This window comes from Onychomys torridus, chromosome 22 (genome assembly GCF_903995425.1).
Source record: "Onychomys torridus chromosome 22, mOncTor1.1, whole genome shotgun sequence".
In the NCBI taxonomy this organism is placed as follows: Eukaryota; Metazoa; Chordata; class Mammalia; order Rodentia; family Cricetidae; genus Onychomys; species Onychomys torridus.
This window is the reverse complement of record NC_050464.1, coordinates 30,959,541-31,101,361: the sequence shown is the minus strand read 5'-3', so window position 1 is coordinate 31,101,361 and position 141,821 is coordinate 30,959,541. Positions and strand designations below refer to the sequence as shown.

General features: G+C 47.7%; 2 protein-coding genes across 10 annotated transcripts; one reads left to right on the top strand and one right to left on the bottom strand.

Annotated features, from left to right (window-relative positions):
• Window positions 1–26,104: 26,104 nt before the first annotated feature.
• Window positions 26,105–115,015, top strand: Atxn2 (ataxin 2). Of its 8 annotated transcripts, none has more exons than XM_036171688.1 (25): window positions 26,105–26,760; window positions 57,443–57,479; window positions 59,766–59,825; window positions 60,232–60,303; window positions 61,046–61,196; window positions 78,550–78,674; window positions 81,421–81,512; window positions 82,104–82,301; window positions 83,321–83,499; window positions 85,293–85,502; window positions 88,072–88,254; window positions 89,809–90,006; window positions 90,287–90,394; window positions 90,629–90,699; window positions 91,967–92,280; window positions 94,042–94,105; window positions 95,374–95,526; window positions 95,867–95,933; window positions 101,487–101,671; window positions 102,555–102,687; window positions 105,633–105,686; window positions 110,496–110,641; window positions 111,492–111,719; window positions 113,425–113,593; window positions 114,401–115,015. In XM_036171688.1, the coding sequence occupies exons 1-25, from the start codon at window positions 26,126–26,128 to the stop codon at window positions 114,427–114,429; spliced, it is 3,861 nt and encodes a 1,286-aa protein (XP_036027581.1). In that variant the 5' UTR covers window positions 26,105–26,125; the 3' UTR covers window positions 114,430–115,015. The 8 variants fall into 8 exon arrangements, with proteins under 8 accessions (XP_036027581.1, XP_036027589.1, XP_036027583.1 ...); XM_036171696.1 differs by having other exon boundaries at window positions 26,263–26,760; window positions 95,867–95,927; window positions 114,401–114,495; XM_036171690.1 differs by having other exon boundaries at window positions 26,512–26,760; window positions 85,257–85,502; window positions 95,867–95,927; window positions 114,401–114,495.
• A 488-nt stretch (window positions 115,016–115,503) lies between these two features.
• On the bottom strand, window positions 115,504–138,141 carry Sh2b3 (SH2B adaptor protein 3). Of its 2 annotated transcripts, none has more exons than XM_036171945.1 (8): window positions 137,742–138,141; window positions 128,966–129,649; window positions 118,978–119,079; window positions 118,805–118,896; window positions 118,634–118,728; window positions 118,341–118,555; window positions 118,084–118,255; window positions 115,504–117,974 (listed from the first exon to the last, which is right to left on the bottom strand). In XM_036171945.1, exons 2-8 carry the CDS (start codon window positions 129,620–129,622, stop codon window positions 117,652–117,654), a joined length of 1,656 nt encoding a protein of 551 aa, XP_036027838.1. In that variant the 5' UTR covers window positions 129,623–129,649; window positions 137,742–138,141; the 3' UTR covers window positions 115,504–117,651. The 2 variants fall into 2 exon arrangements, with proteins under 2 accessions (XP_036027838.1, XP_036027839.1); XM_036171946.1 differs by having other exon boundaries at window positions 137,869–137,911.
• Window positions 138,142–141,821: the final 3,680 nt, after the last annotated feature.

Genomic DNA, 141,821 nt, shown 5'->3' with positions numbered 1-141,821 from the left:
CGGGTTTGATTTCATTAATAAGACCTTTTAAGATTCCTACTACAGTCCAGCCTTTTACATGGGTGCTGGGGATTCAAACTTGGGGCATCGTGCTTGCACAGCAGATACACACTGAGCCATCACCCCAACCACTGCCATCCCTTTTTGATACTGAGTTTCATTATAACAAAGGCTGGCCTTGAACTCATGGCAGTCCTCCTGCCTCCACCTCCCAGGAGCTACAATTACAGATGTGAATGTCTCCTTCCTTAATTTAGTTTTTTGAGACAGGGTGTCTCTACATAGCCCTGGCTTTCCTGGAACCGACTGTGAGATCCACCTGCCTCTGCCCCACTATGCCCCCCTGTGCTGGGAGTCAAGGTGTGTACCACCACACCTGGTCTTCATTTTGTAATGAGAGTCCCCCTTGAGTCTCTGGACATGGCTCTCCCTGGACTCTAACAGGCCTCAGGCTTTATTCCTGAGGGAGCGACATTGCTGGCCCAACACTGAGAATCGCTATCCTGAGCTAGGATGGATTAGTGTGTCGTGAACCCGGAAGCCAAGGGAACATGAGTTATGTAGCAGTTTCTCAGGACTGTACATTCCTCCTGTGTTAAAGAGCTGGACAATCTCATTTCACACAAGATGACTGGAGTCTTTGGAGCCTAATGCTGAACGGTTGAGGTCAAAAATTCCTCACTGGAATTACCTGGGGAAGCGTGGCTCTGGTACTTGGCACAGAGCTCCTCTGCGACAGATAGCATTTGTTACTCCAGGCCCGCTACGAAACTCCTTGCATGAGCTAAGTACGCAGCTTTGCTTCTGTCCCGGTATTGCTCCAGAGCCCCGGCCTGAGACTCTTTCAGATCCAACTTAATGCTGCTCGTACAAAACTGAGTCCACCGCCTATGTTCTCTGTTCGGAGGCCGTGGAAGCCCAGAATAATCCCATCCTGACATGATGTGACCACGGTGCAGTTCTTGTCAAAACCGGGCTGTCACTCAAAGCTGACATCGCATAGGAGAGCCATTCTGACTTACCCCCACAGAGATGTCTTCTGCCATTTCTTGCCCAGAAGCAGCAGATCCTGCACTAAACCTCTTGAACGTCTGTGTCCTGGTTTACAAAGAAGAACCCTGAGGCTAGTGGGGTGTGGGGAGGTGGCTCAGTGGATAAAGTGCTTGCCATGTTATGTGATGACTCTGATCCTTAGCACCCACATAAAAAGGCAGACATCATGGTGCATATCTGTCATCCCAGCACTAGGGGGCAGAGACAGGGACTCTAGGGATTGCTGCCCCAGTCAGCCTATCATAATTAATGAACCCCAGGTCCTCCTGAGAGACCATATCTCAAGGTGGGAGGAGGTGCCCTGTGCTGTACCATGCACGTGCAGGGGCTGGAAAGGCAGCCCATGGCTCTTGCAGAGGACCTGGGTTTGGTTTCCATCATCCACATGGTGGCTCAAGGCCATCCCTACCTCCAATCCAAGGGGCCTCAAAGCTCTCTTCTGGCCTCTGTGGGCAGTGGGCACACATACACACACATAAAATAAAATAAAATAAAAAATCTTTCAATTTTTGTCTTTCAAGACAGGGTTTCTCTGTGTGGTCCTGGCTGTCCTAGAACTCACGCTGTAGACCAGGCTGGCCTCGAACTCACAGAGATCCACCTGCCTCTGCCTCCACGGGCCCATCAGACAATTCTGCTTAGGTGTGTAGAACAAGGCATCCCATTACCTGAGAAACTGGCCTGTTAACTAAGAACGCTTAGAATCAAGAGAGCCCCGAATGGAGTGAGAAGGGCCTCAGACTCCCTTCTGGGGGAGAGCGGATCCCGAAGAAAAACCTAGAAATGAAGAGTCAGCTGAAACTCTTAGGAGTTCCTCTTGGAAATGCTCCAACAGAGAGCAACCAAACTGACTTATCTCCTTTAGGCAGAGGTTCAGCCGCTCGGCTGGAGCCACCAGAAGCGTCCCTTAGAGTCATCTGTGGTGAGACACACAAGCTTGGCCCACTCATCTTCTGATTCCTTTCCAGTCAGGCAGAAGCACTCGGCCCCGAGAAACAGTCTCCCAGCCTCCTGCAACACCACACGTCACACTCCCCCACCTCCCCACCCCACCTGTTCTCGGTGGGGAGAAAAAAAAAAAATCTAAAATCCTCTTCTAAGCGCAGGCCTCCGGAAAACAGCTTCTCACATTCGTTCCCAAGCCGCTAAGAATCAACACTAACTGGCTTGGATCCCAGGCAGGGCCGAGTGCAGGACACAGGACTCTACAGGAAGACCCAAAGGCCTCCATCCACCCCTCCCCCAACACATTTGTCTCCAATTAAGTAGAAGCCTGTCGGTGGGGATGGGGTGGAGGGGCTACCAGGATTCTCCTGGTCCAGAAGTGGGGAGGCTCCACACTGAGGCCTAGAACCCCTCCTGAATGTCCATGCTGGATCTTGCTGGCTCCCAACCCTGAGCTTTCTCTGGCAGGATTCCTGGTTCTGTTTGGCTGCAGAAATGCTAAAGTTTGCTCCTTTCTTTCTTCCTCTGGAAGCCAGCTGCTTCCCCCCCACACACACACACCCTCTTGCCGCCCCTCTGCCTGTCAGGGTTATAAATTAGAATATTCTAGGACTTGAAAAAAATGTTTCTAACATTGCTATGTGTATATGACAGAGAGGGAGAGAGAGAGAGAGAGAGAGAGAGAGAGAGAGGGAGAGAGAGGGAGAGTATGCACAGGCCATAGGGTCATGTGAAGGTCAGGGGACAACTTGCAAGAGCCAGTTCTGAGGCAGGGTCCCTTTCTTCGGCTGAGCTGTGCACTCAGGGCTTAATATGCAGAACATACCTAGGTGAGAGTTTCCTGTCTATACCTCCCTTCTTCTAATGGGAGGCTGGGGTTACAAATGCACAACCATGATATCTGGCTTTCTATGTAGGTCCCAGTTCTGTGGCTTTTCAAAACAATCTCAAAAGGTAAAAAAAATCAAAAAAAGAGGAACTGGAGAGATGGCTCAGTGGTAAAGTGCACTGGCTGCTCTTCCAGAGGACACGGGTTCAATTCCCAGCACCCACGTGGCAGATCACCACTGTCTGAAACTCTAGTTGCAGTGGATCCAAGACCGTCACACAGATGTGCATGCAGGCAAAATGCCAATGCACACAAAAGAAAAAAAGAAGCTGGGCGGTGGCGGCGCACGCCTTTGATCCCAGCACTCGGGAGGCAGAGCCAGGCGGATCTCTGTGAGTTCGTAGGCTAGCCTGATCTACAGAGTGAGTTCCAGGACAAACACAGAGAAACTCTGTCTTTTTGTTGTTGTTGTTGTTTTTTGTTTGTTTGTTTGTTTTTCAAGACAGGGATTCTCTGTGTAGCTTTGGAGCCTTTCCTGGAACTCACTCTGTAGACCAGGCTGGCCTGGAACTCACAGAGATCTGCCTGCCTCTACCTCCCGAGTGCTGGGATCAAAGGTGTGCGCCACCACTGCCTGGCTGAAACTCTGTCTTGAAAAACAAACAAACAAAAGATGGAAACCTAGAGCAAGAAAGATGACTCAGCAGAATATTGTGCTTGCTGCCAATCCTAGCAACCTGAGTACGATTCTTGGACCCACATGATGAAAAGAACCGATTCCTGCACATTGTTGTCTAACCTCCATATGTGTGCCACATGTGTGTGGTGGGGGTGGCACCTGTGTCCATGTTACCCCGTGGCTCCTATGGAGGTCAGAGAGCAACCTTCAGGAGTCGGTTGCCTCCTCTCATCATGTGGGACCCAGGTATCAACTCAGGTGGTCAGGCTTGGTAGCAAGGCCCTTTGCCCACTGAGCCATCTCACTGGCCCCTGTGGCTTTATTATTATTACTACTATTAAAGAACAGACCCCAAGGTTCCCCTTCCCATCAGCTTTGTGTGATTTCTAGAAAACCATGTCCTCACTGATAACGTTGAAGGAAGGAACATGGTTGATGCTAGTGGCCCTACAGGGGGTTACCATTAGTGCATGTGACACAGAAAAGTCTAGAGAGACCTATGGGAGCCCATCTTCCAGCACCAGTTACCCGGTTAGACAATCCAAACAAACAGACCTAATCCCGCCTTCCAGCCTTGTGTTTGCCCTGAGACTCAACTGGAAGCCATTCCTGAACTCCTGTTTGTCTGCTGAACTGCCCCAGCACAGGTTAGCACCATAACCCCATTACCAGCACTGGGAAAACAAAGGCTCAGTGGAAACAGGCAGAGACCTGGCCAGCCTGGGCTCCTGTTATCAGGCTGGGAAATGACCAAGCAATGATCAGCCTCACTGGAATCCGAAGTCTGGACTCAAGCCGTTGGGTGGCTGTGCAGACATTCGAAGGCTTCTAGGCTGTTGAGGCTGAGCTCCTCAACGGCCAGTAAAAACAAGGACTGAGTACTGGTCAGAAAAGCAGCTGAGGGACAGCTCTGGCCTGGGTGGAGGCAGGCTGTCCCCATCTGTCTGCAAGATTACTATCTGGTAAAAAAAAAAAAAAAAAAAAAAAAAAAAAAAAAAAGATATACGCCATACCTCCCTCAAGAGTTAATCCAAATGTGCCTGTCAATCACTTCAGTTTGAGAGCATCAGGAATGCCTTCTCTTCTGTGGACTTTTAATAGTTTAGGGGCCTGGTGTGATGACACGTGCCTTTAATCCCAGAACTCTAGAGGCAGAGGCGGGTGGATCTTTGTGAGTTTGTAGCCAGCATGGTCTACATAGTAAGTTCCAGAACAGTCAGAGCTACTTAGAGAGACCCTATCTCAACAACAATGCCAGGCTATGGTAGTGCACACCTTTAATCCCAGCACTCAAGAGACAGGCAGATCTCCGTGAGTTCAAAGTCAGCCTGGTCTGGTCTACAGAGCAAGTTCTAGGACAGCTAGGACTATTACACAGAGAAACCTGTCTCGAAAAAGGAAATATATGTGAGTGTGTGTGTGTGTGTGTGTGTGTGTGTGTGTGTGTGTGTATCTGTATTTATTGTGTGGGGTAATGTGCATGCTATGGTCCATATGTAGAGGTCAGAGGGCAACTCACAGGAGTGGGTTCTCTTCTACCATGTCTGATCCTGGATCAGACCCTGGTGCCCTTTGCTCTTCAGACTTAGAGTGTCCAGGTAGGAAATGGAGAAAGCTCTTGGGGTCTTAGGTGAGGTCCTTATAGACAGGCTACCTTCCTCTTCACCTCCTCACATGTTCACAGTGATGTAAGTCATGGAACCATTTCTTTATCATGCCTCTGTGTGGCTGGAGACAGGGCTCAGGGGTTAGGAACACTTACTGCTTGTGCAGAGAACTGGGTCTGGGTCCCAGCACCTATATCCAGTGGCTTACAACTGCCCTTCACTCCAGGTCCTAGGGAGTCAACACCCTCTTCTGGCATCATGGGCACCTGCATGCATGTGAACATACCCCCGCACAAACACCTATTTATTTGTTTGTTTGTTTGTTTTTAAGATGGGGTTTCTCTGTGTAGCTCTGACTGCCCTGGAACTAGTTTTGTAGACCAGGCTGGTCTTGAACTCAGAGAGAGATCCACCTACCTCTGCCTCCCGGGTGCTGAGATTAAAGGTGTGCGCTGCCACCACCTGGCAACAAACACCTATTTTTTTAATCTTAAAATTTTTATTATATGTGGATGTGAATGTTTGTGTGTGTGTTAGTATGGGTGTATGTGTGGGTGTGCAGGTACATGTATGCACATGCTTGTGGAAGGTAGGGTAAGCATCATTCCTTAAGTATTATTCATTGGGTTTATTTTTATTTTACGTATATGGGTGTCCACGTGCATACTATGCCAGTGGCAGAACAGGGGTTTGGATCCCCAGGAACTGGAGGTTCAGATTATTATGAGACACCAAGTGGGTGCTGGGCACTGACCCTGGATCTTCTGCAAGAGCAGGAAGTATTCTTAACTAATGAGCCAGCTCTCCAGACACCTTGTTGTGGAATATTAGTTTAAGATGTGTTACATTCGTTTATGCTGTGGAACATTTGTTTAATGATGCAAAGCTGTGTTGCATTCTTTTATGCTTCATTTGTTTAACTCTGTGAAGCTGTGTTACTCTGCCTGTCTGATAAAGAGCTGAATGGCCAATAGTGAGGCAGGAGAAAGGATAGGTGGGGCTGGCGGGCAGAGAGAATAAATAGGAGAAATCTGGGAAGATTGGGGAGCAGAAAAAAAGGAGAGGAGGATGCCAGCGGCCAGCCACACCGCCACACAAGAATAAGAAGCAAAGAAAGGCATACAAATATAGAGAAAGGTAAAAGCCTGGAGGCAAAAGATCGATTGGATAATTGAAGAAAAGCTGGCTAGAAACAAGCCAAGCTAAGGCTGGGCATTTGTAAGAAAGAATAAGCCTCAGTGTGATTATTTGGGAGCTGGGTGGTGGGCCCCCCAAAGAGGAAAAAATAAAAACTGCAGCACCCCACTGGGACTTGGGGCTTGCCAATTAGACCGGGCCGGCTGACCATGTGTTCCAGGGGTCCACCTGTCTCTGGCTCCCCAGTGCTGGGATTACAGGCATGTCCTGTTGCACCTGCCTTTTATGAAGTGCTGGGGATCTAAACTTGTGTTCTCACGCTTGCACGACAGGCACTTGGCTGGCTGATCGGTCTCCCAAGCCTTGTGTGCTGTCAAGCCTGAGCAAACAGCATCCCAAGGCTGAGGGAACACGAGTGCCCTTAGAAGTCACACGGTCGGGAGTGACACGGAAGGTCTTCTTGCCTTCGCTCTCATTTTATTTGCTGCATTTTATTTATTATATGTGTGCTTGCGTGCGCGCACAAGCACATACATGCTGTGGGTGACAGAGGACAACTTGAAGAATTGGTTCTCTTTTTCCAACCATGAATCCTGGGGCATCAACCTCAGATCATCAGGCTGGGCAGCAAACACCTTTAACCCACTGAGCCATCTTGCCAGCCCTTCACCCTTCACAGACAGAGAAGCCAACCTCCTCTGAGTCCTGCAGTCTGTTGTCTCCTGGACCATCACCAGCCTCTGGCAGATGCTTGAAGGACAGGCTGCTGCCTTCACTCTGGTGGTCCGGGGTTGTGCCCTCCACTCCCGACTTGTGACTTTTTTCTTCCTATCAGCTTCCAGACAGGGTCTTGCTTCATAGCTCAGGCTGCTTTTTTTGTTTGTTTGTCTCTGTAGCTTTGGAGGCTGTCCTGGAACTCGCTTTGTAGACCAGGCTGGCCTCCAACTCACAGAGATACACCTGCCTCTGCCTCCCAAGTGCTGGGATTACAGGCGTGCACCACCACTGCCGGGCCACTGGCTGCTTTTAATCTCCAGATTCTCCTGTTGGCTTCTCGAGTGCTAGGATTACAGGCGTCCACCACCATGCCTGCTCTAACTGCGATGGAACAGCAGGCTCCTGACTTCTGCTTCCTACCTCTAGCCTAGGCCCTCCATGGCCCAAGACTGTCTTTTTTTTTTTCTCGAAACAGGGTTTCTCTGTGTAGTTTTGGTGCCTGTCCTGGATCTCACTCTGTAGACCAGGCTGGCCTCGAACTCACAGAGATCTGCCTGCCTCTTCCCCTGAGTGCTGGGACTAAGGAGATCATGTCCAGTGCCAGAGTGCCAGATATCATCCTGGCCAATTCTACCAGGTAGGTACCACTGTCATCTCCATTTTGATTTCAAGGAAACTGAGGTATAGAAAGGTGAAGCCACTTGCCCAATGGTCACCTGGTTGTCAGGGAATAACTGTCCCAACAAGGGCAGTGTCCCCTTGGCATGTCTTCAGAAGTATGAAGGTGAAAATTTAGACCTGCTGGGAATGAACAGCAGGTGACTGGCATGGGGGACCCAGAGCTCAGAACAGGACTCAGGGTTTCCAGGATGTGCAGCCAATGCAGGATATGAAAAAGATCAGGTAGGAACACAGGGCTTTAAGAAAACAGGGCTTTGGGCTGGAGAGGTGACTCAGAGGTTAAGAGCACTGGCTGCTCTTCCAGAGGTCCTGAGTTCAATTCCCAGCAACCACATGGTGGCTCGCAACCATCTATAGTGGGATCTGATGCCCTCTTCTGACATAAAGTTGTACATACAGATAGAGCACACATATACATAAAAAATAAATCTTGCCTGGCAGTGGTGGCACACGCCTTTAATCACAGCACTCTGGAGGCAGAGCCAGGCAGATCTCTGTGAGTTCCAGGCCAGCCTGGACTACAGAGTGAGTTCCAGGAAAGGCGCAAAGCTACACAGAGAAACCCTGTCTCGAAAAAACAAAAAAATATATACAATATAATAATAATAATATACTGGGTGGTGGTGGCAGGCAGGAGGATCAGCTTGAGTCCAGTCTGGGCTACAGAGTGAGACCCTGTCTCAAGAAAACACACACACACACACACACACACACACACACACACACACACACACACCAGCTTGGTGGTTCAGGTGGGCAGAGAGACCAGGTTGAGCAGGAAGAGAGTCCCCTACATCAGGTGAGTATTGCCAACTTGATGGTGTGGAAGGTCAGGGTGTAGTGTCATTCGGCATGGACTAAAGAGGACAACGTGGGGAAGATAGGCAGCCCCTGGAGATTAGGAACTCGCCAAAAAGAGTGGTGGGAGCCAGCAGGTGGTGGCGCACGCCTTTAGTCCCAGCACTCTGCAGGAGGTGAATCTGAGTTCCGTGGAGGCCAGTCTGGTCTGCCAATCAAGTCCCGGGACAGCCAGGGCTACACAGAGAAACCCTGTCTTGACAGCCCTGCCCCCAAAGAAGAAGAGTGGTGGGCCAAGCCTCTGGGGAGACAGAAGGTCTGAACCTCTGGGGACACTTGGACAGGAAGCAGTGAGGCACACGAAGTCCAGTGAGATGTGATTTGGTGGGTGGTGTGCTTGCGCTTGCCCAGCATGCACAGAGCAGCAGAGCACTGGGTTCCATCCCCAGCACACTCCTATTCCAAGTATTCAACAGGTAGAGACAGGAGCATCCGAAGTTCAGGGCTATCCTTGGCAACATGGTGAGGCCAGCCTGGGCTACACGAGACACTGTCTCAAATGAGAAAGTCTGGTGAAGACCAGTGCCTGTGGTTCCCCTCCCAAGTGTGAACTTTCCTCTGGTGAACAGACCTTCTTCCTGGTCCTGAGTCCATAGCTTGTTCCCACTCTGCTGGTCGTCATGTGACTCTGGTGTGGCAATCATCACGTTCTAGTCTCAGGATCTGCAGCAGCTGCAGCCATTACTTAATTAATGTGCTTCCCATCTCCTGAGCCAATGTTAGGGCTCTTGTAGAAGTGGTTATTTACCTCCTATTAGGCTTCTTATGAATTGGAAGGCAGACCCTTACCCTCGTGTTCCCTTAGACATTAGAATTGGGCCGGTGGCGGTAGCGCACGCCTTTGATCCCAGCACTCGGGAGGCAGAGCCTGGTGGATCTCTGTGAGTTCAAGGCCAGCCTGGTCTACAGAGCGAGATCCAGGAAAGGTGCAAAGCTACACAGAGAAACCCTGTCTCGAAAAATAAAAAAAAGAAAAAAAAAAAAAAGAATTGATCTGCATGCTCCTTCTTGCATCAGCCTGGCTTTTAAAGAACTGGGCAAAGAGGGCTGGAGAGATGGCTCAGTGGTTAAGAGCACCGACTGCTCTTCCAGAGGACCTGGGTTCAATTCCCAGCACTCATGTGGCAGCTCACAACTGTCTATAACTCAGTTCCAGGTGATACCCTCACACATACATGAATGCAAGCAAAACACCAGTGCACATAAAATAAGCATAAAGGATCATTTTAAAACTGTAAAAATGAGGGGGCTGGAGAGATGGCTCATAGGTTAAGAGCACTGACTGCTCTTCCAGAGGTCCTGAGTTCAATTCCCAGCAACCACATGGTGGCTCACAACCATCTGTAATGAGATCTGGCGCCCTCTTCTGGCCTGCAGTTATACATGCTGTATACATGATAAATAAATCTTTAAAAAAAAAAAAAAGAAAAAAGAAAAAAATTGGGGAAAAAAAGGCATTCTCAAGTCACTCATGACACTGTAGGCCATTGTTAAATACACACGGGATATATGTAGCTGGCCAGTCATATCTGTCATGAACAATCAGCATGTTTTAGTCCCTGGACACAAAGGTTCATGAAAGACCATTCAACAAAGTCCCGCCCAATGACTGCCACGTTGGTCAGAATGGAAACCTAAAGTTATTTTTGTCATTGTTTAAGGGGGAGCATCCTAGAAGTACACACACACACACACACACACACACACACACACACACACACACCCCTTTTATTTTCGTTAGTATATCTGGTACGTAAAGAAAGCTCCACACTACTTACTACAGAATGCACTTTGATCGAGCTCTCCCCCACCCTCTCCCCACACCCTCCCCATCACTATTGCCCTTTGCCCCCCAAACACTGTCACATTGACTTCCAGGTCATACAGGCGCACATGATTTTATGGATCAACATAAGATTCTAAGATGGGCAGATGATAGAAAAATGCAGTATTGGTCTTTCTGAGACAGTTTTGTTCTTTATGGAGCATTTCCTCTTGTACCTGTGTCAAAGTTCTCTTTAACCCTTAATTCCTCTGTCAAGAGACAACCAAGGTGGCTCCACAATTTAGCTGTTGTGACTGGATTGGCCGTGAACTCTGCTGAGCAGGGGTGTGCGACCTGTTGACTTTGAATCTGTTGGTAAGTAAGAGCACTAAAGCTGGGTCTGTTTACTTGCTTTGGTGTGGCTCTTTTTTTTTTGTTTGTTTGTTTTTCGAGACAGGGTTTCCCTGTGTAGCTTTGCGCCTTTCCTGGCTCTCACTCTGTAGCCCAAGCTGGCCTCAAACTCACAGAGATCCACCTGCCTCTGCCTCCCGAGTGCTGGGATTCAAGGTGTGCACCACCACCGCCTGGCTTTGGTGTGGCTCTTTACATACAAGAGATAGTTTAGCTTTAATTATGTGTCTGTGTCGGGGTGTTGGTGCAGAAGGGGGCAGCAGATCCCTGGAGGTGGAATTACTGGCTGTGAGCCACCTACTGTGGATGCTGTGAACCAAACTCAGTCTACCGCTCTGCTAAGAGGCGGTACGTGTGCTCTTAACCCCTGAGCCATCTCCCCAGACCCTATGTTGGTGTTTTGAGGGAGGTCTCATAAATAGCTAAGGATGACCTTGAACTTCTGACCTGCTGCCTCCACCTCCAAATGCTGGGATTACAGACCATTGCCACCCTGGCTCTGTGGGTTGTTTTTTTTTTTTTTCCTTGACATTTATTCAGTGTGTGTGCATGCCCGACTGTGTGCTGCAGAAGTTAGAGGTCAACTCTTTGGTTCTCCCACTATGGTCCTGGGGATCAAAGCTAGGTGTGTCAGACTTGCTGACAAGCAATCTTTACCTTTACCAGCTGAACCCTCTGCCCGCCAGTGGTATTTGTGGTTGGTTTGTTTTTCTGAGACAGGGTCTCACTATGTAGCTCTGACTGTCCTGAAATCCACTCTACAGACCAGGCTGGTCTCGAACTCACAGAGATCCACCTGCCCTCGAGTGCTGGGATTAAAGATGTGCATCACCACCGCCAGGCTCTGTTTCTGTTGCCCTGACTGGTCTCCAAATCCTGGGTCCAAAAGTTTGTCCTGCCTAGATGCTGGGACCGCAGGCAGGTGCCAGGGCGCTCAGCTTGCCACAGAATGACGACGCGCGTGTTCATGGACTGTCAGTGTGAACACCTGGGGCTACCACCACCATTTTTTCGAGCCTCCCAGCCACTCTCTCTCAAGTTTGGGGCCCACATGGCGCTCTGGCAGAGAGAGTGGCTCATCCCAGGCTTAGTCACTGCTGGGGCTGGGGCTGAGCGCGACTTCCGACTTCCGTGTGGGAGCAGGGGAATGCCTGAATGGAGGAGGCAGGAAAAGCGGAGGCTGGCGACGCATGGAGGCTCCAGGAACCGGGGGCGAGGAGCTGCGACAGGCAGGGAACCGGCTTCGGAGGGAGGCCAGCTAAATTTAACTCTCGGTTAAACCCCGGCTTCATTCCAAAGTGTATGTTTACCAGAAGTGGAGGGAGAAGATGAATGGGAATTCATTTCTGACTCAGAGCCCTGTTGTGTCCTCTCTGCCCTGGAAATTTTGTAATATTGTGTCTCTTTTTGTTGACTATTTCATAATGAAAGTCAAGGTATTAAACAGAAGGATCTTGTTTTCAAAATTAAAGTCAAATGCACAGAGCATATAAGTAACCATTTTTATTTTATTTTAGACAGAGTCTTGCTGTGTAGCCAAATGTCTTTGAACTCGAAGCAATCCTCCTGCCTCAGCCTCTGAGTGTTGGGAGCGCAGGCATGCCCCACCTTGCTGGTTGCGTTTTAACCACTTGAGCCAGGGTCTCTTGTAGCTCAGGCTGGCCTCAAACTCGGTATGTAGCCCAGGGTGACTTTGAACATTCACTACCACGCCTGATGGATGTGGTACTTCAGATAGACCCCAGGGCTTTTCCAACTGAACCACACCTCCAGCCACATCTTAGCCTCATTAGAGTGAATATTTTGTTGGCATTTTGCATATTGGAATCGTGGACCACCTCCAGAACATTCTCCCCTGAAGGGAAGCTAGCACTTCCCATTTTCTCCCAAACCAGTCTCTCTGTCCCTGTGAGCTTTTCCTGCTGGACACTGAATTTAAATGAACTTCCTGGTCATGTGACTTGTGATGTCTGCCCCATTTTGAACCTCACTCATGGCAGTATATGTTGATGTTTGTGTGTGTGTGTTGTTGTTGTTATTGTTTTATTTTTTTTATTTTTATTTTTTGAGACAGGGTTTCTCTGTGTATCCCTGGCTGTCCTGGAACTTAGTCAGTAGACCAAGCTGGCCTTGAATTTACTGAGATCACCTGCCTCTGATGCTGAGTGCAGGGATTAAAGGTGTGTGCCACCACCACCCAGCCTGACTTTCTTTCTATGTTAGTCTCCTGCATTGCCACATCACATGTGGTTTCTGCCTCACCTGCTAATGGGCATTTGGGCTCTTTCTGTCTTTTGGCATTTGTAAGCCCTGTGAACAAGCACACAACATGGAGTATGCTGAATAGCTATTGTAAACTCAGGACAGGGATGATAGTATCTAGGAGGAGTTAAATGTAGAATTACCATATGCAAAAAAAAAAATAATTAAAAGGAAAACAACAACCAAAATAAAAAATAAGGACAAATAACAACTCTTTGTCACCTACCCCCTGGTGCCACCACCCCCTCCAACCTTACAGCTGCTTCTTGGCCCCTGCTGCACACTGGCCCCACACTGGGATGGGGTCCTGGCTCTGCCTCTTCTGACACTGCAGGTAAGTACTTGACGAGCATACCTCTGCATCCATGGGGTTGAGAAGGTTCCAGATCTGAAACTGAACACCTCCAGATCTAGCAGGCTGACCCGGGTGGGAAGACCATTCCACCGCTCCCTGCCCCCTGCCCCCGTAACCTAAAGTTCTCAGAAATCCAGGCGGAAAGTCAGTTACAGTTTAAATAGAGTAGAATATGACTCAAGGCAATGAGCCTCACATTCAAGAGCTTCTCTTATGTTTGTTTATTTATTATTCTGTATTGTATTTTTTTATTTTTCTTTATTTAATTTTGTTGTTGTTCTTCGAGACAGGATTTCTCTGTGTCTCTTTGGACACAGAGATCCGCCTGGCTCTGCCTCCTGAGTGCTGGGATTCAAGGCGTGCATACAAGTCTCACACTCAGCCTTCTGATGACTCTCTAAGCTGAGTTAAAGTCAGACAGAACTGGATAGTTCCTCGGGACAGGGATTCCTGCTGTGATGCCATAAGACTGCTGCCAACCCCAACTGTCCAGCGACCATTATGCTAGCCAGGACTACTTAGCAAGACCCTGTCTCAGAAGAGAGAAAACAAGGGCCTGCCAGGTGGCTTAGCAGGTAAAGGGGCTTGCTGCAAAACCTGCTAAGTTAGATCCCAGGACCCACATGGCGGTAGAGAGCAGAGGGAATGTCCTTTGACCTCCATTCACTCTTCATGTCGAGCACGCCTCCCCACACAGTTAAAAATAAAATTAAGATGTAGTAAGGAAAGAAAAACCAACCACTGGGTGGTGCTGGTGTGTACCTTTAATCCCAGCACTCGGGAGGCAGAGGCAGGCGGATCTCTGTGAGTTCGAGGTCAGCCTGGTCTACAGAGGGAGATCCAGGACAGCCAGGGCTATGCACAGAGAAACCCTGTCTTGAAAACACACACACACACACACACACACACACACACACACACACACCAAAAAAAAAAAAAAAAAAAAAAAAAAAAAAAAGAACCAGGATGGTGGTTACCTGGCCCTGGGGAAGGGGGTGTGGAATGGGACAGAGTTTTGGCTTGGGAAGATGAGAGAAGGTTTTGGTGTGGACAAGGGTGTTGCACAAGGGGACAGTGGCTGTACACTTGAAAATAGTTAGTCTGTGTTCTGGGAAATGTCCACACAGCAGGGAGTAGATGGAGCTAAGGGAGTATGGGATTCTTCCTGGGAATGAGGAAAATCAGTCTCTGGCAACAGATACATATCCCTGAGCAAAGTGAAAACTCTCCTGGAGGTACTACATATTTGCTGTGTGGAGGTCAGAAGACAATCTTTGGGAGCTTGTTCTCTTCTTCCCCGTCATGGGGCCCAGAATTTGAACTCAAATCCTATCAGACCTGGTGGCAAGCACCTTTACTCACTGACCCATCTCACTGGCCCACGGATTGATTGTATATTTTAAAATGGAAGCCTAGAATGTTAATTATATTTTCCTTTTGCTGCTGCTGTTTGTTGTTTTTGAGACAGGGACTCTCCCCATAGTGTGAATTTTATTTCAACACAGTTGTTTAAAACAACAACATTGGTAGCTAGGCACTGTGGTGCATGCCTGTAATTCCAGCACTTGGGAGGCAGAGGCAGAAAGATCTCAAGTCCATGGCCATCTGGGGCAACATAATAGACCCTCTCTCAAATGAAGCAAAGCAAAACAACACAGAGCCAGGCATGGTGGCACCCATGGTGTAATTCCAGTGATGGGGAGCGAAAGCAAGAGGATCAGGAGTTCAAGGACAGCCTCTGCTACAGACTACATTTGAAGCCAGCCTGGACTACATGAGACCCACCTCAAAAAAAAAAAAAAAAAAATAGCATCAACAGTATATGTGTAGCTTAGTAGTAGAATATGTGCTTAGCCTGCGTTTGGCTCTAAGGTCAGTTCCCAGCACTACCAAAACCAAAACCAAAAACCAAAAGGCTGAGGCAGACACACCTAGGAACTGTCCTACGTTGGCAGGTTCCCTACTCACGCACCTCCATCTTCTCCTTTCGCTCTTCCTGGACTTCCCTCAGGTGACCCCTTCCCAAGCAATCTAAGACCCCCCCTCCACCCCTCCACTTTCTATGTCTGCCAACCACAAATGCCCTTCGAGAAGTGGGAGAGCTGGGCGGTGGTGGCACACGCCTTTGATCCCAGCACTCGGGAGGCGGAGCCAGGCGGATCTCTGTGAGTTGGAGGCCAGTCTGGGCTACAGAGGGAGATCCAGGAAAGGCGCAAAACTACACAGAGAAACCCTGTCTCGAAACAAAATAAAACAAAACAAAAAAAAAAGGGGGGGGGGAGAAAAGGAAAGACTTGTTTGTAAGGCTGGCCTGGAATACATGGTACGTTTGGAAAGTGCACAAGAACGCTGTCCAATAAAATGAGATCAAAGGGCAGGAACAGGCATGTGAGAGGAAACGATGAAAAGGTAGGCCCGCAGGCCAGGCCAAGATCTGCAGGAGCTTTTGGGGGGGCCTCACTACAGTGCTTGGTTTCTTTCTGCCTATTCATGCCTTCATTTTGTGTGATGGTGGGGGTCCAGTTCTGGGTGTGGCTTGTGCTAGGTAGGTGCTTGACTCCTGAGATGTCCCAGCTGACTTCTCTCAAACTCATCTCTTCTGGCAGGATGGGCTGCCCGCCACGGGTCTCATGGTCTTTGTTTTGATACGCTTTGGAAGGTCTCTGCCATCTTGAGAACATCCACTCATCCCTCATCATTGGTGGAGGACCAGGAGTACTTTCCCCAAGATCATGAGGCTGCAGTTCTGGGCAGCCAACTTTTCAGGAAAAGCCCCGTGTGTGACTGTCACTGGGATGAATCCAGGAAGTCTGAGAGAGGTAAAGGAGAATTTAGTTCAGAAGCCACTGTTTGAGCCATGCTTCTTGGCCCAAATCCCTAGAACTCCAAAAGAAAAAAAAAAAAAAAAATCCAGGGCATAGTGGCACATGCCTGCTGGATGTCTATGAGTTGAGGCTACAACGCTGAGTTTCCCAGGCAGAGGCAGGTAGATCTCCATGAGTTCAAGGCCAGGCTGGTCTACAGAATGAGTTCCAGAAACAAAACCAAACAACCAACAAGACAGTGTCTGTCTCTCTTTGCCCACCAATTCTGAGCTTGGCCATGTGTCTTACTAAAGCCAATTTGATTTTAGAAAAATTGACACGATGAGGAGCCCTGTGAAGTTCTGGAGTCCCTGTAGGCATTGCGGCTCGGATGGAAAGGGATCCTGGCAGTTGGGAGCCAAGGAATACCACAAAGTTGGCGTACACAGCAGTTTACAGCCCTGCTACAGGAAAAGGCTTCCCCAATGCAGTAACTCTGCTACGCAGGGGAGGGGTTCCCCAGCGAACTTGTTACAGTTCTGCTCAGGTCCCCCCGGAGTGTAACAACTTTGCACGCTGGGGGAAGGTTTCCCCAGCGAAAGTGTTATCCGCTCTGTTCTGGCTCAGGAGAAAAGTTACTTCTCTGCTCCACACCACTCCAGCGGATGAAGGTCTCACCCAAACCTCATTCAAGAGATTTACTGGGAGGGAAGAATCCAGGAGGGTTCTCTGCAGCAGCAAATTGAACAGGCACAGGGCTTATATAAGGCTTCCTAGGGGCGGAGTTTTCCCAGGGTGGGAAATGGTTGGATTTCCTGCTCAGGGATTGGTTGGTTTTTTTGTACTGAGTTGGTCAGGGCAGAGTGTTTCCTTGGCTCTGGTTTCAGGGCTAAAATGTGTTTTTCTCTGGCCCCCCTTTTTTTTTTTTTTTTTTAATTTTTATTTTTTTAAACCTTTTGGCTCCGGTTTCAGGGCCAGGGTGTGTTTCTTTGGCTGGCCCTTTTACCCTACAGTCCTGAGCTGACTTCTGTAGCTCTTGGGAAACCGTGGTCCACGTGCACATGGCAGTCTACCGAGTGGTAGAAACTGGAAGCTTCCACTGCCACTGTAGATCCAACTGGCTTACACAGCCCACGGCTAGATATGTCAGCGAGGCCATTCAAGACTATGTAACCTGAAGTGTGGCAGTCAGAACAAGAGGCTCATTCCCATACATAAAGCCACTTACCTCCTTGACAGTCCCAGGCATTTTTGAATGGCTTGCCAGGAAACCTGACCAGGAGTGACTATCTGTCATACAAGTCTGCCAACAGTGTGCCTCGCCTCTACCCGAAGGCTGCCAGGGATATTCCCTCATCATAAACAAAACTGTCTGTAGACATTGCCACGAGGCTGCAAATTCTCCCCTAGAGAACCCACATGCCATGGAGAGGATGGAGTGATGAGTTGTTGACTTGTGTTAGTACATGCCAGTCATGCATCACGATGGGGTTCATTGGGACGTCTTCATACTTGTATGTAATGCATCTTGATCATATTTATTCCCACCTGCCCTTCTAGCCCCTTTCCACTCCTTCTGAACCCCTTTGCCAACAAGTTGCCCACTTTCACCTTTTATGTCTTTTTTTTTCTTTGAGACAGGGTCTCACTGTGCAGCTCTGACTGTCCTGGATCTCACTCTGTAGACCAGGCTGGCCTCAAACTCTCAGAGATCTGCCTGGCTTTGCCTCCCGAGTGCTGAAATTAAAGGTGTGCACCACCACTGCCTGGCTTTTTTTTTTTTTTAGGCAGGGTTTTATATATGCCTGCCTTAAGTTCTCAAGTGCTGGGATACATGTGTATATCACCACATCCAGCTTTTTTTTTTTTTTTTTTGGTGACCCAATACATTTAACTAAGATTGCTCTCAGAAGCATGTTTTGGGGGTTATTTATAGGAGTGTGGGTTACTAGTGGCCATGCCACTGAAGGCGTCTTTTCCTTCCCAGCAACCATTAACTGCCTACAGCGTCTCATGGAGGGGCAGGGCCTTGTGAACCACTTTTCTTCTCTTTTCTTTTCTTTTTTTTTTTCAAGACAGGGTTTCTCTGTGTAGCCCCAGCTGTCTGGAACTTGCTCTGTCTGGCTCCGATCTCACAGAGCTCCACCTGCCTCTGCCTCCTGAGTGCAGAGATTAAAGGTGTGCACCACTACCACCCAGTTTCTCCTTTCTTTCTTTTGACTTTATTTTTGTGCCTGTGTGGGAGGTGGGGCTTGGCACACACGTGGAGGTCAGAGGAGAACTTTTTGGAATTTGTTCTCTCTACCTCGTGGGACCTGGGGATCAACATCAAGCTTGGTAGCAAGTGTCCTAATATGTCGAGCCATCTTGATTCCCCCGAACCTGCTGTCTGCACCTCCAAAATGCTGGGATTACTTCGACACCCCAACGCTGTGTCTGTTTTTAGTTTACTCAGGGTGTATGCACACCTCACTGTGTGCTGCAGCAGTCAGAGGATAACTTTTAGAAATAGTTCTCCCACGATATGGGTCCTGGGGAATTATTTCTTCTCAGATAGGGTTTCTCCTCGTCCAGGCTGGCCTTGAACTCTGGCCTTGAACTCTGCACTGTGTCGCTGGTGACCCTCCTGTTTCTACTCACCTGGTACTAGGATTACAGTCTCAGATGTGTGAGTATGAGGGGGTGTGTATGTACAGTGGGTGCAGGTGCGCCCTCAGAGGCCAGGATTCCCTGGAGCCAGAGCTGTAGGCAGCAGTGAGCTGTCCAACATGGGTGCTGGGAACCGAAACTCTGATCTTTGTTACTGAGCAACAAGTGCTCTTTTTTTTTTTTTTAAATAAAGATTTATTTATTATGTATACAGCATATATGACCAGAAAAGGGCACCAGACCTTATTACAGATGGTTGTGAGCCACCATGTGGTTGCTGGGAATTGAACTCAGGACCTTTGGAAGAGCAGCCAGTGCTTTTAACCACTGAGCTATCTATCCAGCATCAAGTTGTTTTAGTCTTAATTTTAAAAATATTTCAAAATTTTATTTTATGTGTATAAGTGTTTTACTTGCATGTACGTGCATCATATGCATGCAGTGAGTGCCCACTCTAGAGGTTGGGAGAGAGCATTGGATTCCCTGGAGTTACAGAGGTTGTGAGCCAGCTTGTAGGTGCTGGGAATTGAACCCAGGTCTGTCCTTTGCAAGAGTAAGTACTCTTAACTGCTGAGCTGTCTCTCCAGCCCCAGGCTGTTGTCTAGACACCTTCCCCCAGTCTCTAAATGTCACTTTGGTTGACCTTGAACTCACTATGCAGGCCTTTTTGGCTGCCTAGAACTTGTAGAGATCCTTCTGCCTAAGCCTCCGGGTGCTGGGATCACAGGCAGGGGCCACCAAGTCCAGCTAGTGGCCAGATACTGTGCAGAATACACTAAAGGTATAGTTGGCTGGATGTGGTGGTGCATGCCTTTAATCCCAGCACTCAGAAGGCAGAGGAAAGTGAATCTCTTTGAGTTCCAGGAGAACCAGGGCTAGGTAGAGATCCTGGGTTCAATCCCCAGCTGAACCACATATTAAAAAAAAAAAAAAAAAGTTGCTATTCTCTAGCTGTGGACTAACCTACATTCTGGGAAGTATATAGGTCTGCTTAGACAATAATCCAAGAGTTGGAGATTTAGCTCAGTGGTAGATAGCTTGCCTAGCAAGCTCAAGGCCCTGGGTTCGATCCTCAGCTCCGGCAAAAATAAATAAATAAAATAAAATAATCCAAGTCCCTATGGTAAAGTCACAGGTCAGCCATGTCAGTATTAACTTTAGTCTGACCCCTCTGGGGTTCCACTGCGAGTGGCTAGGCCAGCTGTCACTGGTGCTGACACATCCAATCTCAAATCCCCTCCTGCATTTTCCCAATGGTGTACACTTCAAACCTCTGGCTTCCCGGGAACTTGTGGCTCTGAAACCACAGGCTGCCCACAAAATTCCCCCGGGGTAAGAAGGGTAAATAAAAACAGACAGGGCCTAACATGGTAACATATGCCTTCTCTCCTTGCGCTGGGGAGAAAGGTATAGGCAGATGGAATACAAGGCAAACCTGGTCTACAACCAGAGTTCCAGGCTGCGGCTGGGGACACCAAAATTTCCATTTAAACATTTCTCCTGAAAAACAAAGACTTCTTTTCTCTGGCCATGTCAGCTGGTACCCAGTTTCTGCTCTGGGAACAATGTCACGGGGTCTTTATTGTATCCCACAAGGTAAAACAAAATGAACGGCCTCACAACAGAGGAGGTCTGGCTTGGAGTCTGGCATTCTGAAATGCTTTGCCATAAGGTCACTCACTGTACTCCTGGTTATGCTAGGGCTACAGGCAAGTTGTTATTCTGTACAGCGTGTGTTTGCCTACCACTTTCCTGCAAGCTCCTGCCCTGTTTCACATCTTTTTCCTTTTCCTCCTAACTTTTAGTCTTTAGGGATTCCTGGAGTGTCCACAAATACATTAGCCTCTAAGAATTCTGAGTAACTGTGGTTAGGGAAAAAAAAAAAAATCCTTGCTGTAATTAGCCATGGTCCTATTTTTGAAATTACATCTGCAAAAACTTGAAGAGGATGGATGGGGGGGGCATGATGGGGGGGCATGCAGATTGGCACTGATTGGAATCTTCTTGCTTTTCAAAGTGAAATCAAGAGCATTGAGGGAAGACTGTATCGTCGCATGTAAACACACTCAGATGAAGGGAGCTGAAGAGAAATGATTGCAGAAAAATGAATGGCTGGGCACACGGGTCACGTGACAAACACTGCTGGCAACAGCAGGTCACTCTGAATCCCTGCCTCCAAGGGCTCCGTGTCTCACTTTCAGATCCTGAGACCCGATTAATCATTGAAGTGATCAAAACCAACAGGGTGATTAATATAAGGGCTGTGTGGCACGCTGAGGGATCATTGAAATCACACAGTAGGCAGAGAGTCCACAGGACTCAGTCACCAGAGTTTTCTTCTTTTCAAAAATAATTTATTTTCATTTTATGTGCATGTATGTGCCTGCATGTATGTATGTATGAGGGTGTTGGATCACCGGGAACTAGAGTTACAGACAGCTGTGAGCTGCCATGTAGGTGCTGGGAATTGAACCTGGGTCCTCTGGAAGAAGCAGCCAGTGCTTTTAACTGCTGAGCCATCTCTCCAGCCCCTCAGTCACGAAAGGCATTCTCTCATTGCTGAAATACACTTTTTTTTTTTTTTTTAAAGCTTTTCTGTTTGTTTTGAGACTTAGTCTCACTGTGTGCCCCTTGGCTGTCCAGGAACTCGATTTGTACACCAGGCTGGCCTTGAACTCACAGAGATGTACCTGCCTCTGCATTTCCAGTGCCGAGATTAAAAGTGTGTGCCACCACGCCTGGCCTCTTCATTGTCCTTTTTCAAATAGTTATTCCTAGCCATGGCAGCACACGCCTAGCACTCAGGTGGCAGAGACATGTAGATATCTGTGAATTCAAGGGCAGCCTGGTCTACATTGTGAGACTCTATCTAAAAAGTAAAACGAAAATTAAAAAAAAAAAACACTTTAAAATTGTGTGTGTGTGTGTGTGTGTTTGCACATGAGTGCAGTATCCCTGAAAATCAGAAAAGTGCACTGGATCCCCTGCAGGTGGAATTACAGGTTGTGAGCTGCCCAACATGGTTGGTTGCTCAGTCCTCTGTGAAAGCAGTACATGCTTTTAATCAGAGCCATCTCTCTGCCCGTCTTCATTTTATGATGTCAGGTGTGTGTGTGCTTTGAGGCTTATTCTCACGGAGCTCAGGCTGACTCACCAGCTCACAGAGGATGACCCTCAACCCCTCCCTGTTGCTCCTGCCCCACCTCTCACCTGCTGGGATGACGTGAACTGAGAGTCAAGCGAGGTGGCTCAGCGTGTAAAGGTGTTTGCTGTCAAGCCTGAGGACCCAAGGTCCCACACAGAGGAGGAGAAAACGGACTCCTGTAAGTTGTCCCCTGGCTTCCACACATGAATCTTGGTATGCCTCCACCTCCCCAAACACAAGTCAAAGTAAAAAGCTGCTAATAATGTAGAATGATATTAGCTCAGACCTGAATTATCTGCAGAGAATTCTGAAGGCATAAGAAACTTGCGGGAGGGGCTGGAGAGATGGCTCAGTGGTTAAGAGCACTGACTGCTCCTCCTAGAGGACCCAGGTTCAGTCTCCAGCACCCACATGGGAGCTCACAACTGTCTGTAACTCCAAGACCTGACACCTTCACACAGGGGAAAAAAAAAATTAAAAGAAAAAAAAAGGAGAAAGATTATCCACAACAATAAACAAAAATTAAAAAAACAAAACAAAAACTTGCAAGAGCTAGGCAGGGTGGTGCACGCCTCTAATCCTAGTACTTGGGAGACAGAGCCAGGCAGAACTCTGTGAGTTTGAGGCCAGCCTGGTCTAAAAATGTAAATCCAAGACAGGCACCAAAACCACACAGAGAAACCCTGTCTCAAAACAAACAAACAAACAATCAAACCAACAACAACAACAACCCAAAAAACAAAAAACCTTAGCACAAACAAAACAACACTCTTAGCCAGGTGTGGCGACGCATGCCTTTAATCCCAGCACTCGGGAGACAGAGGCAGGCAGAGTTTGAGGCCAGCCTGGGCTACAGAGTGAGTTCTAGGACAGCAGGGGCTACACAGAGAAACCCTGTCTTGGAAAAAAAAACAAAAAACAAAAACAAAAACTGCCAACCAACCAAACCAAGAATTCTTGCAATGTAGCCCTTGAACTACTTCTTCCAGATGCTGGGCTTACAAACATTCCTGCCATACCTTGTTTATGCAGAGCTGAGGACTGAACTCAGGGCTTCAAGGATGGGAGGCAAGCACTCTGCCAACTGAGCTACGTTCCCAGCTCTTTGTTTTTCCCTTTTCTCCTCTTGGATATAAGGTCTCAAAATGTTGGTGGCTGAATCTGCTATGTATACTAGACCTGCTTCTGCCTCTGGAGTGAGGGGATCAAGGGCACACGTGGCCATGGAATCCTGAAGCATATGTAGCTCATATTCCAGTGGACAGGTTTTCACAAGGTCAGTCAGAACACTAGGACGAAGACCATTCTGAGCCATCCTCGAAGCTCCTGCCTCCCAGATCACTGGTCTTGGGATCCAAGTGCAGCTCCACAGCAATGCCTATTTCTTAGTTCTTGTCAGGTTTTCTTCCGACAAAGCAAAGGCAACTGTACACCAGGCATCATGGTACACTGACCTCAGAACTTGGGGGAGCAGAGGTCGGGGGATCTCTGAGAGTTCCAGGACAGCCAGGGATATAGAGCAAGACCCTGTCACAGATACAAACACCTAAAACCAGGGTCAACTAGCTAGATCAGAGGGTAAAGGTGCTTGCCACTGAGTCTGATAATGAATGTTTGATCCCACACACATACATAGACACAAAATAAATACATAAATGTGATTTTAAAGCCCAAACCCATTTACTTAGCATAAATGAAGTCATATGCAGCCACCAAGTTTAGGAACTCTTGGTTCAAATTTGCTTTCCTTCAAAGTGTGTTTGGGACTTGGCCTTACCATTGAATTCTGAGAGCTTGGTTCCAGTTCTGGTTGTTAAATCACGACATCAGAGAATGGTGAATCTGTTTGCATGTCGTCTTTTTTCTTAGTCATTTGTTTTTTCAGTTCTGATTTTCTTTAGGCTAATTAAAAGCCTATCTTGGGTTTGGAGAACTTGCTCAGCCGTTAGAGCACTGCTTGTTTTTCCAGAGGACCCAGGTTCAATTCCAAGCACCCACATGGTAGCTCACAACCATCGACTCCAATTCCGGGGATGTGAGGCCCTCTTCTGGCCTCTGCACACACCAGGCACACATATGTTAACACAAACAGACATAGTTAAACTGATTAATTAAAAAAAAATTTTTTTAACAGGGCTGGAGAGATGGCTTAGTGGTTAAGAGCATTGGCTGCCCTTCCAGAGGATTGGGGTTCAATTCCCAGCTCAAAACTGTAACTCCAGTTCCAGTGGGTCTGACTCCTTCATACAGGCATATGTACAGGCCAAACACCAATGCACATAAAATTTTAAAAAATTATAAAAAATACTTTAACATGAAATTACTGGTATTATGTATATATTTTATTAATTCACTTCTAATATAGAGATCAAGTGCTGTTTTAAATTTTAGATTTGTTACTTTTGTTTTGGTTTCTTTTGGAAAGTGTCTCACATGGTTGGTAGAACTGCTACACAGCTAAGGTTGGAGGTTGGCCTTGAACTGTTTCGACTCTGACCTCTACCTCCCAAGTGTTGAGATTCAGGCTTTGCATTCAGGCCAGATTTCTTCAGGTGACTTTTTTTTTTCTTCTTCAAGACAGGGTTTCTTTGCAGCCTTGGCTGTCCTGGAACTCACTCTGTAGACCAGACTGGCCTTCCCCTGCCTCTGCCTCCCAAGTGCTGGGATTAAAGGTGTGTGCCACTACAGACCAGGAGGTTAAATTAATTTCAATTGGACTACTAGTGACTCTTTTAAATAGGTTCCAAGTTATTTATTTATTTATATTTGTGGGTGGACCAGGGGTTGTGGAGACCCAAAACTATGCCTAAAGCTTGATCAGGCTCCCGCTCTAAAACTGAGTGACATCTCAGCTCCACTTTTCTTTCTTTTTAAAGGCATATTTATTGTGCATAGATGTGTGGACATCTGGCACAACCCAAGTGGGGAAGTCTGAGGACACTTCCAAGGAGTCAAGTTTTCTCTTCTTCAACCATGTCAGCCCCGGGGATCAAACTTAGGTGGTCTGGCTTGGCGGCTAGTCTCGCACTGAGAGATCCACTTGCTTTGAATGCCATAACCAGGGGTTGCTACTTATTGCCCCCTCTTATGACTTGTGGCTTAGCCTCGCCTAGAATTTCCTTATACAGGTGAAGATGACCTTGAACTTCTAATTCTGCCTCCATTTCCCAAGTGCTCATCTTACAGGTACGAACACCATGCCAGACTTTAATTCCTGTGAATGATTTTAGTAGAATGTGGGGGATTTTGCTGTTCTCCGGCCCATCATTTCCTTAAGCGATTTCACTTAAAAACAAACAACAATAAAAACAAAAACAAAAACCCACAAACCCTAAACTCATTGCAAAAAAAAGTTACCTACTTGCTTCCAATTTAATTCCAACACGTTCAAAAACCGTCTACAGTGTTTGGCGGCCTCCCCGAGTTAAAGTAAAACTTCTAAAAGGGGTCAAGGTCTAAAGTCCACTTTTTTTTTTTTTTTTTTGGTGAGGTCTGCTTTGTCTCCACTGAGGGAGACCCCCATTACCCACGGCAAGACCCCATTATCCAGCTCTACCAATCACGTCCATTTCCTTTCCAGTCTCCCGAAGGAGAAGTAAGAAGTTCGGGTGAGGGAAAACGGGTTCAAATGAAGGTCAGAGACCCAACAGTTCGCCGGGGTGGATATATAAAGTGGGGCAAAGTGAAGCAGCTGGCGGTGGCTTCAGTGCTGGCAAGCTTCCCATGCTGGCAGGGGAACCAACACGCAGTGGCACCTGGGGGCCTCCTGTGTGCCAGGCCCGGGGCTGACGGAGGAAACTGCGGGTCTCCGCCCCGAGGGCGCCCGCGGGCCATCCTCTACGTTGTTATCTGGTGTGGGGGGGAACCAAGGTCCTCCGAGACGGCTGAGGACACCGGAGCCGCTCGGGGCACCGCTCCACGACAGCGCCCGCGGGCGAAGACCAGCACTCCCTTCCCGAAGGGCAGGCCGGCCTCGGAGAGGGCGGATCCCCCCGCGGCCGTCGCCCGACCCCCAAGAGCGAACGCGGCCCAGCGCTGCGCCCGCTCCTCACGTGTCCCGATCGGCCCCCGAGCCGTCTCACGTTCGACTTCCGCCTGACCCTTCCGACTTCCGGTAAAGAGTCCCCCTCCTCCCCGCCCCCCCCCCTCCCCAGCCCCCAGCTCCGTTTCGGATCTCCGCGCCCTCCGGACCGCGTCAACCCCGTGCGCGTCCGCGAGCCGGGTTCCCATGCGCCCGGCGACCGCCGCCGCTGAGCGGCCCTCGGCGGGCCCGGAGCCGCACCGCCTGTCGGGCTGGGCCGGACGGCGCTCGCTCCCGCGGACGGCGCGGCGCGGCGGGCGGGGCGGCGCGGCGACGTATCCCTCCGCCGGCCCTCCCCCGCGCGGCCCCGGCGCCCCTCCCCGCGGGCCGCGCTCGCCGCCCTGCGCTTCAGACTGTTTTGGTAGCAACGGCAACGGCGCGTCCCGGCCCGGCTCCCGGCGGCTGTTCGGTGTCTGCGGGCCTCCCCGCCCCTTGGTCGTCGTCCTGCTGCCCCTGGCTCCCGCGGCCGCGCCAGCCCGCGCCTGCCCGCTTGGCGTCCGCGCGTCCCCGCCGCGCTCCGGCGTTTGCTCAGCGCGCCCGGCTCCCGGCTGTCCCCGCCCGGCGTGCGAGCCGGTGTATGGGCCGCTCACCATGTCGCTGAAGCCGCAGCCGCAGCCGCCCGCGCCCGCCAGTGGCCGCAAGCCCGGCGGCGGCCTGCTCTCGTCGCCCGGCGCCGCGCCGGCCTCGGCCGCGTCGTCCTCGTCTTCCGCGGTGCCGGCCCCGGCCGCGCCGCTGGCGTCTTCCTCGCCGGCCGCGGGCGGCGGGCGCCCCGGCCTGGGCAGGTGGGTGTCGGCTCCCCAGCCCCCTCCGCTCCCGCCGGGCCGATCCCGCGCCGCTCGTCCCCTCCCCCGCCTCGCCCCGTGACCGGCCCGCATCGCGGTGGGCTGGGGGCCCGCGGAGGGGCGGGAGGCGCCGCCGGAGGCTTCTTCAGGCTTCCCAGGCCGTGGCCAGCCTCCCGCACCATCGCGTCCCCTCCCCCAGACGGCCAAGATGGACGGCCGGGGCGGCCCCCTGCCCCTCGTGTGTGCGTGTGCGTGTGTCTGTGTGCAAAGTGCAAGCAAGGGGCGGTTGGTCCCCCCGCCCCACCCCCTTGCAGCGTCCCCCTACCAGGGATGGAAGGGCGGCTGGGCCTGGGTGGAGGTCGCAGGGCTCCCTCTCCCGAACTGAGCCTCTTTGCCGGGTGGGGGAGTCGGGAGGGAGGAGGGGAAGTTGAGGCCCAGCCGCCCCAGGTGGGGTCAGCCGGTTGTCGTGCCTCTCTCCCGCCCCGCAGCCCCTGGGAAGGTGGTCGTCCGAGGCGAGGTGGGCGGCTGGCGGCCTCCCGCACCCATCCCCCTAGAGATCTGGGGCGGCGGGGTTCCCGCAGCGGGCTGCCCTCCCCCAGCTGGGGAAGGGGTGGGAGTGCCCGGCTCCCTCCGGGCCGGCCTGCCTCCCTCCTTCCCCGCAAGGTCCCCTGCGCGCGGGGGGTGGCCGATCCGCATTGCTGTCCCTCCGTCCGCCGCCGAGCAGAAGGCGCCTTTGAATAGAGGTGGGCGAGGGCCGGACTCGCGAGGTGGGTTGGCGGCCGGCATCAGACACGCCGCGCATCTCCTCTCCCCCCCCCCCTCCCGCAGCCCCCGTCCCGGTTCCTGCGATTTCTAGGGATGAGGAACCCCCACGGAGGAGTTGGGTGCGGGTCTGGATGGCAAGAAGGCGGGTGTTGGCTTGCGCCCTCGCCCCCCTCTCCTCTTCCCCCGGGCCGGGTTTTGTTGGTAGGAGCTGGAGACCGGGTGCTGTCCTGTGTGACTGACTGGGCTTGACTCTGGAGGGTGTGTGCGTGCGGGGGTGGGGAGGGGTGGGGGTGGTTGTCAGTTCGTATTTCACGAACTAAGAAAATGCTTAGTGTTAAAACGGAGAGGCAAATGCCAATAGACTCCATTCCATTGTGGCCGGTGTCCTTAACTTGGGAAGCGCCGCCCGAGCTTACCAAGGGCATGCAAGTCCGTTTTCCCTGAGTCCATCCGCGTTACAGGCACTGCTGTGCCTCCCTCTGGTCTAGGCCTGGTTGGCAGGGCCTTTACCAGCCTCCTCCTTAAATAGACATCCAGGACTTAGGAGGTGGGCTAGGGGATATTTTTCATGTACCGAGTTTTCTTTTTAGCCGCTTTTTCCAGCTGTCCATTTCCAGAGAGTGTTTCTTTACAGCAGAAGTTAACCCGTGGGGTGAGTCAGAGCAGATTTTTAAGGGATTCTGCTGGGAACAGTCTGTTTTTTACTTTTAGTCCCCCACACTCCCAATTTTCCCTACCGTGAGAAGTTTCAAACACTGCTTAGCCCGCCTAGTTCACATTAAACCATTTTTTCCCCAACTCGGCCAAGTTAGGGTTCTAAAACTTTTTTTGTCCTTGACTTTTAGTGAGAAACGAAAAATATTTAAATTTAACTTTAAGGCTTTTCCATGTTTTCTCTTCAGTTATTAGAAAGTGGCAGATGTATTTAACTTGTTCAAATACAAATTAGAACTTAAAGTTTCTGAGCTTCAACTTTTCTCTTTAGGTGTAAAGATTAGATTGTAGCAGAATTATTCCCAGATATGAGCATCCCAGATGAGCAAGGTTTAAGGACCGAATCTCTGATCTGCTCTTGAGGCTCCCCAAAAGCGTTTCGGGTTCCCCTGCTTTAAGTTGTCTGACTTGGAGCACACACTTACTCTTTTGACAGCTTTCGTCCAGTACTGGACTCAGAACACGTGATTCCGCTCTGTACAGAACCTTGGTTGATGCTGACACTGGTAGAATTGCTCTACGTTCTCAGTAAATCCATTACAACTTCAAGAATTTTGCTTGGGTTTATGTGTATCACTTAAAAAAAAAATAAGACTGGCAACGTGGTTGAGGAAAGGAGATACAGCACTGGGGGCCGTGAGATGGTTCAGTGGGTAAAGGTGCTTGCTGCCAGGCCTGCCAACCAGGTCCCCATCCCACCACCACCATCACCAGATCAGTAGCTGCATTGTCCTCTGACCTCCACACACCTGCCAGGGGCATGTTCCCCTCCCCCACAATAACTGAAAAAAAGAAAAAGTGGTGTTGACGTTGTTATGTTTGTGCTAGCAAAGTGTTCTTCACGGCCTGGAAGTTCACAGCTGTTGAAGCACCATTTTATCTCTGGACCCTCCTCCAGCCTGGAACTCTACCCCAGGGCCTAGCTTTTGCTAGGCGAGGGAGGACTTTGCCTCTCAGCCAGCCTGGGTTGGACTTGGGTTTTGTGTGAAAAGAATTTTCTAACTTTGAGAACACCTTTTTCCTGTCAGTGCTTAGAACTGTCTTAGAAAAGAACTGTGTGATCACTTTCTTAAAGTCCTACCACACACTGCACCTGAACCCACTGAGTATTCTAGACTTTGACCTTTTCGTTGTGAGGGTGTGCTCATGTGTGATCAGCCTTGTTCCCCCTTAACCTGGCGATTTTTAAAGATTTTAAACAGTGACTTACCTACTATATTAAGTTTCTGCCTAACTGTTGGGATTTTGGTCTTGATAATTTTGTTTTTGTAGAGGTGGTACAGTGAACATCTTCATACTAGAATCTTTTTGTTTGAGTTTAATTTTTCCCTAGAGAAAATGCCCAGAAGTGGTTTCACTAGGTCAAGGACTCCAAGGTTTTACGGCTTTCACAAGCTGTGCTGTGTTATTCCTCCTAGGGCTTAAGTTGGTTCTAGAGGTTGGCAACTCTACAGGGGAACAGTTTCTTTGTAATTGTCACTCTTGGGGTCAGGAACTTTGCACTCCACATCAGGGTCATACACAAGCAGGTGCTTTCCTGTGTGTCTTTCCTGGTTGTTTCTCTATTTTAAAGAGCCTTTTAAAAATTTTATATATATATATGAGTGTTTTCCTTGCTTGTATGTTAAGTATACTGCATGCATGCCCAGTGTCCACAGAGACCAGAAGAGGGCCCTGTAATCCTTGGAACTGGAGTTACATTAGCTGTGAGCCACCTTGTGGGTGCTGGAAACCAACCTGGGTCCTCCACAGGAGCAAATGGTGCTCTTAATCCCTGAACCATCAATCCGGCCCCTCCTGGTTATTTCTCTTTGAGTTTTTAAAAGATTATTTTTATGTGGAGGTGTGTTTTGTGTGCATATTTGTAAATGCCCTGCATGCTTGTCTGATGCCCAGAGGCCATAAGAGGGTTTTGGATCCATTGGAGCTGGAGGTAGGGATAGTTGTTAGCCAACAGTAGGTGCTGGGAACAGAACTTGGGTCCTCTGCATGTTACAACAAATGCCAGGGTTGGTGCCTTTAGTCCCAGCACTAGTGAGACAGGCACAAATGGATCTTTTGTGGTTGGGCCAGCCTGGTCTACACAGGAGTAGACTCACATGAGCAGCAAGTGCTCTGAGTAACTTCAGCCTGTGTGTGAGTTTTAGTTGAGCTTTTTACTGGACTGTATGTAAAAATGTTTTGGAGCCTGTAGTAGACACTACAGATGCAGATTCATGATTTCTGAAGGAACTGATTTAAAGTTTTTGGGGCTTTTTCTTTCTTTCCTTTCTATTGCTTTTTAAAAATTTATTTTTATTTTAAGTGCATTGGCTGTGTGTGTGTGTGTGTGTGTGTGTGTGTGTGTGTGTGTTTGTAGCGGAGCATCGAACCCAGGGCCTCGCGCTTGCTAGGCAAGCACTCTACCACTGAGCTAAATCCCCAACCCCGTGCATTGGTTTTTTGCCTGCATGTAGGTCTATGTGAGGGTATCGGATTTTGGAGTTATAGACAGTTGTTAGCTGCCATGTGGGTGCTGGGAATTGAATCTGAGTCCTCCAGAAGAGCAGTCAGTGCTCTTAACCACTGAGCCATCTCTCCAGCCCCTCCTTTTTATTGTTAATCCTCTTCTTTTACTTATGTTATTAGCTGTTAAGTGTATAATTTTTGGAAAAAAAAATTTCTGATTGTGGTGATGAGTAACGGTAGGATTTGCTAAAGGAGGCAGAGGCAGGAGGATCTCTGAGTTCGAGGCCAGCCTGTCTACAGAGAGAGTAAGTGAGTTCCAGGACAGCCAAGGCTACACAGAGAAACCCTGTCGGAAAGCAGAACAAAACAACAAAAGTGTATGAGTGTTTTGCTATTTGTATATGTGTGCCGCTCGTCTGCCTGGTGTCTGTGGGGACCAGAGAGGAGGTCAGATCCCCTGGAACTGTAGTCATGGGTTATGGGCTGCCATGTGGGTGCTAGGGACTGAATCCAGATCTCTGCAAAAGCAGCCAGTGCTCTTAACTGCTGAGTGCCGTGTACAACCCAGCCTCTTTTTAAAATTTTTTTAATTTTGGTTTTTTGAGACAGGGTTTCTCTGTGTGGCTTTGCGCCTTTCCTGGAACTCACTCTTTAGCCCAGGCTGGCCTCGAACTCACAGAGATCCGCCTGCCTCTGCCTCCCGAGTGTTGGGATGTGTGCCACCACTGCCTGGCTGCCTCTTTGTTTTTTGAGATCGTGTCTTTTGTAGGTTGGCCTTGAACTACTGGGGAGGATGGCCTTGAACTTTTGGCCCTTCTGCTTTCTCCCAAGAGTTGGAATTGTAGATGTGCACACCCAGTTTATGCAGTGCTGGGAATGGTAATTCAGGGCTTATCAGCATTTTAGGCAAGCATTGTACCAATTTAGCTACATTCTCAGCTGGTATTTAGTGACTCCATTGGGAATCAGTGTTGGTTAATTCATCCCTCCTTGCCTCTTTATTGGGGTTAGGGTGGCTGGAGCAGCAGCATCTTTGTAGACCAGGCTGCCCTTGGTTTGTTGTTGTTGTTGTTGTTGGCTTTTTTGTTTGAGACTACCTCTCACTATGTAGCCTTGGGCTTTAAGGCATGTTGGCTTAGACATCTTTTTTCCGTCTACTTTTTGAAATTTATGTGTATATATGTGAGCCTGTGTATTTGTGTACCATGTGTGCAGGAGCCTGAGGAAGCCAGCAGAGAGCATTGGATCTCCTGGAATTGGAGGTTGAGGCAGTTGTGAACTGCCATGTGGGTACTGTGAACTGAACCTTGGTCTTCTGGGAAAGCAGCAAGCACTCTTAATCAAGGAGCCAACTCTCAGTCCTAATTTTTAGCTTTGCTTTTGTTTTCAGATAGGGTCTCTATTATATAGCCCTGACTGCCCTGAAACTTGCTCTGTAGACCAGGCTGGCCTCAAACTCACAGAGATCTGCCTGCCTCTGCCTCCTGAGTGCTGGGATTAAAGATGTGCACTGTCATGCCTGGTTTAGTTTGGGATTTTTTTTTCATTTTTTTTTTTCCTGGAGCTGAGGACCGAACCCACGGCCTTGTGCTTGCTAGGCAAGCGCTCTACCACTGAGCTAAATCCCCAACCCTGAGGGTTTTTTTTTTTGTTTTTTAAAGAATGGTTTTTGTTGCTATGTTGGCTTGGAACTTGCTACTTAGACCAGGCTGGCCTTGAGCCTGCAAGGTACATCCTCCTGCCTCCGCTTCAGTAGTTCTGGGATAACTGATTGACACCATGGCAGGCTCCTACACCACGTCTTATAAAAATGTAGCCTTAGGCTGACCTTGTTTTACCCTCACAACTACATTTGGAATTCAGGTGTGTGTATGTGTGTGTGTGTGTGTGTGTGTGTGTGTGTGTGTGTGTGTGTATTGGGGGTACTTTACAGTGTGTGGTTGAAGTTAGGACAACTTGAAGGAGTTGGTTCTCTTCCCATCCTGTGGGCAGGGGAATGGAAGTCAGGCTGCCAGACCTGGGGGCAAATGCCTTTACTCATTACACTGTTCGCTACTTATCCCCCCCCCCCCCCCCAGACAGGGTTTCTCTGTGTAGCTTTGCGCCTTTCCTGGAACTCACTTGGTAGCCCAGGCTGGCCTTGAACTCACAGAGATCCACCTGGCTCTGCCTCCTGAGTGCTGGGATTAAAGGTGTGTGCCACCACCGCCTGGCATGTTTACTACTTTTAAAAGAACTTTTTCTCTGATTTCTCAGCTTTGTGTTTTCTATGGCTTCATTCTCTTAATTGATTGCATCTTAGAAATTATCATGCTTCCATTTAAATGTCAGAGACCTCTCGATAAGTTCCTATCTCTTCAAGTGCCTAGAACTTCGCACAAATTCTTTATCTGTGAGTCAGTGCTCCGTGCGGTCTTGGGATGTACTCATGATAAAACAAAGGTAAGTAATTGCTCTCCTAGAGCTCACCTTCTTTTTTGAGCCTTGAAGCTAGAGCTCCCTGTGTGGCCTAGACTGTCCGTGTGAGCTCTGGCTTGTTGGGATTGCAGGCATGTGCCACCACACCTAGGTCACCACATACTGTGAGGGGGAGGCAGGCAGCCTTAACCAGCACACCTGTGGACAGCATTAGGCGGGCCTGGGATTAAGGGCACAAAGTTTGAGGAAGGGGATGGCTGCCAATTCAAATGGATTGGAGGAGCTTCCTAGAAGAGGTAACAGTGGAGGGCAAGTCTTTGAACCATTCCTTCTGAAGTTAGTTGCTGTTCATAAATAGAGACTAGCTCATTTTGTCATCTTTTCCAAGGGCATTGACAGCTGTTTGATTATGAAGTTAGCAGAAAAGTTAGCCGATATTTAGGTCATTAGAGATAAACCAAGTCTGCTAATAACAAAGAAACACGTCTTTTTGCCGTTCTTTTGTGCTTCCACATTTTACCGGATTTGTTTGGTCCAAATATGTGGAGGTTGCTCATCTGTGTTTGAAAGAAAAGGCAGTGCTGGAGGTAGTGAGAGCTGCACGTGCTGAAGTCTGACAGAGGGTTGCTAGGGGTCATCAGGCTTGGTGTTCCTGTTCTGAATGTGAGCTTGTGTCTTGTTTCTCTAATTAGACAGTTGCAGATTTACACAGGGGATGAGAACTCACCATCCTGTTTAGTGCAGACTTGAAGAACCATCCCCATCTTTTTGTCCTAAATAGCTTCAGCCGTGTTAGAACTTCATCCTACTGTAGCACTGTGCATGCATACACATTCTCTTTAGAGACTTTCCTTGAATTATAGTGTTCTATTTTGGCTAGGTGGAAATTGCTTTTAGTATTATATAGTGTAGAGCAGGTACAAAAGTCTATTTTTACAGTTCTTTGAAGTGATGGTGACAGCTTCAGTGGAGATGTAAATGGAATTTGTTAGGCTAACCTGCTGGAGTTTTTGAATTGGAAATGTTTGGGGGAGGGATGTAGTTCAGTGGTAGAGGGTTTGCCTAGGATTGAAGATGCTCTAGATTGAATCCCAGGTTCTGTCAAAGAAAAACAAACTTTGAAGTTGCCCTGAAAAAAAAATTAAAAATACATGGTGAGTGAGTTGAGGACACCCTGGTGTACATAGTGAATCCTAAGCCAGCAGTAGACATAGCTAGACCATGTCTCAAAAAGATGGGGCCGAGCGAGCGAGTGAGCAATGATAAAAAGTGCTTGGGGTGCTTGAAACAAGTATCAGGGTCATCTGTCACTGTAAGGGTGCAGTTATCTGTTTTGGGACATGCCACTCAAGTGCAAGCACTGTGCTAGCTCACCTGTCTGCTTCCCTAGTTGGCAGACACAAAGCATGCTTCTCAGGAAACTGCCTGTCGCTGGGTAGGACACTTTGAGTTAGTGCTAGTTAAGTCTCAACTGTTGAGACACTTTTCAGTTTGTACCTTAGAGCTAGTGTCACTTAGGATGGAAAATGTGATTTATTTATTTAGGGATAGGACCTTACTTTTCCTAGGCTTGCCGTGAATCTAAGATTCTCCTGTCTCAGCTCCTCAGCTGCTGGGTTTATAGGCAGGTGCCATCACCTAATTGTTCTTAATGTAGTTTTATTTTTTAATCCAGAGTGAGGGCCTCATACTTTTGAAGGTGAACATCTGTATAGAATGTGATGTACTTCTCCATGAGGGCATTTGTCTTGAAGCACATATTTCAGTTCAATAGGTGGTTGTGCCATAAGCTACCCTCCTGCTTAAAACAGTGGGATCTTGTAATTTATATGTATGCTGTGTCTGTACAATATTTGGGAAAACAGACATGTGAAATATGGTATTATATGTGTGTGTGTGTGTGTGTGTGTGTGTGTGTGTATATATATATATATATATGTATGTATGTATGTATGTATGTATGTATGTATGTATGTGGTCTGTAATAGAGTTGAGCACTGTCCTGAGTGCAGAACAAATGTACTTGTGAAATTAGTAAGCAGACGTCTAAGTATTTACTTACTCATAGATGGGTTTGTTTTTTGTCTTATAATTGGCAGAAGTTTTATGTTACTTTCAGAAAAGTAAAATACTGCCAGGCATGTTAGTGCATGCTTTTAATTCTAGCACTTGAGAGACAGACAAGCATATCTCTTAGTTTACGGCCAGTCTGAGTTCTAGAACAGCCAGAGCTACATAATGAGACTCCCAATAAATAAATAAACTCTCACTGGGAAGCAAAAAATCTCAAATACTGAAAGAAAGATATCCACCATTATGTATTTGTATATGATACAAACAGAGATATGGTCCGTGCCTGTGGCGCCCCCCCCCCCCCCCAGCAACATTTCTTTGTGTAGCCTTGGCTGTCCTGGAACTCCATGTGTGGACCAGACTGGCCTCAAACTCAGAGATCCACCTGCCTCCATCTCTCCCTCCCAAAATGCTGAGATTAAAGATGTGCACCACCACTACCTAGCAGGGGCTTCACTTACCTATCTATCTATTTATTTATTGTTTTTCGAGACAAGGTTTCTTTGTGTAGTTTTGGTGCCAGTCCTGGATCTCATTCTGTAGAACTCATAGAGATCCGCCTGGCTCTGCCTCCCGAGTGCTGGGATTAAAGGCACGCCCCACTGACGCCCGGGAGGATTTTTATTTTTATTTTTTATTTAAAAAATATTTTTAGGTTATTTATGCTTGAGTGTTTTACCTACATGTATTTGTGTGCACCATGTGCATAGCTGCTGCCGTTGGAGGTCATAAGAGGGCATTGGATGCTCCGAGAATGGAGTTCCAGATGGTTGTGAGCCACTATGTGGATGCTGGGCACTGAACCCTGAGTTCTCTGCAAATGCTTTTACCACTGAGTCCTCTCTAGCCTATTATTTTTATTTATTTATTTATTTTGGAGCTGAGGATCAAACCCCGGGTCTTGTGCTTGCTAGGCAAGTGCTCTATCACTGAGCTAAATCCCCAACCCCTATTTTTGTTTTTTAGTGATAGCTGTGTGTCTCTGTGGGGGAAATGTGCATGTGAGTGAAGTTTCTAAGGAAACCAGAAGAGGTTGTCTTGTTCTCTGAGCTGACATTACAGACTATGAGTTGACCAACATGGGTTCTGGGAACTAAGGTACTCTTCAAGAATGCAGTAGGTGGCCGGTAGTGTCGCACACCTTTAATCCCAGTAGTTGGGAGGCAGAGGCAGGTGGATCTCTGAGCACTCAAACGCCAGCCTGGTCTACACAGCAAGTTCCAGGAAAGCCAGGGATGTACACAGTGAAACCTTGTCTCGAAAAACAAAACAGAAGGAGAAGAAGAAGAAGAAGGAAGAAAACAACAACAGGAGAAGCAGCAGGCACTCTTAACTGCTGAGCCAGCCGTCTCTCTTGCCCCTTAGATACGGTTTGGAGTTCCGTAGTTTGTATCTTTAAAGAGTGTTTTTTCTTGAGATGATAGAATTTTAGAGTATGAGAAGAGAAAAATCTTACAAAATAAAAAGGAAAAAGCTTTCAGCTCTGAGAGATTAGATGAGTTGCCAAAAGCAGCCTTTGTTGATTTTTATTGCACCCTCTCCTTAAGTAAATACAGACATAAAAACAAGATGTTGGGCTATGGGTGCAGCTCCCTAGTGCAGTACTTGCCTAGCTTGTGTTAGACTCTGGTAAATCTCCAGCGTTATAGAAAATAAATCAAAATGAAAGTGAAAACATAAAGAAGATCTTGCTGTGTATCTTACAGAGTACAGCTGTAGACAGTCTTTGCCCTTTAGGATTTCTTTTCTTTATTTTAAATGTGTGCATACCTGTGTGTGATTGCCTTTATTTTATTTGCTTTATTTTACTTTTATTTTTGTATTTGGGTACTTTGCTTGCACACGTACCTGTGCATCACATGTATGCAGTGTTGGAGGCAGTTATAGATGTTACTGAAGTGATAGAATGGTTGTAAGCCACTATGTAGGGGCTGGGACTTGAACCCAGGTCCTCTGCAATAGTAGCCAGTGTTCTTAACTCTTGAGCCATTTCTCCAACCCCCACGATTTCTTTTCTTTTCTTTTTAACTAAAAAAAATTGTTGGTTTTTGTTTGTTTGTTTGTTTGTTTGTTTTTGGGTTTTTCGAGACAGGGTTTTTCTGTGTAGTTTTGCACCTGTCCTGGAACTCACTTGGTAGCCCAGGCTGGCCTCGAACTCAGAGATCCGCCTGGCTCTGCCTCCCCAGTGCTGGGATCAAAGGCGTGCGCCGCCAACGCCTGGCAAGGATTTCTTTTATAACTTTGAGTTTGGCTCACTTAAATAAGTCTTGTTCCTTAATTGTTTTTAATTTATATAATTCTGCATAAGTCTAATGTGACATCTATTTAAATATTAATTTTAATTTTTTTTAAAGGGCAGGGTCTCACATAGCCCAGGCTGGTCTTAAACTTGGTACATAGCCAAGAAAAGGTTTTTATTCAGTTCTGGGCATTGAACCCAGTGTCTTATGCATAACAAGCAAGCACTGTGCTCCCTAGCCTCCTGCTTACTTCGACGAAAAACAAAATTACTTATGCTTTTAAGTTGCCAGTGAATCAAAAAGTAAAACTTTGGGAGGTAAATGTAACTGAGAACAATGAGAAGGAACAGTGTGATCTGAGGTTGGGAGCCTGCAGAGTTACAGTCCCTTCTCAGATCTCAGAAAGCACACCCTGCTGGGTGTTTTGATACCCAGGGGCATTACTGCCTTATAGCATAGTGTAGTTAATTAACGTGCTCACAGTGGTGACTCATAAGGTGAAATTATTTTTAATATATTTCAAAGAAGTATTTTTCAAACTGTAGGTCATGACTGATTAGATTATGAAATCACTTTTGTTGAAGTGGTTTTTTCCCCCTCTGGGGAATATTCCTCACTATGTAGCTCTGGTTAGTCTGGGATTTGCTATGCAGACCAGGCTGGCCTCTGGCAGAGATACCTGCCTCTGCCTCCTTGTGCTGGAATTAAAGGTATGCGCCACCACACTTGGCCCTACGTTCGTTCTCTCTCTCTCTCTCTCTCTCTCTCTCTCTCTTTCTTTCTTTTTTGTAGCCCATGGACTCTAATTACTTCTGTTGAAATGTGGACTGATACTGGCTTGCTCTTGTGCAGTTCTTGTGCAAGTGATTGTAGCCGCAGTGCTCTCATGAGTGCAACGACATGCTATATTCACAACCCTCCACCCCACCCTCTGCTCCAAACTCTTTCTGTTCCTTATTTCCTGATATTATTTGAATCTGGGGCCAGGTGTGTAGAGAGGTTCCCTGCGTAGGGTAAAGCACTTAACACTCACTCCTTCTCAGCCTTTTGACCAGGTATGAGACTGTGATAACTGTGGAGAGAAACCTGGGCCACATCTGAGAGCAGCCCCGATCTTTGGGTATAAGCTTCTTTCTGTATGTAGAAGGCAGTTGGACTACAGGTCATTTAGCAGACCAACAGTTCTCTTCTGCATGGCTGTGCTTTCCTGAGCCAGTGGCATTGACCAGGTTTACAGCATCACAGTGTGAGTTGTTTTCCGATTGTATTAGTTAAAGCTAGAGACTTGTTTCACCTCCTTAAACACAGGCTGGCTGAATTTGGGAGCTCTTTTTGTTTCATTGTATCTCTTGGCCCAGAGAAGGGATTGGCTGTTTGCTTGAGGACCCAGTTTCTATGTCCGGAGAGACCTTCACTAGGAACCACAAGTAGGCTGAGGTATCTCTGGGGTGGAGTGCATGCCCTGCTCCTATCCCTGCCACCACACACAAGAAAGTGAGGCGCTAGATTCTCTCTGCCTTCCATTCTTGTCACTTCCCTCCATGGCTCTACCCTTCAAACCACACAGATCTGTTTTAGTTTTTTTGTTTGTTGGTTTTTATGATAGGGTTTCTCTGTGTAACAGCCCTAGCTGTCCTGGAATTCGCTCTATAGACCAGGTTGACCTTGAACTCATAGAGATCCGCCTGCCTCTGTCTTCCCAGTGCTGGGATTAAAAGGTGTGCCACCACTCCCACCTTGGTTCTGGTGGGTTTTTGTGTTCAGTTCTATTTAAAGGTGAAGAAACTGAGGCCAGTGATGTTTGCCAAGTCTCTAATCTTTGACTGCATAGCTGTTATTAGAAGGAAGCCCACCTAATTTTGTCTATCTATCTAATCTATTTAGTTAGTTAGTTAGTTAGTTAGTTAGTTTTGCTGTAGCTCCCTCCCTGTAGCCTAGGACCTCAGTGCAAAGCTTGTGCTCTGCCACTGACCCACCCCTAGGCTCCAGTGTAGCATCTCTGTTTGGGGGTCAGCTTTCACTGTAGATTTAGAGGAGGGACACAGGTGGTCCCATAGAATCTGCCTGCTCTGTAGCTGGTTAGTTATTGACTCTGGAATACTGTATTGCAGTAGTCTCTGTTTGCCAGGCTTAAGGACACTAGTGGACAGGTGAGATGAGATCTCTCTTTGGAGCTCCCACGCCACTGTAAACAGCAGAAAGTAGTTAAAAGTCCCACCCACTTAGGACACTAAGGCAGTGCAGGAGCTAGTGCTTTGACGTATTAACTGTGTTGTGAAGACAGGGTTTCCCTGTGTAATGGCCCTGCTGTCCTGGATCTCACTCTGTAGACCAGGCTGGCCTCAAACTCACAGAGATCCGCCTGCCTCTGCCTCCCGAGTGCTGGGATTAAAGATGTGTACCATCACTGCCTAACTTGAACTTTTTGAGCTACATATTAGGGCCCTGCCTTATCCCCTAAGAAGGGGCCAGCAAGTTGGCTGTGGTAGGCACTTGCCTCTAATTTGGGTTACCTGAGTTGAATCTCTATAAACCATGTGGTGGTAGCAGTGAACTAATTCCTGCAAGTTGACTTCTGACCTCCATGCACATGCTGTGACATGTACATTTCCCCCAGTAAATAAATGTAATAAAATATATTTGGCTTGGAGAGATAGACTAGTAGTTAAGAGCATTGACTGCTCTTTCAGAGGACTCAGGTTTGGTTCCTAGCACCCACATGGTAGCTTAAACTGCCTGTAACTCCAGTTCCAGGGGATCTGATACCCTCTTCTGTTCTCGGGGCAATACACATATATTATACACAGATATACATGCAGACAAAACACCCATACACATAAATAAACAAATGTAATTAAAATGAAATAAAAAATTCCTTTAAAATGTAAAAAAAAAAAAAAAATAGGGTTGGGGATTTAGTTCAGTGGTAGAGCGCTTACTAGGCCCTGGGTTCAGTCCTCAGCTCTAAAAAAAAAAGAGCAAAATGTAAGAAAATAGGAAAGGAAGAAGTCAGAGTGCCCTCATTTACAGATAGGCTTCTATATGTAAAAGATGTTAAGGATTCCATCCAAAAAGTCTATGGCACTCATATTTTCAGCAAAGTGGCAGCATATAAAATTCACATAAAAGTCTGAAGCCATCTGGGCAGTGGTGGCGCACGCCTGTAATCCCAGCACTCGGGAGGCAGAGGCAGGTGGATCTCTCTGAGTTCGAGGCCAGCCTGGTCTACAAAGTGAGTTCCATGTGTTTGAGTGCTTGGCCCATATGGAGCGGCACTATTAGGTGTGGTCTTGTTGGAGGGAGTGTGTCACTGGAGGTGGGCTTTGAGATCTTATATGCTCAAGCTAAGCCTAATGTGATACAGTTTACTTCCTATTGCCTGAGGATCAAGATATAGAACTCTCAGCTACGTCTCCAGCACCGTGGCTTCTTGCGTACCACCATGCTTCTCACCATGATGATAATGAACTAAACCTCTGAAACTAACCCCGTCTCAAATGTTTTCCTTTATAAGAATTGTCCTGGTTATGGTGTTTCTTCACAGCAATAGACACTTAAGACTCTGGGCAACACAGTAAGCTAGCTCCTTGTGTCCAAGGGAAAAACATGTATCCTGAACATGTGCTATTCTCTAAGTAGTACAGTGGAAGCACAGTGCACAACTTCTAAATGCTGGGTGCCATGTATCTAGAGTATATGAACTCAGTATATGGACAGTGTTTGTAGGCCATGTACAAATATTGTCTCATTTAAAAATTCATATTTATTTACTCTGCATGTGTGAGTTTCAGGGATGGGACTCCAGTTGTCAGTCTTGGTCACCCTAGTTTGTTTCTTCTTTTTTTCTCTAGCTTTATTGGGAGAGAAAGGGAGGGAGGGAGGGAGGGAGAGAGAGAGAAAGGACGGACCTGTTTCTTTTTTTAAAAAATATTTTATTTATTATGTATATAGTTTTCTGCCTGCACAGTAGAAAAGGGTACTGCATCTCATTATAGATGGTTGTGAGCCACCGTGTGGTTGCTGAGATTTGAACTCGGGACCTCTGGAAGAGCAGCCAGTGCTCTTAACCTCTGAACCATCTCTCCAGCCCCCCTGTTTTTTTTTATAAAGTCATATTCTATAGTTCATGTAGGTCTTGCTTGGAATATGAGCTACTGTATCCAATATTATGTGTGGTTTTACACAACAGAATGTAAGTCAGTCAGTAGAAAAACAGATTTAAAAAGATGTTTACACTAGCTTTAATTGTGCAGTTAACTCTATGAGGTGTGTGTGTATGTGTTGTGGGAAACCAGCTCCCACCTTCTAAAGAGAGGGATAAGAAAAATATTAGATAAAAAGATAGCGAAGAGAAGACAGACAGAAACACAGAATAGCTTTGAAAGGACCTGGGTCAAAACCTAACAGTCGGTCCCTTCAAAAGGGCTTTTTATAACAATGCCAAGGGGCGGGGCAAAAGACCTCCCCCTTGCTAGATCAAAGCACACCATACAGCCAAGTGTAGCACCCTCCAAACACCTGGTAACCACGCCTGTGGTCAAATCATCCCCTTATGCAGCCCCGCTGGGTAAAGCAAGCCCAGATTCTCAGACCCTCAGTAAGTTCTCACTAGGAAACGTCTGTGGGTCTCTACAGCGCATGACTGCGTGCATGCGTTGGGGGTAGCTGGGTAATTGTAGCCCAGAGGCTGATGTTGGATGGCATTGTCTCTCACTGAGCCCAGATCTAACCAGTTGACTGGACTGGCTGGCCAGTGAGCTCTGGGATCTGACTGCTGCTTCCTTAGAACTCTGCTTACAGATTTGTGTCACCAGGCATGGCTTCTTTTATGTGGGTACTGGGTATCAGACGTCAGGTCTATATGCTTTGGGGGTAAGTACTTCACAAACCTCACCTCTGGCTCCTTTTTGGTTTGTGTTGGGGTCAGGGAAGGAGAATGAATCAGCTGTAAAGGGTTTCTTTTGGTACTACTTTACTAGCAGTAGATTTTCTTAAAAACAACTTTAGTGTGTATGTAGTATATGTGGGTGACGTTTGTGCACATGTATGTGCTGACAGGGTACATTTGGTGTCCAACTCTAACTCTGACTCATTCCTTTGAGGAAACATGGAGCTAGGCTGCCAGTGAACAAGCCCCAGTGACCTTGTGTTTACAGTAGTGCTGGGATTGCAGTTGGTTGTAGCCATGTCCAGCCTTGTAGAGTAATCATTGTTGCAGATTGAACAGTAAGTAAGTGCTTTTGCCCACTAAGTTGTCTCCTCAGAACCAACATTTTCTGAGAATATCTTTTCTGGCCTCCCCTTCTCCTCCCTTCTCCCCTTGCCCTTCCCTCCTCCTCTTTCTCTCTCTTTTTTTTTGTTTTTCGAGACAGAGTTTCTCTGTGTAGCTTTAGAGCCTGTCCTGGAACTCACTCTATAGACCAGGCTGGCCTCAAACTCAGAGATCTGCTTGCTTCTGCCTCCCAAGTGCTGGGATTAAAGACGTACACCCCGCCACTGGCTAGCTCCTTTATTATATTGTGTGTGTGTTTATGAGTGAAGGCAGGAAAGAGGAAGGCGTGTGTGGAGAGGTAAGAGGAGGAGAATATGGAGTTGGGTTCTTTCTTTAGCAGTACAGGAGTTCAAACTCGGGTCAAGTTGCGTGACAGTTGATTTTACACACCGAACCATCTCACTGGGGCGGGGGAGGAATTTCATTTCTTTTTTTCCCTTTTTTAAAAAGGTTTATTTATTATGTATACAGTGTTCTTCCTGCATGTATGTCTGCAGGCCAGAAGAGGGCACCAGATCTCATTACAGATGGTTGTGAGTCACCATGTGGTTGCTGGGAATTGAACTCAGGACCTCTGGAAAAGCAGTCAGTCAGTGCTCTTAACCTCTGAGCCATCTCTCCAGCCCCCGGATTTCATTTCTTTTCATTGCCAAGGCCATACATTCCCCAGGTGAGCATTGTAACCCGGAGTTAAATCCCTGCTGTCTGCACTGATTTATTGCCCTTGGTGTAGTTTTCTGATGAAGTATAGTAATCACACTATCTCCGTTGCTTTACTCAGGATGCTTCTTTATAGTGACCACCTTTGTAGAGACAGGAGCTCTCCCATTGTGTGAATTCACAATGCTGGCTCTGCTGGCTCTTCCTGCCTCAGCCCCTCAAGCCCAGGCATCAGAGCTGGGGGCTGCCCTGCCCTGCTGCTTTTAGTTTATCTTTTAAACTGGATTGTGGTTCACAGAAGCAGTTTGTATTTCCTATTTTTCTGCTTAGTGGATGAGACCATGATTTCTTGGATTTTGTAATTTTGTATTGAAAAGTGGATATTTTAGTTAATACCTTGTAGCAAGTCTGGTTCTGGGTTGGAGCTAGGGGAAGGCTATTACAGTTGGGCAGTCTTACAAGAGGGTACAATAAAGAAGTTGTGCTATAAGGCAGTCTTGTAGTTACATAACATATCAATGTCCCTGTAGTTCTCGGCTGTATAATCATAGGAAACCACTGTACATGGCCTGTATGTGGGGCTTCAATGTATACTGAAGGCTGAATGACGTTAGTGAAGTCAGACTCACTTCACACCTGCCGGTAGCCTTTAGGTCCTTTGTCAGTCTGAACCACAGTGGATTTTGCAGGAATTCACATTGTTGATTGCATAGTATTATTGTTATTGTTATTATCATCATTATTACTTTGGTTTTTCGAGATAGGGTTTCTCTGTAACAGACCTGGACATCCTAGAACTCTGTATAGACCAGGCTGGTCTTGAACTCAGAGATCTACCTTCCTTGGCCTCATGAGTGCTGAGTTTAAAGGCGTGTGCCACCACACCTGGCATATAGTATTATTTTTTATTATTTTGGTATGTAGCTGTGGATATGTATACATAAATATGTGTATACATACAGGTATACAGGTGTGTAGTGTGTAGAGGACAAGGATCCACCCTGGGTGCTGCCCATCTTTTTTTTTTTTTTCTCTTTTTTGAGACAGGGTTTCTTTGTGTAGCTTTGGAGCCTGTCCTGGATCTTGCTCTGTAGACCAGGCTGTCCTTGAACTCACAGAGATCTGCCTGGCTTCCCCCCCCCCCCCCCCCCCCCCAGTGCTGGGATCAAAGGCATGCGCCACCACCGCCTGGCCAGGCTGGATACTTTTTTTTTAAATGATTCCTTTATTTTCATGTGGATTGGTGTGTCTGAATGTATGTCTATGTGAAGGTGTCAGAATCCCTGGAACTGGAGTCATAGATAGTTATGAACTATCATATGGGTGTTGGGAATTGAACTTGGGTCCTCAGGAAGAGCAACCAGGGCTCCCAACCTCTGAGCCATCTCTCCAGCCCCCCAGGCTGGATACTTTTAAAGCAGTTTAGATTTTGATTTTCAAGCAGCATCTTGTGTAGACTCAGTATATAGCAGAGGACGACCTTGGACTTCTCTTCTTCCCTCTATCTCAGGGTTGAAGGGGTTACAGGTTTGAGCCTCCGTGCCTAGCTAGCTTTGAAAGATTCTCAGTCATTAAGTTCTCTGCACTCTTTTTTTTTTTTTTTTTTTTTTTGTGGGGGCAGGGTTTGAAAGATAAGGGTGAGCTCTCTAACAAATTGTGGTGAAAATGCCTGTTTTGGGGTGGGGGGCTTTCCAGACATGGTTTCTTTGTATAGTCCTGGTGTTCTGAAACTTGATCTGTAGATCAGAGTGGCCTCAAACTCAGAGATCTGCCTACCTCTGCTTCCAGAATGCTGGGATTAAAGGTGTTCACCACTACAGCCCAACAACATAATCATTTTAAAAGTTGAATTCATGTGTATGGGTTTTTGTCTGACTGTATGTCTGTGTACAGAGTGCATGCATAGTATTTTCTGAGATCACAGGAAGGCATTGGATCCTGTGGAACTGGAGTTACAGTTGTAAGCTGCCATGTGAGTGCTGGGAATGAATCCAGATTCTTCCCTGGAAGAAAAGCTGGTCCTCTCTTTTAGAAAAGAGATTTTTAAAATTTTATGTCCACAGGTATTTTGCCGGCATGTTTGTGCGCCTTATGCAGTACATGCCTGTTAGCCAGTGCTCTTAACCACTTAACTGCCTCTCCAGCCCCAGTTTTGAATTATTATTATTATTTTTTAAAGATTTATTTATTTATTCTGTATACAGTGTTCTGCCTGTGTGTATGTCTGCAGGCCAGAAGAGGGCACCAGATCTCATTACATATGGCTGTGAGCCACCATGTAGTTGCTGGGAATTGAACTCAGGACCTCTGGAAGAGCAGTCAGTGCTCTTAACTTGTGAGCCAACTCTCCAGCCCTTGAATTATTTTTAAGTTAAATGTTACATTTGAATTCTATCACTACCACCTATATTAATTTTAAACAGACTTTCCAAGTTCACAAAGGAAATTTTGTATACCAAGTAAGCAGCTGTTCTTCTTTTCTCCCTCTATTTGATCTGGGAATCCCAGTCTGTTTCCATGGTTTTAAATATAAGGTCTGAGTGCAGATGTGTAACACTTGTGTTTCCTGTTAGCTTATTTAGTTTAGCATGTCTCCAAGATTCATTTGTGTTGTAACATACCAGGACTTTATGTATTTATATATAGTTTTAAAATCTATTTTTAGTAGTTTTAAAGTTATGTATATACACGTGTATCTATGTGGGGGTATATGCATGTGAGTGCAGGACCCATAGAAGCCAGAAGAGGGCATTGTGTTTCTTGGAGCTGGAGTTACTGGCAGTTGTGAGCTGGGCACTGAACTTAGATCCTGTTCAAGCCTCCCCTTAACTACTGAGCCATCTCTCCAGCTCTGGAGAACTATTTATGATTGAATACCATTCCATTGTAGGCTGGGCCACATTTCATCACCCCATTCACTCACCCGTCAGTGTGTATTTGAATAGCTGTGGTGAGTGACATTGTGAACAAATGTGGGTGTGAGATTATCTTTTGACTCACTGCTTCAATCATTTCTTTTGGAGATATGCCCAGAAATTGAGCTGCTGCATCTTGTGGTCATTCTATTAAATTTCTCCCAGGTACTCTAGTGTTTTAATAATTTCATTGATGTATATAATGTCCTTTGGTTGTACCCCACTCTCATAATCCTCTTACCTGTTTCTACTTCTGCTAAACCTCCTTCCATTTTCACGTCATTTATTTATTTACTTATTTATTTATTTATTTATTTATTTATTTATTTATTTATTTATTGGAGCTGAGAATCAAACCCAAGGGCCTTGTACTTGCTAGTCAAGCGCTCTACCACTGAGCTAAATCCCCAACCCTTCATGTTCTTTTTTAAAGATTTATTTATTTGCTGGGCAGTGGTGGCACATGCCTTTAATCTGTCTCGAAAAACCAAAAAAAAAAAAAAAAAAAAAAGATTTATTATGTATACAGTGTTCTGCCTGCATGTATGTCTGCAGGCCAGAAGAGGGCACCAGATCTCATTACAGATGGTTGCAAGCCACCATGTGGTTGCTGGGAATTGAACTCAGGACTTCTGGAAGAGCAGTCAGTGCTCTTAACCTCTGAGCCATCTCTCCAGCCCCCTTCATTCCCTTTTATTGTTGTTTGGTTATTTGGTGATCACTCATTTTGATTAGAGTTGCTTCCATGAGTATGGGTGGAAGTTATTTACTGTGATGAGGGCACTACATCACTAAGGGAAATCCCCTCCTCCATCGACCATTAGTTGCCAGTGAAGAGTGGATCACATGTCCTCTCTGCTGGATTATAGGTGGGCCCAGTCTTGGGTGTGTTACCTCAACTGCTGTCAGTTCATGAGTGCCTGTTGTTAGCATTCAGACCCGCTTCTTGGGATCCTGGCCAGTAAGCAGATAACAATACCACAGACTGTCCATTGTCCTGATATCGTCTTATGTAAAGCCCACTTTAAGAGAAAGCCAGGCCCCCCCTTTTCTCTCTTCCCAAGAGATGTGCACCTCTCCCTCTCTCCCTCTCCCTCTTTCTCTCTCTCTCTTTCCTCTCCCCTCCCCCTTTAATAATAAACTTTCCACGTGGAGGCCATAGCCGCATGGTGTAGCTTTCCACTGCGCCATGCAGCCTGCTGCTGTGTCTGCATGGTGTGTCTCTCTCACTCAACTTGCCAAGGCCTCCCCGAGCTGTATCATAACACATGTCCTGTCCATCCTCTGGCTTTAGACTGTTGGTGCCCTCCCCTTGTTTGATACTCTCTGAACCCTGGAGGGGTGATGGATGTAGATTTCTTGTTATAGGTCTAGCACTCAGCAGTCACTCATCCTCTGTACTTGAACTAGATATTGCTCTCTGACCAAGTGTGAGCAGCTCTGATCTGTAGGGATGAAGGAAAGTGTTTAGAAGTAATTTAACACCATGTCCACTTAGAAGGACAACATAGATGGTACCTTATGGCCTACAGCTTTCCTAGTCTTGGACTTTTGACCAGCTTTATGGTATCAGATAGGCATGAATTTTCTCTTGTGCAACAGGCCTTAGATCCAATTAGAAAGTGATTACTTACCCCCTCACTCCAAGTAATGAATGCCATTACTGTTCCAGTGGACACAGCTTGACTCATAGGTTGGTGTTGTGCTGTCGGGTTCACTTAAGGGTTAAGACTCCATGTTCAGGTTGATGGCAGTTTGTGAGCACCTTCAGGCTGCGAAAGGCAGCCCGCAGGGAAGCTCCTGGCCCTGTTAGAGCCTGATTTCTTTGTCCCGCATCCAAAATGTGTGGTGTCTTCATTAGTAGTAAAGGTTTTACTATCTAGTTCTAGTGACAACCAAGAGCAGTGGCAAGAACCAGACCAACAAGTCCCTATGTTTAATGAGAGTGTGTGGGCCGAGGACTTTTGTGGGGCCAGTTCTCTCCTTTCACTTTTTTCATGGATTCCATGGATGCCTTTACTCAGTGAGCCATCTCCATGGCTGAAGGAGTCACTGTGTCAACAAGAGTGGCATCCATCCCTTCTTCCCTTCCCAACAGTGCCGCACAAGCCTTCTAATTGTCTACCTTACTTTCTGGTGTTTGCTGCAGATAGTGCTGGAAATATAAACCACGACCTCATGAATGGTAAACACTCTATCTCTGAGCTGCCGTGATGGATGTGAAGTGTAGTTTCCTAAAACCTAGTGATACTGAGAATATTTTATTTTTGTTTGAGGAAGGGTCTCATGCAACCCAGGCTGTCCTTAAACTCTGTGTAGCAGGGATGCCTCTCAATGCCTGATTCTCTTGCTTCCACCTCCTGAATGCTGGGGTTACAGTCTATGTCACCTTGAAAGTCTTTTTGTTTTTAGATTAATTTCAGGGTTTATTTATGTGTTCTGTGTATGGGTCTCTACAGATGCCAGAACGATCCCCTGGAGCTGGAGTTGTGAGCCATCTGATGTGGGTGCTGGGATCTGATATTTGGCTCTTTGGAAGAACATCAAGTGTTCTCAGTTGACCCTTGAACATCTTTTTGTTAATTATTGGTTATTTGTATAATTTCTTGGTAGAAATGTGTATTGCTGATTTTACACTAGGTTATTGGTTATATTCTTGTTAGTGAATTACAGGGTTCACACTCACCCTCTATTGAGTGTTGGCTTCAAGAGAGATAGTGCCCTGTTGTTGAAGCTTATGCTAAATTCCTCAGCCTCCCAAGCAGCTGAGACCACATCATATATAACTGCCCCAAGGCTAACTTTCCAGTTGTGGTGCTGTTGAGGTCACATTTAAGAATTCAAGGTCATGGTAATGTTTTTCCTAGGAGTTTCATGATTTTAGATTTCCTTTTTTTTCTTTGATGAGATCTCTGTAGCTCTGACTGACCCAGGACTCACCATGTCCTCAAACTCATATCAACCTGCCTCTGCTTCCCAAGTGCTAGGATTTAAATTGTGTACCCATCCAGCCTCTTTCCTTCTCTCTCTCTCTCTCCCTCTCTCTCTCTCTCTCTCTCTCTCTCTCTCTCGCGCGCGCGCGCGCGCGCGTGTGTGTGTGTGTGTGTGTGTATGTGTGTGTATGACGGGATTGGATCCCCTGGGACCAGAGTTTCAGAAGCTTGTGAGCTGCCATGTGGGTGCTCACCTAAACCTGAGTTATGCAAGAGCAGGTTCCCTGATTGCTGTGCAGTCTCTCCTGCCCTTCCAGTTGCTTCTTAATGAGATCTTCTTGTTGAATTGACAATTCTGGATTTAACTGACAAGTGTAACCTCCTAGTGGTGCTTATACTCTTGTGCTTCTTTTCCCTATCCTGGAAGAGAGGCTGGGTGCTTGGGCTGAGCCTCTGCTGTAGCACTTGGTTTCTTTAAGGAATAGGGTAGGAAAGTAGGCGGACTGGTATGATGACCCTTGTACATTGTCACTTACCTTCAGCACTTAGCAAGTCATGCTGGTCTTACTCCATATTCCATCTACTTCCTCCTTCCTGTTGTTCTCGGGCTTCTTTAAAATGCAACTAGCATTTTAAATTACTATTATTTATAAGATTTACTCGTATTGTTTTTGTGTGTAGGTGTGTGTATGTCTGCATATGAGTCTGCACATGATTGTATGTGCCTGAGGAAGCCAGAGGTATGGATGGCCTGGAGCTGGAGTTGCAGATGGTTGTGAGTCACCTGACTTGAGTGTGAGAAAGTGAACTCTGTTTTTCTCAGGAAGAGCTGTAAATGTCACCTGCTGAACTGTTTCTCAACCCCCTCGTTTGAGATAGGGTCAAAAAATTACCCTGGCTAGACTGGAACTTTTGTGGTGTGTGTGTGTGTGTGTGTGTGTGTGTGTGTCTGTCTGTCTGTCTGTGGGTCTGTCTGTGTCTGTGGGTCTGTCTGTGTCTGTGTGTGTGTGTGGTAGGGGTGGTGGGCACATACATTTATTGAGGTTGGAGGATGACTTGAGGGGGTCGGTTTTATCCTTCTACCGTGTAGGTTCTGGAGATTGAACTGAGGTCTACAAGTACCTTTACCCCTTCTCTACTGTGTTGGAGAGTCAGTATCTGTTTCAAGATGAGCCTCTCTGGTTCGGAAATGAGAAATACCACACGTTCCAAAGTCTGAATGTCTTTTGTCCCAGCATGATACCACAGGTGGGAAGTTCTACATTCAGCCAACGGCAGTGTGATCAGAATGTATGGCCACTTAAGGTTCTACATACAGACACCTTCAGCCTATGTGCACAAGACACATATGAAACGTTAAATTTGAGTTCTATCCCAAGACACCTTCTGAGTCTAAAGCCCAAAGAAATTAGGGATCCAAAATCCAAAACTGTTGGTCTAAAGTGCTAGAGAAGAAATTGAGAGCTGGGAATATAACTCAGTGGGTAATGCTTGCCTAGATGTATAAAGAAAGACCTGGGGTGGATCCCCAGATCTGCCTAGGCTGGTGTGGTGGTGGGTGATAGAAGCAGGAGGATCTAGAGTCCAGCATTGTCCTCTGCTACATAGCGAGTTTGGGGCGTGTTGCTTAAACAAAACAAGACAAAAAAGAATTGGAAAGTAAACCATAATCTGGGTTAGTGGTTCTCAGCCTGTGGGTCGAAACTCCTTTGGTCAGGGTGTGTTTTGAATGAACCTTTCACAGGCATTGCCTAAGACCATTGGAAAACACAGATTTTACATTATAAATCCTAACAGTAGCAAAATTACAGCTACGGTTGGGGGTCACAACATTAGGAAGGCTGAGAACCACTGCTCTAGGTGACTGGAAGGAAGGGTGTGTGGGACGAAGAGTAGGGACTATGGGTTTCAGAGTTTCTTTGCTGCACTGCAGTGATGGTTAGTGGGTGTCAGTGCTTGGGCATCAGGGAGGGGAGGGTTTGTTTTCCTTTTGAACTGTTTGATTTGTTCTGAGTAAACTGGGTTGCCAAACAATGCTACATAATACTCAAAGATGTAACTATATACCCGACAAAGTGAAGATAGTGTGCCTTCTGCCAGGGACTCGTTTGCTTTAATTTCTCGTGTTGCTTTGCAACCACACATGTTCAGGGACACTTATCGGTATCTCAGCAACCAGGAAAAGATAACTCATGGTAAGATGCAGCTGTTTTGATTTTTTTTTTTTTTTTTTTTTTTTGAGCTGAGAATCGAACTCAGGGCCTTGCACTTGCTAGGCAAGCGCTCTACCTCTGAGCTAAATCCCCAACCAGCTTGATTTTTTTTGTTTTTGTTTTTCCAGACAGGGTTTCTCTGTCTAGTTTTGTGCCTTTCCTGGAACTCACTTGGTAGCCCAGGCTGGCCTCGAACTCAGAGATCCGCCTGGCTCTGCCTCCCGAGTACTGGGATTACAGGCGTGCGCCACCACCGCCCGCCTTATTTTTTTACTCTGTTTTTCTTTTTCTTTTTTCTTTTTTTTTTTTTAAGATTTATTTATTATTATGTATACAACATGTATGACCAGAAGAGGGCGCCAGATCTCATTACAGATGGTCGTTAGCCACCATGTGGTGCTGGGAATTGAACTCAGGACCTCTGGAAGAGCAGCCAGTGCTCTTCACCTCTGAGCTGTCTCTGCAGCCCTTACTCTGTTTTTCAAGACAAGGTCTCACTATGTAGTAGCTCAAATTGTTCAAGCTGTCCTGGAACTCACAATGTAGACCGGGCTGGCCTCTGTTGGAGTGGTAGGGTTAAAGGCATGTATCACTTCACTTCCAGTTTGATTTTAGAGACATTTTATGAGGGGTGGAAGTGAGACCCGAGTTAGTGATTAAAACGGTGGAGGAAATCGGTGAGGCATGGTGGTCAAATGGGATTTTTTTTTTTTTAAGTTTTTCAAGACAGGGCTTCTCTGTGTATCCTTAGCTGTTCTGGAACTTCCCAACCACTGGAACTTCTCTCCACCCCCCCCCACCCGCCCCATTACACTTTTGTTTTTGTTTTTGAGACAAGGTCTCACTAGCCTTGGTTGGCTGGGAAATCTCTTATGAAGGCCATCCTTAGCTTGAACTCACCAAGATCCTCCTGCTTATGCTTCCAGGGATTAAAGGCACCATACCTAGTGAATATATTTTTCTTTCTTTTGTTTTTGATATTATAATAATTAAATAATTTGCCTTTCCTCCCTCTGAGCCCTCCCATGTACCCCTCCTTGCTCTTTTCAAATCCATGGACTGGACGTTGGTGGCGCACGCCTGTAATCCCAGCACTCGGGAGGCAGAGGCAGGTGGATCTCTGTGAGTTCGAGGCCAGCCTGGTCTACAGAGCGAGATCCAGGACAGGCACCAAAGCCACAGAGAAACCCTGTCTCAAAAAACAAAGCAAAACAAAAACTGAAACAAATCCATGGCTTCTTTTTTTCATTAACTGTAAATAGTGCATATTTGCTTATGAATATATCCTTCTTCTTTTCTTTCCTCCCAAGACAGGGTTTCTCTGTGTAGTTTTGGTGCCTGTCCTGGATCTTGCTCTGTAGACCAGGCTGGCCTCGAACTCACAGAGATCCGCCTGGCTCTGCCTCCCCAGTGCTGGGATTAAAGGCGTGGGCCACCACCGCCCAGCATGAATATATTCTTAAATATAACCTGATGGATCAGTCTTTGTTTCTCCTGTGTATATTGGTATTGATGACACTGGAAACAGTTTTCTCCACTCGCAGCATTCCAGGGCACCTGCAGTTCTTGGTGTGAGTTGAGGCCCCGGGGGCTGCCTCCCGTCCACTCTGGGGTGTCTGTAGTGTTCTCTTTGTGCAGTTCATGGTGAGGCAGTCAATTGGTGAAACTTTGTAACATTCTTAGGAGGCACAATCTCACAGCAAACTCCCTGACACTCTGGCTTTTAGAATGTTTCTACCTTCTCTACCACAGTGTTCCCTGAGCCTTAGGTGCAGAAATGTTTTATGGATGTATGCATTGGGACTGGGCTCCGAAATGCTGCATTTTGATTGGTTGTGTGTTTCTGTAATGGTCTCTGTGTGCAAAGAGAAGTGTTCTAGATGAGAGGCGAGGATTACACTTACCTGTGGATATAAGGACAAATACATAGAGTTGTTAGGGTTACCCTGTTTTAGTAAAGAGCTGTAGGTTCTTTAAAAAAGAGCCATGACTTCACTAGCATTGAGCAGTTGGCTAGGTTTTCAGTACCAAGCATGTTTTTTTTTTCCTTATTGAGTGGGTCTAAAGTCCAATTAGAGAGTTTTTGGTTACTCCCAAGTATGCCTGCCACTATGACACACTTAGGGTGTCTGTGTGGTTCTTAGGCATCATAGCTGGGCATAACTATTGGTTGTTTGCCTCCTTGTAAGCTTGCATGGTGCCTTCTGGTACCATGAAGGTTAGTCCTCAGGGAGCAGGCATTCAAGTCAGTTGGAGCTCAGAGGCCTCTGGCTCCTGTTTTTGAAGTGCATGGTGTCTTCAGCAATAGAGACTCACTTACCTTGCATCGCTGGGGGCAATAGCAATAGGCTGTATGTTTTAGGAGACTTCTTGACAGCCCTGACCAACAATTCAGAAGGCTTCTCATGTCTGCTGTTGGGTTTTTTGTTAGGTTGTCTTTGGCTCTTGGAGAAAGCATTGTCAGCCCAGATGAGAGAAGTTCATTTAAACTATATATGTATATTTATACACTGAATTACATGTAACATGTTTGTGGTTTTTGTTTGTTTGTTTGTTTTTGTTTTGTTTTTGCTTGCTTGTTTGTTTTGTTTTTTTGGTCAGTAGTATGATTCCTTAAGACTTTTTGAAACATCCTTACTGTTATTTTACGTTCTTTCCTCCTTCTGTATTTACTTCCCTAGAGAGGCACCTTCCCCTGTTCTGTTTCCCTGATCAGATCACTGGTGTCTTTCTGTGCCTCTTCTTGCTCCCCAACCTCTACCCCATCAGTGGTCCTTTACTTTTTTTTTTTTTTTTTGGAGATGGTCTCTGTGTAGTCCTGACTGTCCTCAAACTCACTATGCAGACCAGGCTAGCCTTGATTGAACTCAGAGATCCTCTGCCTCTGCCTTCTAGGTGCAGGAAGTGAAGGTATGCACAACCACACCTAGCCCCAGTGGTCCCTTTTTACTCTCCTGGTTTCTGCAGTTACTCCAGGATACTTAACATCTGAAGATTTAGAAACAGGCACCTCAGATAAGAGAGGACATGTGACATTTGTCTTTATGGGTCTGGGTTTCCTTTTTTTTTTTTTTTTTTAAGATTTATTTATTATGTACACAGAAGAGGTTGCCAAATCTTATTACAGATGGTTGTGAGCCACCATGTGGGTGCTGGGAATTGAACTCAGGACCTCCTGAAGGGCAGTTGGTGTTTTTAACCTCTGAGCCATCTCTCCAGCCCAGGTTTCTTAATAAGATCTTTTCTAGTTTCATCCATTAACCAGGTTAGACCCTTGAGGAAGGGGTGGCTCTTTTAAAGACAGGTTCTCATATAGTCTAGACTGGGCTCAAACTCTTGTGTAGCTGAAGCTGGTGTTGACCTGTTTCTGCTTTAAGATTGATGTTTAGGTATGTGTGTGTCTTTGTATCTCTGTGTGGCTGTATGTGTGTGTGTGTGTGTGCAGTGCAGTGTTTTTAAAGGCCAGCAGAGGGAGCTAGATCCTCTGATACTGGAATTACAGGCAATTATGAGCCACCCCACATAAATGCTGGAAACCTAACTGGTCCTCTGGAAGAGTAGTAAGAACACCCTAAAAAATTAGCCGTCTTTGAGGTCTAGACATTGAACTCCTGATCCTGCTTCTACCTCCTGAGTGCGAAGCTAATATGTGTGTCTCACTGTACCTGCTTTTTGTGTGGTACTGAGAATGGAGCCCAGGATTGGGTATACTCTACCAACTGAGCCTGCCATAAGCCTTAATTATAAAGTTAGAAGGGTGCCAGGAAGTTGTTCTTGGGGTGACTTCTGAGAGAAAGCTTAGCTCAGAAACAAAAGCCTGGGTGTAGACCATGTGCACTTGGCTTCAGCAGGACTACTGCACGTGAACTGGGTTGGATGGTTTGGGTCAAGGTTCATTTCCATCATCTATAAAACAGGTGGTTAATTAGAATCCAGTGCTTAACATTGAACTTGGTTCCTAGTAAGATCTGTGACAAGTTACTAGTCAGGTTCTTAGGTTTTCAGAATTTCTTTTCTTTTCAAATGTCTCCTGACTGGAATGTGCAGGTCAGATGAGAACCTGTAGGAGTTCTGTGTGTGAGTCCAGGGGGTGGAACTCGGGGTGTCAGGCTTGGTGGCAGTGTCTTTCCGCGAAGAGCTGTTGTGCCAGTTTTCGAGAACATCTTATCATGTGTGAAGCAGAGGGTTACAGAATCCCTGAAGAAATGAGAGGTCATCTGGCCTAAGGCATGCTCTTGTGATTAATGAAGGTGAGGAAGATTGCTTATCATTTTTTGTAACTCTAGTCCTGGGGGATCCAATGCCCTCCTCCAGCTCCCATGGGCCCAAGGCATTTGCAAGGTGTACAGACAGACAGGCAGGCATTCACCCACCAACAACTTTAAAATAGGATTCCAGTTGTGTTGTTCCACAAAGTGTGGAGCAGAAATACAGTATTTGTTGTTACTGTGAGGATCCAGTCTTGATGCTGTACAGCCAGCCTCTGCATGGGTTCTGTTCCAGACTTGCAGGTTGAACTGACTGAGGATGGTTGGTGGACTAACCAGCACTAAGTGGTGTTTGTTTTTTCTCTAAATAGTACAGTCATGTATATATGACATTTACATTTGACTGGATATTTTAAATAATAAAACAAGGTATGTGAGTCATGCAAGTACTGTATATAAAGGATTTGAATAGTCTTGAATTTTGGTTCTGATGGGGTCTTGGATCAGTCCCCTAGAGTAGAAAGGAACAATGGTATTGTTTATTAGGATTCAGTTCACTTGCAAATAGTCCACATACAAGGCACCATTTGATAGCCAGGTCTTGTGTTGTTTGATGTGGCTTTTGTTTGTTTCTACAGTGCTGGAAACTGAGTTTAGGGCTCAAACATGTTAAGCAAGCATTCTCTACCACTGAACTATATTCCCAGCCTGGTGCCTGAGTTTTGTGTACCATATCTTTTCCGAGGGAGAGAGTTGGCAAAGAAAAGCATTTGTTGGACAATTCCTGATTTTGACTGTGTAGCCCAGGCTAGCCTCAAAATCATGATGCAACTGCCTCAGCTGGAATTAGAGCTGTGGACCACCAGGTCTGCTATATCACAATGCCAATTCTGTCAGAGACATGTATTTGGAACTTACTGTGTCTAGAATTATTTATTTAATGTTTGGACATTTATTTACTTAGTGTGTGTATGTTTGTCAGAGGACAGTGTACAGGAGTTGGTTCTCTCCTTTCAGGTGTGGGTCTTGGGGATTGAACTTGGGTCATTAGGCTTGGTAGCAAGTGCCTTTACTTACTGAGCCTTCTGAAAAAAACCAGTTTTAACTTATTTTTTAATAACTTTTCTACAGTTGTAGATATATTACCTACTTTTTAGATACGGGGGGAAAAATGAGAGATGATTGGAGTATCAATCAAATATGTGATTATCAATGTGTGCCACCATACCTTGCTTTTAAAAATGCTATTGCTTTGTGTTTAATGTCATTTCTTTCTTTCGGTGTACTTGTTTGGAGTGGAGAGACAAGGTCTGACCTCAAACTCACAGCATCTCACTGCCTCAGTCTCTGAAGTGTGGGGTGCGGGCATGCACCACCTACCCCACCCCGCTATGCTGTCTTTACTTTTCTTTCATCCATTTTAGTTTTTGTTTGCTTGTTTGTTTGTTTTGGGGATGGTCTCACCTAGTAGCCCTGGCTGTCCTGGAACTCACTGGGTAGACCAGGCTGTCTTTGAATCTGCTTGCCTCTGCCTCCTTATTGCTGGTATTAGAGTCAAGTGCTACTATACCTGACTTACCCACTTGGGTCTGATAAAACACTAGTCTTGTCTTTCTTCCCTGTCTGCGGTGATCTCTCCCTGGCCTGGTAGCACAGCACACGGGCCACTTAGATTTCCTGTCGCTCAGGGTTAGATGGCCCCTTCCACAGACAGCCTGACCCATATTTGAGTAGAATTATAAGATTATATTTTAAGTTTAAACAATGTTTTAAAGTGTATTTAGTCTTCTGAATTTAATAAAAACAATATTTAATCTTTACAGAGGTCGGAACAGTAGCAAAGGGCTGCCTCAGCCTACGGTGAGTACCTTTCATGTTCTTTGTAAAAATATAGAAAGTGTGGGGTTGGGGATTTAGCTCAGTGGTAGAATACTTGCCTAGCAAGTGCAAGGCCCTGGGTTTGATCCTCAGCTCCGGGGGGGTGGGGGGTGTGTATTATATTTTGTGTGTGTGTGTGTGTGTGTGTGATTTCTAACCATAGACTCAATAATAAAGCTAGGAATAAAATCTCTTGAATTGTGCTACAGATAATATATAGATGAGTCACTTTAATACAAAGTTACTGATTCTATATTGCTTTTCAGTAAGGACTCTATGAAACGTACAATTTTCTGTTAACAGTATTTGTGTTGTGTATAATACCGATACCAGCTCAAGTGTTTCGATGTTCTAGGACCAGAGTTTATAAAGTCCTTTGGGCTTTTGTGTGAATTAATGTGCTGTCCTTTCAGACCTTCTAGTCTGCCGTTTTCCAGCTCTTATCAGTGAAGTTGAAATGAACGCCAAAAGCATAAAGGTCTATCTGAGAAGCTGCCACTAATTGGAGATTTTTGAGACAGGGTCTGCTGTGTAACCTTGACTGGTCTGGAACTTATGTAGACCAGGCTAGCCTCAAACTCATAGAGGTCTGGCTACCTCTGAGGGCTTTTATTTGTTTGTTCCTTTTGCTCCTTTTGTTTGCTTGCTTGGTTTGAGACTGGGTTTCTCTGTGTAGTCCTGCCTGTCCTGAAACTAGTTCTGTAGACGAGGCTGGCCCTGAACTCACAGAGCTCCTCCTGCCTCTGCCTCCCAAGTGTTGGGATTATAGGTGTGGGCCACCATACCCAGCACCACTGAGTTTTGAAATATGGTCTTTATTGGTCATGTTATCTTCCTGAGAGTCAGGAGAACACACCCTTTTGTAGTCTGGCCTGGCTGGAATAGTTCTGTTGCCTTGATTCAAACATGCTGAGAGAAGCTGATGGTGTAAGGTGTGTCCTGCTCACCACTCCTAATTTATTAAGATGTACTGCACCCTTTTTAAGACATAGATTGTGAGGTCCCAAATACCCACCAGGTGCTTCCCAAATTACCACACAAAGACTTGTATTAATTGTAAATGCTTGGCCGATAGCATAGGCTTATTATTAAGTAGCTCTTATGTATAAAATAACCCATTCCTGCCGGGCGGTGGTGGTGCATGCCTTTAATCCCAGCACTCGGGAGGCAGAGCCAGGCGGATCTCTGTGAGTTCGAGGCCAGCCTGGGCTACCAAGTGAGTTCCAGGAAAGGCGCAAAGCTACACAGAGAAACACTGTCTCAAAAACAAACAAACAAAAAAACCCATTCCTATTAATCTGTTTATTGCCACATGGTCTGTGGCTTACCTGTCCTCTGGCAACTCGCTTGCCTCTGTCCGACTCCGCCCTTCTTCATCCCGGTCCTCAGTTTGATTGCACCCCTAACCTTATCTTGTCTTGCCCTAGACCAAAACCGCTTTATTATCCACCAGTGAGAACAGCGCCCATTCACAGAGTTCGAAGGGCACCCCACAGCATTTCTCCTTACTACCTACCCAGCAGCCCTTGGTGCTGGGATTAGAGCGCAGGCTCTCATGTGCTGGGCAAGACTCTTCCATCCAGCTGTTTCCTAGTGCAGCTGACGATTAACTCTGTTGTGGTGTGCGTTGTTTTAGTGTGGGATAGTGAGTGTGCCTTGGTGCAGGAATGACAGTTGGAGGGCCACTTTGTGAGGGTGGAACTCAGGACCTGGGGCTCATTGTGTCTTTACCCACCAAGCAATCTCACCAGTCCCTGTCTGAGGTTTTTTATTTGTGTGAGTTTTGAGACAAGGTCTCAGTATGTAACCTGGCTGGCCTGGAAACTCACTGTGTAGACCAATGGCCTGGAGTCCACAAAGATCCACCTGTCTCTGCCTCCAGAATGCTGAGATGAAAAGTATGTGCAAGCATGCCTGTGTGTGCTAGAGGTTTTAAAGTTTATAATCGTGCAGCCATTCCTGTACTCAAGACATGGCATTTCCCTACCTGGGAGCTGTGCAGTATGTCCCTACGAAATTGGTTTGTCTTCTCTAGAGGTTTTTGTTTTCTCATACTTGGAGGTGTAAGTCTGCTGGTTTTGTTTGTTTTATGTCATATTAATTATTAGTTGGAATAGTTGTTTGATTTTATTGTTTATAGCTCTTCCTTCATGCATTATAATCCAAACATCTTACAGCTAGAGAAATATTAGCTTTAATATGCAGACAAGTACAAATATCAGCTGAGGTAATTATGTTTTTTTTTGTTTTTTTTTTTTAATTTTCCAGATTTCTTTTGATGGAATCTATGCAAACGTGAGGATGGTTCATATACTTACATCAGTTGTTGTAAGTTACCTGATTATTGGGGATAAACTTCATCTATGGAGTTAAAGTGTGGAGAACAGTTCTCAGCCTAATATTATTAGGTCATACTTAAAAGAAGATGATTTTAAAAATACACTAGAACAATATTCAGTTGATTCTATCTCCCAGTGAAAGTGTTCTTGCTGACCCTGATGTATGTATGATAGGGTTTATAGCTGATTGTCTTTTGTGTAATACTTTGTTATCTGATGGTAGTGTGGACAGAAATGTGCAGTTACTTTTCAGTTCATGCTCACTTTGGAGCTGCCGGTTCTGTACAGTGTAGAGAATTCGGGGTAATGGCAATCAATGTCTGAAACTTATAAATGAAAAGACTCGTCTCTGGTGAGGTAGCATATTATTTATTTCAAACACTTGTGTCTTCTAGGGATCGAAATGTGAAGTACAGGTGAAAAACGGTGGTGTCTATGAAGGAGTTTTTAAAACATACAGTCCTAAGGTAATTTTAACTCTGGGGTCATCTTTTATGGTCATATCACTTCCTGAGTGTCAGGTCTGAGCTGATTGGATTTGGCAGTTGAACTCATGATAGTTTCCTGCTCACTACACATTCTATCCATTTTTAAAAACCACTTAAATTTTTCCCTCTAGTAACATACCAAATTATTTATTTATTTATTTGTTTTTTGGGGCTGAGGACCGAACTCAGGGCCTTGTGCTTGCTTGGCAAGCGCTCTACCACTGAGCTAAATCCCCAACCCCATAAATTCTTATTATTTAATGACTGGTTTGTATAACTGAAAATACTGTGTGTAGTGATGATATGCAGCCATATGTAAGTGCTGAGTTACTTCCTCTGTTACCACTAATGTACTTTAAGTACACTGTAACAGGGTAGATTTTACTTCTGAGGATTTCTACAATTTGGGTGCATGACCGATTACATTTCTTTTTTTTTTTTTGGTTTTTGAGACAGGGTTTCTCTGTGCAGCTTTGGAGCCTTTCTTGGATCTCACTCTGTAGACCAGGCTGGCCTCGAACTCACAAAGATCCTCCTGCCTCTGTTTCCCCAGTGCTGGGATTAAAGGCGAATGCCATCACCGCCTGGCCCGATTACATTTCTAAACAGGACATGATTGTCAGGTTTTCTCATGATGCTTGCTTTTGCTTTGAGCTAAATATCCCTGTAAATATTATTTAATAATGTTTTTAATGCTTATTAATTTTTTTTTTTATTTTAGTGTGATTTGGTACTTGATGCTGCACATGAGAAAAGTACAGAATCCAGTTCGGGGCCAAAACGTGAAGAAATAATGGAGAGTATTTTGTTCAAATGCTCAGACTTCGTTGTAGTACAGTTTAAAGATACAGACTCCAGTTACGCACGAAGAGGTAGGCTGTGGTTTCCTAGCCCCCCTGGGGTAATAGACTCACTTCAGCAATCACACAGATCTTGCTATGTGCCTCAGGCTGACCTTGGACTCTTGATCCTCCTTTGCTCTGTGTAGTCCTGGCTGTCCTGGAACTTGTTCTCTTGGCTTGTCTTGAACACAGAATTGTGCCTGCCTCTGCCTCCCGGCCTTTTTATTCAATTAAAATGGGAGTTTTAATGTGTTTTTGTTTTAAAATATCTAAAACTTATAGAGAAAATAACTCGGTACTTTTAGAAGTATAAGAGTAATTGTAGTTTGCATTTTTTTTTTTTTAAGTTTTTAGATTTGCTTTATGTATGTGCGTATTTTGCCTGAATGTATTTATGTATGTCGTGTGCATACCTGGTGGTCAGAAGAAGGTATTAGATTGTTGCAAGTGTTGATTGAAGAGGGACATGTGGAGTTGGCCCTTCCTCTTGGTAGGCACTTGATAGCACTGGGAAAGGACCTTTGCAGGTCAGAAACTCTTGAATGGTGGATTGTCATTAACTATGATTTCATTTTTATGCTTCAGTTGGTGCTAACAGCTGTTCTGAGACTGGGAGGCACAGGAAGTCACAGCCTTTCTCAGTACAGTCCCCTTACTCATCACCTTTCCAGCTGCAGAGGCCACGGCGATGGGGCTTTGATTTGTAATCTTCAGCGGGCCTTCCGCCAGCCACGAGGGAGACAGATGCTTTAGTTGCTGCCTTTAGAGTCAGTTTTGCTTATACTTTGGAATAACAAATAATGTATATTTATACTTTTGAATGTTTTTAAATTTTATGACTGACCTTGGTCAGAAGACAAAGGGGAAAACCAAATGGGTTGAGTGTACACACAGCACTCTGGGAAGAGTGTTGGCTGTAAGAGAAACATTAATCATTGGCCGTTCTATTATAGTGTTTGCACTGTGCTTGTTTGGGGAGTGCTGTGGTTCCAGCCTAGGACACTGGATGCTAGGTGAGCATGCTACCATTGCTACACCCAGCCGTCCCTACTTACGTCCTTTAGTTTGCGGTGCTGGAGAGCCACCCCATGGTGCTAGGCAAGCCTCCAGCTGAACCCCACCCCAGCGCTGAAGTTCTGATGTTTGTTGTTAGCTCAGTTCTTCTCCCACCCCCCACCCCCCACCCACTCTCACTGTGTGCTGTCCTGGAACCCACTCTGTAGACCAGGTTGGCCTCACACTCCCCAGAGGTTCCTCTGCCTCTGCCTCTGCCCCTGGAGTGCTGGGACTAAAGGTGTGTGTCACTCTGCCTGGCTTTTGTTTAGTTGTTATGACAGGTTCTCTTGTCATCAGACTGTTGTCCAGTGATAAAGCTTCATGCCTCCACTCCCCAGTGCTGGGATTGCAGGTGTGCTCCAACACCCCAGATTTTACAAGGTGGTTGGGGTGAGCATCTGCTAGGTGAGCCACATTGTAGCCTGTTTTTTTTTTTTTTTTAATGAATTTGTTTATTTTGAGATAGGGACTTGGCTTTTAAGTAGCTATGTGCTCCAGGCTTGATCCTTTTTTATCTTAACCTTTTAGAATCATGGACCGTTCTTATTAGGGTTTCTATTGCTGTGAAGAGACACTCTTATGAAAGAAACATTTAATTGGGCTGGCTTACAGTTTCAGAGGTTTAGTCTATTATCATCATGGCAGCACATGGCAGCACATGGCAGCACATGGCGGCATGCAGGCAGACATGGTACCAGAGAAGGAACTAGGAGTTGTACATCTTGATCCACACGCAGCAGAAGGAGACTATGTGCCACACTGGGCATAGTTTGAACATATGAAGTCGTCAAAGTCCAACTCTACCTCCCATCCTGACTTGTCCTTCAACAAGGCCACACCTACTCCTACAAGGCCACACTTCTTAATAGTATTAATATTTTAATTTTCCTTACGAAGATATTGAGTATTGAAATAATTTCAAGGGTTTTTTGTTTTGTTTTGTTTTGTGTTTTGTGGTTTTTTTTTTTTTTTTCTGAGACAGGGTTTCTCTATGAAATAGTCCTGGCTGTCCTGGAACTTACTCTGTAGCCAAGGCTAGCCTGCCTCTGCCTCCCAAGTGCTGGGATTAAAGGTGTGCATCACCAAAGTCCTGGCTCAAGTATTTTGTTTTAAGACCACAGTTGAAAGCCAGGTATGGTGGGAGGAGGAGGCAGAGGCAGGCAGATCTGAGTTCAAGGCCAGCCTGATCTACAGAGTGAATTTTAGGACAGCCAAGGCTACAGAGAAACCCTGTCTCAAACCTCCCCACCTCCCCCAAAAAAATCCATGGTGGTTTAGTTAATTATACAGTTATATGTGGTGATAATGTGTTCCCCAATATATCGTGGACCCTAATGAACTTATATAGGGCCAGAGAATAGAACAACCACAAAATACACATAGAGGCCAGAAAATGGTGGCACACACGCCTTTAATCCTATCACTTGGAAGACAGAGATCTATGTGGATCTTTGTGAGGTCAAGGCCACATTAGGAATAGAGCCAGGTGTGGTGGCACACACCTTTAATCACAACACTTTAGATCTCACTCATGTCTTTGCTTGGAAAAGACACACACCTTTAATCCCAGAAAATGATGGCAGGAAGTAGAAAGGTATATAAGGTGTGAAGACCAGGAACTTTGGTTTTTTAAGCTTTTAGGCTTTTAGCAGCAGATTAGCTGAGATCCATTCTTTGGGTCAGGACTCAAGCTTTCGGTCTGAAGATTTGTGGACACAGGATCCAATGAGGAACTGTCGAGGTGAGGTGGCTGTGGCTGGTTCTGCTTCTCTGATCTTTCAGTATTTACACCAATTGCTGGTTCCTTTTTTTTTGTTTTTGTTTTTGTTTTTTTTTTTTAATTTTTTATTAATAGGAACATTTAATTCATGTTACAGTGAAATGTAGTGTGGATTTTATTTTTCAGTGCTGGGAATGAGCTCAGGGCCTTTGCATCCTAAAGATAGGCTCTGCCTCTCCTCAGCATTTTAGGGTCATTGCTCCATATTCTTTGGGTGCACATGGAAGTCAGATCAACTTTGGGTGTTGTTCTTCTGGAGTCATCCATCTTGTTTTTGAGACAAGGTGTTTTGCTAGGACTAGGGGTTCACTGATAAGACTAGACTGGCCAGCCAGTAAACTTGAGTGAACTGCCCATCTATGCCTCCCCAATGCAGGGATTATAAACACACAACCATGCTTGGCTTTTGTTTGGCTGCTAGGGATTGAACATCTGTATGCTTGCCTGGCAAGCACTCTGACTGAGCCTTCTTCTGAGCTCTCCAGCCAGGTTGTGGGGGGCTCTATGTACATATATCCCATACTGGTAGAAGCTGCTGTCTGTTGCTTTGGATGAAGTTACTGCTTATGTGCAGAAGTTTCAGTTACTAATTGGGCATGTTTCCTTAATCAAATAATTTAAGATAATTAGTGCTGCATAAAAAACAAGAGTGGTTTGTATTAGAGGCTTACTTGGCTTTTTAGTTTCCTGGAGTAAAAGAAGATAGAATTTAACCAGTGCTTGCTAACACTGAGCTGTAGTTAGACACTTAAGGACATTTTTCAAACGTTCAGTCCACCTTTATTTATTTGTTTATTTATTTATTTTTTGGTTTTTCAAGACAGGGTCTCTCTGTGTAGCTTTGCGCCTTTTCCAGGAACTCACTTGATAGTCCAGGCTGGCCTCGAACTCACAGAGATCTGCCTGGCTCTGCCTCCCGAATGCTGGGATTAAAGGCATGTGCCACCCCCACCCCCACCTTTCTTTCTATTCTAATTTACTAATTGCCAGCTTGGACTGGAGAGGTGGCTCAGCAGTTAAGAGCAGTGGCTGTTCTTCTAGAGGACCCGGGTTCAATTCCCAGCACCCACACTGCTGCTCATAATTGTCTGTGACTTCACCTCTGGGGACTCTGATGCTCTCTTTTGTTCAAGCTAGGACCAGTCTTTTATAGACACAGCCAAAACATGTATACACACACACATGGTTTTAGAGACAAGAGTTTCTCTGTGTAACAGCTATGACTGTCCTGGAACTAGCTCTATAGACCAGGCTGGTCTCGAACTCACAAAGATCCACTTGCCTCTGCCTCCCAGGTGCTGGGATTAGAGGCGTGCAGCACCACTGCCTGCCCACAATTAAATTCTTGATTTAAAAAAAATCAACTGAGCATGGTGGTTCTCATCTTTAGCCTCAGTACTTGGGACACAGATCTTTCTGAGTGCAAAGTCAACTTGGTTCCGTACTGAGTTTGAGGCCAGCCAAGTTTACGTAATGGGACTCTTGTCTTTTTGTTTTGTTTTGTTTTTCAAGACAGGGTTTCTCTGTAGCTTTGGAGCCTGTCCTGGACTAGCTCTGTAGACCAGGCTGGCCTCGAACTCACAGAGATCCACCTGCCTCTGCCTCCCGAGTGCTGGGATTAAAGGCGTGCGCCACCACCTCCCAGCCTTTTTTTCTTAATTATTATACTGCAGACAAATTGGGAATGCTTTCGCGTGCGCGCCACAGGGTAGTGTGAAGCTCAGGGGATATCCAACCTTGGGTTTCTTTGTAGCTTTCCTGCTGTATAGAACCGACTAGCTGCAAGTGTGAACTCAAGGTATTCTTGTCTTCACCCTCATATCCCCCTAAGGGGAGCTTGGGTTCTTCAGAAGCTGATGTCATGAGTTCTGCTTTTAGGTGGGTTCTTGGGACTCAAATTCAGACCCTTGTGTACATGGCAAATACTTTCACTCACTATGCATCCTTCTAGCCTTAGGGCACTTTTCATGTGTGTGTGTGCATGTGCATGTGTGTGTCAAAAGTAGATAGATGTTTGTTTCCTTCCTTTTTCTTCCTTTTTTTGTTTTTGTTTTGGTTTTTTGGTTTTTTTTGAGCCAGGATCCCTGGCTGTCCTAAAACTCACTTAGTAGGCCAGGTGGCCTCAATCTCAGAGATCTGCCTGCTTCTGCCTGCTTGGTATTATAGGCTTGTGTCACCATGCCTGGAGGGTGTTTTTCTCAATCATGTTCTTATTTGTTTTGGGGATGTAGTTTCTCACTGGCCTGGAGCTCACTGATTGGCCAGTGTACCCCAGGGATTCTTTTGTCTGCCTCCCTAGCACTGATGATGGTGCACAGCAGCACATGAGCGAGCATATTTTACGTGTTGTGGCCTCAAGCTCAGGTCTTCCTGCTTACTCTGCTGGCGCTTTACCAGCCACCTGTTCTTAGAACTTGTTCCTTCTTTTGTTGCTGTTGGCCTTGGAATCACACTTCAGCTTCTTTCTCTACTCTTTCCAGTGTCCTTGTCTAGTTTACGGTTCCCATTTTTGTTTTCCTGACCTTCCCATTGCCTAAATCATTTTTCCTTCTGCATTGGAGCTATTTAGATAGAGCTCAATGTTTTAAAAGAGCTCCATGCTGTTCTGGTTTCAGTGCAGTAGCAGAACATGCTTTAGGTCATGCTCTCACAATCCATGCACTAGTGCACTGATGCCTGCACTAGCACTGTGTGTCTCCTCTCCGTTTCTGATTGCTGACCACTGCCATTAGAAGCAGACAGAAGTCACTTGGGCTCATCAGCTGCCACATTCAGAAAGTAGGAATGAGCGGCTGACTCGCTGAGTGACCTGTGAGGTGAATACAACTACCGCTTTCAGCAGACCTGACCTCTTTCCTCCGGCTTTGTGGAAGGAACAACTACACTCCTTCTCCCCTTCACTGCGTCCTCCTCAGCATTCCTACTCACTAATCTTTTGTTTGGATTTACTTATTGTGTGTGTAATGTGTGTGTGCATGACTGTAGAGGTAAGAGGACTTTTTGGAGTTGGTTCCTCCTCACTGTGGGCTCTAGGTGTTGAACTCAGCTTTTTAGGCATAGACCTGGACCATCTTGATTTTTTTTTTTTTTTTAAACTTTACTTTATGTGCAATGGTGTCAGATCCCCTGGAACTGGAGTTAAAGACAGTTGTGAGCCGCCATGTGGGTGCTGGGAATTGAACCCAGGTCCTCTGGAAGCTCTTACTTCTGGGCCATTTGTCCTGCCCCACACCTGGTCTTTTATACCACTTATTTCTACACTTCACACTCTGCATCCTACTGATTCCTTCACTTCTGCCTACAAATGATTCAGGTCTCCTTTCCCTGAGCAGAATCCCTTTTCTCTCCCTCTTACATACTATCCTAGCCTAGGCCACCTGGAGCCCTTTGCCAGACAGATCCTTCTGGGCTCTTCCAGACTCTGATGCTGCATTGGATGCTCTGCAGATGTACTGTGTCTGCACCTGCTTCCTGGCGTATTGTCCCTCCTTCACTGCCCTCTCACATGCTTGTCCTCCACGTGCCCCATCCATGCACTCGCTGGCCTTGTACCATATGTAATCCCCTCCCCAGCACCGGGACCACCCAGCACTGGGACCACTGCCTTTAATTTAGACCAGGTTGTATATGGGTGATGTTTCTCCCCATTGTATTCTGAGTGCCTTAAGTTTGAGTAGTGACTTCATTTTTTTATTTTCACTTTTGTGAGGGAAAAAACCTCACTTTGAATCCCAAGCTAGCCTTGAACTTGCTGTAAACTCTTGGCAATTCTTTCCAGAGCCTCCTCAGTGGTAGGATTACAGACATGAGCTACTATGTTAGTTTCTTTGATTGTTAAGGTTGGTTTTTAATCTCTTAAAAATTCTCACTGATACTTGAGAATTTTTTAAAATTCTCAAGGCACTACCATAGTGTCTTGGCACATAGCATATGCATCTTTGGATGCATGTCATTTAGTATCCTAATTTTTTTTTTTTTTTTTTTGAGCTGGGGATCAAACCCAGGGCCTTGTGCTTCCTTGGCGAGCACTCTACCACTGAGCTAAATCCCCAACCCCCAGCCTAAAAAAATATTTTTTTGAGCTGAGGATCGAACCCAGGGCCTTGCACTTGCTAGGCAAGCGCTCTACCACTGAGCTAAATCCCCAGCCCAGCCTAAAATATTTTTAAAGAACCACAATTTTATATGGAGGCTAGGAAGCCAGGACTGGAGAGGGGACTCAGTGACTTACAGTACATTCTGCACAACCACAAAGAGCTCATTTTGAATCCCAGCACCAGTGTAACAAGCCAGGTGTGGTCCATTTTCTGTGAGTAACCCCAGCACTGAGTAGTGAGGAGACAGGAGGATTGCTGGAGCTTGCCAGCTTACAGTCTAGTTGAAAAAGACCAAGTCCCAGATTCAGGGAGGGACTGTGCTTAAAATGAGGAAGGCCGAGTGACAGATGAGGACACTCGACACCCTCTTGAGGCCTTCTGGCAGGTACAGAAGTGTGTACCCCTCACACGTGCTCACACATACACACCCCAAGAGTGACCCAGTAAAATCAAGGGCAAGGCAGCTAAAGCAGCACCTATAGCCTCTGAGCAGTCTGCCATGGCTGTGGACACTGCAGAGGGATGCAGGGAGCGCTCTGGAATTACCTTTGAGGACCTAGTGTAATATGTGTACTTTTTTTTTTTTTTTGGTCTTTTTTCGAGACAGGGTTTCTCTGTGTAGCTTTGTGCCTGTCCTGGAACTTGCTTTGGAGACCAGGCTGGCCTCGAACTCACAGAGATCCGCCTGCCTCTGCCTCCTGATTGCTGGGATTAAAGGCGTGCGCCACCACCGCCTGGCTCTATGTGTACATTTTACATTTCTCTGGGTCCCATCTGCCTGTGAAGCTCAGGGCAAATACTGAAGCTTGTGAAAACAGTCACGGAAAATGGCCTGTCACTCCGGTGTGGTAGAAAATACAGGAGTTCTCTTCTGTATTTATCATGTGCGTGCCCATGTGTTGTGTGACAGACTTTTGTGGTGACACAACACACACACATCAATTCAACAACAGGGGACCCAGGACAGACCTGTGTCCTGACTATTACATCGCTGTCACATTGATAGACTGTGGGTTTTCCTGGGGTTCCTGTAGGGATGTGGGTGAGGAGTTGTCTGTAAGGACTGGGGCAACTCAAAAGCAGCTGCACCCCCAGAAAGCTCACTCCAGCATAGGTGATAACTTCCGAATAATGCCCCCCCACCCTGGAGCTTTCTGGGTAGCTTACTGGCAGTTTGGCCAGTCAGTCGCTACCCCAGCAGCCTTTTGGGAGGAGCCCTCAAGAATAGGTTTGTGACTGTCATAGTGAATGACCGTGGCAACTCTTATAAAAGAAAGCATTTAATTGGGGCTGGCTCACAGTTTCAGAGGCGTAGTCCATGATCATCATGGTGGGGAGCGTGGCATCCTCACACAGCAGCAATGGTGCTGGAGAAGCAGCTGAGAGTTCTACATCAGGATCCATAAGCATCAGGGAGAGAATGATACTAGACCTGGCTTGGGCTTTTGAAACCTCAAAGCCCACCCCCAGTGATAGAGTTGGTCCAACAAGGCCACACCTCCTAATCCCTCTCAAGTATTGCTACTCCCTGATACCTAAGCATTAAAACTCTGAGCCTGTGGGGGCACCCCTATTCATACCATCACAGCCACTCTTGTTGACCTCTTGTTGAGTCCCTTCCCTTTGGAGGGAGTGTTGCAACTGTAAAACATGCTGTACAACAGTAGGTCAGAGCCTTTAAAAAAAGGGTGGGGGGTTCTGGGCTTGGTATATTCCCCTGTAATCCTTGCAAGAGGTTTACTAAGGCAGGAGGACTAAGAGCACCGTTTAGACCACCTTTAATCCCATCACGGGGAGGCAGAGGCACGCAGATCTCTGAGTTCAAGGCCAGCCTGGGCTACAGAGTGAGTTTCAGGAGAGCCAGAGCTACACAGAGAAACCCTGTCTTGAACCCCCCCCCCCCAAAAAAAAGACAACTATTTAGTACTAGTAAAAGTAAGATAGTTTGGTTGTTTTTTAATATATTTTGTTTAAAAAATACATTTATTTATTGTGTATGTGGGCACAAATGCCATGGCATCTGTGTGGAGGCCAGAGTATAAGCCTGTGGGAATGAATTCTCTCCTGTCATGTGAGTGCCCTGGTGGACTCATGGTCAGGTGTGGTGGCAGGGGCCTTTTAACCACTCAGCAGTCACACTGGTGTTTGTATTTCTGTGTCTGGTCCCCATCTCACAAAGTCTCCTGTGTTCCAGGCTACTTGCTGTGTAGCCAAGGATGATCTTGAACTTGTGATCCTGATTCCAGATCCCATGTACTGAGATGGCAGCTCCACTACAGTAGTCCCATTCAGTGCAGGGAGTCCAACCCAGGTGTTCCTGGCAAGACTCTGCCAGCTGAGCTACACCCCATGTCCTTGTGCTTGCTGTCTTGAGTTCAGTGTCCAGATTGTACAAACAACAGTACTAAATAAATACATTATTAAAGTAGATTTGGATAAATTGAAAATGTTTTTCTGGTTTGAATGGAAGTATTTAATACTATAGTGTGGTCAGTTCTCGGTGATCTTATGATCTTCAAAAAGAAGAGCTTCATTTTCATAGGTACTGATGTGATGCTGAAGGTTCTGCACTTTTGTGTATTAGCAAAGAAAAGATGAAAATGTTCCCTTGAAAGCAACAGGGGCTGGGCGGTGGTGGCGCACGCCTTTAATTCCAGCCCATGGGGGCAGAGCCAGGTGGATCTCTGTGAGTTCGAGTCCAGCCTGGTCTACAGAGGGAGATCCAGGACAGGCGCAAAGCTACACAGAGAAACCCTGTCTCGAAAAACAAAACAAAACAACAACAACAAAAAAGAAAGCAACAAGGAGGACTTGCCTTCCCAGACACATGCTGCAGCACACCCATGTATATACATATACACACATACACACATATGTATTTCATTGATTAAGTTCCCCGTCCACCCCCCCCCCCCCCCCAAGCGTCTTTCTCTAGCTTTGGAGCCTGTCCTGGATCTTGCTCTATAGACCAGGCTGGCCTTGAACTCAGAGATTTTCCTGCCTCTGTCTCCTCTGGAGGAGGATCAAACCCACTGTGGGGAGGCGCCACCTCTGGGCAGGTGGCCTGGGCTATGTAAGAGTCGCTGACTGTGAGCCTGGGAGTCAGCCAGCAAGCAGCATTCCACTGAGCTCTTATCTTGATTCCTACTGTAACCTGTAGGGCAATAAGACCTCCCCCAAACTTGTTTTCAGTCATGGTGTTTATCACAACAACAGAAAAGCAAACTCAAACAAGACGATCAGAACAAAACAAAAGATAATAAGTTTGTCTTACACAACGCTAATGACTTCTCTGTAGAAGATCTGTTAGAAACTAGGAAATGGGATAGGTGTCAGACACACAGAATGGTGACCTGCCTCCCTTACTAACCAGAGAGCCACTGCCTCTCCCTGTGCTGGGTGATAGTGAGGCAAGTGGCAGGCGGCTCCAGCACTCCTGTGTTGTGGTTCTGAAAGCAAGTGACATTCTTGAACTCTAGCAGGTAAGTACATGTGTGTAGACAGTTTTTCTTCTGGTGTCTATTAGAAAAGAACAGTCTGAATTTGTCAGTGTGCTTGCCAGGGAAACACAGGCTTTCTCACAGCTATAAGAACTGGAATTTATTTAATTTTACTCAATTTTCTTCACCTCTTCTGGACATTGGCAGTTTGGGCTAGGATTAAAGGTGTTAAATAAAATAATTCCTCCAAAAAGGCATTTAAATAGGATCTGTATTTCTGATGGGGATGTTTTTCTATTTCATTTATTTATTTTTTAAATTTATTCTTACTCATTTATAGGTATGCAGTGTTCTGCCTGGATGTGTCCCTGCAGGCCAGAAGAGGGCACCATTACAGGTGGTTGTGAGCCACCATGTGGTTGCTGGGAATTGAACTCAGGACCTCTGGAAGAGCAGCCAGTGCTCTTAACCTCTGAGCCATCTCTCCAGCCCATTTTTCTATTTTTAGAACACTTTGTCATAGCATAAAGTTCTATTCAGAGTAATTCCTTTTACACTTAAGACTTTTTTTTTTCCTTTTTGTGATTGGAGATGGTCTTGTGTAGATTGGTCTGGCTACAAGTTTACTCTCCTTTCTACACAGCCTTCTGAGTACTGAGACCACATGCAATGCCTGTGTCTCTCTGCTGTATTCCTAAGTTTTTTTTTTCCCTTTGAATTCTATTGAATGCAGATTGCTTTCTCTAGGAATATTTGATCCTTTTCCATGAGCAGTTTTCGATTAATGCACTCTTGTTTTGTTGTCTTTATGTACCACTGATACATGCCTTCCTTTCAGCTCTTAAAAGCATACACACTGACCTCAGAAGGCCTCGGGTAGGGAAGTCTGTTCTGCCCCCCCCCCCCCCCATTTAGTGCTTGTCCCCTGCGAGCCACAGCTGTCTGAGTAAATGGACTTCGTAGAGCTGCTTCTTTATATACAAAAGCAGGTGTAATTTTTGGACTCAGGTTGTCAGATTCTCATTGTTTTTTTTTTTGTAGTTTAAAAGCAAAAATATTTTAGGAAACACTTAATGAGATTTAAAGAGATTTAAAACCGGCTTTCTTTGAAGGCAGTGGTAAGAGTTTGTTCCTTCTCTCATAAGATGACACATCAAGGCCAGTTATGGTCGGCACACCTTTAATTCCCCTTGCATGGGAGTCAGAGGTAGATGGATCTCTGTGGGTTTGAGGCTTGCCGGGTCTACACATAATAAGTTCTAGAACCAAAACAAAAACAAAAAACCCACCCACCCAAAAGAGATGATGTCAATCTTGAAAGACCTGGCTCTGCTGGGTTTACTTCCCTAGCTCACAAAGTGCCCTTTCCTGAAAGATGCTGTCTTTCTCATCTACCTTTCAATGTTTGAAGGCTGGGATGGGATGGGGCTGTAGCTCAGTGAGAGAGCCTAGCTTTGGGAGGTCCTCTGTCAACTCTTAAGTTACCCAACAGGGTGGAATACAACTCACTGCCCTACTTGACCCTCTCCTTAAACTGTGTGGAGGCGCAGGCCTATAATTCTCACACTTGGTAGGCCAATAGCAGAAAGGTCCTTGTTAGTTCAAGGCAACCAGGTCTACAGAGTGGACGCTTGTAACAAAAACAAACAAAAAATAGAAAACAAAGTGAAATAACACAGATATAAGGAAATTTTTGGCTTAAATATATGTGGAAAACATTATTATTATTGTTGTTGTTGTTGTTGTTATTATTATTATTATTATTATTATTATTATTATTATTATTTTCCCTTCTTAAAAATGGCGTGCATAGCCCTGGTTGGTCTTGAACTTGCCTTAGCTTCGTCTGGGTGCTAAGACCACAGGCATGTGTAACTATGCTCAGCTTGCTTGTTTTCTTGCTCTGTCGGCTTTGCCTTGGCACAATCACATCCACACTCTGTCCTCCTCTTTGTTCAGATGGTTCATGACTTAACCCACCTTTTCTCCAGATCTCTTCTTGCCCATCAAATGTGCATGGGCTGCAGTTCTTAACACCACCTTCTGTGCCTTGTTCAGAATAACCGGAGGCCGCGCTTACTCACACATCAGTTGGGACATCACATTGTGTATTTCACTCTTTGGTTTTTCCAGACGGGGTTTCTCTTTGTAGCCTTGGCTATCCTGAAACTCCTCAGACACCCACCTGCCTCTGCCTTCTGAGAGCTGGGATTAAAGGGTGCTACCACCACCCCAGCAGGACATCACAGTTTTTAAATGAGTTAATTGGCTCATTTGTATGATCAGAACTTGCTTGTAGCCTAGGCTAGACTCAAACACAAGGTGAACAAACCTCTTCTCTGAGTTTAGGTTCTAGATGGGGCCTTCCCAGAGGGACTTCTTGTCGACCTTCCCTCCTGTTAACCTGCAGCAGCACTGAGGGCCTTCTTGAGCTTATCTTAGCTGTCTTTTCCTTGGGTTTGCTTTTTGCAGAAAACCCTTGCACTCACTCCTGCACTAGACAGGTTCAAGACCAAACTCAAGTCTTTGCTTTTACACTCCTGAGCTGCCTTGCTCACTCTGGTCTGTTTTAAGGCTTACACTAGTAGCTCTTCAGCCAGACATTTTATTTTTAGATGGAGTACTTTGCTCCTACTGCAGTGACTTCAGTCTCTGTTGGTTTCTGTGGGCTGAGGAGAATAGGGGTTATTTGGAGCCCTAACAGCTCTTCCTGGGGCACCTGGAGAGATGGTTGGAGAAGCAGTGGTCTGCTAGGGGCACAGCCAGTTTTCCTGTGCCTTAACAGTTTTCTGGAGTTTAGAAATGTTGTATATAGAAATAAGATGTCTGGTGGTCCTCTTTAGTCCTTAATGCCTTAGAGATGCATATTCATTTTTCCAGGTGATGTCTTAAATCCTTAGGACCAAACCAAAAAAGTGGTCATTTATTTTTTTTAATAGGCATATTGCAGACAAAGACTACCATTTTATTTACCATTCAGTTCTGTGAAACATAAGAAATTTTAAAATGTTATATTTTTGTGGTAGCAGATCATTTCTAATTTTAATGCACCTTATGTATTGTTTTATTTTATGTGTGTATGTGTTTGCCTGCATGTCTGTGTGTACACCATGTCCATGGCTAGTCCCCATGGAGGCCAGAAGAGGACGTTTAGACCCCTGGCAGCAGAGTTAGAGAAGGTCGTGAGTGTGCTGGCACTTGAGCCGTATGTAGCTCTGCAAGAGCAGCCTGTGCTCCTCACTGCTAAGCCCTCTCTCTCCAGCCCCTCATACACTTCGCACAATAAGAACCAAGTGTTAGGTCTGAACAGTGAGCTCAGCACATGTAGATCTTTCTTTGCTCAGAAGCATCATAGCGTAAGTAAAGTGTGCACAGCTATTTTGAGGGTTAAACTTTGCCTGGGTGGGGGTGGGGAAGAAGAGAGTGTTAAATTTCCAGCTATACATTCAGAGTATATCTGAAGGACTACATGAAAGTAGCTTCACTGCTTTTCAGTTTGCAATCAGGATTATAAGATTACCCTACAGATCATTTACATACAGCTCCTTGGAGGATGCCGGGCAAATGACCCTTTTGCAGCCACCTCTGGATTAGACAACCCTGGTGCATGTTAGTGTTCTGGAAGCAGTTAGGTGTGGCTTTCTGAGAATGTAGCATCCTGTTATAATTATGTAGGAAATTTGGTATCTTCGAATTTCTGCTTGGTATTTGGAGTGGCTCTTTGTTTCTGATTTTTGCTATGAAGTCTGTCCTGCTTCCCAGAAAATTTTGACACATCCATGGTCCCCAGTTGATGAGTGAGTCCTATTGACCAGTAAGAGTTTCCATGAACACAAGTGAGCTTTAAAGACAACCTGGATTTCAGTTTTGGAGGCAGAAAAAGATTGTGCAGGGAAGATCCCTTTGCCTACTTTTGTGCCTAAAGAGGCCTGGCTTTTTGTCCCACCCTGCCTTGGTGAAAGTCAAGATAGCCTGGACCTTGGTTGTATTTTGATACTGTAGCTCTTCTTAATTCTCTGCTTTAAAGTTTTCTGTTGAGGGAGCAACTGTACCTGACTGATGGGGCTCCTCAAAGCTGGTATTTTGTGGTTGTGTGTTTGATTGTCTGTAAGGTGTATAAAACAAACCATTTCTTGACATTTAGTCAAGGAAATAGTGTGTTTTGATCAGTGGGCTCAGAACTAAAATCAGTGCAGAAATAACTGACGTTAACCAGAATAGAGAGTTTTTGCTAGTGGGTTTTTCAGACAGGTGCTGTTGCACTGTTGGATCTAGAACAGCTGTGTGTTTCTGGCATGCTCTGTGCTGTGAGTAGGGACTTGATGCATCAGAGCTGAGTGTGAGTTTTTGATGACAGTATGGCAGGGATCGACTTTCAGATTGCCTGTTTTTTGCAGCAGAGCAATGTTTCACTAGGAACATTACCCTTCATCTTGTGTAGTGGTTTATGCAAGAATGTCAGCTCTGACCACAGCCATTGTAGTCTTCATAGGCCTGTTCTTCTCTTCTGCCTTCCCACGTTTCTTTTCTTGGTGGTGTTTTGTTCTGTTTTATTTTTAAGATATATCTTTTTTATTATTATTATGTTTTCGGTTTTTTGAGACAGGGTTTCTCTGTGTAGACCTGGCTGTCTTGAAACTAGCTCTGAAGACCAGGATCTGCCTGCCTCTGCCTCCAGAGTGCTGGGATTAAAGGCATGTGCCACCACCGCCATGCTTTATTTTTAAGTATGTATTACGTGTGTCTGGTGTGTGCACTTGAGCATGGGTACCCATGTAGGCCATAGGTATGAGATCCCCTGCAGCTGGAGTCAACAGGTGATTCATTGTGAACCATCCAACATTGGCGTTGGGATTGAATTTAAGTTCTCTAGAAGAGTAATATGTACTGTTAAATGCTTGAGGCCTCTCTCCAGTGTATTTATTTATTATTTATTTGTGTGTATTTATTTGTTTTGGGGACAAGGTCTTATTTATCACAGGCTGGCTTGGAGATTTTCATGTAGCTGAGCATGACTTGTAACTTATGTTCCTCCTGTCCTCACCCACTGCATCCTGGGTATTGCAGGCATTGTTCCACTGTGCTCAGTGTACTTCAGTATTCTAAAACAGAAAGTAGGGTCATTTATGTGCGCTGCACTTGCCCATGTACTGTGTATGTATTTGTGGTGCAGGGCCTTTGAAAGCAAGGCCTTGTGCGTAACAGGCCTGCGTTCTGTCCCTGAGCTAGCCCCAGTCCCTGTCTGTTGTATTCAGCTGCAGCCCTCTGCTTTTTAAAGCTTGTTTCTAGTTAACTGGCATGGTGGCGCATGCTTATAATCTTAGCATTAGGCACTTGGAGGCAGGAGGATTGCCATACATTATAGCTTAGTTTAGGTCACATACTGAGTTGCAGGTCATTCTGGGCTGTATAGAATAAGCTCTGGTCTCAAGAACAAAATAACCCATTTTGATTCTATGTTAGCATGATGAGCATGTGGAGTTCAGAGGACTACTCAGGGGACTTGATTCTCTGCCTTAGCCATTTGGGACTCAGTGCCAAGTCCTCTTGCCAGCCAGTTTCATAATAAGAATAAAACCCATTTCTTGGACAAGTTTGACTGTTGTCAAAAGCTTGAAACTCACCATGCACCCCATGCTGACTCAGTTGCTTACATGAGCCAACATGCCTGGTGAAGTTGAATATTTTCTCTGAGCTGGAGTTGACTTGAGTTTGAGGAGCAGAATATAAATGGGGCAGGAGAAAAGTGTCCCCCTGACCACAGCTAGGTGGCACCAGTAACCCGACCTACAGATGGCCATTTGTGAGTGATGCATAGAAGTGGGGGTATACGTGGACCTTACCTCCCTCTAGTCTGGAGGCCTAAGGTGTGTGTTTATAAGGCAAGGAGTGGGTCACAGAAATAACCGAATCTTTCTTTCTTCCTTTTCTGATAACTTTCCCTTCTCCTTTTCCTTTCTATGCCAACAACTCCCCCAGAACCAGTTACCACATGTCTGTCACTGGCTCTGGTGCTATGTCTTGTTAAACAGCAGCTATGCTTGCTGTAGAGCACAGTAGAAAACTGATAGGCTTTGAGTTGTGGTAGGACATGTCCTGCCTCGACTAGAATGTGGCTGGCCATATCAGACCTCTGGAGTAGTCTTCCTTTGTGGTAACTCTAGACCTTAGTGAATTTTCTTCTCCTGCTCTTTGTAGCAACTTGTCATAAGGGTCAGGGCAAAAGAGTTTGGGAGCTTGTGGTCTCTGGTAAAGCAAGTCAGGAACATTACTGTGTTAGAAAGATGAGTGAGTGTGAGCATTTAAGTGTACCCCTGTATCTGCAGAGCACTCCACTGCTGTCTAGCTCTTCTATCTCCAACTGTGGAGCATTTCTTGTCCTTAGCAAGAAGCTTAGCTGAGCGTGTAGGTGTTGCAAAGCTTCTAAGCCAGGCTCAGGGGTACTAGCAGTGGTGAGCCTGCTACAGACAAGCAGCACTGCAGAATCTGAGCTTCTTAGAAGGGTGCTGTTGAGGGTGTTGTGGAAAGGGAAGGGTCACTCAGAATGGTTTAACTTACCACATGTATTATCAGAAGATAAGTCTGGACACTGACCCTGCACAGAGACCTAAACTTGCAAATTAAACCCATTCTGCCTAGTCACACATGCACACTTACTGGCCACCCTGAGTGCTACAGTTCAGGGACAGCCTGGGCTACATATTGAGTTTGAGGCCAACTAGGGCTACACAGTAAGACACTATCTAAAACAAAACACCCCAGAAACAAAAAGCAACTGGTAGTATTTGGCAATAAGTACTTCAAAGATGTTGTCTTAATTGAGGCTCTATTCAGTGAAAGAGAACATGAACCCACTGTTAGCTTGAGTGCATGAAGTGGTGAGAGGAAATGCCTTCACTAGTCACCTGTGCTGGAGTCAACTGGATTCTTACTTAGAGACAGAATATCACTCTGTTTCCCATGGTTACTGGTCTGTATCTCAGTGTCACCTACTCATTGTATCTTCACAGATGCTTTTACTGACTCTGCTGTCAGCGCCAAAGTGAATGGTGAGCACAAGGAGAGGGACCTGGAACCCTGGGATGCAGGGGAGCTCACAGCCAGCGAGGAGCTAGAGGCTCTGGAGAATGATGTGGTGAGTGCCATCTGTGACTGTCCAGCTGCTTGGCATACCCCAGCTGTCAGCTTACTTAACATATAGAGCAGAGACCGAGAAAAGCCTTTCTCCTTGACTTGAGGGCTCAGCACTCATAAAATTACTTCTTTGTGATAAAATAGTGAAACATAATTTACTATTGGAAACTGAGTTAGCAGTGACAGCCTGTTTTGTTTCGAATGCCTGTAAAATAAGCATTTAACTGTGTGTTGACTTTCCTAAAGTTGAAGTCAAAAATTGGCCTTTTTCTTTAAGGAAGAGAAAGTTATCATGAAGATAAGATTTTGGGTTAGGTGTGTCAACGGTGATGTCAGCACTCAGGAGGTAGAGGTAGAAGGGTTAGGAGTCCAGGACCAGCCTTCACTTTCTACAGAGAAAGAAAAACGAAATCAGCCAGTGTGGTGTTACCTGCCTTTAATCCCGGGAGACAGAGACAGACAGGTCTACATAGCAAGTTCGAGACTAGCCAGGGCTACCTAGTTGAGATCATATCTTGGGGGTGAAAAAATAGCAATCACAAAAGAGAAATTAAAATTAAAGCATTGCATTGGGCAGTGGTGGCGCACACCTTTAATCCCAACACTTAGGAGGCAGAGGCAGTTGGTTTCTGTGAATTCAAGGCCTGCTTTGGCTACACTGAAACTTTGTCTTTTTAAGAAAAAGGAAATTATATAAATTATTAAAAATAGAATATTTACTTTAGTGCTAGTATATCTATAATACATGCAAATAATTACGTTTCAGGGTATTTTTGCAACATTATTTCTGTTAGTAGGTACCCATTAGGAAAGCACGAATTTCTTAATAGAAATATATTTCTACCAAAAACCAATATTCAGATAGGAAAGATACCTAATATACTTATTAACAAAAAAAGCAAGTTGCAGAATAGCAATACATATTGAGAGAGAGAGAGAGAGAGAGAGAGAGAGTGTGTGTGTGTGTGTGTGTGTGTGTGTGTAAATAAGTTATATACACATAAAGACCAGATGGGCAACAGACTCCCTGGAGCTGGATTCTAGGGAGTTGAAAGCTACCATGCAGGTGCTACAGATCCAGCCTCATCCCCTGCAAGAGTACTAAGATTTCTTTCTTTCTTTCTTTTTTTTAAAAAGATTTATTTTTTGTTATTTACCACCCCCCCCTTTTTTTATAAAGACAAAGTTTATTAGTTGTTGGGTGTTCTGCTTTGTTTTTAGACAAAGTTTCTCTATATAGCTCTGGCTATCCTGGAACTTGCTCTGTAGACTTGGCTGTTCTTGAAATCAGATCTACATCTGCTGTACATCCTGAGTGCTAGGATTAAAGGCCTGCACCACCACACCCGGCTCAGTAGTAAGAGCTCTTAACCTTAAAACCATTGGCTTAAGCTCAAGAAGTTCCTAATAGTAGTTATTTATGTGCCTTGGAATTTGAAGATCCTTAGTTTTTTAGTGGATATTTTTCTGTTTAGTATGGTGCATCATTCATAGATTATTGAAGTCAGTTCTTCCAATTAAAAAAATTTATGAGAGAGACAGAGAGACAGACACCCTGGTGTGCATATGGAGTCCTGAAGACATCTTGGGGGAGTTAGCTTTCTTCCTCCACCATGTCCTCTGGAAAAATAATTCGTGTTCTTGACCAATGAGTCATCTCTCCAGTGTTAGCCTGTCAGGCTTTCGAAGGAGAACTGGACACGAGAGAGGTATGTGGCACACCATTTCCTGATACTTGGCACTGAAGATTCTGCTGTGTTTGCCCCAGTTCTTCCCTGTTGAAGAATGCAGCCCATGTTTTGAGAGTGGCAGTTCCCTCCTCCACTGATGGAGGGTAACAGTGCTAAGGTTGGAAGTTAGGGCAGTGAGACCTACACATAGCTGTTGCTGAGATTGTCCTGCACCTGGTTGTGGCAGACAGTTGGAGAACTTGTGTAGTATCATCCCATTTGCTCTGTGCTGCCCTTCCTTACCTGCCTCGGGGAAGGGACAGTGGCAGGGCATGGAAATCCAGTAGGAAAACAGGGGCTGCTTTTCCTTTCCCAAATGTTTTTGGCTATCACAATGTACCTCTTGCCCTTCTAAGACCCACTTTAGGGATGGAAGTTGTAGGGAAGGCTGTTAGTACACTAAAGGAGAGAACTGTGACCCAGAGGCCCTGGATTTATGACGTGGCTGGATATTCTTAAGTTTTTCTCATATCCTCTCAGATAACTCATGTAATCACCTAGCAATTTAAGGGAGTGATACATGTAAGAAGAGTTCTTTCTAAAGAGCTGTTTTTTTTTTGTTTGTTTGTTTGTTTGTGTTTTTTGAAATAGGGCCTTTTTTACTATAGCCCAGGCTGGCCTTGAACTCAAAACATCCTCCTGTCTTAGCTTCCTAAGTGCTGGTATGACAGGTATGAGCTATGTGTAGCTTTCTTGAAAAGGTTTCTTTTGTAAAGATTTATTTATTTATTATGCATACAGAAGAGGGCGCCAGATCTCATTACAGATGGTTGTGAGCCACCATGTGGTTGCTGGGAATTGAACTCAGGACCTGGAAGAGCAGCCAGTGCTCTTAACCTCTGAGCCCTCTCTCCAGCCCCTTTAAAAGGTTTCTAAAGGCAAGCTTGGCATTTCTGGAGGGAAAGGATGGGACTAGTTAGGTCCAGCCAGTGCAGTTTGTTAGGTGTTATTGCAAAAATTGGTTGCAGCTGAATTAAAAAGTTGCATTTTGAAAAATGACCTTCATTTTTCTTCTAGTCTAATGGATGGGATCCCAATGATATGTTTCGATATAATGAAGAGAATTACGGTGTAGTGTCCACATACGATAGCAGTTTATCTTCATATACGTAAGTTCACAAATTTCTCTTTTATTTTAGCTAATTTGTCTTCAGCTTAAGTGATGTTGTTGAATAAATGTTTCTGTTTCATTTTAAATTACACATCGAAACAAAAACAAAGAAAGCTGGGTGCTGGTGGCACACATCTTTAATCCCAGCACCCAAGAGGTGGATCTCTGTAAGTTCGAGGCCAGCCTGGTCTACAGAGTGAGTTCCAGGTTGTCCAGGGCTACACAGAGAAACCCTGTCCCCTTAAAACCTAAATAAATAAATAAAACAGAAATGTAACATTCTTTCTTTTAACTTTTAGGCTTTCAAGATCACAATAAAACAGTGAATAAATGTAGTCGTCCCCCCCCCCCCCAATACCTTCTTTTTGGGTCAAAATACACTGTCTTTGTTTTCAAATTGTAAAAAAAGTTAAATTTACAGTGATATGGGTTTGCGTGAATCATTTCTTGAAATGTGTCAAAGAATAACGTGTTTTGATTTAAGTAAGCCCCTTCCTTTGACAGTGTCTCTGGTGATCCCGTGCTGTAAACTTTCTTGATAGTTGTGTGTGACCGTGGAACATCACTGTCTTCTTTTCTTTGTGTTCAGGGTTCCCTTAGAAAGGGACAACTCAGAAGAATTTCTGAGACGGGAGGCAAGGGCCAACCAGTTAGCGGAGGAGATCGAATCCAGTGCTCAGTACAAAGCCCGCGTGGCCCTTGAGGATGACGGCCGGAGCGAGGAAGAAAAGTACACGGCGGTGCAGAGGAGCTGCAGTGAGCGCCAGGGCCACGCCCCGAGCACCAGGTACTGCAGGGTCACAGCAGCGCTGGGACCCATTCCCGGGCTGGCTGAGGGGTCGTCGTCCAGCTGCTTCCTTTCGGGACGCATAGGTAGAAAATGCTGGTGGGTTGGGTGTACGATTCTGTTGGAGAAAAGACGGTGCTTGTCCTGATGGATCTTTGGGGATTCAGCTTTCTGGAGTCAAGTGTTGGACATCCGAGGACCCAGCCCAGACCTCGAGGAGCTGAGGTCTGTTCAGAGTCCTAGGGACATCTGGAGTGGGAATGAGCATCATCGTCAGGAGGTGACATCTGTGACAAGATAATGGGGCCTGCTTGCCACTGCCAGCATGGGGATTCTTTTTTCTTCTCACATGCAGAAACACAATCCTGTAAGAGAGTCTGGTCTCTTCAGGCGAAGGCTAAGAACCCAGGTTCAGTATTTTGGATGCCGTGGTGGCAGGTGGCAGAAGCACTTGTGTGCCATATTTGAAGAGGGGCTTGTAGGTAACATCGAGGAACAACACTGAGTCAGTCAGAGAGCCCTGTCTGTTGACAGTGTGCAGCCAAGAGGAGTGTCAGCTGCTAGACAGACTCGCTGTGGGAAGGCTGGAGACCAGGAGACTTGAGCCTTGCTCAGAAATTGAGCTTTTGCTTGTTCTGAGAGCACGCAAGCTAAAACCAATGTGAAGTGAACCGGCGGAGAGATAGGATGGATGATCCGTGGTTGAGTGCTTTGTGGGGCTTGTGGGCCTCGTGTCTTCATAAACAGGTTGTCCAAGTCTGCTACATTGTGGGGACAGCACAAGCTGTGTTCTGTCTTCAAGGTTTCATAGCTGAGTTTTGTGATTCTTGTAATCATCACGGAGTGTCAGGAGGACAACATGAGCACAGCTTGTTAAACTCCTGGCGGGAGGGACTCGGGCTGTGTGGTACTGACTGAGCCTGTGTGAGAAATGCTCTTCTACCTACTGTACCTTTAAGTATATTCTGTTAGTCCCACACTTCTTAGCGTAAATGATTTAGAGGGGCTCTTATTTCCAGGGAAAATAAATATATTCCTCCTGGACAAAGAAACAGAGAAGTCATATCCTGGGGAAGTGGGAGACAGAGCTCACCACGGATGGGCCAGCCTGGACCAGGCTCCATGCCATCAAGAGCCGCTTCTCACACTTCAGACTTCAACCCGAACTCTGGTTCAGACCAAAGAGTAGTTAATGGAGGCAAGTATTTGACCAGATTTGTTAATGTTATCATCAAATATAGAGATATCTAAGTATTTAAGAGTTTACATAATGGATAGGAATGTGCATGCCGTTTTTTGAATTTTGTGGAGTAGTTTTTATTATATATAACTTAGTTTTGTTTTGTGGCTATCAGATAGTATAACATCATACATGTCCTTGGCGCATTTAAAGGGACAACACAGTCCTGAGCTGTTGCATTGTCTCTCATACTCATTTGGCCTAAAAACACTCCACATACAAATTGGAAACTCTTGAGGAGGGTCTTAATTTAAAAGCCCTGGGTAATAAAACTATAGGCATAGTTCATGTGGAAGATACTCCAGTTAATGCAGATTCATTTTATTAACTGTGATGGACTTCCCTTCTGTTTACTTGAAGGAAGAACTTGGGGTAATATTTATAATATCAGACATGAGCAAGAGTCATGGGAATAAAATCATGAGAGAATCGTGCTGCAAATACAGCGCAGAACCTTTGGTTTCTGTGGGTAGGTCTAGGTGTTGGCGTGCAGCAGCTTGGATTCTGAGTAGGACGGCACTGTTTGTGGTGAACACGGGTGATCAGTGTTGGTAGAAATCCGGTAGACTAAACAGCAGAAATGAATGAATTATGTGCACATGTGATCGTTGACAGCAGTAGTGTGTTGTTACTCGGGAGAAGAACGGACAGTCAGTTCCAGGTGTTGAGGGTTAGAACGGTACCAGCTGGACGAGGAGGCCCATACCCGAGGCAGAGGGGTGAGCAGTGAAAGGCCATTCTGGGTCATGTGAGACCCCATCTAAAAGAAAGGAGGGGAGAAGAGGAATTCAGATGAGTCCAAACAGGGGACACTAACTTTCTGGTTTCATTTGTTTTCACCGGAGTCTTTGTCCAGAATTCCTCTCCAAGTAAACACTCTTGAGTATTTCTGTACCTGGCAACGGTGGTGAAAATGTCTTTGCTCACCAAGTAAAGGTTTTCAGTTGTCTATGAACAGAATTTTCAAGTTAAAAACTTGAAGGGGGCTGAAAAATGTATATACTCCAGAGTATGGAGCCCCCTGGAGAGGAGTCCTGGACTGTTGGCTAAGCACCAGGGAAGTGGCCACAAGGCCTGGCTGGGCAGTTGGCAGTTCTTCACCTGGGTACAGCAGGCTGTAGGTAGGGAGGTAGGCCCTTTCTAGTGTGTTGAAATGAGATTGGTTTACAAAAGCACCTAGTGCTGTTACTCCAGCGTTCTAGAAAACAGTAGAAGTAAGTTTTTATTTCGACCTAAATGGGACTGGGTTAATGAGCTCTGAAACTGACACTTGGGTTCAGATGTAGACCTGATGGAAATCTCAGGTGAACATAAGGAAACAGATTTTATATTGGATTTAGTAGCTGCTATTTCGTTATTGTTCAGAGCCAAAGCCAGTAAAGCCTTCCCGAGCAGGAGTTACTATGTTGTTGAGGGAAATGATCTGTGTGTGTGACATTCTCTTCACAACAGCCGAAGAAGTGGGGTACTAGGCAGAGTCGTACTGTCTTCTCCAGTAGTGTGTGTAGATCCTCATTAACCCTTTGGGAACGTGGATTCATTTCAGCAGACTCACTTTGAAGGAGGTTAAAGTAAATGTGAATTTGTGTCAGTTAAGTTATGCTAAAACTTAGCACAAATCAAATGACTGTCCTCAAAGGGTTAAAATGTACAAGAAATCATTTTTGTCATTTTACTTTTTTTCTGTTTACTTTTTCCCTCATTTTTTTCTTTAGTTTTTATACTTTCCTTCATATCATTTGTTCTGTCAGGTGTTCCCTGGCCATCGCCTTGCCCATCTCCTTCCTCTCGCCCACCTTCTCGCTACCAGTCAGGTCCCAACTCTCTTCCACCTCGGGCAGCCACCCCTACACGGCCGCCCTCCAGGCCCCCCTCGAGGCCATCCAGACCCCCGTCTCACCCCTCTGCTCATGGTTCTCCAGCTCCTGTCTCTACTGTGCCTAAACGCATGTCTTCAGAAGGTACAATACCACGATTTGTTCATGTTTTTGTTTGTCTTTGTTTAACTCCTTTGTGAGTTTATGATTACAAAGTAGTTTCCTCTTCATTAGTTAATAACCTATAATTTCTGTGTTTAACTTTAGTTTATTAAAACTATTTCTATTAACCTGTTGTTCACTAGAGTGAAACTTGCTAAGTGCTGTGTGTAAAGCTCTGCACTGTCCTGGTTGGAAAGATGGGATTTGACCTGTCTTAAATGGTGCTCCTTTGGAGCCTAGGAAGGTCATAGGAACAACACAGTAAGAGTGATAAACTGGGGCTGTGATCCACTTGCCGCTCCGGAGCATGCGTGGATAGAGGCCTGCCACATTCCAGCTCCCTGGCCATGGTGCCAGTGAAGCTTCCTGTTGGCCAAAGGCAGGACTGCTATTTTGGGGTCCCTTGTGATTCATGATATCCCTTATAGTGGCTTTGATGTCTACCCTCAGGTAACAGTAGTTTTTAGAGTGTCTGAGGAACTGTAAATTTAATTGAATAATTATTCTTAAATCAGTTTTGCACTATCTCTATAGTGAAAGGCTATTTTAATCTGGTGGGGGGAGGCATTTATCTAAAATTTATCAATTAAAAAACAAGTATAAATTTGAGGCTTTTTTTTTTTGTCTTCTTTACTCTTGTCAAAATTGTATTTGATGTTGAATTTACCATTGTTGCATGTCATATATTTTGAATGGTGGCACATGCCTGTAATGCCAGTGCCCGGGACATAGGCAAGAGGATTGCCAAAGTTCAGTTCAGTTTGGCTTTTTTTAATGAGTTCTAAGCCAGCCAAGAGTATGTGGTGAGACCTTGTCCCAGCCACTCCCACACCCTGCCACCAAAAGGTAGCATTCTGATTTAATGCAATTTGTAAGTTAAAAAAAAATCATTTGTTCTAAATGACAGTGTCCTTTGTTCAGAATATTTCTATTAATACTCCAATCAGATTGTCTTGGTAAAAGTCATGAAAAATATAGCTGATCAAAATCGATAAAGTTTCCTGAAGAACCTGCTTGGGAGTAAACTATATTGGCTACTTTTAAATTTTCAGCCAGGCAGAAGGGATCTTGATGGCTGAAGATTGTAATGTTGCAAAGGCAAATTTCACTGAAATTTTAATGTGTGCCTTTCGTAGTGGCCCTTAGCTGCAACATGGAACTCTGTTGCAGACCATGGGGTAAAGGTGTTTTTTATTCCACAAGAATACCTTAGATAGGAGCTGTGAGCACAGGTGAACTGTGAACATTACATTGAAGTCAGGTGGGAGGGCTGCTCCTGGTGCCCACAAAGAATGCTGTACATTGTTCCAGGGGTGCTGGTACTCCAGGTGAAAGCCCTATAGCAGTAGGCTAGCTAGTGAGCTGGCTCTGGCTAAAAGTCCTTGCCATGCAAGCCTCAGGACCTAAATTTGGTCTCTGGAACTCATGTAAAGATGGAAAGAGAGAACTGACTCCACAAAGTTGACTTCTCACACATGCCATGGCACGTATAAGCCCTCCCATCATACACATAAAATAATAATTAATAAATTTTAAAAAAATAAAGGGAAGTCCTGACATTGAGCAGCATTTTCTGAGATCATTCTGACTATGTTCCCACTGAGGACAGAGAGAGAGAGAGAGAGAGGAGAGGAGAGCGCACACTTAGGGCTCTGAGAAGGGTGGTTCTGGGCTTGGCTTTTTACTCAGTGGCTTAGCACTACACCACAGACGGCTGTAGACAGAGCCATCCCTAATGGCTGGCAGAGTCAGTGACGTGTCACCACTTGACACAGCCTCATTGCTGCCCGAGGTCCTTCTCTGTGTGAGGACTGCCTAAGTCATGATTTGTAAAATTGATGATCGTGGTCAAAGAGGGATAAGAGAACTGAGTTTCTGCTTAAAAAATAACTCCCTTACTACTACCCTAAAGGATATATACCTCAGAGATAGAATGCTGTCCTAACAAGTGTGGGGTCCCTAGCACTGCAAAAAACAATTTTTTGTCTCATTTTGGAAGTAGTAAAATTAATTGGGTAGAAAGGTAAAGTAAGAATATCTTAACATTCAGCTGTAATTCCTATTAAAACTGTATTATAACTTACTCTTATATAAAAAATGTAGTTATACAGTGTTATGTTGTGTTCTTTGATTTATCACCATCAATCAACTTTTATCTCTCCCTTGCTTTAAAAATAAAGGGAAATAAGGCTGGAAAGATGGGTCAGCTGTTAGGGAGCTTCTGCTTTCCCAGAGGACCTGAGTTCAGTTCCCAGCACCTTGTCAGGTGGGCCAACACCTAAACTCAGGCGCACATACCCTCATACAGACACACAGTATAGAGAAAAGTAAAAATAAACCTTAAAAGAGGGAAATAAAATGTACTTAGATAACTGACATCCCACAAAATAATTGTTAGTGTGGCCCAAAATCAGTAGTGTGTTTTGTTTTATTTCATTTTTTTTTAACCAGTGAGAATCTGTTAGGGAAGTAAGAGTATGTGTCTATGTTTAGCAAAGAGGCAGTGAGGCGGACAGTGCAGGACTTACCGATGCCATTGTGTCTCCCTCAGGCCCTCCAAGGATGTCTCCAAAGGCACAGCGGCACCCTCGGAATCACAGAGTCTCCGCTGGGAGAGGCTCCATGTCTAGTGGTCTAGAGTTTGTATCCCACAATCCCCCAAGTGAAGCAGCCGTCCCTCCAGTGGCCAGGACTAGTCCTGCAGGGGGCACGTGGTCCTCGGTGGTCAGTGGGGGTAGGTATGACCCTGTGACAGTGCTGATTTTGTCATTATGGTACATGTACAGAAAGGCTGAGTTGAAGATCTGAGAGAAGGTGTATAGAGTTACATCACATACGGTGGCTGGTATAAGTAACAGTTGCCAGTTAGGAAATATCACACACACTCATGGCACTAGCCGAAGGACAGTCCCCGCATGCTGGTAACTCGGTATTCAATTTGTAAACAAGTTTAGGCTTCTTAGCACTGTGTGTTTCCATGGCATCTGCTTGTGGAGAAAACAGATACTCACCTGGTGATCTTAAGGACTAGTCTACACAGCAGGAAGTTCATCTTTTATATTAGTAGCCCGAGAAGATGCTGACTGTTAGCAGCTGTAGCTATCAGGGTCCTCCCTTGAGCAGATGCAGAATTAGGCCCAGACTGCTCCACTGTTGTGTAGGTCAGTCCATAGTGTTTCCTCCAGGACTGCCGAGCTAGAGCCTGTGCCCGCTCTGCTCCCCGTCCTTGCTGTTCTTAATCCGCCACCAGGCCTTTGCCAGAAAGAGGTCTGTAAGCTTAAAGAAAAGCCCAGACTGATCAATGTCTGGGTTTGCTTTGGTTTTGTTTTTTTCCTACGCCCTTGTACAGTGTGCAGTTGTAGTTGCTCTGTAAATTCCTTTGTGCTATGTCCCTTGACCTTCTTAACTGAAGATTAAAATGAAAATAGAAGGTGAGAGGAGAATCTTGAGGTGTTCTACTCCTTTGGCATTAGTTGGATGGTCTGGAACTGAGTTTGATAGTAGCAACCTAATTAGAAATTAGAAGAGCTGGGCGGTGGTGGCCGCACACCTGTAACCCCAGCACTCAGGAGGCAGAAGCAAGCAGATCTCTCTGAGTTCAAGGCCAGACTGGTCTACAGAGCGAGATCCAGGACAGGCTCCAAAGCTGCACAGAGAAACCCTGTCTCAAAAAACCAAAAAAGAAAAAAGAGAAGAGAGACAGTTGCTAGGGACACACTGAGAATCATGTTACAGGACTGTTCTCTACGCTAATTGGACAAGTTAGAGTAATGAACAGCTTCCTTCTATGACACTTGTGATTTCACAAAGAAAAGTCACTAACGTGATGCAAATTGAACCATGTTCATTAAGCCCTTGAGTCTGAACTCTGTAAATAGGTTTTTAATGAACTATGAGACAGTAAGCAGTTATTTTGAAGTCATTCGTTTGTTCTGTGTTAGCTGCACCTTTAGGCTAATTGTGTCTTAGTTTCCTTCAGCACATAGTCTAGGCAGCAAGCTACCAAAGGGGTTTTATTTACTGTGTTGATGGAAGGAGACTTGTGTCGTAGGGATCTCTCTCATCTTGAAAAGTAACTTACTACTGTGGATGTCCTTGGTGGTTTGTTGTTGTTGTTGTTGTTGTTTTCAGTGTAATTTGGCTTGCCATTGAACTCTGGTTTTGAGCTTTATTCAAAATACTTCAAAGTTAATACATTTAATTAGGAAGGAAAACCACAGCCATACTTAAAATATTGGTAATTTCTGCCATATTTCTGAGAATTTAATGAATATCTTCTTGCTTCTAGTTCCAAGGTTATCTCCAAAAACTCACAGACCCAGGTCTCCCAGGCAGAACAGTATTGGAAACACACCCAGTGGGCCTGTGCTTGCTTCTCCCCAAGCTGGCATCATCCCTACTGAAGCCGTTTCCATGCCTGTTCCCGCTGCGTCTCCCACTCCTGCCAGCCCTGCATCCAACAGAGCTCTGACTCCTTCTATTGAGGGTACGAACCGGAGGTCTTTCCGTTGTATACTGTACACTGAATATACAGTGGTGTTCATATGGAAACAAGAGGCCTGTCTGTGGTACTACTCTTCTGCTTATGTTATCTAACCTCTGGTATCAGAGCTTCTGACCTGCTCTGTGTGACATGCCTGTTGTATGAACATGCTTATTGAGTTTTGGTGTGATAACTAAATGAAAATTAGAAGTGTTTGGTGTTTTCTCATGTTACTCTCCTAACATCTATCAGATGATGTTTTCTTTTTTAACTTGTTTTCTAGCTAAAGATTCCAGGCTTCAAGATCAGAGGCAGAACTCTGCTGCAGGGAGTAAGGAAAATATTAAAGCAAGTGAAACATCACCTAGCTTCTCAAAAGCTGCAAACAAAGGTTAGAGTTTGTTGAAGAGCCGTGTTTATCTAATTTAGTGTTCTGTACTGCATGCCTCCTTCTCAAGTTTGTCTATGTGTAATGCACATGCTAATAAGCACCAAGCACAATGGGTATTTGAAATGGTTAGTCTTCCAGGTGATGGGCCTGTTCTCACTTCTAATCCCCATACTAATAGGGTTTTAAGTTTAAGGTCAGAAGTAGGTTGGAATCTAACAGGTTTTGGTTTTACAGGTATGTCACCAGTTGTTTCTGAACATAGAAAACAGATTGATGATTTAAAGAAGTTTAAGAATGATTTTAGGGTAAGTTCTCTATCAACTATCATTAGAATTTATAGAAGAAAATAGTGATTTTTTTTTAATATGGCCAGTTCATAAGAATACATTTTTAAAATACACACACACATTCATTATTATGTCACCTGCAGAAAGTCAAACTTTTTTTAGTTTGTTTGATTTTTGGTTTTTGGAGACAGGGTTTCACTGTGTAACAGCTCTAGCTGTCCTGGAACTCACTCTGCAGACCAGGCTGGCCTTGAACTCACAGAGATCTGCCTGCCTCTGCCTCCTAAGTGCTGGGATTAAAGGTGTGCGCCACCATGCCCACCTACGTTTTTTTATGCATATGAGTGTTTGTTTGCCTTATGTATGTGGCCCGTGGGCATGCCTAGTGTGCTCGGAGACTAGAAGAGGCACCAGCTAGCCTGCAGCTGGAGTTGTGGTGGTCATGAGCCCTGCTGACTTCGGTCGTAAGTCTGTCCCGCTCTCCTAGTGGTCGTTAACTCTCAGGGAGCACAGACCCGAGTCTGCTGCTGTCTGCCTGACACTTCTGTGGTGTTAGCTTTGGAATCCAGGGTGGCACAGAGCTCCGTCCTTTGTCCTGTGTCCTTTAGAAGATCTGGGTTTGTTAGTTCCTTTCTCCCATTTTATGGGTTGTCTTCTTTTCGCTTTCTGTCCTTGAAGCAGACAGCTTTATTTAATGACATCTAGTTCTTTTTCCTGATACCAGTTGCCACTTTGCTTGTGACTTTGGTGTCTGGTCTTGCAAATCAGTTTAAATGCACGGTCCTGAAGATGAACACGGGCTGCTCGCTCAGACTCCGAGGGGAGGTCTCGTCTGCACAGCTCACCTGCTAAGTGCGGGTCACACTGTCCTCCCTTGTGTGCCGATTTTGTCTCATCTGTGGGGATGGACGGCATTACTCCCGACTCTGGGTGCAAGCTGCTTGCACATGGGGAAGTTTGGTCCTAGGTTCTCCATTCCTTCCGATGTCTGTGGTCTACCAGTGTGGTGCTGATTGCAGTTGATACCTTTTTGAAAGGCTGTTCTTGCCAGGCCTAGTGAGCACACTTCTAATCTCAGCAGAGACAGGCAGATCTCTGTGAGGCCAGCCTGGTCTACATAGTGAGTTCCAGAACAACTAGGGCTATGTAGAGAGATCTGGTCTCAAAGAAAAAAGGGGGGGGGGGCATATTCTGAAAATATGAACAAAAAGCCTTATTCAAAGTATTCATTATCTTCAGATACTACTTTGCTTATACTCATGGAAAATTATTTTTTTTTATTTAGTTACAGCCAAGCTCTACGTCCGAATCTATGGATCAACTTCTAAGCAAAAGTAGAGAGGGAGAAAAGTCACGAGATTTGATGAAAGACAAAATTGAAGCAAATGCTAAGGAAGCCTTCATTGACAGCAGCGGCAGCAGCGGCAGCAGCTGTCCCAGCGGCAGCAGCAAGACCAACAGCCCCAGCACCTCCCCTTCTGTGCCTAGTAACACAGAGCACAAGAGGGGGCCCGAGGTCACATCCCAGGGGGTGCAGACTTCCAGTCCAGCCTGCAAACCAGAGAAGGATGACCGAGAAGAGAAAAAAGACGCCACCGAGTGAGTAATCTGGGGGTTAGCACATCCTCTATCCAAGCCAAACTTGCTTTAAAGGATTTCTTCCTTCCCATTTGGAGTTGTCTGCATGCTGACCGGGCTTTCAAAGTAGCTGCTACTAAGAGCTGGTTTAATAAATCCTAGCTGAATCCGGTCATTGAATTCTTAGCATTCTCCCCATTCTGATTTGCACCCAACAAGGGGGGAAAGAAAAGCCCCTTCTGTAGTTCAGAGTTAAAGTTCAACAGCCCAGTCCTGGGATTCGAGTTGTGGCCTGACCCTGCTGTCTGCAAGGACTGTTGGCTGCCCTGGGTGAGAAAGGGCATAAACAGTACTGGTGCCCATGCTGCAAGGCATTTTCTGTTAGAAATGTTTAGTTAGTATGCACATTTTTATAAATCTTAATTCTGTGCATCTGGCATATTGAAGCAATTTAATAAATAGACTAGTGGGCTTTTGTGTTCTGGATAGCAAACAACCTAATGGTATTTGATTTGATTTTTCCCCCCCTCCCCCGGAGCTGAGGACTGAACCCAGGGTCTTACACTTGCTAGGCAAGCACTCTACCACTGAGCTAAATCCCCAACGGTATTTGAACTTTTAGAATGGCAGGTTGTTGAGTGACTGTTTATTCTTGGGTTTTTTTTTTTCCCCTTATAATGTATTTATATTTTATATGTGGGTTTTCTGCTTGCCAGCAGAAGGCATCAGATCCTATTATAGACAGTTGTGAGCCACCATGTAGTTCCTGGGAATTGAACTCAGGACCTTTGGAAGAGCAGTCAGTGCTCTTAATCATTGAGCCATTGCTCCAGCCCTGACTGTTTATTCTTGATATGCAGTTAAAAATAATTATTAGAACAATGGCTTTTCCCAAGTCGGTGATTAGAAAATCCTGACACTGTTGGTTTGGGGGATGGGGGGGGGGGGACTGAGGTTTTTTGGTTTTGTTGTTGTTTTGTTTTGTTTTGTTTGTTTGTTTTTTCAAAGACAGCTCTTGTGTAGCCCTTGCTGTCCTAAACTGTAGCCCAGGCTGGCCTCGAACTCAGAGATCCACCTGCCTATGCCTCCCAAGGGCTAGGATTAAAGGCATGCCCTACCACTGCCCAGCTTGACACTGTTAAAGTTACTACATATGTTATACATGGTGTCCCAGGTTTTGTTAGCACATCAGTTGCAAAGCTGAGGCAGTGGATCCCAAGATTAAGGGCAAACCTGGGCTGCATTGAAAAGCCCTATCTTTTAAAAAATAACAGTTAGAAATACTGTGAATTCATATAGAAAGCATTGGGGTTTTCTTACAATAGCTTTATTATGTGTGGGTTTTGCCTGCATGTCCATCTGAACACCACATGCACTCGGTACCTTTGGAGGCTGGAAAAGGTGTCAGATGTTCTGGAACTGGAGTGGATGAATTGAACCTCAGGCCTTGGAAGGGCAGCGTCTGTCTCACAGTCCCATTTGACTCGTTTTGTTGTTGTTGTTGTTTTAGGGTGTTTTCTATGGGGTTACCACCTTTTTCAGTTGTAATACTCCTTGACTACTGTGAGGGGCTGGTTTAGTTGGCTTCAGTTTGTTTTTGTACCACTGGTGTCTTGTCAGAGACTGAGCAGCAGATGTATGTCAGTAAGGGGGACAGACAGAGAGTCCTTTATCTTAACTATGTTAGCCATCCTGGGAAACCTGACCAGTGTGGCAGAGTTGAAGAAATCATGAGTTCCATGCAGGTTTCACTGGCTATTTTTCTTCTCTTTCCTCGTTTAGGCAAGTTAGGAAGTCAACATTGAATCCCAATGCAAAGGAGTTCAACCCACGTTCTTTTTCTCAGGTAAGTCAGTTCTGAAGAGAATTCATGGGATTGGTCATGATTTTTCTCCTATGCTTCTATCCTAATGAGACACAGCTGTGGGACAGCAAGCAGATTGTTTTTCCTTGTGGGTTGGCAGTGCAGGCTGTGCAGCCATTAGAACGACGGCTCTGATGAACAGTTCAGAGTGCAGAGTTGCTGATGAGGGAGGCTGCTTGGCTCCAAGATACTGGTTGTTCCACTCATTTTCCCAGGGAGGTGCCGTAGAGCATGCCTGTAATCCCAGCAAACAGGAGGCTGGGGCTAAAGGATCAGGAGTTTGGCTAGTGTGAGCCACACAGTGAGACCCTGTCTAAAAACACAGAAATGAAAAGGAATAAAGAATGGATAGACCTTTTCTGGTTCCTTGTAAAATTACTACAGCTTTCTATATTTTTTTTCATTGATAAATATTTTAGCTTTCTAAACAATTGGTGTGTGTGTGTGTGTGTGTGTGTGAGAGAGAGAGACAGAGAGACAGAGAGAGAGAGATTTTTAAATCTATAAATATCGGGCCATGTGGCCCATACCTTTAGTGCTAGCATTTGGGAGGAAGAGGCATCTCTAAGTTCAAGGCCACCCTGGTCTAAAGAACAGCCAGGACTACACAGAGAAACCCTGTCTCAAAACAATAACATAGAATTGTATACACACACACTTATATATTGAGAAAGGGAGGGGATAGTGGTAGTTCTGGAGAATGTTCCAAGTCCGTGTTTATACCATCTACCACTGAGCAATGTCTGCTGCCTAAGTTTTCCCTGTTTACCCCCTGGGTATTGAATCAACTTCTTACATGCTAGACTCTGGGTTGCTTTTGTTGTTGTTATTGTTTTGTCTTTTGAATAAAAAGTGCTAGTTTTTCATCTGTCACTATATAGCAAGTTTGGGCCAACTTGGGCTGTATGAGATCCTAACTCATTAAAAAACAAAAACATGCTGGGCAGTGGTGGCGCTCGCCTTTAATCCCAGCACTCGGGAGGCAGAGGCAGGCAGATCTTTGTGAGTTCAAGGCCAGCCTGGTCTACAGAGTGAGATCCAGGAAAGGCGCAAAGCTACACAGAGAAACCCTATCCTCAAAACCCCCCCTAAAAAAAGTGCTAGTTAGAAGCAAACCAGGCTCCAAAGCTACAAAGAAACCCTGTCTCAAAAAACCAAAAGAGAGAGAGAGTAGACAGATGGGAAATTGCTCTGAAGATTGCCTTCACAGTTACTTGTGAAATGCTTGAATCTCGCTTCTGCTTTTGCAGCCAAAGCCTTCTACCACCCCAACGTCACCTCGGCCTCAAGCACAGCCCAGCCCATCAGTGGTCGGGCATCAGCAGCCAGCTCCAGTGTACACTCAACCTGTTTGTTTCGCACCAAATATGATGTATCCAGTCCCAGTGAGCCCAGGCGTGCAAGTAAGTCCCACGAGTTGGAATCTGCTGGGCCACCATAGTTTGTGTTCAGCATGAGTCTCCTAGATTTGCACTAAGTGGACACCTGATGGCAGATGGGCTACAGAGGGGCGGTGGACAGGGATTTAGTGTGTTATTAGCACATGGATCTGCGTCCTACAATTAGTTGACAGAAAATGACTTGTATTTACCATAGGCTAGAATTGTTCCTTCTAGTTGTATTATTTTAATTTGGATAACTCATAAGGAGTCAGGAAAACCCAGGCCAGATCACATCAAAAGACATTGATAGAATATGAATTGTTACCATATGAATCTAATGATACGTTTTCAATCCTTTAAGCCTTTATACCCAATACCTATGACGCCCATGCCGGTGAACCAGGCCAAGACATATAGAGCAGGTAAAGGTGAGAATAACCCTGCCTGTGTTTGCTTGTGGTCTGCATGCTGCATGAATTAAGCACCAGTGTGCAAAGAATAGTTGGCTTCTGTTTGGTGGTTTTTTTTTTTTTTTTTTTTTTTTCAAGACAGAGTTTCTCCGTATAACAGCCCTATTCATCCTGTAGCCCAGGCTGGCCTTGAACTCACAGAGATCTGCCTGCCTCTGCCTCCTGAATGCTGGGATTAAAGGCGTGTACCACCACTGTCCAGCGAATAGTTGGTTTCTATGAGTTTCTGCCCAGTGTATTTTGAGGCCTGGAGATTTTCTGCCTGAAACTCCGTAGGGTGTGTGTGCACTTTGGATGGCCAATTCAGGTGACTGACTCTTGATGAGTGGGAATCGGATAGTAATCTTGTAAAAAATATTCTTGTGTGTGTGCATGGGCACACGGGAATGGAGGTTAAGAGAACCCCGTTGGAGTTCTACCTTGTGGATTTTACGTATCAAACTTGGGTTGTCAGGCTGGGCCACAGTATCTTTACCCAGTGAACCATCTTGCTACCCCCACCCCTGCCAAAATTGTCTCTTTGTCCCTCCTGCCCCTCTTCCCTTGAAGGAGAGTCTTTCTGTCTTTTGTCTCTCTGACTCTGTCTGTCTATCTTTCTGTGTGTGTCTCTCTCTCACTATGTAGCCTTGGCTAGCCTGGAACTTGCTATGTAGACCAGGCTGGAATACATAAATCCACCTGTCTCCCTAGTGCTAGGATTAAAGGTATGCACCACCACACCTGGCCGTGTTTTTAAAGATGTATTTTGAGGCCTGGAGAGTTGGATCATTAGTTAAGAGCGCCTGTTGCTCTTGCAGGGAACCCAGGTTTGATATTGAGCACTGACATGTTGGCTCACAAACTGTAACTTCAGTCTCAAGGGATCTAATGCCCTCTTGTGGCCTCTGTACATACCAGGTATACACAGAGTATATAGACATATATGCAGGCAAAACACTCAGACACAAACACACACACACACACACACACACACACACACACACACACACAAAATGTATATGACGGTTTTGCCTGTATGTCTCTACTGGTACTGTGTGGGTGTATGGAAGCCAGGAGAGGGCAATGGAACCCTAGACTGTTAGCGCAGACAGTTATAAGCTGCCATGCTGGAAACTGAACCCTTATCTTCTGTAAGAGCATCAGATGTTCTGAACTGATAAGCCTGTTTGGTATTTTCTTCCAAAAGAAATAAATTCTGAAAATTTCAACCTAAATTGAAATTTTAGAAGAGATGATTTTGTTTGTGGTTTGTTACTGTTGTATCCTGATGCACATGTGGCACTCACAGGGCTGAGGCAGGAGGATCTCTCAGAACAGCCTGGGAAGCCAGGTTAAGGTCCTCTCTACCAGCAGAGGACAGACATGAACAGGAGTTGTCATGGAGTTGGGAGTCATTTAGGGACGTTCAGTTCCTGTGGGTGACAACAAGATTTTGTCATTCATTGCTGAAGATTAAAAGTAAATGCCATCATCATAGCACCCCATCACTCGGTGTTGCACACGCTAAAGCTTATGCAGCTTCCTTAAACAGCCAGTGCACCACTTTTTCCCCTTAATTCATGTGTTTGTTTATTTTTAATCTTGTAAATAGTTCCCTGTAACCATATGTAATCCAGCCAGTCCTAGTTGATTCAAGCATGACCTTCTACAGCTGCCTTGTTTGGGAAGTAGATCACAGTATCATCAGGTTCCTGTATATCTCTGTAGGTCCCTGCCCTCCCTTTCTTGCTGCTTTTATTTGAGGGGTGTGCAGAAACTGTTCTGTAGTGTACTCACATAGGTTGCATGTTCTCTGGTCTCTGAGGGGGAAATGGATATTCTACGTCAGTGTCTGGCCCCACACACGATACTGACACCCAGCTCCCCACCACCTCCATCCCCTCCCACTGTAAGCATTCCACTGTTCTAATTGGCTGTGGATTGATTGGTCCTCACATCACTTAGTGTAATCTTAGCTCTCAAGGTTCAGTGTGTATCTGAAGCATGTGAGGAGAGAGGTGCTTAGCAAAGTTGCAACTGCTCTGAAGCTGTGTGCAGTTTCTGTGCAGGAGTTTGTAGCATGGCCCCCAATTCTAGTGCAAATTAAGAGTCAGTCAGTTCCCAGGTGGGGGACAGGGTTTCTCTGTGTAGCTCTTGCTGTCTTGGAACTCAGTCTGTACACCACACTGAGAGATCCGTTTGCTTCTGCCTCCCTAGAGCTGTGATTAAAGGAATGTGCCACTATCACCTTTTAAATTTCTTTTTCTCTCTCTCTTTTTTTTTTTTTTAGATAGTCTCACAACAAGCACTCTTAACCACAGACCTTTCCACCCACCCACCCCCATGTATTTATTTTACTTTTTAAGAATTCATATTTGTGTATTTGTCTCCTGTCTGTATGTATATACACCAAGCACATGCTTGATACCCTCAGGTCTGAAGAGGGTGTTGGGTCTCCTAGGGCTGTGTTACAGGTGGCTGTGAGCTGCCGTGTTGTGTTGCTCCTGTGTGGAAGCAGCTGCTGTTAGCCCCGAGTCTTCTTCTGCCCTTCCCTACCCCCAGCTTCAGTACTGCTTTTGCCTTTTGTCTCTTTTCTAAGTCCAGTGAGTGCATTTTTTAATTTCTTGCCAGCATCTGAATCTTGGGTATGCTTGGGTAGTGTTTGTTTAAAGGAGTCTTACATGCTTTCCAGCCCTGGAAACTTACTTCTATTACTACATAATAGTAATTTCCAGAACAAAGTTGGTTTTCCCCCCACTAGTGTTGAAGTTATATCTGAGAATTGAACTCAGGGCTTCATGTCTGGCCATCAAAGCACAAAGGGAGAGAGGGAGGGAGAGGAGAGGAGGAGTCATTTCAGTTGTCCAGGATAGCCTTGCTCTCTGCCTGGGACTCACACAGCCATCCTTTCTCAGCCTCCCAAACTGCTGCAGTCACAGACTGTAGGGTTTTTGTTTTTCGTTTTCAGTCTGTGCTGTGTTATGAATGGTGCATGTTCTTTCAGTGAAGATGGGTCATGTCACCTCTCATTGTGATGAGCAGTTAATGTATTTATGCCACACACCTATGGTTCTAACACTTGGGAAACTGAGGCAGAAGAATCAGAAGCTCATGGTCATCTTGAGCTACATGAGACCCTTTGTCCACCCCCATTGCTTTTTTTGCACACCATATCCAAATGAAAAGGAGGTCCCTTTGAAGCTGTCTCTAAAGATAAAAATAACCTGCTGTATGTTTTGAGCATTATCAACTTTAGGAATTTTATATTTTTCCAGCTAGCATTTTTACTAGACTCTCAGTAAAGTTAGAAATTAACCTAGAGGAGATTGTCTCCCTTCATGGAGTTGAAAATCCCAGAGTAAACTTGTTCTGTGTAGAAGTAAAAGGTCTCATGCATTCCCTCAGTTTCTGCCTTCTAAGCTGCTGTTTTGGAAATATGAGCACTTTGTATCTTCTAAGTCATAACTTAGAAAGTCCTGCGAAGTCAGCTATCTCTGCCTGTGTGTTTGCTGTATCCTTACACTGCTGTCCTGCTCCTGAACAAACCGGGGTGCTGGACAAAGGTGTTTCTAATACTTTTCAAATATACAAAGTCAGTGCCGGTGGTAAAATCCCACACACCATACAAAAGATAGCTTTTCTTGCATGGCAGTAGAAACTTCGCATAAAACTACCTCAATTTCCCCTCGCCATAAATTACATTTACCTTTTGTGCATCCTGTGAGACTGGTAGATTTATGTTTGAACACATGTCAGTCAGGGAATTAACATAAAGTAGATCACACACATACACACATACCTCTATTTTGTTCAAGACTGAGTTATTGGGTCTACTCTGGCTTCCAGTTCTTTGTAGCTGTGTGGAGTTGAAATACTGATCTTGCCTCGTGTACTCAGGTTCTGAGCTTTATGCCTACAACCATCATGCCAGGCTTAAAGTAGGTTTTCTCACCTTGACACCATTGCCATTTGTGGCTGGTATTCTTTTCTACAGGGGGAGAAATCCTTTGTGGAGTGGGGTGCTTATTGGCAACCACCAGACCCTTGTAGTAGTACTCCCCAACTTAACTTGATGACGATGACTAAAACAGACTCCAGATACTGCCACATGGGCTGTGTTGGGCAAAATTGCTTCTAGATAAGAGCCCCTGACATGTGCAGTGGTTAAAGTATGGTCCATATAAAGTGTAACCTAAGGTGCATAGACACTCACTTTGTAGAAACTACTACAACCAAGTCAATAGAACATCCTTTGTAGGGGTCGGGTATGCATGGCTAGCTCTGGTTTTTTTTTGGTTTTTGGTTTTTTGTTTGTTTGTTTCTTTCTTTCTTTCTGTTTTAATGTATTTATCTTCAGGGGTTATGTATCCCAAACCAGCCTCAAAGGTGCATTTATGCCCGTCTTGGATTTATGCTCATCTATCTTGCCTCCAGCTTCCTTGTGCCACAGTAGAGATGTGCACTAGCCCTGCTGGTGTGTCGGTACTAGGGGTAGACTCACTGCTTGCTCCTGCTAACAGCATCCAGCTAGCTACGCTGGATTGCAGCACCTTTTAACATGGGGACTGCCAGAACCATATTGGGAAAATCTATTATTTTGTTTTCTTCTGTTTTCAGATTTACTTTCTAAATAGATAACATAAATAGCAGTAGTCATTAAATGTTCAGCCAACCTTTTTAAATATTGAAAGTAATAAATACATAGGTATGAATAGTTGCTTTAATTCTGTTCACCTAGTGAACAAGCCACATTCTATGATCTTGGTGCCATACCCCTCGTGAGGCATGCAGTTCCTCCCTCAGCATGACATCAGAAACAGATTACGACCGATGGGCATTTGTGAGAGAAAGACCCAAGTGATACAGTGGGTGTGTGTGAACACTACACAGAGACCCTCACCTCTGCCTCCTGGGTGTTGGGTGGAGGTGTGCCCAGCTCTTAGCTGAAATTTATCTGGAAAAGGAACCTTTGTAGGAATAGGGAAAGCACATAGCACATGGGGATGTTACCTGCTGCTTGGTACCCTTGGTGGTGTGTGATGTTGGGTGAGACATGGCGGCCTGGCTGGGGTGTAGCTCAGTGGTGGGCTTGTTCAGCATTCCCAGGGTCCTAAGTGTAATGTCCTGACTAAATCAAAACAGGATGAGAAATGAAGAAGGAATTGAGTGGTAGGCATTGGATTTGTATTGGCTTTTTTGTCATTCTTATTTTTCTTCTGAGATGAACTTTCATGCCCTTCTTAAAACACATGATAAAATACGAGTATCAGACACTCCCTGTGGCCCCTCCTTCCCCTATCCTGATAACTATGTCTTATGTTAGAGATGAAAGCCAGGCGAAGGGAAGACCACTTGGCCAGCTAACTCTGAAGGGTGAGTTGTATTTCTGAGGATGAGAGCAGGATGATAGGCTAGAGTGGCTGAAGGTGGGTGGGAGCCCTGTGAGGCAGGGTCAGAGTCAGATCACACAGGTGCATGCATTGTGCCGAGGGAGTTTCCTTTCCTATTCGTGTTTCTTTTTCTTCCCTGCAGTACCAAATATACCCCAACAGCGGCAAGACCAGCACCATCAAAGCACCATGATGCACCCTGCCTCAGCGGCAGGCCCCCCCATTGTAGCCACCCCACCTGCTTACTCCACTCAGTACGTCGCCTACAGCCCTCAGCAGTTTCCCAGTCAGCCTCTAGTGCAGCATGTGCCACATTATCAGTCTCAGGTAAGGCGGGGGGTGGGGGTGGGGGTGTCTCACTCACTGTCACCACTCTTTAGAAAAGCAGCTCATTTGGGCTGATCATATATTTATGGGGTGTTTGGCTTTGGTTTATGGTATCAGATAGTTAAGAAGGAGTTGGAGCCTTCTATGTTTCTCTGCAAGTTAGAATTATAGTAATTGTTTTAGATTTATGTTGTATTTTATGTGTATAATTGTTTTGCCTGCATGTATATATGTAAACCACATTCATGTCTGGTATACTGGGAGTTGGGTCGGGAGATGGCTCATACTGCTTTTGCAGAGGACAAAGGTTCAGTGTCCAACACCCATTCCCAGTGGCTCACAACCACCTGTAACTATTTCAGAGGTCTGACACCCTCTTTTGGTCGCCATGGGCACCTGCACATATACAGTATACACACATGTAGGCACATACTCATATGAATAAAATAAATAAATTATAAATTTATGAAAGAAAGAATTTCAAAAGGAGGCATCCAGTGAAGACTTTAGAACTCTGAAGTGTTTCTGGGAACCATGAAGGTAGGAATTGGAACTGACTGGGCTGGAGTGATGGATGGCTCAGTAGTGAAGAGCACTTCCTGCTCTTGAGAAGACCCAGGTTTGGGTCCCAGCACCTACATGGCAGTTCACAGCTTCCTGTAACTCCAGGTCCAGGGTATCTATCTGATGCCATATTCTGGCCTCTTCAAGCACCAACACAGACATTAGTGCATGCATGGACGGACACACACACACACACACACACACACACACACACACAAACAACATGGATCTTTAGAAAAAGAATCTTAACTACAATCCACATGGTTCATTCTGATATGATTTTTATGTATGTACCTGTCTGTTTTCTGTCTGAACACAGCACCCTCATGTGTACAGCCCTGTCATACAGGGTAATGCCAGAATGATGGCAGCGCCAGCACATGCACAGCCTGGCTTAGTGTCTTCTTCAGCAACTCAGTTCGGGGCTCATGAGCAGACGCACGCAATGTATGGTAAGAGGCATCTCACTTCTTTTCTGTGTGTATGACTGCACTTGTCTTAAAGCTCTGGGAAGATTCTCTGTTTAGGAATAGCCTGAGATAGGTGGGCTAGGGTGACCCTACATCTTGGCTACTTTCGGGGAGACTAAGGTGGGAGGATCAATCAACTAAGCCCAGGAGTTAAGAGTCAAGCCTGGGCAATGTAGAGACCCTTCCTCAAAAACAAGAAGTAAAAGTTACCTGACTCTGTGACATTGAGAGTCTGAAAACAAAAACAAATGGCTGTTTCTACTTTGTACCTGCAGTTCCTCTGTCTTGACATGTTTCTCCTTTAAACAATGATAACATGAGCCAGGTGTGGTGGTGCACACCTTTAATCCCAGCACTCAGGAAGGCAGAGGCAGGCCGATCTCGGGTTTGAGGCCAGCCTGGTATTAGGTAGTAAGACCCTGTTTCGAAAGGAAACAAAAAGTAATGACGTAATAGGGAGTATCTTTGTAGAGGTCTTTCCACTTAACCTGCTGCCTCAGCCTTGCAGGAAAGGTGTGCCACCATCCCTACTCCCACACCTTATCACTGGGCGGCCACCTTACTCTATGCTGGCTACAGCACACCGTGTATTACTCCCAGCTTTAAATGACACTGTAACAAACTGAACACAGGATTATTTTCATAGTGACATTTCAGTGTTTGGGGAGTGTTAGATGAGTATCGCTTATTCATAAAATTGAGAAGTATATACTATAGGACTAAGATTATAAATACATGCAGCTGTACAGACATTGTATTTCCAGTTTTTTTGTTTTGTTTTGTTTTTTAAGTTTTATGCCTTAACTTAGCATATGCAGGACAGTTACATTTATAGGTTCTAGTAAACACTTCTTGATGGTTGTAACATTATGCCAGTTAATTGAGATTAGGATTGGACAGCCTGAGTGTTCTTTCTGTATTTTCAACCACATGCATGCATTCAAGCACTGGAATTCATTAGGAGTCAGGATATATACCATGGAAAACATCTGCCTTTATAAATTCTGAAGTCTGCTTGCTCCACATTATTATTTAGGAGTTTTCAGTTATTATTATCATATTATGCACTAGATGTTTAGAATAAAGAATAGGGTAATTGCAGTGCTTTCAAGAAGTCCATCTGGCCTGGTGGTGGCGCACACCTTTAATCCCAGCACTCGGGAGGCAGGACCAGGTGGATCTCTGAATTCGAGGCCAGCCTGGTCTACAGAGCGAGATCCAGGACAGGTGTCAAAACTGCACAGAGAAACCCTGTCTCAAAAAACCAAAAAAAAAAAAAAAAAGAAAAAAAAAATCCATCTGTTTTCCCGGCACGAGTATGTAAATCTCAGCCCTGTGGACATCAGGAAAAAGGACGATCAGAAGTTCAAAGACCATTCTGAGTGGCTAGAAGATTCTGTCTCAAAAGTCCTCGTTACTTGATTTATAAAGTGACAGCCTAGCCTGGTTTCTGTTTTCACCATGATGTGTGTGTGTTCCCAGGGACCAGATCAGCCCTTGTATGGAAAGACTCTGGCAATCCTCTTGCCAGCTTTCCTGCAGTTCTCCAGCTTGTTAGAGGCTCGGGTGGCGAGCTCATGAGATTGTGAACACTTATGGTTCCTGCAGATTGAGAAGAATCACCTCTTCCCTCCTGTTTTCTGGCATGCCCCCATTGGATTGGAGGAAAGTCTGGAGCTGAAGTTCCCAGTGCTTTTAGGAACAGCCGCTGTGGCAGCCAGGGCAGCGCTGCAGAAAGCTGCCGAGGCTGCTGCTCTGGGATTGACTTTGTCTTACAGCTCCTTAAAGCACACTAGGGAATTAATTGTTTGGGTGGTTTTTTGTAATCACAATCTGTTCATGCAAGTTTGTCAGTACCTTCTAGTAATTTGAGGTAGTTTGGCTCTTCCTCTGGTCAGTTATGCCAAAATACTGTCTGAGAACTGTTGTGTGGGAATGCTGATTTTAAGTTCATTTCCTTTGAAAAGTCTGTGTTTGCTATAACTCAAGAAACCGAATCCTTGAATTACGGTGACTTGTAGCTACTCCAGATTTGATGATGATGAGGTGCTTTGTCCTTTTTGTTGGTGGTTACTGATGTAGTCAAGGCACGGGCCTTGGTGACAAGGAGGCTGCAGCATGTGTGACCTTGTACTCTCTTAAGAAAGGACATGTGTTAGCACCTCATCTTGTTGCCTCTGCCCTCCTAAGAAGTGACTTTCACATCTGCCCCCTCATATCCAGGCTCCTGCTCCAGGAGTTGGGATCCAGCAATGGTTTCATTTCTGGAAACAATGATGAGACCTATCTGACAGGTCAGCACAAAGAACTGAATGTGCTCTTTTCTCTCTACACCTCCACTTCTCCAAAGACGGGCTCTCTATGTAGACCAGGCTAGCCTGGAACTTGCTATGTAGACCAGGCTGGCCTTGAACTGCCAGAGATCCACCTACCTCTGCCTCCCAAGTGCTGGGTGGGATTAGAGGCGTGCGCCACCACCGCCCGGCTTGTGTTTATATTTTTATATCATGAACTTTAGGATTCACTACCTGGGGTCTGCAATTACATTTGTGTTGCTGTAGAAAGTTTTATATCATGAATTTGCTTCACTATTGCATTACCTCGGTGCACTGGTATATCAAGGCTGTTTGATGGGTGCCATGTCGGTCTTTTTATCAGTGAATGGTTCTCTACCAGAATAATAATCTTATTCTTTCTATTTAAGCAAGTCAGCGTGTGGACTTGCTCCCTCAGTACAGAAGGGAAGCCTTCCGGTTCAGTCCTGTTCGCTTGTAAATCTCTGCAGCAATGCTTATTTACAGTGCTGGGCACCCTGTCCAGGCGAACCGTGCATCAGTACGAAAGACCACTGAATGTGTCGGCCTTTCCAGAACATCAGCAATGCACACCTCAAGAGGCTAATTTACCTTTCTATTTCCCAAATTCAGCATGTCCCAAATTACCATACAACAAGGAGACAAGCCCTTCTTTCTACTTTGCCAGTGAGTTGGGTTTTTTTCATACTAATTTTAATTACACAGTAAACACTAAGCGATACATGTTAAAGTAGCTAACTTGTTGGAGAGTATTTTCCTTCTTCTAGACAGAATCATTCAAAGTATGCATGTCGGGGCTGGGGATGTAGCTCAGCGATAGAAGACTTGCCCTAGCATGCACTGGACCCTGAATTCATTCCCTAGTTTAAAGAAGAAGAAGAATTATGGCTGTGTTTGCGTAATTGAGTTTGGACAGAACTGGCTCGTCTTAATAAGGTTGGCGACAAAGAAAGGCTGAGTTGCTTTAGGAAGCAGTTTTTGCATACAAAGCAAGAGTGTAACTATGTGGGAAATACCTTATTTAGGGAAACTTTCTAAACAACTAATACTGTTTTGTACAAGCCACAAACTTAGTGTAAAGCTTAATCACTGGTTTTGTAGTGTCCTGGCAGTACAGAGAAGTGTCCTCACTGGGGTTCCTGTAGCAAAGGGTGGAGGATGTGCTTGGAGAGGCGGTTCTTCTTTCTCGTTTGTGTGTTCATGACTAGAGGCTTAGGGACCTGGAGCAGCTATGATGGGTGGCTGGAGCTGCCCTCAGCACCAGAAAGCCTCTGGAAGTACAGGCCTTGCAGCCAACAGGACAAGGTTTAGGTGCCTTCTTCCCTGAGTGAATTGATAGATGGATTTTCCCTGTGGGGGACAGTGTTGTCAAATAAAGCAGATCATGGAGACCCTTGAGAAATGTATGCTGCTGATGTCACTTTGTATGAAATGTAAGTTCTAGAGAACGCTGAGATTTAACTTTTTATACTGGGGAATAAATTCTGGGTTATTTTTGAATGACTACTAATCATTAGATTCAGGGTTTTGAAAACATTTTGACCTTAAATTTTCATTAATTGTGCCAAGGCTTGATATTCAAAATAAGTTGCTCTGTGTGTGTGTGTGTGTGTGTGTGTGTGTGTGTGTGTGTAAGTTAACAGATGAAGTCCTTTAAAAGGATGCTCTTGGGCACGTCTTGTTGACTGTACCATGAGTGACAGCTTTCAGGGCACAGTTTGAGGCCTCACGTGCAGGTGTCCTCACCATCCTGCTGTCTCTGTTCGGTCCTTTTCCTGGTAAGTCATCTTCCCTGAGCACTAACAGCCTGAACATAGCTCCCTCCTGACTTTCAAGGAGTCAAAAAATCCAACAGCTGCTAGTGGGGATTTTAGTCGCCACGGTGTTCCACCTCCATTTCCCCTGGGTTTAGTTAGGTGTCTCTTACTCCCTTCCCCCTGAAATGTCCTCCTTTGAGTCATCCCTTTTCGAAATTAGTGTTGAAGTTGAGGATCGTGTTCTGCTTCTTGTCAGTGTTGTTTTTTCCCAGTGCTGGTGAGCACCGATGACTTGTGCATCCATGGTCAAAATGACAGACTGTTCGAGGTCAAACATGTGGCCCTATGGACTGAAGTTGTTTCTGTTAGCATCTTCACTGAGGAAGGAGACTGGTTTAGGTGTAGTCAGTGTTAAATGTGTTCTGACTGATGGCATATTTAGAACTGTAAATATTTAGGTCAAGAAACACTTGTCCCCTCTCATGCAGCTCTCGTGAGGCTGGCTGCCCAGGCCTTGGAAGTAGTGGTTAGCTGGGGAGTAGCCATTTCAGAGCTTCTGAGAGGAGTCAGTCTTTTTAACCTCCCCGGTAGTCAGATTAACCTGGAGAGCAGAAGCCTCTGCTCTCCTGAGTTGTGCTGTCATCATCTGTGTTCTCCTGTCTCTACCCTTCTCTGCTCTCTCACCGTCTTCCCTGTGTTTAGAACTCGCTCTCCCCACTCTGTGTCGCTCTTTACGTCGCTGCCCCAGTGTCTTACAAGGTAGTCACTCTGTGAGGTGCTTGTTTTATACCCTGTGAGCCAGCAGATAAGCAGACAAAGAGATCATCTCCAGTGAAGATGCTTCTTTCAGAAAAGCCTTGCTGTGCTTCTCACAGCTCTGGCTTTACTTCTAAGGACTTGTTACTTGGTATTTAGGAGGAATGGGGCTATGTTTCAGTTTGGGTGCTTTATAGACAAAGCCTATGTGGATTCAGCCATTGTGGGTTCCTCGAAGCATTGGTACTGTGCATGCAGATTGTCCAAATTAGAATACTCACACTACAGAAATACTTTGTTAAAATGCGTAATAGTGGGCCTGTAGAGAGTCAGCTCAGTGTTAAGGGCACTGACTACTCTTGTAGAGGACCTAGGTTTGGTTCCCAGCACCCACATGGCTGCTAACAACCATCTATAACTACAGTTCTGCGGGATCCAATGTTCTCTCTTGTGGTCTCTGTGTGCATTGCACACATGTTACACAGACTTACTTAGATACAGGTAAAATGCGTGCATACAATAAAAAAAAAACATCTATAGGGCCAGCAAGATGGCTCGACAGTAAAAATTCACTGTGTGTGCGAGCCTGCAACTGGATGGAGCTCTAGCTCCAGAATCCACATAAAGGTAGAAGGAGAAAACCAGCTCTGCTGGCTGCCACAGGAAAGCCCTGTCACGCCCTCCACCCCTGCCCTGGCGCGCGCGCGTGCACACACACATAATAGTTTTAAGGTTTTCAAATGTATAGTTAAAGGTTGAACATGATGTGTGTCTTGCCTATCCAAGAGGGTAAAGAAGTTTGGTTGAGCCTAAGAGTTTGGGGCTAGCCAGGCAATGCAGCAAGACCTGTGTGTAAAAATAAAAGTTAAAACTGGGTGTGGTAGCAGAATCATAGCCCATCGTGAGAGAAGCTAAGGCAAGATGTTCTCTTAGAAGTTCAAGGTCATCCTGAGCGACAGAATGAGAGTTGAGACCCCATTAGGCTCTCCTTCTGATGACTACATTTTACAAACGTGGCTAGGGGTGTCGACTGTGTAGACTATATACTTAGTATGCAGGGTGTTCTGGCTTCGATCCTCAGCATAAAATGAAAGTGAGTGAGTAGTAAAGCTATTTCACCCTGGCTGAGTATGTCTGGTTTGAGAGAGTCAGGAGGATGGTGGGTTCCAGGCCAACTTGAGGTATGAAAGAAAAAGAAAGGAACAAAAGTCTTTATCTTTCCACGTGGCAGAATCGAGACTTTTACATCTTTCCAATCGACAGCTTTAATTGTGAGACTTGACGGACATAATCACTGTTACTGCAGTGGCTGTGTTTCCATGGTGAAGGGAGTGCAGCCTTTGGCTAGAGTTTCCTTCAGAATTATTTGTCGTTTTCCTTTTCTGTTCTCGAGCTGTCTCCTTGCCTTTTCCTTCTCTTCACTTTGTATGTTCTGAATACTTAGGAAGTAATTACAAATGAAATTTCAGAGCTCTTGAGCTTCTGAACCAACTGTCTTTATAAAGCCCCCTAAGTAGGAGTTGAGGCTTTCTTTCCCTTGCTTGGATTTAGCATTGCTACAAAGGAAACATTAAACAGCGGAAGGGGTTTAAAAATGGGATTTTTAGACCAGTCATCATCATCCAGCAGCCTAGGGTATATGAGGAGATCCTGTCTCCAAGAAGAAAAGTAGCTTTGAGTACTGTGATGGTTATAGATGGCTTTTAACAATCCAGCAAGATAGACAGTGACACCCTGACCTACAGAAACCCAACACTTAACATTAGACTGCCGGGGTTTTCTCGTTACCATGTCTGTTGACTCTTACAGTCTGGGAAGCTTGACTGGGGTCTAATCAACACTGCCTCCATCAGTCTACCTGGATACTGAGGAACATTGGTGACAGCTGTGGCCTTGGTGGTTTGGTGCACAGGTCATCCCAGCTCTGGTATCCTGCTTTGCCCTCCCTCTGAGATGTATTCGCCATTCAAGACCACACTGTTGGGAATAGAGTGCCCTGCACTGTGACACATAAGGACATGTTTACTGTTCGGAAACCCTCTATACCACTGAGGTGGTATGCAGCCCGAGTCCTCCATGCTGGCCTTTCTCAGGAGCTTTGCTGAGCCTGTTTTTGCTTCTTTATCATACTCCATCTGTGTTTGCTGACATATTATCTGAAGAGCATGAGCATGGTGTGACAGCTTTGCTGTGGAGGGCTAAGGGTCTGGTGCTGATAGACCTGTGACTTGAGAGCACTCCATCTTCTCACTGTTAAGTTTGAACCCAGGAGCTGTCCAGAGTTACAGGAGCAGTAAGACCTTCCTGGGCTTTTCATGCTCAGCCTGCTGTTGTGAAGGCAGGGTTCATCTATTCTTGATCTTGTTTGGTGCCAAGGTGGAACCCATACTAGATAGGGAGTGAGCTGTCTTTGTGTCTTTGTGTTTGTGATCACATTTTAACAGGGTCATCATGTTTCCTGTGGTGTTATTCTAGTGAACAAGATGGGGTGGGCAATTTCATCTGCAGGGTGTATTAGGAGCTCCTGGTGGGAAGCAGGAGTGGATGCTGTGACTGAGATGGCAGTGACCTTGTCGTTGCCCCCAGCTTCACCAATGTGGCACTGAGACTGTAGGACAGTAGCATGGTGAGGGTAGCCAGAGGATGCCCCTGAGAGAGACAGCACCTGTCTTCAGTGAGCCAGAGTGAGTTCTCAAGTTGTTTCTGCCTCTAAAAGAAATGGACTATTTTGAGTAAGTTCGAATTAGCTTGGTGTTGATGTAATATGCAGAGCTGTGACATGTGAGTTAAATGCTGCCCTTGGTAAGCAGAACCCTTCTGTCTATTTTCCGGACTGTGCCTGATGTAACGGCTGCAGAGTGTCAGTGGTGTGGGTCAGATTGTAGTGGTTGTGAGGCATTGTGGGCTGGCAATGGTTGTTAGCATGTATCAGTTGTACACATTCCTTTTCCTTTTGCCTCAGTTTCCACGGGCTCCCTTGCTCAGCAGTATGCGCATCCTAACGCCACCCTGCATCCACATACGCCCCATCCGCAGCCTTCGGCCACTCCCACCGGACAGCAACAAAGCCAGCATGGTGGAAGTCATCCTGCACCCAGTCCTGTTCAGGTAAGGAGACGTGGCCTGTGCATGGACTGCTGCTTCCTTGTCTCTGCTGCTTACAAGTCTCCGTGTGATCGTGATGTATGGAGCAGCCATTGGGACATAGCTGCAGGCAGTTGTGGGGACAGGGGAGGTCTTGAAAATGTCAGGTCAAATAAGCCATACCTATTGGTGAAATTATTAAGGCCACTCCACATAGTTAAAAGGGAGGTTTATTTTGTGGGGTAACTTACAAATGAAGGGGTAGGTTGCAGGGTCTGGCAAAGGTATAGCACAGTCCGGCGGTGTTCTCTGGAGAACTCTGCTCAGTCTCCCTCCAGCGTCCAGCGTCCCAGAACCAAGAGAGACCTCCTCCTCATCCTCGGTCTTCTGCTCCCTCCTCTGCCCCGCCCTGTGGACGTGACCATTACCAAAGCCTCAATGGGGGTTGGAACTTCCAGGCCAATGCTGGGATGGCTATCCACTCCACATACCCTAAGGATAAATGCTAGAAACACGATTGGAAAAGCTACTTTAGCTTAAAGTTCTTTGTTAAGTCTAAAGCATTGTCTGGAATTTCATTTCTGAAGCCACTTGATACTGTTGCCTTTCTGTGGTGTGGCTTCTTTAGCCACATTTGCTAGTGGGCAGTTCATGGCCAGGCATCCCGTTGGTTGATCCTCCTCTGCTTGCTTGGACCTGTAACCGCCAGGCTGAGACGTGCATGGGCTTGAGAACCTAGAAAAGACCATCTGGACAGGAGATGCCCTCGGTGTTCTTCCTGCACCTCCCTGGGCGTGGCTGGGATGGGGTGGGATGGGGCTGCTGCTCTCATCCTATTGGCTTCTCAGTCAAGAAATTTCCCGTTGCTTTGCAGCACCATCAGCACCAGGCCGCTCAAGCTCTTCATCTGGCCAGTCCACAGCAGCAGTCAGCCATTTACCACGCGGGGCTGGCACCCACCCCACCTTCCATGACACCGGCCTCTAACACACAGTCTCCACAGAGCAGTTTCCCAGCAGCACAGCAGACAGTCTTCACCATCCATCCTTCTCATGTCCAGCCGGCGTACACCACCCCTCCCCACATGGCCCACGTACCTCAGGTAAACCAGCACTAGCCAAGTTTCTGTGAAGGCCACGTAGGGTGTGGTGGTTGCCAGATAAGCAGCAAGGAGCCAGATGCTCCCCAAGCCAGGGAACCCTGTGTGTGGTGCCATCTGCCTGTCTCCCCTCCCTGCTTAGTACGTGACCTTCTGGCCCTCAGTGAATGTTGCTATGATTTTGTGATGGGATCAGTGAAATTTGTGACTTAGCATTTCCCAGCCGAGACCTTAAAACTCTGAGTCTGGAATGCACCCCAGTCTTTTCCTTTCTGTGTCTGCTTTGCTACGTCTTTCTAGCTTAACCACTATGTGTATATGTGTACACATATAGACACCTCTACACACACACGTACACACACACACACACACACACACACACACACACACACACGGGAGCCTGGCAGGGATGGCAGGCAGGCTTTCAGTGGTTCTCAGCTCTCTGAGGTGACTGTACTGGGCCTGTTAGCTTGAATGTTAGTCACAGGAATTCCGAGACGTGTCTCAGTTGTTTGCCTGGTTACCCTCTATCTGCTGCAGTCCTGTGTTGTGCTTCCAGAGTGCTTGGCCTTGGACTGTGGGCAGCCCAGGCCAGGAGAGCCTGTTTAGTGTAAGGTGGCTCGTCAGCTGTCTCGGCTGCTTTGATCATAGCTCCCTGAGGCGGGTCTCACTTAGTTACTGAACGACTCCATTTCCTGTCACAGTGCGCCAGTGAGGCTCTGGCAAGGTGTGAGCTAGAGATGCCGTGCAGTTGGGTCTCTTGCAGAAGGCAAGTTTGTTACTGGGTGTCCTTCCCCCATAGCTAAGGGCCCATAGGCTGTCCTCCTGTTGGTTGTCTGGTGGCAGTGGGGAGGGAGCCAGTTTGGTCAGTGTGCTTTGGTGGAGTGAGACCTGAGAGAGCCTGGCCTCTGCGTGTCTGCAGAGGCTGTGAGTTTACGTGTAGGACGGGCTCGTCCCAACCCTTAGGCGTGTGTTTGTGTAGAAGAGTGAGAGCTGGAACTTAGGGAAAGCGGAGAGCCGTGGGCCTGTTGGAAGGTGTGAACCAGCACATCGCTGGGGTGACGGTCTAGAGCAGTGCACAGGATGGGAGGCAGGAAGCAGCCTCTTCCTGCTCTGCCCACTCCCTGCAGAGCTGAGGTGGAGCTCACCAACCACCGGTCAGCCGCCATCACTTGTCTAACTTGTTACCACTTGGTCCCGGGCACCAGGCTGACCCAGCTTCAGGTCACTCTCATCTCACCGGCGCCATTAACTGTGCCCTTCGCTCCATCAGCCCGGCTTAGAGTGAGGGGCTCAATGCTGCCTCACCTTCCGTCTGGGGAGCCCATCACGACGGGGAGGGCAGAGGAGGAGACTCAGGAAGCTGCTAGAATGCTGGGGAGGCCGTCTCCTCACAGGCCCTTCTTTGTTGGCTGCTTTCTCACGTGAAAAGGGCATTGATACCTTTGGCCCCGAGCCATAGTGAGTTAAGAAAGTGCCCCTCCCATCCTAATAGAGGCCTGCTCTTGGTGAAGACCTGTGTGATAATCTGTGAGCAGACACTGGGGACTAGGAGGCTGTGGCCAACTTCTCCATCCCAACCCTACAGGATTTGACTCAAGGACTCCATCTTGCCCCTTCTTGAGTCCCAGTCCAGTGAAAGGAACAGTTGACTTGTTGTTTAAGACGGAGATGTTGCCTGTATGCGTAAAAGAGCTCTCTGTTTCAGGCTCATGTACAGTCAGGAATGGTTCCTTCTCATCCAACTGCCCATGCGCCAATGATGCTAATGACGACACAGCCACCCGGCGGTCCCCAGGCCGCCCTCGCTCAAAGTGCACTACAGCCCATTCCAGTCTCGACAACAGCGCATTTCCCCTATATGACGCACCCTTCAGGTGAGGCGTGTGTGTGCAGGGGCCGCCGGGGCACCCCGAGCATTCTGCTCACACAGGTAGACTGGCAGGCAGGACCACTGCTTGAGGCTCCAAACCTGACTAGCAAGGCCCGTCCAAGTGTGCGCAGGAGGGATTGTGATGGTCAGGGAGCATCAGGGCTCAGGGCCTCCGGAGCTGAGTCTGTGTGTTCTGCTGGTATCAGGGTTGCTTGAGGAGCAGCAGCCTCATTCTGGGTAGCTGATGCATGCCAAGGACTCAGTTGGCCTTCCTGGTTATGTATGACAGGCTGGACAGGGCAAGTGTGTTCCTTCCTGAGTCCCTCTAGGCTGATGTGGGGGGTTTATGCCCATGGCCGAGTTTGATTGTAGCTTGGAGGAGAACACTGATGAGCTGTGTGCGGACTGGTTTGAGTGTAGTGTTAGCCCCAGCCTGTGCCCTGACACAGGACGCCCATGATGTCTCATACTGGATGGCTGCTGTGGCAACACCTGTCTCCCTGTGACTTGGAAAGTATTGGTGCTTGGCTAGCATTAGTGGGAGGGGGTGTGAAGGCCTGTGCTCCTGCCCCACAAGCAGCAAGTCCAGGACTTGTATCTGAAGTGGTTTTACGTCTGACTGGTTTGTTTCTCCTCACCCCCTTTCCCTCCCCCAACCCCACCTTGGCTGCAGCTGGGGGTGGGGGCAGCATTAAACCTCCAGTCTTACTGAGCTAGCACAAGAACAGTTGACAGTCACGTGCTGCAGACACTAGGCTGGTGGGCAGTGGTGCCTCTGTTCTCTTTCAATAGCCCCTTTTCTTTTTTACAGTACAAGCCCACCACCAACAGCAGTTGTAAGGCTGCCCTGGAGGAACCGAAAGGCCAAATTCCCTCCTCCCTCCTCCTGCTTCTACCAACTGGAAGCACAGAAAACTAGAACTTGATTGATTTTGTTTTTTAAAGATACACTGATTTACCATCCAATAGGAATGCTAACAGTTCACTTGCAGTGGAGGATGTTCTGGACCGAGTAGAGGCATGTAGGACTTGTGGCTGTCCCATAATTCCATGTGCTGTTGCAGGGTCCCGCAAGTGCCCAGCTCTGCTTGCTCAAACTGGAAGTTATTTATTTTTTAATGGCCCTTGAGAGTCATGAACACATCAGCTAGCAAAAGAAGTAACAAGAGTGATTCTTGCTGCTATTACCGCTTTAAAAAAAAAAAAAAAATCAAGACTTGGAACGCCCTTTTACTAAACTTGACAGAAGTTCAGTAAATTCTTACCGCCAAACTGACGGATTATTATTTATAAATCAAGTTTGATGAGGCGATCACTGTCTGCAGTGGTTCAACTTTTAAGTTAAGGGAAAACTTTTACTTTGTAGATAATATAAAATAAAAACTAAAAAAAAAATTTAAAAAATAAAAAAAGTTTTAAAAACTGATACCCAGTTAGTGTGTGTTTGTGGCGACTCCTGCTGCTGTGAGGTGCAGGTCCTACTGGAGGAGGTGCTGACTGATGACCTTTTTTTCTTCACCTTCGCTTCTGGCTCAAGGCATCTAGAAAAAGTCAAGATGAGATTCCCTCTTGGGGGGAACTAGCGTTAGGCTTCGCAGGAGGAAGACTGGCCAGAGGTGGGAGCTTTCAAAAGTCCCTGCCTGCAAGCAGGTAGCCTTGTTTCCTTATCTACAGAATCAAAAGGCTGTTGATGGGCTGAGTCACCAGCAGGGGGCAGGCGGTACTACTTTACCAGGCTGGAGGTGTGCCCTTAGTGGCTGAGTGCTTGCTAGCAGCACAGAGCCCTGGTACCATCTGGGCTGCCTGCCGCTGGGGGGGGGGGGGGGGGGGGCAGAGGTCAGGAAAGCCGGGAGAACCAAGCTGTCTGCTCTAAGTAAGTGGAAAGGAGTGGTGTTGCAGAGATCATGGCCATAATTCTGAAAACTTTTTTAATTCACATATAGCGATTTGTACACTGTAGCAAAATTTGCATTATTCAAGAATAAGTTATTCATACAGTACATAAAACAAAGATTTGCCCAACACCTTCTGCCTATGATTGATCGAAGTTGAAACCCCTCTTCCTGTTGCCCAGCCACACACACACACTGGCCGTTAGACACATCTTCATTAGGAGGCAGTGGACAGTCTATCACTTGATGTTTGCATTAAGGTAACATTTGAACAAGAGCCCTCAGGGAAGAGATGAAGCCTTCTTTTAGGTTAAGAAACTTATGTAAAAATAGTGTTGTGTGGCCCAAAATTGTAATGATCACTATTCCTTTCCCTATGGTCCAGAAATGATCAAAGGCAGAAGAGTTGATACCAGATAGAGCCATGTGGACTGCTGGTCTAAAGTCAAGGCCGGCTAGTGGACTTACTCTTTGGTGCTGGTGGCTGTTAGTGTCTAGTTGTAGTCAGGAGAAAGCAGCAGCGGTGCAGGCACTGTGGAGCTGCACTGTGTCTCCACAGGGCCAACAACACTGTGCCTAGTGTGCCCTCACCTGCCCGTGGTGGTCTGTCAGGACGACTGGGGGTGGGAATGGTGCCACTCTGTCCCAGAGCCATGAGACTTTGTCATAATAGAGGCCTTTTGAAAGGAAGCCATCCAGAGTGGATGAGTCCCAATGCCAGGGGGCAGAGGTGCTGATTTAGTGTGTGGCCAGTCTCCTCTACCTGAGAGCTGTGTGTCTGATGGGCCCAGGAGAAACAAGGGCCCCTAGTTTGAAGTTGGTTGAGCTTCTGGCCATGAGCAGAGACATAACTGTCCAACCAGCCCCTTTCCTCCTGTACAGCTTAGAGAAGAGTCTGGACCAGTGACTGAATATTGCTTATGTCTTTGGTTCATACTTTTGTGACAAATGAAGAAAAGCTAGTTCTCAAAGATGGAACACAACTCTGCACCTATGTGGGATGTGCCTTGCTCCGTGAACACAATGGTGGGTGGTCCAAGGTGAGGCACAGCTGACTGCTCCCCCCCCCCCCCCCCCTCCGCCGCCCCCAGGCCACATAAGCTTGCACAGTACAGAGGTAACCAGATGAGAAGGGTTTCAGCATGCTCACCTCCGACCAACATGTCCAAGAATTAAGTCGTGATCCCCTAAAGCCACCGCTATAAGCCCAAGGAAGAGCTGCACCGACTGGCACCTTGGTGCTCAGGAGCTGCCACTCTAGTCCCTGTGAACTCACACAACTGAGAAAGGCCAGATCAGTGTAGACCCAATCTACACAGAATTGTATGTGCAGGAGCACATCCTTCCACCGGGGCCCCTGGTGCTCCTGCCGCTGCCTCAGACAGAACACTTACTGTGAGCTCTCTCAGGAGTTTCTTCAAGGTACCAGCTTCTTTGCTGCCTCAGAATGGAGCCATATTCAATAAGCCACCAGATGCTTGAAGCGTGTTGGGGGGGGGGGCTATAAATCTGGGTCCACTGCACAGGCTGAGGAGCCTTTCCATTTGTGTGTCTCTCTCTCCCCACCTGTTCATCCCATCCCCTGTAAAGCTGCTGTAAACCACTCCTGTCCTCTATCATAAGGCACTGGGGTAGAACATCCCTGGCCACCCTCCTCTCTGTACGCTGCCTGGATGTCCCTGAAAGGGTGACACACTTCATTCTCTGCATTAGGGAGGACAGTGGCTACCCCATAGCAGGCAACCGTCCTGAGGAGGAGCAGACAAGGACACTAGCGTGCTGGCTTAGCTCGGGGTGAGTGAGGCAGGTGTGCTTAGCCTGACCTCGGAACGGCACAGGTCCTCCAAGAGCAGTACAGGGGAGGAGAGCGGGGGGCTGGTTAGTGTTTGTGCTTCCTGATGACCCTACCTGGTAGGATGTCTGTCATCAGCTCTGACTGTCAGTTTCCACTGCTAGCTCTGGGCCTGTAGCCCCCTCCTCTGGGTTGGGGACTGAGCCTGGGGTGCCAGCTAGTGGCACCTGTGCACAAGAACTCCATCTGTAAACAGTGGGAAAGCCAAGGGCTAGCTGTGGCTGGCAGGCCTGTGGCAGCCCGGTGGAGGGCACATGTGAGCTGGGGGAAGGCTGACCACAGCCTGGAGCTCTCTGGAGGGAAGGAGGGTGGTTACATTCACAAGTTTGAATCCCTGCACAGCTGTGAGAGAGGGGTGTACTGGTTGTCGATGGCCCGCAGGTGGCTCCGGGAAGAGGAGTCCATCCCATAGTCTGAGTCCCGAGCACTGCTCACAGGCTCCAGTTCCAGGTGCCGCAAACTGTTGGCCAGTTCCTCAGGAGAAGGCACCAAGTGGAAGATCTGCTCAGGGGGTGTCACTCGGCCGGGGAGAGCCTCTGCGCCAAGGCTGGGCGGACAGCCAGCAGAGTTGAGGTGGGAAAGACCCGTATCTGAGTCCCAGTGAGGAAGGGAGAAAGGAAAGAGGACTGTGTTGGAGGAACCTGGAGAAGCAACAGGGATGAGTGAGTCTCGACAGTGAAGAAGCGCCCCAGACAAGCCGTGGGCTTCTGTGATGCCACCCCACCCTTGACAGAGACTTTGGGCTCCTACCTGGTGCTTGGGAGACAACTACCACATAGCCGGAGAGCCGGACCTCACAGGCCGCCCCACACTCGAGTGGGATGGGGGAGCGCTGGAAGTGGCGGAGCATGTCCACCACCGAGGGAAAGTGCAGGTGCTGCACACGGCACTGTCCACGGTCTGTGAGCACCAGGCGGAGGTGCTGGGGAGGGAGAGGGGTGCAGTCAGCCTGCTGCATGTGCCCAGGCTGCATGTGTCCCACCCCAGGCCACCAGTTCCTGCCCTACCTTAGCTCTGCCCTGTAAGTTGAACGTGAGCACATACTCCCCTCTCCGAGACTCACTCTGCCTCACCAGGAACACGCCGTGGGCATCAGGGCCCTGCAGCTGAACCAGCTGTGCGGCCTTCACCCTGGAGATAGGGCCGTGGAACCAGGGATAGCAGGACAGGAAGTGATCTGTTTTCTGGCAGGCTGGGTCCAACACTGCCCCAGGTGAAGCACCTAGTGGAAGGATGGTGGTGGTAACATGGGCAGGGCCACATGTCCAGGACCCCCAGAGGCCAAGGGTCTGGCACATACCTTGGTCCAGGGAGTCTGTGCTTCCCCTTGGAGAGCTGGCTGGGCCAGGCTCTGCCGTGAAGGAAAGGGCTAACTCTGTGTCCATGCGCTCCAGCCTGTAGGGGAAGAGGCTGGGTGAGGAGGGAGCCAGCAGGGAGGATCAGAGCGACGCTGGGCAGGGGCAGGCCTCACCCTTGGCCTGTGCTTGTTCGGAGCTCTGTCAGCCATGAGTTAAGCTGTTGTTCGTCTCCCACCTCAAAGATGATGTCTGTCTGGTCCTGCACCTGCAGAGAGGCAGCATACAGCTCTGCATCTGAGGAGAGAGCAACATCTCCCAGGGAGGCAGAGCCCCAGCACACACTCACCTTCAGCACAAAGGTGTAGAGGTTGTCAGGCATCTCCAGGCGTGTGCATGGCCGAACCTCCCGGATGCTGGAGCAGGCCTCTTGGAGCTTGGGCTTTGAGCTCTAGGAAAAACAGGGGCCACTCAAGGCTTGCCCATGGAGACTAACCCCTTCAAGGCTTCTCAGGTGGTCTTCAGTCTCTCAGTACTAGAGGAAGGAGGCACAGAACAGCCTTCTGCACCTTAGTCCTCCCCCACCCTACTGCCCAGTGGATTTGGGACAGCCCACAACGGTCAGCTGCAAGAGTCCTTGCAGTTGGCTGCATCACATGCCTGGAAGGTGCCACCTTTCTGGGTTTGGCTGGCACCACAGATGCCAGTTCTCAGGCAAAGCTCAGGGTCAGGGTTGTTCCTAGGAGGGAAGCCCCCCACTTCCCTGACCCCTGGTCCTTATTTCCTCTGGTGATAAGATTGTTCTTGCTGGCTGAGGACCAGCTTCCAACAGAGCTAAGACATGAGCTACTGGGAGAGCTGGGTCAGTAGGAAGGAAAAAGGACCTGACAGGTCTCTCCCCCTCCCTCTGTGGCTTTTGTCCCAGGACAAGAGAGTTCCAGGTGCTCTAGCCCAGAACATCAGACCCAGGCTTGTTCTGCTTCTTGCCCTGTCCCAGCTTCAGACAGAAAAATCCACCCCAACTCCCATCAGCTTGGAGTGAGAGGGTGGGGGGCCTGCTGGAGATGGGCCAAATGATGCCTACTTTTGTCCACAGTTGCTATGTGCTGACCAGTCTTCCCAATTCCTGGCACCACAGTGCCTGTTCTGAGTGACCTGCTGGGCTGCCTGAGCTTGTACTAGGCCAGGGACAGGGCACACAAGCACTGGCCGGTGGCCCATCTGGTTAGACTATGGAGGGTAAGGGGTGGTCTCTAGCAGAACCCTAAGTACACTGGGAGGCCTTGAATTCTTCCTTGCCAATGTGCTTCACTGGTCAAGCCTGGCCAGTAAGCAGCTCTCTAGACCCAGCTCAGGAGAGCTATGGCACTGGAGTAGAGTGCCACCAACGACCACATCCCATACCATCTACTTCCAGGCCCAGAAACGGAGTTTTGGCTGTTAGGATGCTCAGTGTCAAATTTAGTAATTGCATTTCCACAGTGAATCTTGGCTTTCTACCTCCCCTACTTCGTCCTGCCCCTCAGATGTAGGGTACAACCTCTGCCCCTACTCCACACCCCCAGGCCATGGGAGCTGCCCTTTTCCAAACTTTATTTTTGACAGCTGATGGGAGAAGAAAGGCCTGAGATGTTTCCAGGATGGTGGTCAGCGTTGTCTGCTTGGGCCATGACACACTGCAGCTAACTGTCTCTATAGCCCCAGCATGACAAAACCAGAAGGAGCCAGAGGTCAGGAGTCCTGCCACCTGGCCCAGAGAAGCCACACCTACCCAGGAAAGGAAATCCTCACAAGATAGCCATGAACTTCTACACTGGGTAAAGGCTGGAGGGAGAGGGAGCCGGGGGCCCTTCCTTGAGGACTGTGCCTAGTGACTCTCACAGCAGGACACAGCCTCACGGTGTCACCCAGGCTGAAGCCACTCCCAGCCCGGAGCCAGGCTCTACCACGACCCTGTGACAGGAGAAAGGTCCCACAAAACTTTGAGGCACCTGAGTCCTGCCATTTGTGACTGTCTTCTCCCACCCCCAGTGCCATCCTAGAACCCGGTGTGGTGGGAAACGCCCTCTCCAGTGCTGGGACAATCCTATCAAAAAGCCACCTTCCACCAGGCACTAGGGACATGGAGGCAGGAGCTCTGGGCTAACTTCCCAGGTAACAGGAAGCCTTCTTTTTCAAAAACAAAAACACAGATATCCCACTTTGTCCCAAAGTGGTTTTCAGTCACACTACAGAGACGTCCGGAAGCCAACTAGACCAGCAGTCAGTCTGAAGAGGGACTCTGACAAGTCTAGCAGCAGCCTGTTGAGCCCATGCGTTTTTCCTGACTGTCCTCTTTCATGGGCCTTATTCTCATTCGAGGCTACTTAGGGTCAAGTGAGAAAGTCTGCGAATTCCAGATTCATGGTACCTGCTAGTCAGGCGGAATGGCCCTGTTAGCATTAATTCCCCTGGGTTCCCTACAGGGTCAAGATTGAGCACAAAGGCCCCTTGGCCAGAGCTCTGGTGCAGGGTACCAGGCCTGGGTAAGCACAGCACGAGCTCTGGCAGCATGTGCCAGGGTGGTCCCAGAGGCCAGAAAGCATTGGTCACATGCCAGCCAGAGCGGCTGTGGCCAGTGAGGACATCCTGAGAACTAGCCAGCACTGCAACATGGGCGGCCCAGCAGCGTGCTTCCAAGGGTGGGGTTTGCAGGCTAGCAACACAAACCAAACTGTTAAGTCATGGGATGAGACTGTATGACTGGGGAAAGACCCAGTGGGACCAAGGGGTAAGACAGTTATAAAGTGGCCCCTTGAAATCATGGAAGGCTATATTTGGGGAGGGGGACTCCTATTAAGAGCCCCTCAGGAAACTGCTTCCAGCTTAAGAGGGCCCCAGAACTCTGCCTGTTAAGGCAAGGTGGATATTGGGGTCCTCAGAGAAACCTTTCTGGGGTGAAAATTAAGGCTGGAAAGGAAGTGACGACGGCTCTGAGACGTAAAGAACCTTATGCTAGGGAGTTGAAGATGAATTCGAGAAGTGAGCCAGTCGCTTGCCGTGACAGGACCAGGACAGGACCAGGGAAATCAGCAGCACAGACGATACAGGCTACAGCTGGAGCTTGGTGGGCAGGGTGCTTGCCTCCCATGCACCACAAAAACCAGGTATGACGAGTTTCACAAGTTCAGGTTGTCCTTGAGCTCAGGTACAGAGAAAGTGATGGCCTGCTGAGACCTCAAGTACAGAGCAGGCTGTGGAGCTCAGCGACAGAGGCTTGCATCATCAGGCCCGAGCTCCAATGAAATGACCCCCAAAATGGCACCAGTCCACAGGGAAGAGTGGGCTGCCCTGAGGAAGAGATGCTGAGAGAGGCAGTCTTCTCAAGTGAGACGTGCTGGAATAGATGGTTGTACAGTTGTGTGAACATGCTAAGAATCAATGTACTGTTCACTTCAAACAAGACAATTTTATGGTATAGGAATAAACCTTTTTAAAGAGAAAAGGCAGCTGGATGTGGTGGTGCATACCTTTAATCCCAGCACTCTAGAGGCAGAGCCAGAAGCTGAGTTCTAGGCCAGCCTGGGCTACACAGAGAAACCCTGTCTTGAAAAACAGAAAACAAGCAGATGGTCAGTCATACTCATAACCAAAAAGGACTGGGCTGGAGGCTGGAGAGAGCAACAGTTAAGAGTACTTTGTGTTGAAATTAGAGAGATGGCTCAGTGGTCAAGAGGACCCGGGTTCAATTCCCAGCACCCACATGGCAGCTCACAACTCTAACTCTGGTTCCAGAGGATCCAACACACTCACACAGGCATACATGAAGGTCAAACACCAATGCACCTAAAATAGAAAATATTTTATCTTAAAAAAAAAAAAAAAAAAAAAAAAAAAAAAACACAGCCTTTAATCCCAGCACTCGGGAAACAGAGCCAGGCGGATCTTTTTAAGTTCGAGGCCAGCCTGGGCTACCAAGTGAGCTCCAGGAAAGGCGCAAGGCTACACAGAGAAACCCTGTCTCGAAAAACAAACAAAAAACCAAAAAAACCCACTTTGTGCTGTTCCATAGCACCCAGTCTGGTTCCTGGCACCTACCTGGTGACTGGCAATCACTTTCAGCACCAAAGGCTCCAACACTTTCTTCTGATCTGTACAGGCACCAGAGTGCACACATGCACAGACGCACAATGAAAACCGTAAGCTGGGATGGGATGACTACAAGGTGCAGGCTAGCCTGAGATACAGTGTAAAAGTGGGGAGTGGGGTGACAAGATAGTGCCCCTGATAAAGGATACCGCAGAGCACTGGAATGGTCACTGAGTGTGGGAAGGGCACCTTTAGTCAGCCATAGAACCAAGTCCAGTCCTGACTCAGGTCCTGCCAGCTGCAGCCAATGCAGAGATGGGAGTGATGAGTCAGTGGGGACCCCTGTCTGTGCACTTGTGGGGATACTACATTATGTTGTAATTTTGCAGCTCCTTAACCTACTGGACACATCAAATACATGTTCAAAGCATTTGCCAAAACTCCCCCAAGTGGAAACAGCCTAAATTCCACTTACTCATGAATTGGGGCGGGGAGGGGGGAGATGGTAAAACCATACAAGGGAATATTATTTGGCCATTAAAAGGAACAAGATAATAGATGTGACTTGGAAACGTCAGATATACAAAGGCCACCTCTCCAGCTTGAGTCCTTTGGCTAATGTCCTAGGAGAGGGTGGTGATGGCCATGCCACTCTGAACTAGTGAACGTCTTGGTAGCAGATTGTTTTCCAATGGAATCTGGACCCTGGGGGTGAGGAAAGGAGCCCAACACTGCTCTCTGGGAACTCAACCCAAGGAGATACTCAGATAATACAGTGCTCGTTGTGGAGTCAACGATACTCAGGAGATGGCTCGTGTCTGAACTGGGTACAAGTAATACAGGGCTGGGACACACCTGTCTGTCATACTGAACTCTGTGATGAACACTGGACCACATGGGCTCAAGTCCCCTACATTGGAAGCCTCCAGCTGCCAGCTCCAGGGCCTGGTACACTGCAGGGGAGGAGGTAACCTCTGGGAGGAAGCCAGGTGGAGACACAGTCAGATAAAGCCATTTACTGAGCTGCCAGGGATGTTGGGGAGGCCATCTGTGGTTTTAGTTACTTTAGGCAACCCCCGTCAGCTTCCTAGATGGTGGCAGCATTCTGAGGCCACTGCCAGGAGGGAGAGTTTGCTGCGCCCATGTTGGTGCCAAGGCCAGGTGGCCCGTCTTCTCCTCCAGGAGGGTCTCCGTGCACTCACCCGAGCCTTAGCCGGAAGAGAGGGAGGGAGGAGGGCCACAAGTCCCTCTGCCTACGAGGCCACGAGGCCACGCTGGAGCCTCTGCTCCCTTGTCCATTCACAAAACTGAGGACTTCCCAGTGTGGCCCCAGGGCTACCAACTGGGAAGGGCCCACCTGGGAATAAGCCAAAATAGGAGCTCAGACGTGCCCCTTCCCCAGTCCCCACCACACTGCCCTTAACCATGATCCCAACACTGAGCAGAGAGGCCCGACTCCTTGATGGCTTCCCACAAAGCAACAGGGCCAACTTCATGAAGGTGGTGACAGTGAACAGGGATGTTCCAGGGCAGAAGCTTCCAGGGTGGGGACCAGTTGGCACCTCCCCCAGTCTACACACGCTCTGCTCCTGATTCACAGTACTAGAGCTACAGAAGCCTGAGTGACCCCCACTGCCTGCAGTGTCAGCAGAGCCTGGGGCTGACCAGGGAAGCAAGCTTTCAAATGGCGGTGTGTGTAACAGGCCCCTTGGGAACCCTAGGACTTTTTTTTTTTTTTTTTTCTTCTTTTTCCAATCCCTTTTAGACCCAGAGCAAGCCCCTTGACTGTTCACAGCTCAGAGATGGGCCCAAGGTGGGTGAGCCTGGCAAGCACTGTGACATCTGGGTGTGGCTTCTGCAGGCAGGGCTTGCTCTGCACATTTGTGGGTTTAAACACAATCCCAGCCCTAATGTCCTCTGCCAGGTGCTCACACAAGACCCCATTTCTGCCTCCTGCACCTCTAGCCGTGGCACGGTCTTATTTGGACGCTGACTTCATGACGGCCCTCAGAGGGGTTCTGGGAGTCAGCTACACTACTTGTCACTGGGAAAGCAGCTGGAATGGTCCTGAGCCAGGCTTGTCTTTCAAGGGTCATCAAGGGTCAGGTGCCTTTCCCATGGCTGGGCGGAGGTGGGGGTGAGGCTGTAGGACCACAGAGCCTGGATGGGTATAGACTAAGGCTTCCTGCCACCGCCCCGCCACCTCCTCCCCAGCCCAGAGGAAACCGCCAGGCCGGCAGTGGGCAGCCCTTTCTTTCTGCTTCCTCTTTCCCACACAGCAGGGAGGAAGGGAGGCTAGGCCCCTGTACGCCCTGGGCTCCTCAAGCCTCCTAGCCTCCCTGTCCTTGTGCCCAGCAAGTGCATGGCTCTCCTACCCATCACCACTCCAGCTTCTGAAGCAACTAATTCAGGCCACACAGCTATATAGCCACACTTAAGAAACCCCTGGCACTAGGGTGCCTTACACCCAGTTCCCCTCCAACAGCACTCCACTCTAAGCCTCTACCACCAGCAGCTGTGAGACCTTTCTCCCTAAGCAACAGCTCCTGCAGGCCTGACCCGGGCAAACTCCCAAGTCACTCCAGTTCCTGACACCACAGAAGCCACATGGAGTGGTGCCAATAGGTCTTCAGTCTCAAAGTAAGGCTGAGCCTGGTCTAACCTGTTGCTCCAAGGGGCTGGGAGAGCCACCAGGCTGCTTGCCTTATAAGGACAGCACAGGTGCCATGGAAGTCAGCAAGCCTGGGAACCACCTCTGCCAAATGGGCCGAGCAGCAGGGACCAGCAGCCCCAAGCCTTATTTCCTTGGAGGCCCAAAAGCTGGGGCTCCCTATGGACCTCAGTGGCACCTCCAGCTGAGGCACTGGTTGAAATGTTGACTATCTTCAGCACCCACACAGCATCCCTGGCCACTGCCCTGAGACTGCACAGTGGCCACTCAGCCAGTGATGTCCCCTGGTCTCTACTAGACCACACAGGTAAGACCAGGTACAGAGGCCCGCCTAAGTCACAGTCTCAAGATGGGCTTACTTTGTATCCTAGGCTCAACTTGGACATGTAATCATCCTGCCCCAGCTTCCAGAGTACTGGGATAATTGGGGGTGGGGGTGGGGTGTCCATCATGCCCAGCCTTAGGTTTTTGTCTGTTGTTGAGGTATAACTCATGTAGCCCAGGCTAGCCCCTATTTTGCTATGTAACCAAGACTGACCTTGATCTGATGATGCCTTCACTTCCATCTACAAGGATTACAGGTAGTGCCACCATACCAGTTAGACCTAGGATTTTTCTCCCTCCAGGGTTTCTTACAAATAAGGGTAAGTGTTCACTCGCCCCTATGTACACATTTGGAACACAGCACCAGGTTTTCAGGACGGCCTCCATGCAACCCGGGCAGCTTTCCGGGCTCTTCCTTCAAATAACTCCATACCTTCCCACCTTGGGGCCTTGGCTGCCAGTCAGCAGGTCCCCCTCCAGATTCACAAGGAGTCAAGTGTGGTGCCACATGCCTGTAATCCCAGCACTCAAGGCTGGAAGCCAGCCTGTGCTACGTAGTGATTTACAGACCGACCCAGGCTACTGAGTGAGGAGGCCCTGTCTGGGGTGAGGGAAAAAAGGCGAGGGAACTTGGGCAATTAGACAGTGTGTTCGCATAAGCATCTATGTTGGCATAGCCAATATAAGAGATTTTAGTTCGCAGGACAGAAGACGTCCAGAAGCATATCCCCATAGATCGGCACTTCAGCATCAAGTGGCCTTGGACTCTAGTAGGAAGGACAGTCTCTCCTTGCACACAGCCACATATCCAGAACCCACACCCCAACTCAGCCCAGATGTCCATGGCCACATCATGAAGTCCTACAAGAAAGTTCCAGGGAAGAAGACCGAGTGCTCACAAGGCCTGGGGTGGACCCAGATTTCTTAAGCAGGATACAGAAAGCATTAAAACGGGAAGCTTCTTATCCAGTGCCGTGGTGCATACCTATAATTCCAGCACTTAGGACACTGAGGCAGGAGGCTGAAGAGCTGAAGGCCAGCTACATAGGGAGATGGTGTCTCAAAAAATAATCTGTCAAGATGGCTCGGCAGGTAAAGGAAGGTGCTTGCCACTAAGCCTGAAAACCTGAGTTCTATTCCCTGAGACCTGGCTAGTGGAAGAAGAGACCTGACTCCCATCCGTCATCCTCTGACCTCGACACACAGGCCACGTCCTCTCCTGCCCCTGCCACAGGCTAAATTACAGTGAGTAAATCAATCGGCCTAAAAGGGGAGAACCGTGCTGGTCAAAGGGCAGCGGTGCACACTGTGCCACATCATGATGCCTGCAAGAAAGCAGTGCTGTACCACACTCAAGCTCTGGGGAACCCTAAGAAAAGGCAACACCAGCTTAGGAAATGGCTCAGCTGGAAAAGCATGACCCACAAACATGAGAACTCCAAGCAATCCAGAAACAGCTGGGCACAGTCAGACCCCTGGAGCTCCCTGGCCAGTGGGGCTAGCTGGATTGAAGAGCCTCAGGTCCAGAGGTCTTGTCTCTAAAAATAGGGTGGAGAACAAAGACGCATACACATGCACCTACGTGCCCAAACACATACACACATGCAGACACACGAAGGACACAAGAATCAATCACAATAAGCATGAGACACTAAAGCTCCTGAGAACCAACCGGGTTCAAGAGCAGGTGAGGCTGTGGAAGCAGGGGTCTCTCAGCTGCCACCACTAGGGACACCAACTGGCACAGCCACTTGGGAAAAGCCATGGTGTCGGCAGGAATCATTTCTAGGAATACACCCAACAGAAATGAAAACACATGCCCTGCAGAAACTTATATGCAAATGTCACTATGACATTATTCAGAAAAGTCCCAAAAAAGCCAAGTGTGAGAGAGCATATACTTGTAGTCCCAGCACTGGAGACTGACGCAAGAGGATCTAAGCAAGACGCCATCTCCAAGGGGGAAAGCACTGGAGCAGAAACCACCAACCACTTCAACAATAGGCCAGCACTAGACTAGCTGTGGACTAATTCGTGCACTGAAGAGCACACAAGACTTCAACACTACAGTGACTGGAGAGGGCTCACAGCCACCTGTAACTCCAGCTCCAGGGTACTCAATACCTTTGACCTCTGAGGGCACATGCGTGCTAAATACATGGGGATGGAGAGAGGGCTCCGAGGTTAAGAGCACTGGCTGCTCTTCTAAAGGACCTAGGTTCAATTCTCAGCATCCACTTGGCAGTTCACAAATGTCTGTAACTCCAGTCCCAGAGGATCTAGCATCCTCACACAGACATACATATAGGCAAAATCCCAATGCACATAAAAAAATAAATCTTAAAAAAAAATTAATGAACCTTAAATAAGTAAGTAACATAGGGACTGAGAATGTGGCTGGGTAGAGTCCTGCCAACCACGTACAATGCCCAGATACTACATCCCTAGCACCTCATAAAATAGGCCTGATGGCGCATGCCTATAATCCCAGCACCCAGGAGGTAGACAAAAGGTTCAAACTTCAAGGTCAGACTCTACATAGCTAGATCAAGACCAAGCTAGGCTAGATAAGACCCTATTCAAAAACAAAACCAGACATCCAAACTGTAGAGAGAGAGAAGGCAGAGGGTGAGGAAATGCAGGTGCTTCTGGGTCACTTGGGGGCACACACTGAAACTCAGAGGTTCAGAGCACCACCATTTAGCAGTCATTGGTAGGGAAGATTGTCACCACCCTAGCAGACCTGACTGCCTTTCCTTTTCAACAGTGCCAAGTGCAGGTTCACTGGCAGCTCATACCTTCCACAGCTCCATTGAAAGGCAGTTTCCCAGTCCCTAATGTGTGCTTAGCATACAGTAGGTGCGAATAAATACCTGTCCAGTGACCATCAGTGCCCCGGGGCTGGGCTCACACTACTGTCGCCCTACAGCCAGTCTGTCACACTGAATGGGACCACAGAGAACGGAGGAAATCAAGGCAGGCAGCCAGGCCTCACACACCCACGTAGGAGGGTGGATGCGGCTGCCGCATAGCACAAAGACCCTGGGCCTCACCTGCCCTGGCCACCAGCCAGGAGGGCACAAATGTCTCGGAAAAGAAACTGCAGGTAGACAGCCCTTGGGGACTTCCTAAGACTCTGAACTAACCTGCTCCAACCCATCGACAGCATGAACAGAGTTCAAGGTGGCCTTGGGCTCTCCGGTCCTGGAAGAGTCCGGGCCACAGAGCCTACCGAGCTATGAGCATGCTGTTGCATACTCTGCGGGGCGCTCACCTTGGGCGGGTCGAAGAGCTGCAGCAGGCGGCCGTGGCCTGGACCCGGGGCCCGCAGCACCAGGCGACCCCGCTGCCAGCGCGCGCCACTGTCCATGGCTGCCTCGTCCGCCAGGCTGTAGCGCAGCGCCGCCTCCTTAAGCGCCTCGGCCGGCGGCTCCCGCAGGCTCCAGGGGAGCAGCTTGCGGGCTGGACCCGGCCTGGTGGTGGCGGAGGTGTCGGTGTCGGTGTCGTTGGGGTCGCTGGCGGCCCCCGGCAGCTCCCCAGCCGAGCGGCGGCGGAAGAGCTGGCGCAGGCCTCGGCGCAGGTGCTGCAGGGCGCAGGCCGGCCGCGGGCCCAGGTCCTCGGAGCTGCGTGCCTTGGGCAGCGCGGGGCGGTGATGCGGGGCAGTGGCGCGGTAGTCGCGGCCCGGTGGCCCCCCGAGGCCCTCGCGCACCTCGCGGCAGAAGTGGCGCTGGAAAAGCTCGGCGAACTGCAGCGACACCAGGTCGGCGCGCGGCGGCTGGGGGTGCGCGCGCGCGAACAGCCAGTACTGGCGGGCCAGCTCCCGCGCCGCCGCCGCGGCGTGCCGCTCACAGAAGTCGCTCCAGCCACGCGGGGACGCGGGCGACGCGGGTGCCGAGGACGTGCGGCACGGCTGCACGGTGGGCCCGTTCATGGCGGAGAGCGAGGCGGGGCGGCCGGGCTGCAAGACAGGACAGAAGGCAGTGAGCCAGGGAACGTCCCCGCCCGCCACGGGCACCCCCGGAACCCCGCACGTGGAAACCAGGAAAGCAGGGCGGGCAGTGCATACAAGGTGGATACAGTGGGTAGGCCAAGGCCACCAGGGAGGAGCTGCTTACTCCAGAGGGGCTCCGGAAGCTCAGCACCGCTCAGCCGTGGGGTTTTCCGGAATTTTCCATCTAGTGGTTTCAAGCCACGGGTGACCATGGGGAGTGAAATTTTGGAGGAGGGGAACTGCCCACCAGGAAACAAGCTACTCACAGCACATCCAAACTAAAACTGACCAGTGACACCCAGGGCTGCTGAAGACTAAAACACGGGCGCTTCACTACCTATGGTGGGTTCTGTGAAGCAGTACAACTTCTTTTTTGTTGTTTGTTTGGGGTTTTTGTTGTTGTTGTTGTTTGTTATTTTTTTTTTTGTTTTCCGAGACAGGGTTTCTGTGTGTAGCTTTGCACCTTTCCTGGAATTCGCTCTGTAGACTAGGCTGGCCTTGAACTCACAGAGATCCCCTCCCTCTGCCTCTCTCTGCTGGGATTAAAGGCGTGTGCCGCCACCACCCTGCTGCAGTACAACTTCCTTAAGGCAGTTTGACAAGAGTGATTTGAGAACAGTTTCCAGATCAACACTTGCTCATGTCCAGAGCCCTGACCACAGCAAGGGCGCTGGATCTGCCCCGTAGCAGGAGGCAATCTACCACCTCCTCCAGGAAGCACCAACGTCACCCCGAAGTCAAACCCAACAGTCCACCCTGCAGTACCTTATTTACGCAGCATGCAAACCAAGGCTCACATGTCTCTCACAGCTGGTTTTTACAGGTACAGTAACACATCTAATGGTGGTCAAGACAGGGCTGGCAGGCAGATCCATCCTGAAACAGTAGACTGTGGGGGCAGGTTTGGCATGCAGGGGAGGCGTCTAAGATAGCTGGTTACTACCCATCTCTAAAAGGCATGGTTGGGGACATGGACTCTGAAGCCTACGTCCAAATCCCTGTCCCACCTCTCACTAGTTACATGTGATCTTGAGTGACCTCAAGTGATTCTCCACTTAGCTGTCCATGTCAAAAGGATAGTCATCCCAGTGTTACTACAAAGACTCAGCTGAGGATGGCCTAGAGTTTGGAAAAGTTCAGTGGGGCTGGCTGCTGTCCTCATTCAAATGTTGTAGCAAGCGTGGTGACAGCCCTGTTAGAGATGGCATACAGCCTGTACTGACCAGCTTCCCAGGGTGCAGGCATCTCTAGGCAGACACAGGTGCAAGACAATCCAGATGTCAGTGGGTCACCCCTGCCCTGTCCTTAGATAAGATAATCATGGAAGAGCCAGGCACATCCCTGAGGCTCAGCCTGAGTGAACAGGGCCACCCACTCAGCTTGCCTGTCACAGGCCAGATGCAAGGACCTGTGAACAAGACCCACCTCCATCCTCCACCCACCTCATTGATCCCACACAATACACTGTGTACCAGGCACTGCATTCGGCTCCAGTGATACAACAGTAACAGGCAAGATATTTAAACCTTAGCTGGTGTGGTGGCGTGTGCCTATTATCCCAGCCCAGGAATGGTCAAGAGTTCAAGATCATCCTTGGTTGCGCAGTGAACTGGAGACCATCCTGGGCTTCAGGAGACCTGTCTCAAAACAACAAGTCTCTCCCCCTCATCCCCCCAGCTCACTGCAAAGAGGACCAGGCTGTGTGGACACTGTCAGCAGACTGCATCTCTCTGAACCTCAATTTCCAGCTCACTGAATGTTAGTCAGGGGGCTGGAGAGGTGGCTCAGCAGTTAAGAGCACTAGCTGCTCTTCCAGAGGTCCTGAGTTCAATTCCCAGCAACCACATGGCAGCTCACAACTGTCTATAATCAAACTCTAATGTGACACCACATAGGACATAAATGCAGGCAAAACACCAATGCACACCAGGTGGTGGTGGTGCACGCCTTAAATCCCAGCAGAAGGAAGCAGGAGGATCTCTGTGAGTTCAAGGCCAGCCTGGTCTACAGAGCGAGATCCAGGACAGGCTCCAAAGCTACAGAGAAACCCTGTCTCGAAAAACAAACAAAACAAAAACAAAAAAACACCAATGCACATAAAATCATTTAAAAAAAAATGTTTGCAGGACTAGAGGGGACCAGCTGGCCCAGAAATGGGACTCTTTTGCTGTCCCTGCCACACAGGCACTTTCTCCTCTGTGGCCTGTGCCCTGAAGACCCAGAATAGACAAGTAAGGGTGGCCAGTCACTTCCAGCATGACAGGACACTTCCACTCCAGTCCAGAGGCTTGTGCTCTCCCTGGGGGGACACTGCACTCTGTCAGTACTTTGCACACCATACCATAAGGTCCTGAGCACACAGTAGGTGCTTTGCACATAGTAAGCAGTAAAAGCCAGGAGGCAGAAAGGAATAGGCCCTATCTCACCAAGCCCATTTCACTCTGCCCACCTCCCCATGAGGATCACCTATTCCCAGCCTTAGTCAGTGCTATACTCCCACACACCAGGCCTTGACGCAGGAGAGGCAGGCACAGCCTTCATAGCCTGGATGACCCACAGCTGAGTGCACACATCATAGCTCCAGCCCCATCCTCACACAGCAGGGGCCACTGGGCTGTATTCTTGCATCTAATTCCCTAGGCCTGTCTGCTTTCATAACATCACAAGAGGAGCACCAAGTCCTGAATCTGTCCTCAGCATATTGGTCACAACTGTCCTCAGCAGTGGGGATTTGTCAGTGGCCATCTCCACCAGACTATGGCCCTGGGACCAGGGCATACCTGCTCTCCTCCACTTCCTGCCACAGCAGGGGCTCGATGAAATACACAAAAATTTAAGTCTTACTACACAGCCCAACCTGGATTTGGGCCCATCATCCTCCTGCAGGCCTGGCATAAAGAATTATTTCCTCTTGACATGGCCTCATGTAGCCCAGGCTGGCCTCCTCCCACCTCCACCTTCTAAGAGCTGGGTTTACGGACATGTGGTGCTAGGGATAGAACCCAGGCTTCCCACAGGCTATTTAAAGCAGCTCTATCCACTGAGCCACACCCCAGTCTAAGGAAAAACAGGTATACGGATGCCTAGCGACCAGCATCACCCACTGGCCACCATCTTCCCTAGCCTGCCTTGTGGGCACCCTCCTTGCCCCTTCATCTGGAACTTCTGCTTATTCACTCTGTCCATCAGCTGCAGAGAGGCAGACCCTGGCAGGACCTTCCACGCTTGCTGCTAGCCAGGTCCAGCTGTGCGCTCACTCCAATGCCCCTCACAAAGGTGACCCTGGCTAGGCACCCTTCTGACCACTTCTTCAAAGATAAACTCTAGGCCTCACAGAACCCCTAGGGTGCAGGAATGAAACCACAGGGTGACCAGTGCCGACTCATAGAGGGAACCCCAAAGAGCCCAGATGCACCCCAGGAACTAACTCTTACATCCTACGGAGCCCTTACAGCACAGCAGAGAATGTGAAGGACTGTTTCCACTCTGCTGAAGTGGAAAGTGACCAGTGGCCCTGCCACAACCCCAAGCTACCAACTGTACGAGTAGTCGTGTACGAAGAAAGCACATCCACTCCCACCGCAATGGATGGCTCTACTCCAGGCTCCCTGATCCTCACTAGCTGGCTGTCCTGTCCTTAGGCTCAGATGGGGAAATCAAGGCATGGGAGGTGGGTCTGCTCAAGGTCCTACAGCCGTCTAGAGGGGGCAGACTGCATCCAGCCTGCTCACAAACATGGGCTGGAGGCAGAAATACCATGCACCACCCATTTCCCCCACTCTGAGGGGCTCCTACCACACCTACACTCAGAGCAGGTGCCCCCAGGTGCCTCTGCAGTTGGGCAAGGCAGGCTGGCACTCCAGTCTCAAGTCACGTCCCACCCACCCCAACTCCAACACAGGACACTAAGAACACCCCTAGGGAGGAAGAACACCCCTCTAGGACCCTACCCCACAGCCCTGAGTGCTGCCTCCACCACACCTTGCCCAGGCAGACAGGCGTTGACAGGTACCTGTCAGCGGCACCCAAGAGCTGTGGTAGGGTGGCACAGGCTGGAGAGAAGAATGGCTGTGTTGCTTATCCCTGACACTTTGAAGAGCAATGGAGGTGGATCAGGCTGCCCACCTGCAAAGCCCAAGCCTTAGGAGGAACCCAGTGCTGGGTCAGACAGTCTGGGTGGCATGGCTGTGGAACACAGACTATCCCAGGCCGAGGTGGCTCCAGGCTGGGTGGCCAGCGGCCTAGGCAGCAGGAAGATGGTCCCCTTCAGTGACTGACTGAATACTTTCCATGTGCTAGGAGATGGAGCCCAGCTGCTCAGTTCTGACAACTCTGGGACAGGAAGGCGCAGAGCCTGATCAGCCCCAGGAGCCCCAGGTTCAGCTTGTGACGGGCTCTGTCAGTATGGCTCTCCTCTCCTGCCCTTCCCCACAGAGAAGATACAGCCTCATCTACCCACCTAGGCTCAGCCGCGGGGACAACAAAGAAAAGCTGGGCCTTGGAAAGCCTGTTCCTTATCCCCAAGTCCCCATGGCAAATAAGCAGGGCAGCTAGCTCCCTGCAGTCAGCAAGGTGGGTGGCATCTCTGAACACCCTCATTGACCCCAGACAGCCACAGGCAACCCAGACAGGCAGTGCTGGTCCCTAGGAGCTGCAGTTGGGCTGATGCTCCTGCTCGGGCACAGCCACCCCAAAGACAGAGGGCCTGTCCAGTCAGCAAGAATGGAAGGGTGGTGGAGGGGACTCCATGTCCACCCCCAGCCCATGACTGTAAAGATGGCTCAGCAGCCTCTCAGCTTGGCCACCACCCCCACCTCACAGGTGCAGAGGACACCTGGATCGCTCCACCTGCCAGGCCAGGACCTGCTGCTCAGGGTGTATGGACCCAAGAGTTGTACCTGCTCCACCCCTAGATGCTGAGACAGGAAGCTCCACATCATCCTCCATAAGGCTGCCTCCTCCAAGGAGACCTCCAAACAGACTATGCTACAGACCTGAAAAGACCCAGTGCACACAACTCAAATTCTAGCCCACAAGAAACAGGGTGCAAAGGAATCAGCTTGGCCTAGAGACTAAGGCTAGACCACTTGAGAGCCAATGAGGCCCATTCAGGGTCATCAGGCTGGCCCAGTCTGCCAGAATGGGGAGTGTCCCCTGGCTTCCTCTACCCTAACTCCCCTGTGTACCCTGACCTTGGCAACTTGACATCTGACAACCACTACCCCCAAACAGGCTCCAAGAGGTAGGGAGAGCAGGGGGCTAGCCCCCAAGAGCAGCATACCCTCTCTTTACCAGTCAGGGCTTCTTTCACCAACCTCAGGGCTGACAGTTACAGAGGTGGTGGCAGCAGATGAACCTCACTATCAGGGAGAGCCTCCCAGCTCCTCAACTGCCTGGGGCTTTAAGGAGGATGGACCCGACAGCCTCTGACCCTTGTGTGCCCCTTCCCAACCAGAGTCCTTGGGCTCTATGGAGGTGCCACCAGTGTGGGGTCTGAAAGGTAAGTATACCTCCTGCCTCAAACAGTCACATGGAGCCCCTACCCCTAAGTCTGGCCCCGCCCCCAGTCAGCTGCCCTGAGTCAGCCCCACAAGCAGGGCACACACTTCCTCCCTGTGGACCAAGCTGCACCCCCACAGCAGCTGGGGGGGCACATCCGGACAGGCCTCAAGGGGCTCCAGGCCTGGCTCACAAGGAAGCCGGTGGGGGGGACTGGCCCCCCTGCCGACCCTTGACAGGGTTGTGTGGGAGGAAAAATCTTTCAGCCATCTGCTCAGCTGCTGGGTTTCCGGTTGGCCAGGGTGGGGCAGGCCATCAGGTCCCTTAGGGACCTGTCTCTTGTCCCCATGAGAAGAGGGACACTGGGCTAGACAGCCCAGGGGTGGTCAGTGGGACCCCAGAGCACTGACCAAGAGACACTGGTTGTCTAAATCATGGGGCTCAAGTAGGTGGTGTCCAACAGTGGACATGGACATGCAGCCAGGTCTGAGACCGACCCAGTCCCTGAGGGACTCAAGCCCCCGGAAGCTGGGAGCTGGGGTGCAGGGCTCCTGGGTCCAATTAGGCATGACTCAGCCAGTGACCCCCACTGAGTCATTTCCTCTAGGCAGCCTGCCAGCCTCAGTTTCCTTGGGGAGGGTGGGTGCCTGGGAACAGGCCTGGCAGGAGCAAGCAGCCCCTCCAGACACTCCAGATGGAAGCTGCTTCCTGCCCTGCCCCGCCCAACCAGAGCTGCTCAACACCCAGGGGCCCTAGGGACCGTTTTCCCAGGAAGCCTGGCAATTAAGTGCCAGTCACCCCATCCCGGGATTAATAGCAGTAGCTTGAACTTATTGAGCACTAGCCTCATGCCAACTGCATGCCTCTCTCAGAACAACTATACCCCTCAGCACTTCCACTTCAGAGCTCTGAGAACACTTGTAGCACAGAGATGGTAAAACACAAACCTAACACCTCATAGCCAGCACACTTACAGCCGACCTAGTTCGAATGCCTACTCCGTATCAGGCTCCCACAGGGCACACCATCACCCTAGAGAGGCAGAGACTTACTTGGTCTACACTGGGCAGGTCTCAAGAGATGTCAGGTAACGTGCCTAGGGCCTCACACCTGAAGCTAGTAGCCTGAGTCTCTACACATGTGCAGGCCCCCAAGGAGAAGTGGGGACGTGATAGGAAAGGCCTCTCATTCCAACAATACTATCGGTTCCATCTCTGTGTGTGCCAGACTCCACAGCAGTTAAAACCCTTCCCACTCTGGATGACTTTGCCTCAGAGAGGTTAAATGACCACCCAAAGATTCACAGCAATGGGAGATTCAGAAGCTGGCTAGCCTCAGAGGTAATGGGCTGGACCCCATATACATTGGACCCCAAAGGCCTTGCTCTGCAAGAGTATAAGACCAGGCTGGGGGCTGTTAGCTCCCTGTGAGGTCACCAGAGCTCTCCATCAGTCACTCATGTTAGAGAGGGCACCCTGAGCCTGGAAGCCAGCAAGGGCACCCAAGTTCCTCCAGCTCTGTCCCAGCTGCTCAAAGGACCTCACTTGTCTAAGAAGGTTACCTCTTGAACAGGAAGGACCAGGCACTGGGTGACAGACTTGGGTGCCACAGAGTCAGGAAGGACCAGGAGCAGAAATGACCTCAACCAAACAGATAACACCATCTGTGCTCTGGTGGTCATCACAAGCAGGTAGGTGTCAACTGAAGAAACCAAGACCAGGAAGGGGCTGTCATCTGACCCTGCCCAGGTCCTTCAGAGTTCCCCGCCCAAAGATCTGGGAAACCCCAGAGCAGCGGGTGCTCAGGAGAGCTAGGGAAGGTCCCACAGCCCGGGTCCATAAAACAGGGCAGTGTGAAAACAAACAGCCTGTAATTGAGATCTTCTCTCGCCAGGGCCAGGCCAGGCGCAGGTGCCTTCCACACACCAGCCTCATTAAAACTACACCTCATGAAAACCGCACCGCAAATCACTTAAACAGAGGGGAAACTGAGGTCGGGTCGCTCCCAGCTTACAAAGCAGAGGAGGAAGGATTCAAGTTCTGTCTCTAGGACCCTCTCTGTTTCCTCCTCTGCCACGGCCCAGCTCTTGAGGGCCCCAGACCACACAGCTGCTGCTGCTGCTGCTGCTGCTGCTGCTGCTGCTGCTGCTGCTGCTGCTGCTTCGGGTCAGCCCCTCCCCAGCTGGCCGCCCCCGCGGCCCATAGGGACTGCCCAAGTTCCAGAATGTATTCATCCCTTGGCCCAGATGGAGTCCCCTCCCGGTGGGGGCCCGTGGGACAAGGCTCAGAGAGTGTCCTAAGAGCGTAAAACCCTCGCCGGTCATGGGCCTGCCCCGCCACGACCTCTGCCTGCTTTCCGCCTGGAGGGATCGGTCTGCCACCCCTATCGATCACCAGGGCCGATTTTGCTCCGCCTGTCAGATCAGTGACACACGTGTCCGCCCACCCCCCTCCCCTCCCCGGCAGGGGCCAAGCACGCTGCGTCCCCAGGGCGGCTCTCGGTTCCTCCCGCGGCGCCCCGCCAAGGCCCCTCTCCGGAGGCCCCAGCTGCAAGCACTGACCTCCGCGCCCACATCACTGCGGTCTGGGATTGGGGAAGAGAAACAGAAGGAGGAAACGCCAGAAAACAGAAGCGGGACGCCGGCGGCCGCCCGGTTCCTCCAACGCGCTTCGGCGGGCCGCGCTTACCGCGCAAGCGGCGGGTCGGGGCCCGGCCGGCCCATGGCGTCGCACGGCCTCTCGGCGCTCAGGCAGGAAACCCCGGCTCGGAAAACGGCCAGCGCCTCATTTCCGCCGCCAGCGCCTGACAGCAGCCGGGGGACGCGGCTCCGGGCCGCCCCCGGGACGCTACCGCTGCCGCCCCTGTGGACCCCGTGGCCCGTGACAGTCTGGGCGGGCGGGCGGCCGGGAGGAGGCGACGGCCCGAGCCCATGCCGCCCCGCGCCGTTATGTAAAGAGGAACCGGCCGCGAGCCGCGCGCGGCAGCCCAGGGCGGCTGGGGGGCGGGGCCACGCCGGGCCACGCCCCGTCTCCCGCCAGCCGCGGGCCAGGGGGTGGAGCCTATCCCGGCCCCGCCCTCCCCGCGCAGTATTCTTCGCCCCCCCCCTCGCGTCGCGCCCCCTAAAGGGAAGGGAATCGCTCGAGGGAGGGGGGGAGGAGTGTGCTTTGGCCCCGCCCCTCTCGCGCCCGCCTCGGAGGGGCGGGGCTCCTGGAAGGGGTGGGGCGTGGCCTGGCGCGCGGTGGGGCGTGGCCGCCCGACCTTCGGGACCTCGTGGGGGCGCGCCCCTGCGGACTCCTCCAGCCCGGCCTTATCTGCGCTCTCCCGACCGGGTCTAGCAACTGCGACCGCGGCTTTCATCACCTCTGGGGGGGAGGGGGCCCGGCCCAGCCCAGCCCTGGCCCCACTCTCTCTCTATCGGCGGCTCCGGCCAGCCGTCCGACCTGCCTCGGCTGCTGCGGCGCCATCCGTTCGGGTCCCGCTCCCCCACTAAGGTCCGCCTAGTCCCGGGAACGGGCCGCCGAGGAGGCTCCTTTTCTACCTGGCCGCCCGCTCGGCCCCGCTCTCCAGCTTGATGCACACTTTCTCCGAGAGCTCCTCCTCACCCCAGGCAACCGAGCCCTTGGAGCTTCCACGTCTGCGCGCCCCGGAGGGAGCCCTTTTACCTTTTCTCTAGCGCCCCATGGGGGCGCGGCTAACAGTGGGGTGCCCCGGTTCTGGAGTGGAGTCACTGCGCGCCAGTCTTGCCCGCGACACTAGGGAGGGAGGCTAAAGAGGAATGCCTGTCCCCTCCCCCTCCCGCCACAGGAAACAGGCCGCCCACGCCCCCCCCCCCCAGCTTGGAGGGGCCACTGCAAGCCTTCCCAGACGACAGGCTCCCACGAGCCGCAGGCTCCCTAGAGCCCAGCGCTCCCTCCCCCTTGCTGCCTGGGACCAAGTCCGTGGCCTCTCCGACTCGGTCTCTTCATCTATGAAATGGAAATAACACGTGTCCTTCCCCCCTCGCAACCCCCAGCCCACTCGGGGGCTGGAAGGAGTGAGTTACTGCATTTTAACATTACAACAGTGTCACCAAGCCTGCCGCTGGAGCCCCAGGAAGGGACTCCCCCACAGGTGGGGATTTCCACTACAATCGGACGCCCCGAGCCAGGGGTGGGGTGGCGGAATGGCTTGGAAAAAGGCCACAAAAGCGTGCGAAGGCGATACCTAGTAGGGGATAGGCACAGCGTGCGTGCGTAAGGCGTTGTTTGCGGACAGCAGTTTCGTGAGTCCCTCGAGGAGGCGGCATCCTGGTTAGGAGAAGGCACCGGTGGCAACCCCGTTGTGAATGTGGGGCGGCTGTCTTTGGGCCTCGGGAAGAGAGAGATTTGAGCACGGTTGAAGCTGAGAGCTCATCTCCCGCATGGTAGAAGAGTCTGGGCGTGATGAAGTTCGAAGGCAAAGGCATCCCAAGCCAAAGAAACGGCCACTGCTTGCAGAGGCCCCAGAGGTGCCCACACCAGAAGGAACGCGATGGCTTGCTTGCACGTGGTGTCTGGAGGTCTTGGTGCGGGAGTCCGCTTTGGGGAGGGTTTTCGTTGGTTTGTTTGTTTCCTTTATGAGGGCACGGGGGACCCATGGAGAATGGTGAGGAAGGGAAGGCCCAGCTGGGCTCAGCCACAGAGCCCGGGGGAGGCGGGGTGGTGGTGTCCCCCATCGGAAGTGTCCCCTAGAAGGACGCAGCAGCTAAGGAGGAAGGAGGGCGCTTCGGGGACGTCTTCGCCTGATTGGCCCCGAAACACACTCCTTTTCCAACACCTGGGTCGAAGGCCGGGTGGCTGCAGCCCAGGCGGCGGGGCGCGGAGCATCAGGTACTGGCAGCCTTTGCCAAATGGTGGCTGCAATCTGCCAGCCGCAAGCACTTTCCCTCTCGCAGGGGACTGCAGCCCTGCTGAGTTAAATGGGGACTTGTGGTTCTTCCTCTTTTTAATCACAGGCCAGCCCTGCCTGCCAGATTTCTCCGAGGCCCAAACCCGTTTCCTTCCTCGCCCCGCGGGCCCGCCCCAGTCCGGGTTCCCTGAGAGCCCTGCGCAAGTCAGAGTCGTCTGTTTATTTACATTTTTTTCCTTCGAAGGGCAAAGGGCTCCGCGGCCCCTGCTGCTGCGCCCTTCATGGAGACCCTACGATGACATGACGACAGCATCGACTCTGGGTTCTGCGCCCCTTGGGGACCGGGCTCCTCCCACCCAGCAGAGCTCGAGGCTGGGGGGGTGGGAATGGAGGTGTGGGGGGGAGACAGAGGACATGCCAGTTCCCACAGCTGGCGGGGACTGCCGGAAGCTGGCTGACCACTCCCAGGGGCCGGGCCACCCGCCCTTCCTTCCTGCTGAGGGCTGGCAGGGGCGCAGGGTCCACCTGCCAGGGACCCAGGTGGCCAGGTCAGGAGGACAGCCGAACCTAGTCTAGCAGGTTCTCTAAGTCAACAGGGTGAGTGACATAATAATCATTTTAATATCAGCCAGGTGTGGAGGGTGACAAGGACAGAGGCTGAGACAGGAGGATCAGTTCAAGGCCAGCCTCAGCCACCTAGTGAGGTGGAGACCTTCCCGGGCTTCAGGAGACACCGGCTCAGATCAGACAGACCCGACAATATCAATGAACGTTAACCAGAGCCGAGAGGGTATGAATAAGTCAATGGTTCAAGCCATTCATATTGTTGATATGAAGAGCAACGAACACTAACCGGGTAGGACCTGGGGGATGGCACAATAGGTCAAATGTGTGGTATGCAAGCATGAGGACCTGAGTTCAAGTCCCAGCACCCATGTAAAAGCCAGACAAGGACCTCTGGGGCTTGTAGGTCAGCCAGTCTAACCCCATCAAACTGGTTAGTTATGTGAGATACTCGGTCTCAAAAAAAAAAAAAAAAAAAAAAAAAAAAATTCAAGTGCAATAATAATAATGAAAAAAATCATGTGTGTATATCCAATGCCTTTACTCACAGCACACGGGTCATAGAGGGAAGTAGAACTCTGAATTTGAGGCCAGCCTGGTCTACATAGTAAATTCCAGGCTAGCCAGAGCCACATAGTGAGACATTTTCTCAAGAAAAATTAAAGTGAAAGGCTGGGCGGTGGTGGTGTGCACGCCTTTAGTACAGCACTCGGGAGGCAGAGCCAGGCGGATCTCCGTGAGTTCGAGGCCAGCCTGGTCTACAGAGTGAGTACCAGGACAGGCACCAAAACCTACACGGAGAAACTTTGTCTTGAAAAAAAACAAAAGAAAAGAAAACTGAAGTGAGATGATTGGTCGCTTGGAATGCACCCACTGGTCACAACCCAGGCCTTCTACCTCTGCGACATCCCTCACCTGCTTTTTACTTTTTTATTTTGAGGCAAGGTCTCATTAATTTGCCTGGGCTAGCCTTAGACTTAGCCCAAGAAGGCCTTGAACGTTTAATCCTCCTGCCTCGGCCTCCTGAGTAGCTGAGATAACCCTGTGCTGCCAGGGCTGGCTGTGTTTGTGGTTTTGAGACAGAGTTTTACCATGTTGCCCAGGTGGCTTCAAACCTGTCATCCTCCAGCCTCCACCTCGCCAGTGCTAAGGGTTCATAGGTGTGAGCCTCCAAACCCACCTTGTACTTAGCATTTTCAACGTTAATTAA

What these genes read in the sequence shown, in the direction of transcription:
- Atxn2 (XM_036171688.1), top strand. Translation starts at nt 26,126, where the DNA reads ATGCGCCCGGCGACCGCCGCCGCTGAGCGGCCCTCGGCGGGCCCGGAG. An exon ending in GTCCTCGGTGGTCAGTGGGG is followed by an intron (nt 88,255 to 89,808) that starts GTAGGTATGACC and finishes TCTTGCTTCTAG; the next exon opens with TTCCAAGGTTATCTCCAAAA. An exon ending in GCAGACGCACGCAATGTATG is followed by an intron (nt 102,688 to 105,632) that starts GTAAGAGGCATC and finishes TCCCAAATTCAG; the next exon opens with CATGTCCCAAATTACCATAC.
- Sh2b3 (XM_036171945.1), bottom strand. Translation starts at nt 129,622, where the DNA reads ATGAACGGGCCCACCGTGCAGCCGTGCCGCACGTCCTCGGCACCCGCG. An exon ending in CACAGACTCCCTGGACCAAG is followed by an intron (nt 118,556 to 118,633) that starts GTATGTGCCAGA and finishes TCCTTCCACTAG; the next exon opens with GTGCTTCACCTGGGGCAGTG. An exon ending in ACTTACAGGGCAGAGCTAAG is followed by an intron (nt 118,256 to 118,340) that starts GTAGGGCAGGAA and finishes CTCCCTCCCCAG; the next exon opens with CACCTCCGCCTGGTGCTCAC.